Source organism: Tachypleus tridentatus, chromosome 1, assembly GCF_004210375.1.
Source record: "Tachypleus tridentatus isolate NWPU-2018 chromosome 1, ASM421037v1, whole genome shotgun sequence".
Taxonomy (NCBI): Eukaryota; Metazoa; Arthropoda; class Merostomata; order Xiphosura; family Limulidae; genus Tachypleus; species Tachypleus tridentatus.
The window spans coordinates 135,751,760-135,879,717 of record NC_134825.1 but is presented as its reverse complement, the minus strand read 5'-3'; the positions used below and the strand labels follow the sequence as shown (position 1 = coordinate 135,879,717).

The 127,958-nt window shown below is 33.8% G+C and overlaps 2 protein-coding genes across 3 annotated transcripts; one reads left to right on the top strand and one right to left on the bottom strand.

Moving 5' to 3' along the window:
- The first annotated feature begins 12,761 nt into the window (after positions 1–12,761).
- Positions 12,762–41,853, top strand: nero (deoxyhypusine hydroxylase nero). The gene is made up of 4 exons (XM_076453627.1): positions 12,762–13,242; positions 28,525–28,601; positions 37,440–37,686; positions 41,424–41,853. The coding sequence occupies exons 1-4, from the start codon at positions 12,960–12,962 to the stop codon at positions 41,783–41,785; spliced, it is 969 nt and encodes a 322-aa protein (XP_076309742.1). The 5' UTR covers positions 12,762–12,959; the 3' UTR covers positions 41,786–41,853.
- Positions 41,854–45,167: 3,314 nt separating this feature from the next.
- LOC143224997 (MAM and LDL-receptor class A domain-containing protein 1-like) lies at positions 45,168–114,715 on the bottom strand. Of its 2 annotated transcripts, XM_076453606.1 has the most exons (19): positions 114,593–114,715; positions 107,100–107,192; positions 103,830–103,878; positions 98,245–98,418; positions 87,940–88,286; positions 84,261–84,375; positions 83,696–83,842; positions 81,048–81,131; positions 74,333–74,517; positions 72,929–73,013; positions 65,776–65,805; positions 59,949–60,089; positions 56,824–57,146; positions 52,807–52,891; positions 51,431–51,460; positions 50,443–50,664; positions 49,731–50,023; positions 47,975–48,050; positions 45,169–45,349 (listed from the first exon to the last, which is right to left on the bottom strand). In XM_076453606.1, the coding sequence occupies exons 1-19, from the start codon at positions 114,617–114,619 to the stop codon at positions 45,309–45,311; spliced, it is 2,547 nt and encodes an 848-aa protein (XP_076309721.1). In that variant the 5' UTR covers positions 114,620–114,715; the 3' UTR covers positions 45,169–45,308. The 2 variants fall into 2 exon arrangements, with proteins under 2 accessions (XP_076309730.1, XP_076309721.1); XM_076453615.1 differs by lacking the exon at positions 98,245–98,418 and having other exon boundaries at positions 45,168–45,349.
- Positions 114,716–127,958: the final 13,243 nt, after the last annotated feature.

Below are 127,958 nucleotides of genomic sequence, written 5' to 3'. Positions count from 1 at the left end.
CAAACAAAACTTCTGTTAATCTCCTTTGTTATTCTATATCTCACAGTACAATAAAGCCTGATACTGACTACCCTTGTCCTCTCTAAGATTTATCAGTATCATAGAATGCTACATCACTTCAAGGTTTGCTTGAGTTTTCTGCATACTGCAGCAAGTGGATCTATAAATATGGAAATAAAACTAATTCACTAATAGGTATGATGGACACTATCCAAATGCTTAAAACTGATATATCTAAGGCAGTTGTGGGTGTTCTCAAGGATGATGTACCCTTCATTGTGGAAACAGGTGCTACAACTGCTACTTTATTGCAAGATGGTAGATTAGTTGTGTTCTTTAGTAGAACATTCAACAGTGCTGAAAAGGCTTACAATGTTATTGAAAAGTATGTACTATGGTAGAAGCTAATAGAGAGTGAAAGCATTTTTAACTCAATTGTCAATATTTTCTGCTTATTGATCAATGCTTTGTAGCCTTCATGTTTGATACTAAACATTCCAGTAAGATGAAAGTTATAATGTCATGTGATAGTGAACTGAGATGTCTGATTATTCATGTGATATCTAGTACTGCTATGGTGTGGAGAATCATTTAGTTGGTGCACTTTCCATAGTATTTTGTGCTACTCTAACCATTTCTGTTTCTCTCAAGAAGTTGTAAGCATCTCTGATTCATCCTTATGTGTGTCAAGATTTGTATGAGGTCAGATTCTTTATAGTAGGTGTCTGTGACTTGGTGTTAAATTTAAGAAATAAATGGACAACACACAATATACTTGTTTTAAAATAATATATTCAAATAAAGTCAAACATGTTTACAAAAATAAAAAATTGTAACACAACTGGTTACACAGTTAAATAATTCTGTTTATTCTCAAAAATCCACACAGTATGGTTCATGTATTAGGTTGAGGAATAATTCGTGAGCGTTTTTAAATAATTTCATTCAAGCATTACATGCAAGACTATACAATACTTCAGTGCATGAACACATTACACCCAAAACATTTATTATGATACTTTATTTCATGTAATACCTAGGTATATAGTATGCATTGTTTTAAACGAAATTGCAAGAAATTAAATGCGAAAAGCAGATGGTGTCGAAAATGCTTGATTTTGTCCACTTGACATTCCATTTAATGAGCTGAAAATGAAAGCAAAAATTAAAGACATATGAAAATCAAACACACCATCTATTAGAGCAAAAAATTATCTACCAAATGATATGAAATATTTTGCAAAAGCGTTTCATTTATGAATATATTTTTTTAACTTGAAAAACACTCACGAATTATTCCTCAACCCAATACTTTAGAACCAAACTTATGAGACAAATTAACCTTTTCTGTCTCTGTTGTTACAATACAAGCTGTGAAACTCATTTCAAAATTATCACTATTATTGTTGGTTACCACAGTTGTATAGAGAGCTTTAAATATTTATCTCATTTTCATCACAGTCAACACAGGTAGGTTCAGTTACTTCAGAACACCCTTTGAACTGATTCAAGCCATGAAAATAATAATAATATCAGAGCAGATGTAAGTTTATTCAACTAAGTCACATATACCAATAATGATAGCATCAAATAACATTCACTGGCTAAGGTAACAATTCAAGAGCCATCTGCTGTTTTAAAGTGTAAGTTAGTTAACAAAATTTAAATTTTATGAACTTAGGAACTTTAGTTTTCAAATTCACACTAATTTCATTGGTTTGTTTATCTTATCTTTAGGGGGAAAATATATGAGTTCCTGCTGTGCTTTACTGCTTTTCACAGGTTAACAAATAGCTTTTGGAAAATAAAGTACAGTATTAAACAATTACTGAAAAGTAATTTTGAAAAGTAGTTTTGCTGAAAAACTTTACATTCATTTAGGAGGTTCTAGAGGTTATTAAAATGAAATATGAAAACCATAAGATAAAACGAAGCATTTTTTATTCTTATGAAAATCACCTTTCATCTAAAGCTTCATAAATTCAGAAACATTTTTGGTAGAAATACTTTATTAGAAAACCTTATTTTTAATATAAAACCGACATAATTTTTTGTGGAAATACACTTAGTAAATTAAATTTAGAGCTATAATTTGTATAGTTTCACATTTTCAATGTGGGTAAAATTGCCATACTTTTCACTTAATGCACACTGACATTTATTACACTTTTCATTCTATATAGACTCAAACTCATTAATCTATTTTATATTGACTAAATTATCCACATAAACCACATTTGTAACAAAACTTCAGAATTACTGAGAAACTTATTTCTGAATTACAAAATGTATCAAAAATAATTATCTTAAATTAACTGACTTGTAGTTACTGGCACGTTTCACAATAAATAAGTACAACAAAAAGTTGCTAGTGTCAGTTAGTAACACTTTTTTTTCTTTGCTGAACCTACTTAAGGACTAAAAGCACTTGCCATCCCTAATTTTAAAGAGATAAATTAGAGGAAAAATATCTAATAAATACCACCCATTTCCAACTATTGAGCTACTTTTTACCAATAAGTATTAGAATTAATAGTCACATTATAATGCTTTCATAACTGAAAGCGTGATAATATTTTGTTACAGATTTCATTCTGACAGATGTGAGTCAAGCACCCTAACCCCCAGGCTTTACTGGTTAGCTAATAATGAAAGAGTTTGTATTTCAATGATAAAATATACTTTGATACTTGCATTATTCTATGTCTGAATGTGTTAGTCATTTGCATTTTGCAGTAAGAAATTTGAGCTGAATATTTTATTTATAACCAAGGATTTATAAACTTAATCACAATAAAATAATAACTCAAGAATAGTCACTCAACAGAATTAATAAGTAATGTGAAAGACCTAAAGCTAAAAACAATTTTTTAATTTTTTTTAAAAATCTGTACACATTTAATCAGTCAACTTGAAAGTTTTCCATACTATGCAGGAGTAATAATATTATTTTTCAAAGAAAATTAGTGCCTAATAAAGGTAATATTTTTCAGTGCAATTTTAAGTCAGCTAAACATGAATGTTTTTATAATTTACCAAAGCCATTGTTTTATTGATAGTATAAAAAGAAATAATTTGAAATAAAATTAAAAAATAATATTCACCTGATTATTTTAAGGAATAAATATTTAAATAATGTTATATCCCATCTGCTTTCAACTAATAAACCATATTTTACTGGTTTAAACTTGTACACAAAAAGACTTGATGTATTATAAATGCCTCACATAAGTAGTATATCAACTTTGATACAATGTAACCCAAGTGACCTGTTGTATACCTATTAGAAAGGACTTTGTTGGAAGTTATAAGCAGTGATGTATTTGATAACTTGTAGTAAGCAGTATTATTAAAACTGTTTTTTTCTGTGATGCATTAACACATTAATTACTAACTAACAGATAAAGTTCAACAGGATAGGCATTATACATCACAACATTTGGTCTTATGAATGTGTTGATAAAGACTACTAATCTGTTAGTAAAAACAGTACAATATTGTTCCTTAAAAGAACACTGGCAATATTAGTAACTCTATAAGTATGTTTTTAAAGGTTTTTATTGAACTAGAAACTGAGTATAAGTTCATTTTTACACATAAGGAATAATAAAGAAAATTCATCTAAATTAATACATATGATAAAACATGGATTTCATGATATTTTAATGAAATAATCTGAGCAACTCATTACTGTGCTCTTAATGAAAATGCCATGCCAGTAGCAATTCCTCAATCATTTAGTAAAGGTTTCTCAAAAGGCTCTTAATGGTAACCTATAAACATCAATCACTGCTTAATATATCAAGATTAACTTGACCTTTGTCAATAAAATGAAGGTAACATCTGGATGTTGGGGATACTGCAATGTGAAGGTGAGCATCTACAACATCCATATTTATCATTCAAAGACTCAGATTACAGGCCCACCAAAAAGTGAGGTAGGAATCCATGATGAAATGAGGAAGATCCATGAAATAGTTCAGACTGAAAAGATCTGACCTGAAATAGAACCCCAGAGAAGGTATAAGGCATGCTGACTCCAGAATGTAAATGTGCTATAAACTGATCTGTTTGAACCCTGATATCTTGAGAGGGAGGGAACTATATAATCAGTGAAAGGGGCAGGTTGTAGAAAGGAAAGATAAAAACCAAAGATGGATAACTCTGTGACACCATATCCAGGGAGGCTGAAGGTGGTCTGTGAGTAGATGGAAATTTGGATTTCATGAAATATGAAAGAAGTGAAGAAAAAACTATCCAAATCTTCATCATCCTGTCCATGTACACCAAAAATGAAAAAATAGCTGGTTTGAGACTGGACTCCAATACATGACATACTAAAATTGATACCTCCTTATCAGTAAGTAAAGATCTGAAAGCCTAAAGAATTTTATTTCTAGGCACAGTAGCAGGATTAACAACAGTAGTAGTTGTTGTGACTTGAAATTCTCAATTCATAATTCAATTGACAGTGAATATTGAAATATCAATCTACAGACATATTTTTGCAGTTGAAATAGAAAAAAAATTGTAAAAAGAACCAGAAACACCATGGAAGTTATGTAACTTGAATGAATGTTGACTCATCTACCTTTCACAATACTAAATTCTACAATTTAGAAGTCAGTGGCACCAAGAGAGTGTGTTGCACTCCTATTAATGAAGGGCTATTGCATGCTTATTTGTATACTACAGTGCAGCTGTACTACATGTAAACATGTGGGGTAGGTGGAAGTACCAAGACTTGTGGCAGTCCATAAATTGTACATACAATTTGGTATAACTTTTTCTCATTATACCAAATGAGAAAATTTATTGTGTGAGCAGATTTACAGTATTGTACCAGAAAAAGTTATTATGGCCCTTTCCTCTGAGTGCCTTGTGCTTGATAATTATTTTCTCTGACCCACCCTCTCCCTACATTAGTCCCTAGGTGAAATAAAGAGACTGTTACATTTTTAGTAACCTACACTATATCACTTGCTTTGTCATTTATATCCTCCATTCCTGCTGATGGATAGAATAATCGAACTCTACCCCATTTACTGACTTATCCATATAACACACATACAAAAAAATCACCTATAACAATAACCTCTTACATTTTTCATTCCAATCCATATTTGCTTCTTGATTTTTCTTTCCCTCCTATAGTTCATCTGCAAAATTTAAAGTATTAAATGTGTTATTAAACTTAAATTCACTATTGCTAACCCCATAACTATAGTTTTTAACTTCCTGAAAGTCATCATTAGTGACTGTATTCTTTGCAAGCAAAAGTCCAAATTCCTCTTTAGATCATGCTGTTATTTCCAGCAATTTAACCACTTGACTTAAAGTTCTGAATGTCCTTGAAGTGTAAAGCAAAGATCAATTCACCAAGAATGGTCCACTCTCACATGTGATGAATTGTGCATATGTCAGGAGAATGGCTTTCCCACATTGAGCCAAATTTACATACTTATAATACTGTGCAAATGTGTTTGGACAAGAGAATATTTTGTCAGTCTTTCCATTTTATTACAGAATGTCAATTTCAACACTGTGATAAAGCTTCACTGATCCCTGTTGACAATTAAATGAGCCAGGGCGAGAATATATATTCTTTAGAATTCCCACATACTTGTATCAAGGACATGTCATAAGGGTTTTGCATACTGATCAAATATAGGGTCTCAAATAACTGTCATGGTACCCCATGCAGTGCCTTAACTATATAGAAAAAAACTAGCAAGAAACTAGCATACGGCACCAGTATATGCTAGAAGAAATCAATTTAACAGCACTCCACAAATAAACTTTGATAGAAACACTGTTTAACACTATATGTTAAATGTTTCATTATCCCATGAACTAGAAAGCATAGAGAATTAACAGTAGAGCACAAAGTTTGCATAAAAGCTTTATGTGATGCTGGCTGAACTCTTCAACAAATTACTACAGACTTGAGATGCTTCCCAAATACTGTCGAGTACACCCTAAATCATGATACTGAGACAGGTAAATTTGAAAATAGGAAAGGAACAGGAAGAACATCTAAACTCAATGATACTGATGTCAAGTATTTTCATTTATGCAACCTTCTTAGCAGAATGAAGACTGCCACTGAACTCAAGTATGAGGTAAATGACCATGTACTAAATGATAGAAAAGTGTCCACATATTGAGTATCAAGAAGGCTCAACAAGAATGGAATATTTGGTCATGTAGCAATTAAAAAAAAACTTTGATCACCAAATATTGTCAAGAGATTTAAATTTGCTGAAAAGTACAAAAACTGGCCCGTTGATAATTAGAAAAGGGTGTTATGGATGGATGAGTCCAAGTTTAAAATATCTGGCTCAGACCATAGGTATCCAGCAGAAGAAAGATAGCTTAATATATAGCACCTACCAATGGGGAGATAGTGTAATGGTTTGGGGGTGTTTCTCTTTTGAAGCGACAGGAGATACTTGCATATAGGTGGAATAATGGACCAGCACATAGTATACCCAGTGGTTTGCATATTATTGGTAAAGGATTCTACTACCAAGACGATAATGACCCAAAAGAGTCACCCAAAGTATGCAGAAATTATTTAAGTAAGAAAGAAGCTGTTGGAGTCATTCAAATGATGCAATGGTCTCCAAAGATAACCAGTTTTGACCCAACTGAGCAGATCTGAGATTTCATAGATCAAACACTTAAAATCAAAAGTTACTTTCAAAGAAACTTTAAAGATGTATATTGGAAACATCTGAAGTAAAATTCCAAAGGAGTCTTTTTTTTTTTAAATATGTTACAATTATTAAAGCAAAAGGTAAAACAAAATATTAAATATTTGCTTAACTGAAGTACTTCCACTGAGTTTCTGTTGTACTAAATATGAAGATAAATAAAATTTTGATGTTTCTCCTGTGATTTACCTTCCATTGTTCTTTTAAAGTAGCTCAAAAGCTAATTTTTAACTGTGCTCTAAGACTTTTGCCCAACACTGTACATTCTTGACCATAAAATACATCCCTCCCAGTTGTGGGAGCAGAGAGATGTATTTTAAATGCAAGTACCTGTTGTAAATCAAGCAGACTTACCTCTGAAATAATAAAAGCCAGAATACTCGTAATGAGATCGAGGAGGCAATCAGAAAATACTACAAAGAACACTAATTTCTCATAATTAAAGGTCTCTGATATGAAGGTAATAAACTAAACCATGACAAATAAATTAAGTTTCAAGTAGAGTCTGAGTAGAATTCAGAAGCACAGGAAAGGTAAATAGATTGGAATCATGAGAGAATAGAGCAGAGTGAGTCAGTTTCAAAAACATTCGACCAAAGCAGAAATTCAGAATAACCTCCTTCTTAGCAGTATTTTCCTTACCCCAGAGACCCAAGTATTATTTTCCATGCATGACACAAAATTTGTGTTTTACATACAAAATTTTAAACTTCTTTCTGTTTATGTCATACCAATTAATATAACATAACATCTTAACTAATAACTCATATTTTAACAGTATCTAAGTTTTAAGTTCTTAATTCTACAAGGCAATTTTAAAATAAATTCAGAACTTCCCCTATTGTGACACACATGACATATTTATTCACACCATCTTGTCTCTTCTATTTTATCCACCACCCCTTGAAAAATAGTAAAATGTTAAACATAAATTACTCATTATAAAATTGTCATTGTTCAGACAAACCGCCCCCCAGTGGCTCATCGGTATGTATGCGGACTTGCAATGCTAAAAACCAGGTTTCGATACCCGTGGTGGGCAGGGCACAGATAGTTCATTGTGTAGCTTTGTGCTTATTTCAAAACAACAACAACATCACACAAACCATAATTTTTATTGGCTTCAATTTTATGTAGCTACAAAGGTATTGAGCAGAAAATCAGATCCATCAATGTCACATCATATTTTTTCAGAATTTGTTAATAGTTCTCTTTTATGTTTAATTACAAACCAATGTTTTCATTTATCAAATGGCATACTATATTACATTCTGTCCTGAATATATAAGTGTCAATTTTCATTTTAATACATTTTGCCTCCCTTTCAGGAAACACAAAAGCTAGTTTGGACGAATATGTAATGCCTTTTGTTGGTTGCACAGTTAACCAGAAATATTGTGAATTTTAAAGAAAATTGTCTGATTTTTGCATGGTATTGGTCTATGTTCTTTGATGCATTATTTAACTAAATAAAAACTATTTTGTGTATTACTACTATTAGAATAACTAAAATAAGCTTAAGTTTCACCAACAATTACAAAAGAAAAACGAAGTTTGGGTAAGTAATTTATTTCTTGTTTTTTCATGTTTATTCTTGATTTATTATTATATAAGTAAATAAAATGTAAAACTTGATATATTTTAGGTTAGTTAAGATTAGTTTAGGTACAATTAATAATAAAATAAAAATGTTTCATGAGACATGCATGCAAGCAACTTGTAGTAGCTCTTGGATAATGTAACTTGATACCGTAATGTGAGCTTTATGTGCCTCAAGTGATTTATGAATTACAATGGCAGTGATAATAGCTAGACATGGTTCAAAAGGCAATAACACAATAAAAGTTAATTATAAATAGATGTATACTTTTACAAGTTTAAAATTACTTGGGATAAACAAATGTAATTTCATGTTACAATTTTTTTTCTTAACTTTTGGTGGTTATGAGGTTGTTCAAATTGGCTGATCCAGTTTTGAGATATGGTAGACAAAATAACAGATAAAATGTAAAAGTTTACTGAAGAAAAATGTTTGAAATGTATTTAGAAGGTTTTAGAAATTACACAAAGGTAATCTTAGATTTTGAAGATAAGGAGAAGCATTTTTAATTTTAACTTGATAATTACTTTGCACACAGACTTATTCAAAACAAATACTCAATATATTCATGGAAAAATCTTTTAGTTTATTAAAATACTTCTTTAAAAATTAGGAATTTTTGTATGTGAAAGACATAATTTTAAGTGAAAGACTGCCAAATTTTATAAAGATATACACACTATATTAAAAGGTAGAAGGTATTAAATCTATAAAGACTTCATACAAGTACAAAGATACTATGGGATTGGTCAAATTGACCTTGCCCTCATTGAGTGAGTTAATAATAAGATAAGTTTTATAACTGTATGAGAGCACGATGGAATTACTAAAAATGGTTAAGAAAATAAGATATATACAAGGTGATCCCAATATTGTTTGGAGCTATGAGACATCATACAGAAAAAGGACATCTTATCCCCAGTGTCTTGAATGCTATAAAAAATGTGTGTACAATGGTAGAAAAAGATACTTGTCAATGTGTTATCAATTATCAAGAGGGGATTTTTATCCACTTTTAGAGAGCATAACTTTGTAAGATGGGTTCTTGTCTATGAGAGACTAGAGGTATATGTGAAAAATGAGAATTCCAACTTAATGAATCCATACACAGAGTGTTGCAATATAAGGATAGTTGTTTTAATGTTGATGCATATTCAGATAATTAGTCATCCTCAGACACCTCTGTAATTGGTAACAAGCATGCTATGTATCATAAAGTATCCGAGTTTCATATGTAAATCAGGTGTCAATCCAAGTGGTAAATGAGCAGGTAAGAGAGAATAACTCTCTTCTAGAGATTCCAACTGGTGTAAAGAATCAAAAGCAGAGGCAAGTAAAATCTCAAAGCAGTATGAGAGAATTAAAATTTAAAGAATACATTCAGATTCATTCATATGCTGGCCTAAAAGACATCTTTTAAAGAGAACTGTCACTGAGATTCCTAAAAACATCATGAAGTTAGAAATTTGTTGAGATAGAACCTAAAATTCACTTTCAGGTTATGAAGAGCATGAATTTTCATCACCAACTATAAAAGGTTTGTTTCTTTTGCCACTTTATGAAGAGCACTTCCTCTTTTTTGATACTGTTCAACAATATACATCATCACTTAGCAACAAAACTATGACCTGATTATTTTAAGGCTAACTATGCTATTTATATTGAATACTCAATACTCGTGTTGATTTGTTAGAAAGGTTTGTTTTTCTATTCTTCATTTTTTGATAACTTTAGTGATACAACAGCAAAATAGTTTAATACAGAAGTTTTATTACACTGAGTTGTAGCTAGCAATACTTCACTCAGTAGCTCATTTTCATGATATTCACGTTGTATCTATTGTCCTCTTTAGCGTAAAAACAGTATCACTCTGTATTTTATGTAGTTCTTTTTTCTAGAATCCCTTGTTTTGTAGACTTGATTTTAGAAAGGAGTAGAAAGATTTTAAATGCTCAGAAAAAGTTTGTCACTGCTGGAAGTGAAACCTCATAACTGAAATAGGTTTTGTGAGAGATTATATTAACTTATTCTGTGGGTGGTGGCTTAAGTACGTTTGCTTTGAGTTAGATAGCTCCATATGTTTGTTTCTTTATTTAGTATTTGAGTGTTTTCTATGGTTATGTTATGTTTATTTGACTTGCAGTGTTCGTAAATGCGTGAAGGTGACTTTTTATGTTCTTTGAATCTGGTTTCCATTTTCTACTTGTTTCTCCAATATAGAAGTCGTGGCAGTTTATATTTTCTGCATGCAACCACCAAATCACAACAAACCATGGCAGAACCCACACAGTCACCTGATTTCAAACCATCTGTATAAATAGGAATGGAAGAATGGATTGAAAGATGTTCAGCAAATAGCAGACAGTATTTCCAATCAGGAAAGTCTGCTTTTCTCAGATGCCTTAAAGATAGGTCACATTTGGGGACTGTAAAAAGCCATGGTAGGATGGACTGATACAGCAATGTTATCTAGGAACAGATCCAATTCATCCAACTGCGTCTGGATACAAAGGTCAAAAGGAGCAATGACAGACCATCTGTTTTGAAAAAGTATGGCCCATCAAGGAAGGGAAACACAACCCCAGGTTGGATGAAGTTTCGAAGTATATAGTAAACACAGTTGGAAACAAGGTTCACGAGACTCTGTGAATAAGCTCTAAACTGGGGAAGTGCAAAAAGCCCCGGTGTAGAGCCAAAGTCCCTGATGATGAATGGGGTCTAGCATCTTTAAGACCAAGACCCTGGCAAAGCCATAATCTAGTTTTGATCGAAAAAGAGCACAATATATCTTTAGCATAGAACATCAATCCACTCCCCAAGTGGTGGAAGAAAGGACACAGAAGATGTTCTGTGCTCTTGTACATTTGGAGAAACAAGTAGAAAAATGGAAACCAGATTCAAAGAACATAAAAAGTCACCTTCACGCGTTTTAGAACACTGCAAGTCAAATAAACACAACATAACCATAGAAAACACTCAAATACTAAATAAAGAAACAAACATAAACAAACGCAAAATTAAAGAAGCCTTACTTATACAACAACTTAAACCCAAAATAAACCAATATAAAGGAACGCCTTTATACCTATATTAATATAATAAAATAAATAAAATTATATATTCAAACATCTAAAATCGCCCTCTACATTCCGACAATCAGTTACACAACCCCTTCCAAACATGTGGTCAGCTTCCGGTCAGTTACCTTTTTCTTTGTGAACCTGACGATGACCGAAGAATATCGAAACGTTGTTCGCTCTTCTATGTAAAATATTTTCTCAACCCAAACGAGCCGCGATTGCACATATATTTCTCTACAAGTGGGTTTTCTCGACATCACGTATTGCTCTTTGTTTCTTGTTGATATTTGTTGTTAACAAGTCAAAGACATCTGCTGTAAAGAATCTCGCCTACAAAACCTGACAGTAGCAACATGGCTTGGAGTTTCCAATTAGAAACTGTCAACAGAAGCCATTACATGCAATTGTTTCAACCCCCAAAATGCTAATGCTTCAACGCAATAATGTAAACTGTGTAAAAGGCGTTATATACTATAAACAGCTGCGCTATATCTATATGGCCTGGCATGGCCAAGCGTGTTAAGGCGTGCGACTCGTAACCTGAGGGTTGCGGGTTCGCATCCCCGTCGCGTCAAACATGCTCGCCCTTTCAGCCGTGGGAGCGCTATAATGTGACGGTCAATCCCACTATTCATTGGTAAAAGAGTAGCCCAAGAGTTGGCAGTGGGTGGTGATGACTAGCTGCCTTCCCTCTAGTCTTACACTAAATTAGGGATGGTTAGCACAGATAGCCCTCGAGTAGCTTTATGCGAAATTCAAAAACAAACAAACAAGCTATATCTTTATTAGCATTTTTTGTACATCACATAAAAAAGTGGTTTGACTTACCCGTGGGCTTATATTCTTATTGGCCCTGGCATGGCCAAGCGCGTAAGGCGTGCGACTCGTAATCCGAGTGTCGCGGGTTCGCGCCCCCGTCGCGCTAAACATGCTCGCCCTCCCAGCTGTGGGGGCGTATAATGTGACGGTCAATCCCACTATTCGTTGGTAAAAGAGTAGCCCAAGAGTTGGCGGTGGGTGGTGATGACTAGCTGCCTTCCCCCTAGTCTTACACTGCTAAATTAGGGACGGCTAGCACAGATAGCCCTCGAGTAGCTTTGTGCGAAATTCCAATTTGTGAATTATTATTTTCCATGTATGCTTTCTTTTAGCAAAGTTACCTCGAGTTATCTGCTGTGTCCACTGAGGGGAAATCGAACCCTGATTTTTAGCGTTGTAAATCCGTAGACTTACCGCAGTACTAGCGGGAGACATTTTTCGTGTAGGACAGGCGAACGTTTATGAGATATTTTGGTTTTTCTTGTTTTCGAATTATTTCTTTTAAAAAATAACGATTTAGTTATCATATTTTCTTTTTCAATTTTTCTAACTTTTATTACCAATGCTATATAAAAGGCGTAAATGTTAGTTAGGTGTAACAGTAGCGAATGGGTATGTTACTTTGACTAGTGTGCTACAAGTGTAAGATTTTGTAGTTATATTCTTTGTTTTAGTTTTCTAGCAAAACCTGAATAATACAATCAAATTTATATACATAATAAAGTTAAAACAGGTAGATTAATTATGAATCTTCATGTAGATGAAAGAGCTATTCGTGCTATTGGTAATGTTCTGAATAACCCTGAAAGACCATTAAAAGAACGCTTTCGTGCTCTCTTTACTTTGAGAAATCTTCGAGGGAAGATTGCCATTGAATGTATTGCAAATTGCTTCAATGATCCATCGGCATTGCTTAAGCACGAGTGTGCATACTGTTTAGGTCAGATGCAAGATCCAAGAGCCGTTCCAGTTCTGACTGAAGTATTGAAAGACAAAAGTCAAGAACCTATGGTGCGGCATGAAGCAGGTATGTGAATAATTAACAGTTAATAAGAGAAAATACAATGTTAAATCTGCACTGTATTGTCCGGTACACAGCACATGATAAGCATAGCATAATATTAACAAGATAACTTGAATAAGAGTGAGTTACTAATTCACGAGAGATTGAGTGTCTCAAAATGGTTGCTGTTTTGACAGTTTAAAATTTTTGGTTATTGACGTGATCACTGTGTAGATAAATTAGTTTTAATTTTCAAAATGGCTACTGTGAAATATTAACTACAGAATACATGTTTACTGAGGACAGGTTAATTATCAACTGTTACTATTAGTAATTAATCATAAATTTATTTAGTGCGTATATCATTATATGCAACATTGGCACATAGCAGAATGAATTAGTCTATTTTGTTTAGTCAAATTCAAAGGGGTGCATGTGATTGCACTTTTTATTCTTTATTTCCCTTTTTAAATACAAGTGACAACTGAAAATTAAATAATACCTATTGCTACAATTCTTGTTATTTTAATTTTAACAGTTCATTTTTATAATAATACTTAATTTTCATATTTAATAAACAAGGATGCCATTTTTAATTAATTTGTGGTTCAACTTGCATACCATTCTACTCCTAGTGTTCTCTTTCAAACCTTTTTTAACAATTCAGTGACCTTTTCCAAATAAGGAGCCAAATACTGAATACTCTTATTCCAAACAAGGCCTATCTTGTGACCTATAATATGAAATTATACCATACTCATATTTGGGTTCAGTATTTATCTGAATAAAACTTAGAATATTATTTTTTTTTTACTTCTGACAACAACATTTTGCTTAGATGGTTTAAAAAGGCTGATTAGCCAAGATATTAGGATCCTTTGCTTTCATTATGTTAAGGTCATTTTGATCAAAATTATACTTACAACTTAAATTTTAGTTACTCATATACATTACCTTGTATTTATTATTGTTAAAAGTCATTTGCGATTTATTTCCTTAACTTGTTAAACAATCTAAATCCATATATAAAGCAGCAGCATCCTTTGCACAGCCAGTAACATTCAAGATCTTAATATCATCAACAAATTTAATTAATTTATTGACCATTTCTTCATCATTGTTTTAGATGAAAATTAAAAAAAAGCACTAATTCCAAAGGTACTCTAATTTCGACAGGAACAAAATTTGACTTGTCAGTTGTTATCTTAAAATACAGGTATACCAAAGTCACTAAGAATGTTATGAAAGTTCCATAAAACAAATGATAATTAAGAACACTAACAAACCTGACAATAAATATTGCATGTGGCAGCAGAGGTGTCATGCAAATCAAAGTTAAAGTAGGTTAGGGTGTTGTTAATGAAAAAGTTTGGAAACCATGATACTAGTCTGATGATTTATTATCACTGTGTGCTAATGGCTTGAATCCATTTTAGAGTTTGCTAGTGATTTTTATGGAAATGAAATGTTAAATTAGGATTTTTTTTTTTTTAACTGAATGACCTTTGATGAACCAAATGGTGTACTGTTACTTAGTTTTCAGTATTTTCATATATTTGTTTATTAATATATACAAATTTGCAATCTCCACAAGAAGATTAGCAGAACTTCTTGGTTAATGTCTGTGATAGTATCACCCCTTTAGTTTTAATCATGGTATTGGAATCAAACATAAAGGAAAACGTTGAGACGATAAAAGTAAGATGTGATTGTTATTGAATGTGAATGGTAATGATACATTGTACAGTCTCCATATATACTGGAAAAAGAATATTTTCTATATTACTAAAACCACTGTGTGCTGTGTGTATCTACATTAAATGTAAAAGTTTCACACAAAACATCAGATGTGGTATGAAAGTATTTGTATTCAAGATATGCCTGTGAATTGACAACATCAGATTGACTCAGACTCTGACATGTTGGAGGCAAGGTGATGGTGTGATGAATGAAAAGTGGAAGGTCATATTTGAGAGGAAAATGTTGTAATACTAGTGTAGGTTAAATGTTCTGAACTTTTCTCATGAAGAAAGAAGAGTTGTAAGAGGTTTGATGAGGTGTTTAAAATTATAAAAGGAATTGATAGTGTTGATGCATCATCTGTTTTCATAATTAATGGTAAGAATGGGAGATACAAGTATAAACTTTGGCAGGTAGGAGTCATCTTCAGTTTAAAAGTTGTATTTTTCTAACAGGGTAGTTGGCTTTTGGAATGAGATGTTGTGGAAACAATAAATTTAAGAGTAACATGTAAAGATCTAGTTTAAGGCTAATGTGTTTGGAGTTGTTATAATCATAAAGATTCTTCAATATTTGAATAAATAAGGACTGCTACATCCACAAAAAGAAATGTCATGCATATTCCTCATTAATTTTAGTTAAATAAGTTTATAATTTTTAATAAGAGAAACTCATGAAATTCAAAGCCTGTATGTATGTTTGCATAAAATAAACACAAGATTTCTGTTTTGTATAAGGAAAATTTTGAAATTGAGGTACAATTCTAATTCTAATTAACCCTCTTCATATGTATAACCAATAGAAATTGCAAGTTCTTCTGTATATAAATCTTAAGGCATTTAACCCTTTTGTGTTGGGTCACGGGACCAAGTCCATGTCATTGTGTTTCTTGACTTGCATTCAAACTTTTATGAATTTGTGTCAGTAAATTTGGAATCAAGTTGTTGATTAAAGTTGTTTAAGCTTTAATATTATATATGAGTTAATTTAAAAGTAAATATTAAAATAACATACCCAAACACAGATTTTAATAATTCATGTGGTTTGTTGAATACAACACTGTTTAATATTAGACATTTGTAATTAAAAATACTATGTCTATAGCTTTGTAGAAATTAGGAATTTGATTTACCAATATTGACAAGCTAGGGTATAAAATAAGAACCTGATATTTTTTTTATTTTGCTGAGATAGGGCTTATGTACTGAATCAGATGTAGTGGCCCCATTCACCTCTTTCCACTTACTTCAATATATGATGTGAAAAACAATTGACAGCCTTAGCTTAGAATGCCCCCTAGTAGTTTTCTCAGCGATTTTAATCTGTAAAAAAGCTACCATGTTTTTTCGAACCAAGATTTCAAGAAGGTAGGTTGTGTCTTTTGTCTGCTCAAAGTTTCATATTTTGCAAACCTAAATACATGAAATTCTATGGTATCAGTATATTTTTATTGTTTTATGGTTATTCAACTGTATATATAAAAACCTTAAAAATTTTGTTTGATACCTTCCACATGTGAAATTTTAAGTCTCAACCTATGTCAGTGCAAGTTATGTAATATTAGCTATGCATAACTGGAAGGTCAATATAATAAAAAAAAGGTATAAAATATGTAATGTTATGAGACTCAAGCTACATAGACTAAACATTTGAATTTTTGTGTTATAAAATGTAGTCATTCTAGCATGAGAAAAAGCATAATTTATATTTCATAATTTTTTTATGATGGTTATGTGGTTGGTCAGTTGACAGACCTCGCATAATTAAGGTATATAAAGTAACAAAATACAAAGTTTTACTAAAATGTAGTTATGAGGTTTTAGAAATTACACAAATAATATTTGAGATTTTTGGGATGAAGTAGTTTTTTGGTGTTTTTTTTAATCATAACATGAAATCACTTTGAATTCTGACTAGTAATGAAACATACATACATAATGAAACAATATTTTCTTTAACAAATCTTTAGGAAAAAATTTCATTAAAATATCTGATTTTTTATGTACAAAGAATTGTAATCTTTACTAAAGGTTACCAAATTTTATAAAGATACACATGCTGTATTAAACTTTTTAGTGCAAATACTTAATGTGTGCAAATGTGTAGACAAACTTGTGTATATTATACCAAGACTGTTGTGAAAGAGTTAATTTTCCTCTCACTTTTAGTTAGTCAAATTGTGTGGTTTGTGATGATCATACTTAGCTGTATGAACACTATGACCACACCAAAAAAAGAAAAGAAGTACTGTATGAATATTTCAATAAAAAAAATGATAAGAGTGAGAACAAATTCTTTTATACAAAGAACTTATGGAAAATTATTTTCATTCTCAGAAATGTGGTTCAAGTTTATATCATTTTTTGCTTGTATTATGACACTGAAGGCACTTTTTTTTACCAACCAATTGACTCAAAATTAGGTATGTTCCTGTTCTTTTGATGTGTCACAGAAATTTAATGAGGCTAAATTTTGGAATTTCAGAATTGGGTATGCAAATGAACAATGTAGGACAAAACTACTTTACTTGTCATTGGACTGTAGTATAAGGCATTGTAGGCTAGTGTTTGGGTTTGACTTTAACGTCAGTTGTAAATAGATTTATTCTATATCAAAGTATGCAGTTGAGTAAATTACGCAAGTCAGCGACTCAAGGAACTATACAAAAACAGATTGACTCAGAGACTGAAATTCAGTTCACGTACAATACTTTGATACAAATTATTTAATTAATCATCTACATTCAAGTCTGTATTACCAAAAAAGTCTTCAAAAGCTTTTTTATGTTAATAAATCAAATTTTTCTTTCTGAGTGAGTAACTGTACATTTATCTAACCTTTGATAATATTCATTAAATTTCTCATACCAATAAATAGATTATTGGTTAAAACATTATATGAGATTTGCTGACACATAATTTACAAGCTTTTAACATTGCACATTCCACATCAGTTCTTAACTGTGCTTCACCGGTCTGGCAGTACGTCGGTTGGATCTGATGATGCACACTATGAAATGCTGCACCATCTATTTCCTGCTTATGTTGCTATTCTTCTGATTGTTTTTAACCTGATCTGGCAGGAGAATGTTTTTCCTGATGCCTGGCACCAGGCTATTATCCTACCTTTCTCTAAGCCTGAGAAGGATCCTAAGTTTCCTTCAAACTACCGTCCAATTGCTTTGACCTGTCTCTGTAAGACCTTAGAGAGGATGGTTAATGCTTGTCTTGTTTGGTGCCTTGAATCAAACAACCTCCTCTTGCCCACCCAGTGTGGGTTCCAATGACAGCGCTCCATCATGGACCACCTGATTCAACTTAAAACATCAATCAGAGAAGCCTTTCTCAAACAATATCTTGTATCAATATTTATTGACATTGAGAAGGTTTATGATGCAATATGGAGGTATAGCATTTTGCGAGATCTATATATATATATATATATATATATGGGTTACATGGTCATTTGCCCATTTTTATTAAATTTTTAATGGACAGGAGATTCCAAGTTCGACACTTTCCTGTTCTTTTATACAGGAACTTGGAGTCTCTCAAGGCTGTGAGTGTCACCCTTTCAGTACAAAGATTAATGCCATCACTGAACAACTCCCTCTTACTGTTGCAAACAGGCTCTATGTCGACAACTTTCACATTTCATGTTAGTCGTTGAACATGAAGTATATTGAGCAGCAGCTACATACTGCCCTCAATCATTTAATGAAGTAGACCACAGCAAATGGCTTAAACTTCTCCCTCTCTAAAACTGTTTGCATGCACTTTTGCCATCATCAATGACTTCAGCACTGCACATCCTCAGTTCAGAGCTCTTACACAGAGTCTCATGATCCTTCTTTGCACCTATGCCATTTGCAACTGTATTTACTATATGCTTCAAAACTTAGTTCCTTATCAGAGCATCCCACCTGGGGTCGTGTTTTCCTCCTCGGTGTGGATTCCTGTACGTGGTGAGGGGACCTCCCAGGGAAGGTTCTGTTCTATCTGGTTGCCTTCTCTGGGATCTAAACATCCACCCACGTGTTTGCCGTGCGTGGTGACCCGAGAAGGGGAGGAGAGGATCCTGGTAGTTGAGGGTTCCAACCCTAACACACCACTTTGGCCTCGAATTCCTGTAGACGGGTGGCCTTTGGGTGGCCCCCCTTGGGTCAGTCGGCTGGTCCACTTGGGCTAGAGTCAACCAAGTACCAGTGTTGGAAGTTCTCAACGGGTGTTGTGGACATTGTGCCTGATGCTGGTGTTTGGGTATAGTGCTCACGAAACCCTGGCGTTGCTGCATTGTCCTTGCATGACTTTGTAGTGCTCCATAGTGGGTGGGGTCAGTGGGTACCGAAATTTTTTCCTTTTCCTATGGATCCTCCAAAAAATTTAAATAAAATTGTAAAAAAACAGTCAATGGGTAAGCGTCCACGTCTTGAATACTCAGAACAGCAATCTTCAACATCAGTAACACACGTACCTCTTTTTCTTATATTACATTCTCTTTCGGAAAAATCTTTAGGGCAAATGTCCTCTTTTTTTATTCAAAAGGGACTAGAGGGACTTGCTGGCTCTCCAAAGTCAGTAAAGAAACTTTGATCTGGTGACATATTGGTTGAAACATCCACATCCCAACACAGTGAACTCCTCTTGAATTCAAAGGCAATTGGGGATATACCTATTGAGGTTACACCCCATGCTACCTTGATTTCTTCACAAGGAGTTATTGTTGAAAGGATTTGAAGAACGTTCGAGTCAGAGATTCTCGCTGGTCTCTCCACTCAAGGAGTTTCTGCAGTGAGGCATCTCCACTCCCAAAGATGGAGTTACACTGCCAACAAATACCCTCGTTTTAACATTTACTTCACCACGTGCACCTGCCACCATCAAGGCAGGTTATCTCATTTGCAGGGTTCGCCATACATACCAAACCCTCTTGATGTTTCCAATGTCAGAGATTCGCCACTCAAAGACATCTTGTCGTGGTTCCCTGACGTGCTCGTTGTGGAGGCAAGGACCACGATGCCTATGACTGTGACATGAACCCACATTGTGTAAACTGCAATGGTTCTCAACCCTCTTACTTTCATTTTTGCCCAAAATGGTTGGAGGAAAAGAGGTGCAGCGTTTGAAAACGACACATAACATTAGTTATCCTGAGGCTCGAAATTGCTGTCCACAACTCCATCTCGACATATCCTGCTGCACTTCATTCCACAACTACAGTGGGAGTGCAGACAGATCTCTGTGCCTCCAAGAGAATCGTTTTCAAAACAAATGAAAAGCCTTTTGACCTCCGTGGTTAAAAGGTTGATGAATCGACTTCCACACCCATCTCTGTTCCTCCCATACCTTCCAACAAACCTCAAGATCCACGTTTTTCAGTTTCAAATACAGGCATTTCTTCTGATACATCTTTTTCTCCCACCACAAGAGACAAAACAATTATTCGTTCGCGTCCTCAGTCACTGGATTGCCCTTCCAATAACAAAAACCTGCCCACCCGACACAGAGCAGGATCCATGCAGGTTGATAGACCTCCTCCCACTAAAGACAGTAAAGAAAAAAGACGTGGTCGTAAACCGAAGGGTTCTCCAGCCACTTCACGTACCCGTTTTTAAAAATGGCCACCTTGATACAATGGAACTGTCGAGGTTTACGTTCTAATCTGGATGATATCAAAACGCTGATTGCTTCCTACCATCCTGTTTGTCTTTCTTTACAAGAAACATTTCTCAAAACTACTGTCTCCATTCGGCAGTTTTCTCTGTACAGAAATGACAGGTTGTGTGATGGTCGAGTACATGGAGGGGTGGCACTGTTGGTTGATCGACACATGCCCACCCTGTCTTTGTCACTCAACACACCCTTGGAGGCTGTAGCCATCCGTGTTTCCTTGGGTCATACCATCACTGTTTGTTCTCTGTACCTGTCCCCTGGAGAGACATGTGATCAATCAGATCTTGATGCTCTCGTTGAACAGTTGCCATCTTTATTTCTAATCCTAGGGGATTTTAATGGACATCGTCCCCTCTGGGGAAGTGCTATTATTGATGGGAGGGGCCGATCTGTAGAGCGGATGCTCTCTGATCACAATCTTTCTCTTTTCAATACTGGTTTTTCCACTTACTTTCATGCACCTAGTCAGTCCTTTACCGCTATTGATCTCTCAGTTTGCTCCCCTTCATTATTCTCCCATTTTTCATGGAGGGTTGACAGTAATCCACTAGGCAGTGATCATTTGCCGATCCTTTTGAGAGAGACTGGCCGTGGTCGATGCCACCCTACCCGCGTGTCCCGGTGGAAGCTGGATCAGGCAGACTGGTCCACTTTCACTGCTTTTGCAGAACTTGATCCTGCCATCGTAAACCAGCCATCAATAGACGACTGTGTAGCAGCGGTAACTGACTGTATTACACATGCTGCTGCTCAGTGTATTCCTAAAACCTCGACACGTTTTCCACGATATCCTCGTCCGTGTCGGAATCCTGCTTGCCACTTAGAACGGAAGGCTCAAAAGCGGGTCTGGGATACTTTTCGTAGATACCCCACACTTTCAAACCGGGTTGCTTTCCAACGGGCTCGTGCACATGCTAGGTGGGTATGACGTCAAAGCCAGAAGGAATCTTGGATTAAGTTCACAACCAGCATATCTTCTACCACCAGTTCCAAGATCACATGGGACAGGATTCGAAATGTTAATGGGCACTACAATTCTGTCCCTTTCTCGATCTTACTCTCTGATGGTCAGGAGGTGACTGATGTTCGGAACATCGCTAACACTCTATGTGAAAGCTTTTGCCTGGTATCTAGCACTTCTGCTTGTTCCTCCACCTTCCTGGCCATCAGGACTTGGGCAGAGCGATCACCTCTTTCCTTTCGAACTGACTGTTTCTTTGACTATAATTGTCCCTTTACCCTGGTGGATCTAAAAATGGCCCTTCATCGGTCTGCCAATACGTCTGTTGGACCTGATGATATTCATTATGACATGCTGCACCATCTATCTCCTGCTTCTCTTGATGTCCTTCTGATTGTTTTCATCTGGATCTGGCAGGAGAATGTTTTTCCTGATGCCTGGCTCCAGGCTATTATTTTACCTTTCTCTAAGCCAGGGAAAGATCCCAAGATTCCTTCAAACTACCATCTAATTGCTTTGACGAGCTGTCTCTGTAAGACATTAGAAAGGATGGTTAATGCTCGTCTTGTTTGGTTCCTTGAATCAAACAACCTCCTCTCGCCCACCCAGTGTGGGTTCCGTCGACAGCACTCCACCACAGACCACCTAATTCGTCTTGAAACATCTATCAGAGAAGCCTTACTCAACCGCCAACATCTTGTATCAATATTCTTTGACATAGAGAAGGTTTACGACACAACATGGAGGTATGGCGTTTTGCGAGATCTCCATACATATGGGTTACGTGGCCATCTACCCATGTTTATTAAAAAATTTTTAATGGACAGGAGATTCCAAGTTCATGTGGGTTCAACATTTTCCCGTTCTTTTGTACAGGAACTTGGAGTCCCTCAAGGCTGTTTTGAGTGTTGCACTCTTCAGTATAAAGATAAATGCCATCACTGAACAACTCCCTCTCACTGTTGCGAATGGGCTGTATGTCGACGACTTTCACATCTCATGTTAGTTGTCAAACATGAGATATATTGAGCGGCAACTACAAACCGCCCTCAATTGTGTACGGATGTGGACTCTGGCGAACGGCTTTAATTTCGCTTTCTCCAAAACTGTATGCATGCACTTTTGCCGTCGACGGGTTATTCACCCTGATCCTGAACTTCATATCGGTGAAGTTTTGCTGCCAGTGGTCCCAGAGACCAAGTTCTTGGGGCTTATCTTTGATCGTAAACTGACCTTTATACCACACTTAAAGCAGCTTCGGGTCAAATGCACAAGAGCACTGAACATCCTCTGTGTTCTCCCTTCTACCAGTTCGGGGGCAGATCGCTGTTCAATGTTAAAGGTATATCGTGCTCTTATTAGATCTATACTCGATTATGGATCAATGGTCTATGGCTCTGCCAGACCCTCGGCCTTAAAGATGCTGGACCCCATTCATCACCAAGGACTTGACTCTGCACTGGGGCTTTCCGTACCTCTCCAGTTCAAAGTATATACATTGAATCTCATGAACCTTCTCTACACCTTCACCGTTTGCAACTATCTTTACAATATACTTCGAAACTTCATTCCTTACCAAATCATTCCACCTGGAAATGTGTTTTCCTTCCTTGGTGGGCAGTACTTTTTCAGAACAGACGATCTGTCATTGCTCCGTTTGGCCTTCGCATCCGGGCGCAATTGGATGAATTGGGTCTGTCCTTGGATAACATTGCAGATTCCACAGGTCGGCCCATCCCACCACGGATTATTACAGCCCCCAAATGTGACCTTTTTTTCAGTCACCTAAAAAAGGCATATACTCCAGATTGGAAGTACCGTCTTTTATTCAATGAATATCTTTCAAACAATCATTCAGTTCCCATTTATGCAGATGGTTCCAAATCAGGTAATTCAGTGAGCTCTGCTATGGTTTGCTATGGGTCAGTAGTTGCATGCAGAATCCCTTCTACAGCTTCTGTGTTCACTGCTGAACTGTATGCCATATCTCTTGCCCTGGATCATATTGCAGCTGAGCAGTACTCCAACTGCACTATTTATACTGATTTGCTTAGTTCTATACTTGCCTTGGAATCGCTACAAGTTAGCTCACATCCTATTCTTGCTGATATTCGAAACCGACTGGCCCATTTCTCATTAGCAGCTACTTCAATCCAGTTTTTCTGGATACCAGGCCATGTTGGTATTCGTGGGAACGAGCTTGCAGACATTGCAGCTAAATATGTCTGCTTCAGCACCATCACTCCTATGCCTACTCCATACATGGACTATGGTGTTGTCTTCAAGGCTCGGCTCCGTGCCAGCTGGCAGTCCACTTGGAGTGAGCAACGCGACAACAAACTCTTTCAAATCAAACCCAAAATTGGACTTTGGCCATCTAGCTTCCGTAAAGTTCGGAAGGAGGAAGTTGTTCTCACTAGGCTACACATTGGTCACAGTTTTTTAACTCATTATTTTCTTTTATCTGGAACTGATGCACCAATGTGTAGTTTGTGTAACACTCAAATCACTATCAGCCACATTTTACTTTCTTGCCATTGTTACAATTCTCAACGATGGCAATATTTTAAACATATTTTTTCCCAGGGTCAGTCTGTAACATTGGACAGAGTTATTGGTGATGGTGACTGTCCACCTTGATAATGTTTTTAATTTTTTAATGGGCATTAATCTTGTTAATCTCATTTAAGTGTTGCATATTTATTCATTACACCTTTTTAATTGTGGTTCCTTTTTTACAGTTTTAATCTCTCTCATTCAATTTAACTTTGGACAATGGCCAGAACATTAAATAACTCGACACCAGGACTGGAAAGGCCAACTTCAGGTGACTAACGCTACTGTTTGAACTATCCGTTTGAACTACTCGTTAGTCGTCCTGGCAAGTTGTTATTATACTTTTGCTGCATATCATTTCACGCTTTTACTACTTTACTTTTTAGTACTGGCCATATTGACTCATAACCCGGAACCAGGACTGGAAAGACCAACTTCAGGTGACTGACGGTGGTTTTTATTCTTACCTGTTAGTCTTCCTGGTGGGTTATGATCATTACCATTCTGCTACAGGTAGTCCTTTACAACTTTGTTGACTGGATGTCAACATTGGTTTTTACGCCATTTTCTGTTTTAATTGCCGTTTTGCTTTTATCTTCAATTACTTTTACAAATTTTACTCCATTTACTTGACTTTTATCTTTTTACTGGACATTTGGCTACTCATTATTACGATTTTGGGAGTGTCTTTTAAAACTTTTATTCTTTTATATTTTGATAATAGCTGCTATGACACATAACCCAGAACCAGGACTGGAAAGGCCAACTTCAGGTGATTGGCGGTGGTTCTTGAACTTACCTGCCAGTCTTCCTGGCGGGTTATAATCATTACCATTTTGCTAGAGTAAATATTTTACAACTTTGAAGACTGGATGTCACCATTGGTTTTTACACCATTTTCTGTTTTAATTGCTTTTTTGTTTTTACCTTCATTTACTTTTACAAATGTTACTCCATTTACTTGACTTTATTTTTTTACTAGACATTTGACTACTCATTGTTACAATTTTGCTATGTATCTTTTAAAACTTCTATTCTTTTACATTTTGATACTGGTTGCTATGACACATAACCAACCAGGACTGGAAAGACCAACTTCAGGTGACTGACTGTGATTCTTGAACTTACCTGTTAGTCTTCCTGGCGGGTTATGATCATTACCTTTTTGCTAGAGTAAATACCTTACAACTTCTTATACTCTGCCTTCTATCTTAACATTGTAGACAAGGTGTGAACATTGGTTTTATACTTTTTTGTTTTACCTTCATTTCCATTTATGTCTATTACTACATTTATTTATTTATTTTTATTTTTTTTTACATTTTTATCGAATGTCTGGCGCAGATAGCCTCGCTGCTTTGTGCCATAAAACACTAAATCAATCAATCTTTCAATCCTTCTTGGTGGGCCATACTTTTTCAGAACAGAAGATCTGCCATTGCTCCTTTTGGCCTTCATATTCGGGTGCAGTTGGATGAATTGGGTCTGCCCTTGGATAACATTGCTGCATCCACTGGTCAGCCCATCCCAGAGAAAATATATGAAAATGTAAATATTTATCATGAAACTTAATATTCATTTTGGAGATAGTAAAGGTTATGTAAATGAAATATGAAATAAGTATTTTTGTTTTTGTGAAAATCATCTTTCACTTAGGCTGACTCAGTAAAGACTTCCTAAATTCATAGACAAATCTGTAGTAGAAATCTTTATTAAAGAATCTGATTTGTGTACAACAGATTTGTAATTGTAATTATGAGCTCACCAAATTTTGTAAAACTATTTTTTGTTATTGCAGAATAGTGGTAAACTATTATTATTACAGCTTCACATATGTGAGACTAGTCAGTTTGACTCCATGGTCTCAGGAGGAGCATATTTTCTATATCAATGTTATTGAAATTCTTGGCTTGTCATCAGAAGTGTTCCTTTTTCCTACCTCATCTTTCATGATCCATTCTGACAACACTCGGGTGTTTCCCATATCAGTTATCAAAGTGGAAATTTACTCCAGAGACCTTTGTTTCTGCATGTTGAACTGTCTGCTTTGAGTTTACACACAGTAGGTTCATGAAACTGTTTCTCCTGTCCTGAGGGTTTTGAAATATGTGTTAGATTGTTTGACCAGATAGGATTCTTTCAACAGAGTGGTTAGTTTATCGTAAAGTTTTTTTATTGGACCTTTTTCCACTTTGGCATGCCAGTAATCCATGCCTTTCTGAGTCCTCTCAGTCCCAAACTTACTCTCTCTTGGTTGCAGATAGCTAATCTGCTGGCTGTGGCAATGTATGCTCTCGGTCAGAACTGGCCTCGTTTCTTTCTGTATGTGTATCCTCTTCTTTTCTCATTACTTTGCATGTTTTGATTTTATGACACTCCATATCAGGTTCTGTTGGTAGCCTCTTTTTAGTGTGCACTATCTTGGTTTCCTTTTCTCTACTGACAGACTTCTAGGGCACTTCTGCCTCATTTCCATTCACTCTTCTACAATCTGGAGTGCCAATCCTTTAATCTTCACATTTGGGATTTGTGAAGTCCTTTGCATTTTGGTCAGATTCTTCATACCATGTAGCCTTTCCTTTATCCAGTTCACATTGATCTTTCATTCTCTTTGTCTCTGAATGAAATTGGAGCATTTCTTTGACACTAGTTCATCTGCCACTTTGTTCCAATGGGTCCTCCTATTGTTTCTTACTTTTTAGCCTTCCTTACCTGGTGGTACATTAAAACATTGTTCCTATAATAGCAGGCTATAAGATAACCTTGTTGACTACCTTTTTACTTTTTTTTAGGGTCATATCTTTTTTTTTGTCCTGTTTTTTCTATTTTGTGTGCATTTTTCCTTGTTCATCACCCCTCTCACCCATTCTTTTCCTGACTGAAACCTAACTGGTCTTTCAGGCTCTTATCCAGCCCTCATTTTAACAAATAGCCACTTGATCATTATACTATCTCTCTCCATCTTCCACTTGCTTTTAGTTGCCACATTTCTCAGCTTTATGCAAGAGATACAAAATGTACTTTAATGTTGAGTTTGAACAGTCAGTTACTACTTGATTTGCACAGCTCCATTTTGAGATTTCTTCAGTAATTCATTCTTGCCATTGGGCTCATGTTCTTCCAAAAATAAAAGTCTTTTCATCCTCTGCACATAATAGATGGATTCATGAGCATGTCTGGATCATATATTCCTTCCTGCATGAACATGTTCACAGGCTGTATCATATCATATCTTATCAAATCCATTACTTGACTCTCTCTCTCTCTCTCTCTCTCTCTCTCTCTCTCTGGTTTCACACTTTTAACAGACCCTTTGAGATCCTACAGGCTGGAATGTTGACTATGCCTAAAAATCATCTCTTAGTTTTGTCTGCATCACATTATTGCCTACCTCCAGTCTACTCATTGTCTTTGGATAAGTGCTTCCTTTACTTTCCCCTTTCTACTATTATGATATTTATTTCTTGGAATTCTGAGTTGGGTTTGTCAGGCTCTGAGCTTCTTCAGGTTAAGGAGAAAGACCTGTCCTGTTGGATATTGCTTGCCTGCCTTTTGTAATTCTAGTGGCTGTTACGTGACTGTAACTTTCAAGTTTTGTATCTGAGCCCATAATTATGAGTTGAATTTGCTGCATTTTGTGCTTCATCAGGTTGGCGTGAGGGTTTATTTACTTAGGTGTTACTTACCTTCTCTTCTTAATTTTATTAGCATGACATGAAACATCCTGTGACTTTCAGAGTGGGTTTATATCATATTTGTATTATACCCCTGTATCATATTGCAGAACTTAGACTTAGCTTTGAGTCTACAGCCCTATAATTCCAATAATGATACTTGAAACCTCATATGTACAATTGGAGTCTGGACAAATCTCATGATAATGAGAGATAAATTCTCTGTAGTTAATTAGCCTTTTCTATTTACATCTAGATCTCACTTTTTGTGGATGAAGAGCATACCACTTCCAGAAGTGGTGTTGAACCCCCACTTGAGTGCTTTATAATATCTCAAAACTGCACACCAGTTTTTCTGAGCAGATACTATTTGTGTGAATTTTTACATTGCTGACCCCTCCATCTGGTCAGTGTGGATTCTAGCTAATGTATGAAGGGAGATAAGTGGGTTTCAGAAGTTTACATTTACCTATAACAAAAATGTATTTTTAACAGCACATACCTCCTTTTACACTGTTCTGCATTCTTCTCCATGAAAGCTGGTGCTTGGGTCTGATAATTTTGTCAGTCTAGAAAAAAAAAAGGAATAAGAAACTTGCAATAAAAGTAGTTATTTTAACTTTTTATATTCTTTATTGTACATGTTTTTAAGCAAATTTGCTGTTATGATATTTATTATAATACTGATTTTAAAACCTTGCAGGAGAAGCTCTTGGAGCAATAGGTTCACCAGAAGTCTTAGACACTCTAAAAGAGTACAGCAATGATCCTGTTGTTGAAGTAAGGTTAAAATAAGTATTTAGTTCAGTAACTTATCTGACTTTTGTTTTTTTAAATCATGCTATGTATTATACATTTTGAACTTTTGTTGTGTAAACTATTAACATAGATCTTGTTGACTTTCTCAAATGTTGTTCATAATATTTAAAGATAAAATGAACCTATTAATTTAATTGAAAATTACAAGCATTGCATAAAGCAAAGATAATTGTAACTTAGAGTACTTTAGGAAAACAAAGCAAAATTATAAAAAAAATTATTATTAATTACTCCTCTCTCTTGCCATTAAGTTTTATGTAAATCAGGCTTTCTGGTAATCTTTTATGTAGTTGTAAAAACAAATGATTTGTCATTTAGCTTACATTTGCTAGTGATGGCTTTACATTTCTAGACTTGATGTTTCACGTCATCAGGGTTATCATGAACAGTAACTGCAACTGTTGCCTTGTTTAACAGAGGAGAGCTGATTTCTTCAAGCTCATTCCATTGGTCATGGTTTCACTACATAGCAGATAGGGACAATGAAAATTTCATTAATCTATTCATGTTCGTCACTAATTATATGACAAAGCATTTTGCTACTTTGAACCCATCTGGGGAGACATTTTTCTCAGTAACTATTCTCTTTATCTCCAGGGAAGGTGTTCTACATTGAAGGATTCTTATCTTTTCAGATATCCCATTCATGCATCATTTGGTGTGACTTGAACAAACCAGACAGCTCATCTGGTGATATATACCAACAGGGAATGTGGGACTCACTCTTGCATCCTTTGCTTGCTGATGTCTGTTAACTTCTTTAGCTACATTCACATTACATTTTTCTCAGAGAAACTGCTTCCTCAAGTGATATTAATAGAATCAAAAGATAGCTACATCTCCATGTGTAGTAGATGGTGAACTGCATTGTACAGATATTCAAACAACTGTATTAATGATTTTAAAGTAGTTACATGCTTTGCAGTTAACACTTTTAAACACTTGTAGTCAGTTTACAAAAATTTGCTGTGAGTGGCTTGCTTCTGTTTGTTCATTAATTCTCCTGAAACATTTAAATGTCTCCTTTGAAGTCTACTTATTGTTCAAAAACAACTTGGAATTTTTAAATTTTGTAATTCACTTCAGAATAATAACTAAGATAGGTTTGTTGACCACTCTTTTTAGCATAGACTGAATGATCAGACATTTGCATTTCAAATAATATGACTGATTATTAATATCTGGTTTGACTAAAAATGAACTGATTGGCATATTAGTGGTTTTAGTTCAACAAATTATCATATTTGTATTATAAGTTCCAATTATTCATTAAAGTTTTGTTCAATATAGATAAAACAGATCATTCAGTGATGTTTCAAATTTATTCATTATATAAGTTAAATCATTTCAAAATATAAACTACAGTTAACCTAACTCTATTTGTAAAATGATTACTTTTTTTCTATGTGGTAAAGCTTTAGGGTTAATAATAAGTTATAAACAGTTAATTTCAGGGTTAAAAATGTGCTTTTTTTACAAATCATATAGTGTATGAAAAACGTATCTTTGTTATGCAAAAAAAAAAGGATATTAGAGACTGATATCAAACCTTTTCCATCACATTTGTTATTTAGGTCATTACCTCTGGCTGAATTGAGCCTCCAAGTGGGCTTTTTTTCCGAGATAGATTGGTTACATGTCCATATTTTAGCTTTTACCTCATGGATATTATCTTCATCTGATATTTTATACTAAACTTTTTTCTGGACACTTCAGCTGTCTTCTTTATGAATTACTTTATACAGCTGGTTTCTTCCCATTTTGAGTTATTTAGATACCACCATCAACATCAAGCTCCTAGTTCTTTAATCACCAGTTATAGACTACTGCTATAGTGGTAGATACTTTTAGTCATGATTGTTTCAATCTGTTTCTTTACACCTATTTTTCTGTTAATTCTCTAGAGAATGTTTTTTTTGACAACACCCTTTGCCGAGTTTTTTGCTTGTACTCCTTCGGCCAACTCTGACATGGTGGCCCCTCTTACCATCCTCAACATGCCATGCTTTCACCTTCATGCATGTATTTTATCCAGTCCCTTGCAAAACGTACAGGCCATCTTTGTTGTTTATAAGTACAAGTGGATGGTTTTCTGATACTATTCAACCTTCACACTATTTTCTTTCATTTCATTTGACTTTCCTTCATCTCACTTTCTTGTTCACCTTTTGTTTTTTTTGAGCAGTCTATTTATTTCTACAATTTCTAAGTCCATTCTTTGTTCACCTTTTTTTTTTTTTTTGAGCAGCCTATTTATTTCTACAATTTCTAAGTCCATTCTTTGTCTGACTGAAACCTTTCATTCTTTTTCTGGTCATTCTTTTTTATCTAGTTCTTTGAGACTTTCAAAGCTTTTGTAATCAGTCATTTTTTTCATCTAGTTGTCCTTCTGAATGTTGAACATCTGTTTAGTTCTCAGGGTTCTTGCATATCTTCCATTTAAATTTTTAACCACTTGTTTCCTTCCTCATTTTCATCTTAAAACACTATTCATATGGGATAGATGCAATGCACCTAATTTATAACCACTAAAGTAACTGTGAGATTAGTCATGCTGTGACTTTTTGATAGATGTCATATTGAACTGCTGCTTTACTTTCTAAATTTAGGATTTGTCAGAAATGTTTTTTTTTTATTTACATAAGTAATATGTCTTGCATTATGTGTTGGAAACTACTCATAATAGTCACCTACAATGCTAATAAAAACAACCTTTTTCATTTGCTGAAATGTAACAGCTAAACCATACTTTTTGCTATATAACATAGCAAAACAATCCATTTATGTATCAAAACAATGCTGAACTAATGCCAGCTTTTAAAAAGAACAGGAAAGGATTGCTGGCTTCCCTTGAACATATGTTAGACATGCTGGCCTCTATAGAAATCTTCTAGTTGTGCTGCTCCAACTCCAACCAGGAAATTAAATAAACAAATAATTTATATATATTAAACTTTTATTGATGAATGAAACATATTTAGACAAGCTGTACTGTGACTACTGAGTTTGTTAATAACTTTTGTCATATCCAATTTATCCACATCATTCTTCAGGATATAGAGACAAGCAAGATGATTTATGTGAGCTTTGATATGATGAGATGCTGGTAACTTTTCAGCTTTCTTAGGGCAGAAAACAGTCCTTGAGCAGTACATGTAGTCATTGGAGCCACCATATAGATTTTGAGCAGGGTGAAAACTGATGGAAAAACACCCTTAAACACAGGAATTTTGCACATTGCTTCACAAAAATAATGTATGGAAATCTTGAGTGCATTTGGAAAGTTCTTGGTGATGATACAGCACTTTTTCAGTTTCATATTTTACAGTTTTTTTTATTTTAATGGCACCAGATAATCTGGATAAAGGTACATTTTATCAATATCAGTTGCAGATTGCTTGCATAAAGATTTTTGATCAATCCTAGTTTGTGTAAATCATTTGTAGAAATATCTCGCAGCTGATTCAGCAGCAGCTGTGAATGTTGATTGGTATATGCTTTAAAATTCAGCTTCTACATATTATGTGATGTTTATACCTTTGTAAAATAATAAACTTAGAAATTTTTTGAAAGGAATATCAATATTTGTGCATTGTCTTGGGTGGTAAATAATGTTAAGTTTGCACACTAAGGTTTAGTGATCAAACTAACTTGAGTCAATCAAAAGATGTTTTTATACAAATATCCTAGTTAGAAAGGAAAAAGATATTTACAGTTTTTTTCATAAATAGACCATTCAGATGCAGGTAAATAGTACTTCCAATGTTTAAAATTACCTACTTTGCTGCATAAGCAATTTTTTCACCCTCCACTTATGAAGACATTTTTGAGACTAGCCTACTGCTGCTCCCCAAAGTTTAGAAAAGGTTTGATAGTTATGCTATGGATATTACAGTTATTTCAGACTAAACACGTCTTTACCACTACAACAAAAAATGCTTATAAATTGTTTCTCACCAACAATTAAACAATGGATTTTCATGTATGTTCTTGTTGTGGGACAAAATACTGTAATTACAGCATTTTTATCAGTGAAAACTTGCATGTTTATGAATGTTTTAGCTTCAACATCAATGAAAACATTAGGCTGCACCATGTTCTCCTTTGACTTGGTGAAAGTGAAAAGAGCAGTTTTACCTTATACATTTAATATTTCGTTTAGATATCTATTTCTTGATGACTGACTGATACTCTAAACACCATTTCCTTCTCTGACTCAACTTGAATAGCCAGAGAAGTACTTGTGGTGTGGCCTCTTCTCCTTGTTGGATTCTGTCATAGTAATTGCAAAGTGACCTCACCCTCCTGTAATGTAATCTCTTTTGCTACTGATATATGGTCCAGCTAGTGCTTGTTATTAGTGACATATAAAGTTACTTTACTGACATGTTCAGCTTTCAGATGCTGTGGCTGCTTCCGTAACTGACATTTATGAAAGCTATACTTAGTGTTTAGGTTCAAATGATCTTCCTTCACAGACTTGTCAAAACATCTTTGTTGAAGTATAACTGTTTTAAAATGATGTATCTGCATGTTAATTGTGTCCTCCAGTTCTTGCATAATGGGAATTGTAAAACATTTTATGTCTCGGAGATCTTGAGACCCTTTAACTGCATCACAGGTCAGGAGCCACATTCACACCATACTGCACTTGGTTCCTAATCACACAAGTGCTAAATATTTTGTGCATTTATGCTCTATTCATCAAATTTGGCAAATCACTCTGTCATGTACCATGGCACAGTAACATTAAATCTGTCTTCTTTAGTTACTTCCAGCTCAGATCTTTTCTTTTTACTTGTAGAATTTAGTAGCTTGTAAAATCACTATCAGATTTCTCAACTGCATGAAATGGAATATTAGCAACAAAAAAAAATGCTCAGCATCTGGTAACACAAGCATTTTGTGGTATTACCATGAATGACAACATGTAACAAAGCTGTGTTTACACAGCCTTGTATTTCATGTATGTAGTCATACATTCCTAATTAAAATTCATAAGCTATTTCAATTTACACATGGATGATAAATGTTGCAGCAGTTGGAGTGTTAAGTAGTGCTACTGCAAGCAGTTCTTTCTCTGTTGTGCATTATTAACTTCTGGAGGAATTAAACTACACATGTTGTTGCATGCTTTACATTTTCTTACACCTGGCACATATATCCAGAATTAATGGACATTTTTGCTGAGGATGAAACAACATCAGACCCAGTCAAGCAACTTTTAATCAATGTGAATCATCTTTAGTCAAATTTAACATTGAAGTAAATATCTTTAAGAAGTTAATCTCAAAGGACCAACAGTATTATACAAAGCTGTTAACTGCAATTTTATTCGTGAGTGTATATTTTCTTGGCTTCATTTTTGAACATGCCTTCTTTATTCATGTATTATTTTAAGGTTTTCAAATGCATACTGACATGTAGTCAAACATTCTCTTTCAGTTTAATAATAATTCTCTTTTCAAATTCTTCATCTATTATCACTTATGGGGCTTTATGAAGTTATTTTGGTACACTCTCGGGCAGAGATATGTTGCCAAAACAAATGGAATTTACACAAGCCATCTTGTTTATAATCTTTCAAAATTTATAAGAAAATCATTGAACTGTTCAATTATGATTTTCAAAACAAACATAATGCATGATTAAGGTATAAAAGTGAAACCTAAATTTGGCTTAACAGCCTAACTATAATATTTATGTAACAAACCACCATGAGTGCTTTACTAGAACAAGGAGACATTACTAATGGCAGTTACATCCATTAAAATTGCATATCAATTTCAAATTAACCATTGAACTCTTTCTAACATCTAAATACACTTGAATCAAGTAAGTAGCTATTGCTTTTAAATCACAAGGTGAAGTACTTGAGGTGAGCATGGCACCTGTTAAAGGTTATGAAATTTATAACTTTTTCTCCAGACAATTCAGTTGCAGACTCAGATCTGATGTGAGAATTAGGTAAGCTATATGTACTTGCAGTGTAAAAATGCTGCTATATACCAGCTTGCGTTCTTCAGAGAGAAACCCTGCTAAAGTCCAGGTGTTTTCAAAAGACATGAATTATGTGACACAAAATATGTAGTTTTAATGGGTTTTTTTCAAAGGTTTCCTTTGAAACAAAGTAGTTCAAACTTGAGAAACAAATATTTAAATAATAATGTACAATGTCAAATTAATTTCATATTTTTGTATTTATAGTAAAGTGGTTTAATTGAATTTTGACTTTAATGCAGTACATACATAGAAAAGAATATAAAAATATCACCAAAGTAAATAGGATTAAATGCTGAAAGAAGTCTTAGATCCACTTACATTGTCCATATTTACTTGAAAGTGGCCAGATGCCTTATCTAATGTTTTGAACTAACAGTTATCTTCCAATATACTTGTGTGTGGTAACAGAAAAACACATTGCAATGTGAGTCAACTATAATGTTGAAATATGTGGTTTGAAATGTTCTGTTGGTTAATCCAGCAAGCATTGTACTTTCATTGGAAGTGGCCATTTCAGTAAAGCTTTGATTAGTACTGTCCTCAATTTTTCTATTGTTAACAAGTTTTTCCTTTTCATCTCTTTTTCATTTTGTTGCTGAAAGGTCAAAATAAATTTCTATTGCTTAATCATATTTTACATTTATGTTTGTGTCAGGTGAGAAAAATGAAAGGAAATACAGATTAAATACTAATTAGTGCTAAACTGAGGAAAATAAAATTTAAATTAAGAAACAATGAAAGAGAATGTTGTTGTGCCTTCACCTTCCCATTTATCTGATTAGTATGCATTAACATTCCATTGTTTGGAGGACCTATATTTACATTCTTAAAGGTTGGATCCTCTTCTTCCTATTTAAAGTTATAGGCCTGATGACACTATTCATCTTAAACTAACTCAGTTTTCCATAATTTGATTGTTCCTTATAAGAGTTTTATATATTTTATCTTCTTTGCAGCTGTTGTCTAAGACCTGTCATAGAGCTCTTACTCTGCACACTAAGGTCTTGACTTCTCCTATGATAAGGTTATCAGCCTCTGCTCTCTCCTTGGTCTGTTGGTTGGTTTTTTGGTAGGATCTTTCAGAGAAAGATGCTTTGCTTTATTTTGTAGGATATTCTTTCACCAGGTAGTTGATTTTTGGAAGTATTACAGATTTTGTGGAATTTTAGGTAGATGTAGTCCATTTCCACTCTTTTATTTCTCCACTGGCCTCTTGCCTTTCACAGTCTTCTACCAGACACTTCATGCATCTCCCATTTGGGCTTTTAGACCTTTTACATCTGCTCACTGTTCTTTCAGAACACAAGGAAGATTTTGCTTTTATCAGGAGGCATCTTTTGCTCATGTGGATTGCTGAAAATGGCATAAGTGACTGCCCTGTGGAATATGGTCCTTTGGGGGCTTGGTTCAGACTCTTCATGTCTCAATAGAAGACCTTTGCCACCAGTCAGCAGGTCATTCCCTCCTCCATTGTATATCATACCAGTCATTCTTCTTTTTCTAAGAACTGTCATACATCCAGTGATTGAGCACAAGCCATCTAGGATCTTCTGGACAAAGAGGTCATGGTGTGTTGACTCCTCTCTTGATGGATTTTATTTCCATTTGTTGGTGTCACCAACTGTCCATTTGTTTTGGTACTCTGTCATCAACCTTTCCTGTCTCAGTCATTTTCTCCAGTCTCCTTGGTTTACCATGAAGTTATTTTTCTCCCTTTGGTGGCACTTTACGCCTTGTTTATGGATGCAAAAGTTTGATGTCCCTGATAAATATCTTCATATTCTGATTGCTGAATCTTTACACCATTATCTTTGTTTTTTGTATGAGGGACAGGTTTTTAGTTTCTTACTCTACCATTTGGCCTTTCATGTGCACCATATATCTATCACTAGATCCTTGTTCTGTTATTTTCATACTCACCATTATAAAGATGACTGGCTTTTTGCTCCTTCCCACAACTAAGCAGGGCTTCACACTCAAGCTCTTTTATCCAGAGCAGTGGGGTCAATTCAACTTATCTTGGTCATTGAGAAACTATACATCTTGCAGTTTTTATAATCATTGATGGCATCATTCCTTTATTAGGAAATATCTTGAATTTTGTTATCTATTTTTACAGAACAGTCAAACTGAACTTTGCAAATTTGTTGCATATCATTTGTACCTTAAAGCATAAAGAAACTCTGGTAACTTCCAGACCATTCATGTTGGCCTAATCTTGGTCAAGAAATTACTTAGCATAGTGGTTCTCAAACCTTAATAATCCAAAGACCCATTTTCATTTACAATATTTTTGTGGACCTCCAGAGCTATTGAAGTACTTCTTTTTTTTCTTTTTTGGAAAATTATGTTTAAAGGAAGAGTTGTTTTAAGTTATGTAAGTCCAATTTTATTTGCATTCTATAAATCATTTTTAAAATAGATTTTATAAGGTTTTGGACATGATTTGCAGACCCCCATTTGAGAAACTGAGAAATACTGATATCTAGAATTTTATCAACTGTTTAGTAACTGAAACATTTTGCTTACAGGGTAACAGTATTACATATAAAGTGTTTTCTGATAGTAACTGATGAGTGTTCACATAATCAAATACTAATTCCTGATGTTACATTTGTACTTGTAGACTGTAAACCTCGTCTGTCGTATCTTGTGTGCAGGAAATGTTTTGTCAAATTAATAAATAGTCTTTTATGAAGAAAATAATTATGTAATAAATATATTATTAACTAAGACACTGCTTTAATTCCAAAACTATGTAGTCTATATATATTTATGTCATATTAAATTATCCAGGTTGCAGAAACATGTCAGTTGGCTGTAAAGAGAATTCAGTGGCTTTTGGATTCAGCTTATAAGGAAGGACAAAATGCATGCAGTGTATATCATTCAGTTGATCCAGCACCCCCAGATGTGACAGAAAATGTGAAATTGTTGCACAGAAAACTCCTTGATGAATCATTACCTCTCTTTGAACGGTACAAAGCTATGTTTTCTCTAAGAAATGTTGGAAGTAAAGAAGCAGTACTGGCTTTAGCAGAAGGTAATAGGTTGGTTTAGTTTGTGACTAGGATTGGCATTAATTTTTGTGATTCATGAATTTATTTTAAAAGGAAAGATTCAGTTATTTGTTTTTTAAGCAGTTAATCTTTTGTTGTAATAATTGTATTGATTTTGTAGTTAGCTGTTTACTATTTTCGCTTTGAACTATTCTCACTTAGTGCTGCTCTCTATGTGCAAAATATTTTTTGCATGCCAAAACTTTGAACTCCCATGTACCCCATGATTGACATGGTTTAACTGCATCTCACATGTTAGTCATCATTCACCAATAGAAGTACACAACACCCTTCTTAACATATCTCCTTATATTTGATTTGATGAAACTACAACTACATAGTTTGGCATTGTTCAAATGCATGTGTTTTTTAACAGTGCCCTTTTCACATGTTTATTTAATTATTTTTTTTCTGCAGTCAGTTTTCTGTAGTAGTTTGCCACAGGAACTTGAATTTGTCCATTGATTTTTTTCCCATTTTTGACTTCTTTACAGTTTAAAATAAATTTAACGTTTTTATTTTACAACTTCTGATGTTCTTGCCATTACACATGTTTCAGGTCTGATAGTCTCAATTGAGGATATTTCAACTACCATTTATCAGGAGATTGATTGTAGTAGGAGTTGTCTTTTTTTCTTCCCAAAAATCTTTAAGTTTCTTCTGTACTGTTTGAACTTGTTCACGATAAAGATAAATTTAACAGCCCTTTTTCTTCCTCTTAACTATGTCACACCTTCTAATGCCTCTCCTGCAGAATCTACTAGGTCTAAGCCTGTCGTTTTGGGTATACTTTCTCTGGTGTGTTCCATTTTCACCAATTTCATATGATACTCTTTCTTTCTTGTTACATGACACCCTTCTTTCAAACACCTTATTTTCCTTCCTTTCCCTGATATCAGATTTTATGCTGAGCATTTCATTTTTCGGTTGAGGCCTGGTGTGTTAGCATACCTCATCTTTCATGAGCTTATCATCATTATGCTTATCAGTAGATTGGCAGTGGATGCCCTCTACCAGAAGTGGACCGACAGGTACCTTTTGTGTTTTTTCCAGGTTTGTAGGCCTTTTAGTCATGTGGTTCTTCTGGATTGTCTTGTCAGTATTTTTTGTCAGTGCTTTTTATATCCTCTGTCTTGTTCCATGTTTTGCTTATCTCTTCAAATCTGTTCCTACTCCTTTCAGTCTGTGGATATCATCGGTCTGAAATATTTGTTATCGACAATTTATATACTTTTCTTCCATTCCACATATGTTCTGCTTTATTCTGATCAATATTTCCTACTTTAAACTTTGGTGGTTCATGAGGGATGTTCTTCCTTCTTGCTGATTTCACTTTCATCCATTTCCCACCTTTATTCCCAGTCTTATCCAGTCTATTACATGCTTTTCATTGTTATATGACACACAAGGCCTTCAATAGTGTTTCCTATTCTAACTTTTTCATTTTTTGATATCATTCATCAGTACATGATCTTTCTTACTATTCTATGTTGGATTCATCAACTGATTTCCCCTCGGTGTGGATTCCTGTACGTGGTGAGGGGACCTCCCAGGGAAGGTTCTTTCAGTACCTCCTCTGGGATCTAAACATCCACCCACGTGTTTGCTGTGCATGGTGACCCGTGAAGGGGAGGAGAGGATCCTAACACACCACTTTGGCCTTGAATTCCTGTAGACAGGCGGCCTTTGGGTGGCCCCCCTTGGGTTAGTCGGCTGGTCCAAGTACCAGTGTTGGAAGTTCTCAATGGGTATTGTGGACATTGTGTCTGATGCTGGTGTTTGGGTATAGTGCTCACGAAACCCTGGTGTTGCTGCAATGTCCTTGCATGACATTGTAGTACATCCCCTCGTGTTGCTCCATGGTGGGTGGGGACAGTGGGTACCGAAATTTTCCTTTTTTCCTATGGATCCTCCTACAAAAAATTTAAATAAAAACTGTCAATAGGTAAACAACCACGTCTTGAAGACTCTGAGCAGCAATCTTCAACATCTGTAACACACGTACCTCATTTTCTTATATTACATTCTCTTTCAGAAAAACCTGTAGGGCAAGTGTCCCCCTTTTTTATTCAGAAGGTACTAGAGGGTCTTGCTCGCTCTCCAAAGTCAGTAAAGAAGCTTCAATCTGGAGACATTCGTTGAAACATCCACATCCCAACACAGTGAACTCCTCTTGAATTCAAGGGCAATTGGGGATGTTACCCCTCATGCTACCTTGAATTTATCACAAGGAGTTATTGTTGAGAGGCATTTGAAGAACGTCCCTGAGTCAGAGATTCTCACTGGTCTCTCCACTCAAGGAGTTTCTGCAGTGAGGCGCATCTCTACTCACAAAGATGGAGTTACACTGCCGACAGATATCCTCGTTTTGACATTTACATCACCACGTGCACCTACTGCCATCAAGGCAGGTTATCTAAATTGCAGGGTATGGCCATACATTCTAAATCCTCTCCAATGTTTCCAATGGCAGAGGTTTGGCCACTCAAAGATGTCATGTTGTGGTTCCCTGACATGTGCTCATTGTGGTGGCAAGGACCACGATGCCTATGAGTGTGACACAGACCCACATTGTGTCAACTGCAATAGTTTTCACCTTTCCTACTTTCGTTCTTGCTCTAAATGGTTGGTGGAAAAAGAGGTGCAGCGTTTGAAAAGGACTCATAACATCAGTTATCCTGAGGCTCAGAAATTGCTGTCCGCCACTTCATCTTGGACATATGCTGCTGCACTTCATTCCACAACTACAATGGGAGTGCAGATAGATCTCTCTGTGCCTCCAAGAGAATCGTTTTCAAAAGAAATAAAAAAGCCTTTTGACCTCCTTTTGCACTAATCTAAAAGGGTACCTTAGATTAGCATATAATATTATAGGTAGTTTGTTAATGTTTATTTTCCTTGTTTATTATTAAACATTAACATTAAATAAGCTTTTATAAATAAGTTGTTTTTGTTTCATTTCATACCACAAAATCAAATTCTAGAAAAAATACAGGTAAATAATTCACAAAGATTATTAGAAAGTTATCTAGTACCTTATAAAGTAAATTTTCATCTGTGATTACATATTTTATATATAATGTACTTTTTATTACTGATAACTTAATCTCAGTATTTTTTCCAACTTAATTCAAAATAATAACTTGAGCTAAATTAATAAGACACTTGAACTCTGTAATTTACTGGCTGAACAATTATCATGTAGGGTTATTGCATAACAATTTATACAGGAGACATAGTTGGGCCATGTTGATCATATGTCACCAGAGATTCTGGTATATCATATTGCAGTTCACCCTTTGAATTGTGATCCCTCTTCTAACTATCACCTACATTATGTGCAGCTTTCATAATAATTCTGTACTACATCATTATGAAAAGAAACTATATTTTTAATGATTGACAGAAAAGGTTACTATTAAGTCTGTTAATTTAATTTTGATATTGCTAATCCAAAAATGTTAAGCACTCTTTCACATTTTTTATAGACAGTTCATATTTATATTTTAATTTCAGTGTAGTAATAACAGACTGAGCTATATATGTGATTAATATTCACTCAGCATCTTTTGTTCTCATTAAGCTTAATTTTATATAGTCTGCTTAGATTCTTCATCAGTCCTTCTCTTCCAATAACCTAACTCTCAAAATCTCTAGTCATTCATTTTTATTGTAAATTTCAACATGCATATTAATACAAACATATCTGTGTGATTTCTAGGTTTGAAATGTGGCAGTGCATTATTTCGTCATGAAATAGCATACGTGTTGGGTCAAATTCAAAGTAATGCCTGTGTTAAACAATTAACTGACTCCCTTAGTGACTTAAAAGAGAATGAGATGGTGAGACATGAATGTGCCGAAGCTCTTGGGTCTATCGCACATGAAGATTGCAGGGGCATTCTAGAAAAATTCTTAAACGATGAAAAACGTGTGGTTTATGAGAGCTGTGAAGTAGCACTAGACATGTGTAATTATGAGAGTAGTGAAGAATTTCAGTATGCTGATTATCTAGTAAAAGTAAAAGCAGATAATGTGGAAAATCAAGAAGTAAGAAGTATACATGAAGTACACAATGTATAGAATGCCTATGGATACTCAAAGGATTGATGTATATTCCAGAAATAAAGGTTGAACTTAGTAAATACTGACTGTTTACCTTACTTTGTCGTTGACTTGTTTTTAATAATATAATTGTACATTTGAAAGAAACTAATGTTTAACTGCAATTAGAACACAACCTTTTGGAAGTCCATCATATTTTAATATTTACATTTCTTCAACCACAAAAAACTGATAAAGGTTATGTAAATATGTAAAATTGAAGAAAAATTAACCATAGAGTAAAACTATTGTAGAAATTAAGAATAATTTATTAAATCCATATATAATAGTGTGAGCTCTTCACTTGTGTTGATTTAATTTTGATAGAACACACACACCCTCCCCCTTTTTTTTCTTTTTATATAAACATTGTAAAGAAATGTATAACACCTTTTTGTTGAATATTTGTTGCTTTCTAGTTTAGCATCATAACAAGATGAGGACTAATTTCATAATTTGAATTTGTTCTTCTAGATTTAATTTTTTTTTTGAGTTCGTGATAAATTAGGAAAGATTTATTATTAAATTGTTTTAAAAAAATGTAAGTAATTTTTGAAAAGAATAGCTTTTGCTACACAGAAGTACTGTAATCTGTTAAATTTAGTTTGAGATGTTATGCATTATTTAAAACTTTTGTAATAGTCATGTATTACATCATTATTGACAATATTTTTTTGTTCTTTAAACATAAAAATGTATTAATTTTCCAGTACTAAACAAACAGTTTTATCTAGTTATGGTGAGCAAGGCAAGGCAGAGCTGAGTATAAAAGTTAGGGTACAGATACTCTTCACATTTGAGCTGTACATTTTAAACCATACCAGTGCAATAACTATCCAATATTAAGGTAGACTTTCTATGTGTTTGTAAACAGATCTCTTAGTAAAGTAATTGAGCAATCCAGACCGAATTGACATGTTAATTTAGTAGTCCAAAGGCAAACCAAATTCATATTACACTTTTTATTATGTTGAAAGATTAAAAATACTGTATTGAATAAACTCTGTATTGTTATTGCAGTAGCTATTGTTAGTAGTTGTGTTTGAACAAAACTCACAACACAGTCCTAAAAGTAAAAAAATGTTAGTAAAAGTTCCATTATTTTTGCTTGTTTCCTCTAATAACCAAGGTATACAATAATAAAATATCCAGCTACAGTGTAGATAACTAAGATATAGATACTTCTGCTGTTAAGTTTTCCACTCATTTGTGATTCACGTAATTTACCTTCTAGTTTATATTAGGGTTTAAATAAATGTTTGAGGTTGAATTAGAGAAGTATTTCATAATTAAATTATTTTTTGGATATTCATAATTTCGTGAGGTAGAATGTAGTGTTCCATAGAAGCAAAGTTCAAGATTATTATTAAATTTAATGTATTAAATATGCAAAATTGAGACTGTAGAAATCTTGGCCACATCTGTGTTATGAAATGGTCTCTTTCAAAAAGAAGTGATGCAACTGCTGTGCCATTTCTGTCAAGTTTCTCCACTCAACTGCTGCACCTCTTTACTTCAAATCTACTTACCTCATCTTACAACAGTTTTATTGGAAAATGATCACCTACTGAAAATCCTCAGAGATTTTGCTCCTTTTTTAGAAAATGTGTGTGTTTTCAAGAGAAAAAGATGGAGGATTGCAGTCTCTTTAACCTACAAAATCTTTCAGATAAGAAGTTTAAAATGCATTACAAGAGTTTAAAAAAGGAAACCTGGTATGCACTGAGAGCTTACTTTTACTTGTAGACTTTCACCAAGGGCAGAGCTGGGTATGGAATTTGATGTTAAAAAAACAACTGAGGTGCTAACTTTCTCATGTGAATAGTTTGTTGATTTCTTTCTCTCTGAAAAGAGTTTGTAACTTATTTATGGCATCTGATATTTTGTGTGAAGTAATGAAGAATGTTATAGTCATGTTAATGAGATATTTCATACCAAAACTAATTTTACATAAATTCAATCTCCTGCACTATTAGCTATTATAATACATTGCAAAGATTGTGTCTAGCACCAACTAACACAAACTATGCCATCAGTAGCATTGGTAAAAACTATTAAAAAGTTTAATGCGAGTATTAAATGACATACATGTCAAAGAAATAACTTTAAGTTATCTGTTATAGATTTTCAACACCCCAACATGATGTAGTAGCTTAACTGTGTTTGTGTGAGAGTGATAAATATAAACTTGCAATTCTAAAAATATTTTGATTTTAAACGTTTCACGAGTAAAACTGTTTGAAGTTGTATTGAATCATTTCCAAAACAAAAGTAATAAAGTATTACAATTACTTTGTTCCTTACAATTTTCACATGAGTTGCCAGGGTACTTAACTAATCAAAAATGATGTCAGTAGAACTAATTTTAGACAATAGAATTCACTTCTGATGTTCCTCCTCCTGATAAAATGGATACTGATGATTTCTTCTTGTTTTTTTTCTTTTGCATATTCAGTTCTTGTTTTGTCCATAAATTTTAACTGAACAATATAGATACTGGATTATTTGATAATATTAGCAAAGAATCAGTCTAACAAATAATTTTTTATGTAATTTATATGTTCAGTAATTGGATATTGGCCAGGGAAAAATGATTTTGAATTATAAGGGACTGTAGACACTTGTGCAAGGAAAATATATATATGAAACATACCTCTTAGAACAATAAACTTTTTTTGGATTCTACTTATTTCATCAGTTTCAATTTTAAAGAAAGCTATGTACAGGTACACCAGTGATGATAACTCTAATTAATATTGTGAATGTTTAAGGTTTGTTTGTTTTGAAATTTGCAAAAAGCTACATGAAAGCTACTTGCACTAGTCATCCATAATTTAGCACTGTAAGACTAGAGGAAAGCCCACTGCTAATTCTTATATCAATGAATAGTGGGATTGACTGTCACATTATAATGCCCCCATAGCTGAAAGGGTAAGCATGCTTGATGTGACGGGGATTCGAACCCACAGATTACAAGTTGAGTGTCTTAACTACCTGGCCATGCTCGTCCCAAATGTTTAAGAAAATTTATGATAAAGATTCCATTCAGGCTAACTGGATCAGAAATGGTTTTCTGTTAAATCACCAAAACTGCTACAGGAGGTTTTACAGATTAATTTCTGTTGTTTTTCTTGGCTCCAAATGAATGTGTGTGTGTGTGTGTGTGTGTGTGTGTATATATATATATATATATATAAAGGTATTTTTAAATGATAATTCTGTTTTTCATATTTATGCCATTGGCACAGCTATAACGTTATAACAACAAACTGAGAGGAGCGAGAAGAGCCAAATGATACCGAAAAAAGAGAATGTAAGACAGTGTGATCACAGATACTTTGTGTTTTACCTGTTACTCATAATTACAACTAATAATTATTATTATTTATAAGTTTTATTTAAGATCATTAGCAACTCCTCTGGTGGAAGCTATTACATGATAAAAATAGACTGGATAAAAAAAGATGCTTTTTTCTCCTTTCTTTTCTACTGCACCTTCTTATTAGACTTCAATTTCTGTAAGTGCTGCCCTAGCTGGCCGTGCTAGAAAATGAAAAAAATAATTAGTGCATAGACAATTAGTTTAAGAAATTTTACTTTTATTAAAATTTTATTTCATGTGTACTGTTTTTGTTGCACATCAAAATGTTTGTCAACACGTTTCTAGAAACATTTGATTGAGGACTACCACAAATGTTTTAGACAGCAGAGGCACAATGACACACCTCGATTCAAGGTAGGCCTATATAAATTCTTCAATTTTTATGTATGAAGATACAAATATTATGTCTCAACTACAGTACTTATTGAATGGGGAAAATGTTGATGAAAAAGATATCATTTGAAGTCCTGAAATTGTAATAGAAAACTTGGGAAACTTAAAAATTGATAAATCCTCTGGATCACACAACTTTTATCGTTTTAAAAGAATTTAAAAATTTTATTTGTAAATCACTAATTATTTTTATACGTGATTGAGTAGTGGAAGACTATTAGAAAATTGGAAGTTTGTTACTGTTAGTCCAATATTTAAAGGAGGCAGTAAACATTGTCCAGGCAATTACAAGTAGCTGGGAAAGTTTTGGGGAGAGTGATAAAGCTGTATTGAAGAACCATTTAAAGCCTTTTCATATCGTGGCAAAGAGCCAGCATGGTTTCACCAAGGAAAGGCCTTGTTTAATAAATATTCGAAAATTATTTGAGGATGTTATTGCAAGAGTTTATGAAGTAAATACTGTAGATTTAGTTCACCTTGATTTTCAGAAAGCATTTGATAAGGTACCTCACAAAATACTTTTACAAAAACTAAATTTGTAGGTGTTGGGGCAATGTTATTAAATTGGATAGAAAATAGGCAGAGAAGTAAAAATCAGAAAATAATAATAAATGTTAGATATGACTAGATCACAGTTACAGAGCTCTATGCTGAGTCCTCTGCTGTTTGTGATTTATATTAATGAAATTGATTAAACTGAGTTTTTAAATGTTATTCCTTGGAGATGCTCAGATATTTAGCATTTGATATAGGAATAATGGCAATATGTCACCACTGTATGCTTTTTGGAACTCTTCTGCTTTGGAGGAAAAAAGAAAAATCATCTGTTACAGATACCAGAATCTGGTTATAGAATTCCAAATCTTTGTACAATAACATACAAATCCATGGGACCGGTTTGCGTACTGCTACGTTACAATGTTCAAATAAGAATAAAACTACTTTCGATATTTTGTTCAACATTGTTAGTCTGCGCCTTGCTTATATCATCAAATTGCCTTTAAAATTTTTAGACTTTCTTTTCTTCGAATTTGCAGCTAATATCCCATTTTAATTCAAGAGAAACTTCAGTCTCTTAAGCATTGTCGAATTCATTACCACAAGCGGTCAGTGTTTCAGTGGCGTTTGAAATTTGTTTTGCAAATTTCGTGAGATCAAATGATTCTCGCTGTAGCATGTTAGGGATAACATTTATAGTTTCTAAAATTTTGTACTAAAGGGATTACAAGGAAGGCAATCAAGTTTGTTTTGTTTTAATAGAGGCCCTGTCGCTTCTGATATTTCATCACTTCTTCCTTACAGAAGAATAATTCTAGACAGTGTTAACCGTTCTATTGATGATCATTTTGATTTTGATGTTTATTTTCTGTAGACTTTTGACCAGTCGATAACTGTCAATTACGTGTGTGTGTGTGTGTGTGTGTGTGGAAGGTAAGAAAGATTTTTTTCTACCTTTCTCCCGTCCCGGTTCAGTAATGATACTATGGCTGTGTGTATGCTGCTGATAATAAAAAACCTTGAAATGAAAACAGCTAACTAGAAATGCATTTTGTAGTTTTGAATCAATTTCTGCAAAATATTAAACATTCTGAGCGAACGCATGATTAATAAAAGTTTTGTAAATAAGATTACATTATATTATGCAAGGTCGAAAGTTGAACCTATTCCTACCTTGTCAGTCGCGAATTTATTAATTTTTTGTGACTGTCAGCAAACTCCAGCACATGCCAGACATTTTTTTATGGGTTATATTTATAGTGTGAGACGTAACTATTCAAATTCCTCTCTTAAAGCACTTTTAACATGGTAAAGTGTGTTAGTTGTTGTGGTATGTTTACTTTACACTGTATATCACTTGCTGCTTTATCCTCTAACGAACTTCAGAAAACAAGCCTATCACAAATATCAACAAGTTTGTAAATGTCAAGCAGTGTCAGATTAAAGACTTTTTTGTGGTCTTGTGCACTGTGAACAAACTGCTTCTTTTACTTAAACAAGACAAAGCAAGTGAAATACACAGTCTATATATATAAGAACAATTCCTTATTTTATGATTATTAAGTATCATAATACTTCACTCTTTTTTTAGCAGAAAGCACACAAGCTCCACTATCAGTGTAAACATTTCGTGGTCATACTCTAACATTTTGATAATAAATATAATTAATAAAAGCATCCTTGAAGTAACAGGCTTAGAGATATTACAATCTGTGTTACGTAATCTTTGAAAGGTTACTTTAATGAAAGAAGGTATTAAGTACAAACAGTAAAACACAGTAAATTTATGTATAAAACAGGCTTAGAGATATTACAATCTGTGTTACGTAATCTTTGAAAGGTTACTTTAATGAAAGAAGGTATTAAGTACAAACAGTAAATTTATGTACACTTACTTTCACACTCTCCTTCATAAAACATTATATCATCCAGAGCAAATCCTCCATCCGTTGCCTCTCCTTCAAACTGTACCTGTGTCATAACAAAATAATCCGTTGTTGTTTATCGAATAAACAGTATTTTCCGTTATATAATGAAGTCGCAAAATATGATATTGAAACCAGAGCAGCGGCCTTGATACATTGTAGTAGTGTTTTGAAAAGTAATGACAGTGCTCCCTTCTAGACTTTACTTCCGATGTGTAAGTTTTAAACAGATTGGTCTTCAGTGCTGACTTTTCGAAACAACAGGGCTATAATATTTTTTAAATCTGGGGTAGCTTCAGTTATGAATCCTAACTAGTCAACTTATAAAGAGTACAAGATTTAGAGCCTTGCTATGGAATTTCAATCTTTGTGCTAAATTGTATTTTAACGCATTGTTTTACAAATATACTCTTCAAAAAAAGAAATGCAAAAGGGATATTTTTGTCATTTTAAAGAGAAATATATGTAATAACGTTACAAGCTCAGAGTATGTAATGTTACACCTGTTAAGGCACTGATTGTTAGACCAAAATGACAATAAAAGTTGTGCACTTTGAAAACGGAGGAAAAACATCGGATTTTTCGCCAAAACGCATTCGTGTCCAATAAATTTTTTTGAGAGATTTGCATGTTCTGCAAGTGCAACATGTGCAAACTCCCTATAAAAGTGACGGGTTCTCGGTTTTCATAACTCATTGTTAAGCCACCGACACGCAATACATTTACGCCAAGACTGATTGAAGCACAACGCAACAACACCATTGGTCGCTTGGAAGCAGGCGAATATCGATAAGATGTTGCCAGAACTGTGAATGTCCACCCAAGCACCATCACAAGGCTATGGAATCGTCACCAACAACATGGATCAACTTGTGACCGTCCACGATCTGGCAGACCTCGTGTGACCACGCCCGCACAAGATCGCTACATCCGGTTACGTCACCTTCGGGATAGGACCACCACTGCGACGTCTACTGCCTTAACCATACCAGGGCTGCGTAGGATTTCCGATCAGACCGTACGCAACCGTCGACGAGATTATTAGGCCCCATGTGCAACCCATCATGGTGAACGTCAACGACGTTTTTCAATATGACAACGCCCGTCCTCACACAGCCCGACTCACCACTGTCTTCTTGAGACACCACAACATCAACGTTCTTCCCTGGCCCTCCAGATCACCAGATTTAAACCCCATCGAACATCTTTGGGACGAGTTGGACCGACGTCTGCGACGGCGACAACTTCAACCGTAGACTCTACCTCAGCTTGCAGCAGCTTTGTAGGCTGAGTGGACAGCCATTCCACAGGATGTGATTTGTCATCTCATCGGTTCCATGGGTAGGAGATGCCAAGCAGTTATTGATGCTTACGGGGGGCATACTCGTTATTGACGTTGAGTGACGTTAAACGTCAACTAGTGAGCGTGGACTTCGCCTTTGCAGACTTTGGATGTTCAGCAGTGAATGTGCAAAGTTTCACACATGTCATACAGAACTACCCGGAATAAACTTGTTAACAATATGTCTCAAATTTTGCCTTTTGCGTTTTTTTTTTTTTTTTTGAAGAGTATATGTATTTTAAATTTTTGTTTAGTTTAAATATTTTTTGTTTTATCTTATTTAAATATTAACAATAAATTGAATATACAAAGATTTTTACGTTATTTTTATACCGATTTATCCAGTATATAAAGTTTCGTTACTTTTTACGTTAGATTACTTACTATATAAGGTGTATTAGTTTTCACAGCTGTCTGAGCATAGTTCCAATCAGGTCGACTGGTGTCGAACATACGAGTCGAAAAACGCCATAACACGTCACGTTCTTCAGGTTCAGCATCTGATGCCGGCAATTTCACACGGACCACACTTAACGTGGTTGACTCTCCTCGGCCAAATGGAGCAAACCAAAAACTTATACAACGATTATCCACAAGGGCTGATGCAAACTTTGGACTTCGAAGGATGGGATTTTGAACAACATTTTGATTGAAGATGTCAAAGAAAGCATAACCAGCTAGAAACAGCAAAGGAAGAAATGTTTTCTAGTAGTTAATGTACTTTTCTTTTTACAAATCATTACATGTGATAAAAATGAGCAAATATTCACCGACACCTATTATTATATACAATTCGATGAAATTGTACTGATTATTTGTTCATACACTTAAGATATTAATATAATACTGGTGTAGGATAATCTGTAGAAAATCGCCAGCGAATAAACATAAGTAGTGAAATTAATTTGCTACCTGACATTCAGAAATGCGATCTAACCCCCTCTCTTTGATACTTGGTGTTTTCTCAGCAGGAATTCCGTATGTCGTTTGGTAAATCAAGTGAGGGAAACCTAGTTACTGACTTAAAGAAATTGTGATGTTTTTCGACTTATAACACATTTTTAATTGTTTACTGTGATGTTCGCTTGAGACTTACCTGGAGCTCCGAAGGAATGGTCTTGCAGGTTGGCTGGACGAGTGGAAGTGGACGCAAGCCTCCAAGTAAGAGACCCCTCATCCAATTGAAACTGACGGCTTAAGGTAGCGACAGCAACACGGCTTCTACTGAATCCTTTACGTCCTTCGAATAATGGAATCGACTGTTCAGATTTTGACCCGTTGGTCCAACCACACATGTCTCGTACGAAGGAGCATTCGCCTGAATAATAAAAAAGGATTTATTGATGTGCTATATTTAATATCAAACTCAAAACCTGCACGACAAATACACGTAATCAGACTAGTAGCTACTCAGTTCCGAAATCATGGTCAATAATAAACTATGCTTAAATATTTATCTCTGTTTTATAACCTTAAATTGAAGTAAATCATTTCAGATATTTGAAACTTTGTAAGAGCAAAATAGTAGTGGTTCTTTATTATACGGATGGTATTTAAAACTTCAGAAGATGTTAAGAGGATATTAGGTTAAAAGATGTTTTTAGATATTTAATAGATACGGCAATGTTTAAAATTACGATATCAGTTGAAAGTCAGTAACTGTTTTATTACTACTATTTGGTTAAGTTTAATATCTGACTGAAATACTTAGTGGGTTGTGATATGTTTTGATAAACCGATTAGAGTGTCAATCCTGCGAACAGAGGTATATTATTGCTACTTCGTTCGACAATAATCTGGCCAGGTGGTTAAGGCACTCCATTCGTAATCTGAAGGTCGCAGATTCGAATCCCCACTACACCAAACATATTCGCCCTTTCAGCCATGGGACATTATAACGTTAAGGTCAATCCCATTATTCGTTGGTAAAAAGAGTAGTTCTAGAGTTGGCGGTGAGTGGTGATGACTAGCTGCCTTCTCTTACACTGCTAAATTAGGGACGGCTAGCGCTTATAGCCCTCGTGTAGCTTTGCGCGAAATTCAAAACAAACCAAACACACACACACACAAAACAATAAGCTTACCATTCATAGTCGTTGCTTTGCTTGGGAGAGCTGAAAAAACAGAAAGAAAGAAGGTTTATCCTCTTATTTCAAAGAAGTACATAAGTTATTTCTATGTAATAATGAACTCCAAATTAATGCATGTTTGACGTTCATTATGAGAATAAGACTAAATTCTAAATATGATTAAGATTCTCCGTAGCCAATTTAAAGCACTGTATCACAGTAAATGGTTTGAACTTCTATGTTTTGAGTCAGTAAATATGAAGTTGGCCCGGCATGAATAGGTGGGTAAGGCACTCACCTTGTAATATGAGGGTCGCGGGTTCGAATCCCCATCGCACCAAACATGCTTGCCCTTTCAACCGAGGGACCGTTATCAAGTGACGGTCAATCCCACTATTCTTTGGTACATGAGTAGCCTAAGAGTTGGCGGTGTGTGGTGATGACTAGCTGCCTACCCTCTAGTCTTACACTGCTTAATTAGGGACGGCTAGCGCTCATAGCCCTCTTGTAGCTTTGCGCGAAATTCAAAAACAAACAAACAATAGTAATTGTATTCATTTCGTAATACTGAATGTTTAGGAATAACGCACTTTTGTCAGTTACAAATAACTCCGGGATTACAAAAGAGTAATCGGAATCTGCTGTTTCAAGGACTTTTGTAATGAGAGTAAAATCTAAAACCTACAACGAATACGTTTAATAGGTACTGTGTTGGAAACTCCAATTACACTGATGTTACCTTATTTAAATAACAAATGCCCCACAATGGCTTAGCGGTAACTTAACACGCTTAGAACGCTAAATTCCTGGCTTCAATTACTATACACAAGTAGATGATTTTGGAGCTTTATGTTTAAGATGAGCCAAACCAAAAACAATTGTTTAAATAAAATAATGAACGATAGGGACTTGAATCTAGTAACCTTCCTTCTCCTGAGTTAATGAGAGCACGAGAGAAAAATCAAATTAAATATGAAATTCAATAGAAGGATCTTAATTAAGGGATAAGAATGCATATAAGTCATGTTTTAAATATTAAAGTGCAAGATGATATTTCGTTTAAATATCATACAAAATAACAGAAATAACTGATGTGTAGTGCACAACAACTTACAGGTGTGGCATGGGTAAGTGGTTAAGGCGCTAGACTCGTACTCTTAGCGTCGTGGGTTCGAATCCCCGTTACACACAAAACGTACTTGCCCTTTCGGCCATGAAAGCGATATAATGTTACAGTCAATCCCACTATTCGTTGGTAAAAGAGTTGGCGGTAGATGGTGATGACTAGTTGCCTTCTCTCAAGTTTTACACTACTAAATTAGGAACGTCTAGCACAGCTAGCCCTAGCGTAACTTTCCGCGAAATTCAAAAACAAACAAATAACAACTTACTTGTACAGTCCCCGCTGAAAAAACTTATGTCATCGAACGCAATATATCCAACCCTATCAGCTCCCCAGATGCCCTCTATAATAACCTGAAAGAAATGTTTGTAAAACACTAAATCGAAATAAACAATAATAGTCGAAACTAGGTTTGTATGTACCTATCTGTTTTAAGATAAACAACAGTCATCCTAACTATGCTTCCATATACCTAACTGTTTTAAGATAAACAACAGCAGAGATGCCAACCATTACGATTTTGGTATATACGTTACGACTATACGCTCATACAGACAAACTTACGACTTATTGCAACTCCCAAATTATTATATATTATATAGGCCTATACAATAAAGTGATAAATTGTTCCCCTAGGGCTTGAAAGGGGTGAAAAGAAAATTTCTAGCGAGATATAAATACATTTTGATAATAAATAAAAGACAGTCCAATTGCCTACTTGCGACAATCATGTTTGTGCTTGAAATAATAATAAAATATTTGTATCTCCGACGTCTACCAACAGTTTGAGTGCGGTGCTTCTCCATACTGGGTACGTGGGCGAATCCATAGTTACGTCATCAGTGCTTGTTAGCCAATCAGCGTTCACAAGTTGAGAAAAAGAGGCCTCGTTCACCAGATTGTCTCGTTTCTGGCAAATCTAAAAGGACTAAAACTGTGAATCAAAAATTTAGGAAAGAGTATAGTGCAAAATATCCGGTCATTACAAAACGCTTGAATGTCACTGACTTTTGATGCAGTTTGTCATATCGATTTTTCTGTGGCGCATGGCAGGATAAACGATTATTCCAGACATACAAAATCGACATCTCACCAACAAAAGGCTGAGGCGAAGACAAAAATGATGCAGATAACGACATTTATGAGTAAGAATTTAGAACATGAAACCATAAATGCAGAAGTGATGTTCACGCAATTCGTCATTGCTCATAATTTACCCTTATCTGTAGCCGATCATGCAGGACATCTATTCAGAAAAATGTTCCCCGACTCTGATATAGCAAAAAAATATGGCTGTGTGTGCAGTCAAATGGACAATGTTGTTATAACTCCCAACCATCCAGAGACATTCTCATGAAAGCAAAGGCTGCGTGTATTTTTGTTATCGACTCGTAATTTGAGGATCGCAGGTTCGCATCCCCGTCACGCCAAACATGCTTGCCCTTTTAGCCGTGGGGGCGTTATAATGTGACGGCTAGCGCAGATATCCCTCGAGTAGCTTTCCGCGAAATTAAAAAAAAAAATTTTTTTGTTATAGCAAAGCCACATCTGGTTATCTACTGTGACCATCAAGATTAATCGAATCCTCTGATTTTAGCTTTGTAAATCTGAAGACTTACCACTATCCCACCGGAGGACAAAGAAATTATTTATGGCAACAGGTTCAGACATTTTTAAAATTCAGATTGGATGTTGATAAACGCTACGCGCAATTCGCAGCAAATATGTCAGGCGTCTTGACGTGATGCAACTGTTAAAGACGAATATTACACTTACAAAAGGTTCATGTAATAGGTTACTTTTGTGTTCGTGATGAAATCTATGAATTAAAAATAATGAGAAAATTTATGAAATGCTTTTACATTAAAGGTGTTTAAAATTTTGTGATTACTTAATGTTTGTTTTTATGCACAAAGCTACTCGGTTTCTTGCAGTATATCTCAGCAGATATACAACTATGCCACTGGAGGACATTTGACATCACTTATTGTTCTAGTTTCACAAAGTAAACTCTTTGCTAATCTTTTGCAAGCTGACCTTGTGCTTTGTCACCCCTACATTACTTACCATCTAAGTTGTCTCTGCCTTCTGGTTGGTCTTTTGGGCTACTGTGATGACCAAACCGATACTGTGATATAAAAGGCACAACAATCACACTGTAAGTTAAACGAGTCACAAACTAAGTTTACGATCTGCTTGACTAATAGATGGGATGAACATGGGACGTTTAATATATTGTTGACCTGCTTCGCTTACTTTTAAGAACCGACTGGACTTTTCCTTTGCTTTTCTCCGAAACTCTTCTCACTAGGTCAATCTACCCAATCATCTGATAGGAAACAAAACTAGGAGAATTTAATTCAAACCTCCAATGCACATATCAAAATTCTATTGTGAGCGGGGCGAAGGGGGATATAAATATCCCTGAACACCCCAGTTGGGAAGTTCATCTACCTTTAAAACTAAATACCTGCCACGGATTTTTCGTTTTCGTCTTATAGATAGGATACTGCTTCTTATGCCAATGTTGTTGGTCTCCAGTTTGTGCGTAGAGATTGAATTGAATAAATTGTTCGAAAGCAGCTCCAAACATACAGTTTTGCCCTTTTTTTCTAAGTATTTTCTAGTAAGCTGCGTTTGGAAGTTTTATCTTGTTTTGTTTAAATTTGCAGTTACTTTTAGTTACATTCCATGAATTCGCTTTGAACTTATTTAAATATTGAATTCTTTCTTTTTCTTGGGACAAGTTTTATTTCATTTAAGACAATAACGTTTGGTTTGCTTCCAATGCCACTGATTGGTATCTGTCTCTTTTCTTCTCTGCATATTATTACACAACATTTTACTGACAATATCCTCTACTGTTGCCCCTTTATCTCAGGAAATAATTTCTATGTGAACTGTGTGCAGTATTATATTTCTAAATGAAGACTGCTATTACCGCAACTTTCGATATAATGTTGCTCCTGCAAAGTTTTGTAATTTTACATCATAAGTTTCATTTTTTTTTGTTCATTCAAATGTGAATAATTTGGATTAATATACGTTTAACTATTTAAAGTGCGATGCATATATGCATTTCGTTTAAGAACAAATTCTCAGAAAGGAAGAAAAAATTGTTACAGTAGTATCGAACATAATACTTTATTAAAGTTGTTACAGTAGTATCAAACATAATACATTATTAAAGTTGTTACAGTAGTATCAAACATAATACTTTATTAAAGTTTTATAACAGAATTGTTTAACAATTTAGAATAAATCAACTACGCCTCTATTTAAACTATTATACCTGTTTCTAATCTTTCACATAGAGCTTATGACCTCTATGCTTCATGCCAATTCAGATTATTTTTATCTGTTTGTTGAATATGACGACCAACAAATTACTTTTGTGATGCTACTAATCCAACAGTAACAGATGAAAACAGAGCTACTGCAAAGTTTGACTGTTTATGTTTTACTTAGCCGTTAAATCAGTTTGAAGATTTTATAAGTTCCAGATTTGAAATTGGGAAACAGCATTGAAATCTAAGGCCACGATTTTGTTTGTTCTTTGAAATTTCCCATGTAAACCTTGCTATGCTAATTGTTATGTTCTATTTGAACCCCCAGTTACCTTTAGCTACGTTTCTTGATTTGATCTCGTTGACTGATTGTTTGGAATTAAGCACAAAGCTACAGAATAGGTTATATGTGCTCTGCCTACCAGGGTAGCGAAACCTGGTTTTTCGCGGTGTGAGTCCGTAGACATACCGCTGTACCACTGGCGAGATGATCTCATTGAAAAATTATTTTTGAAAATTTTCTTTACATATGTTTTAGTTATCCAAGAATAAATAAAACTGTTTTGTTTCATGCCATACCACCCGCTTCTTCTTCCCTTGTTTTCTCAATATTGCATGACTGAAACCTCGAATCTCGTGTAGCAGGAGTTTATTTATACACTTTTTCGCCAAACTAGAAATAATCTATAAAAACAAAACATTCACCAGCTCAGCATGAAAGGTTAGTTCCTTCAATAATTTAATTCGCTAACTTAACACAAGATGCATGTTATTTGCTTAACGTGTGTAATGATCTAATTTCCGTGCTGTCAAGTTACTAATCTTTTACTTTGCACTACAGCTAGAGGAGTTGTATGATCTATATATTACACTCTTAAATATTTAAAATTAATAATAATGACTAATATCAACTAAAAACAATGTATTTTTAACATGATAAAAATATCCTGTATTCCCTTATGCTTGTTTAATGTTACAATTAGCCTTGCTTTTCTCACCTGATAAGGTTCCGTGGGGGGTTTTCCTTCCGGAAGTAGAACAATCGGAGCACGTGCCATCAACCACCGTTGTCCTTGGTGGTTGTTCAACCTCCAGACAGGAGTGAGCATAGAAAATTCTCTCGAAGAAGAACTAGGAAGAACATACACTCGTAAACTGCCCAGACTTGGACCTGAATGATCAATAGTCTTCTCGTACATGTAATAGTAGAAGGCCATGCACCTTGCCATGGTAGCAGCCGGAAACGTGGGACTCACCAACCAAGCGACATTTCCTCCTCGCTGAGGCAGTTGACTATTGCTCACCAAGTTCATATAGTAGCCTACAGAGTTTGAAATATTTCTTTAATTTAGAAAAACAACAAGACAAAGTAAAAAATATTGAACTGTGGTGGCTAGTTTTCAAGAACACAATACAAAGTGAGCTGCTGCGTTGTGTTCACCGCGAGTATCGAACCCCTATTTTTAGTGAAATAAACCAGTAAGCTTGATGCTGAACCGTCAGGGGGATGTGGTCGTTAATATCTTATTTTATTATAATCAAACTTAATGTAAAGCAAAATCTTAAACAGCCTCCGAAACCCGTCACCCAGAAACACCTATCGACTCATGAAATATCTTCCAAAGAAAGTCACCATTTTTTTCGCCTTGCCAGCCCTAACACAGATGAACCTCACTTCGAAAACGACCAAGGTTCTTCTAATTTAATTTCGATCTTTCACCCAGTCTATTTTTAACTATTATTAACGTATTATCAAAACTTTGATAGGCATTTTGATATAAGAGACACGTCTGCTATTCTTTTAAAGGTTTGTAGGTATCGCTCCATGGACCTAATCTACCTCCATTTCTTGAAGATTCATCTACATGGGACGAAGTAGTTGTAAGAAACTCCAAAACACTCATAAAAACCACAAAACACAAAATTTGTATTTCTCATCCCATAGACCCAATGAACCTCTACAACAAATTTTCTGAAAGTCCATCCAAACCCTGCGAGGTAGTTAAATAGACATAAAACACAAAATAGACAGAACTATTATATTTATAAAGATACTTTTGTTGTTAAGTAACATGACATGGAAAAACATTTGGAACGTAGTGTTACAAAATGCGCTGATTTTTCTGTATATTAGAAGCGGTTCACTTAATTCCTATTTACCAATAATTGTTCTATGACTACGCCACGAATTCATTTCATGAATGACTAATTTTAATTGGCTCACAGAGGAATTTACCGATGTTTGACTGCACTTTTCCGTCTATCTGTTGGTCAAACTTGATTTCACAAAATTTATTTATTTCTTTCATTTATCTATGAAATGTGAAGTTAAGGTACACTATGGGGTGAGGGTGGTAGCATTTGCCCCGTTACTTTTGACGGGCCATATGGTAGTGTATATGTATATATATATATATACATATATGTTTGGCATATGCTTGTGAATATGTTGGTTTTGGGCTCCTGTTTTGCCTTAAAGTCATGAAGACGTATATTCCTGCGATTTTGAGTATCGAGGACCACCCTTGACGGCTAACTTAGCAGTCTGCCCGTCATTATTGACGAGTTACCCGGCGACTTATCACTTAAGCATATTAGCGCTTTCCCGACATATTTAAACCAAATGCAACCATTGTCTGAATCAAGATCTCCAATACTTATACTCTCCGTGGGATTGTTATTTAACCATTATCTGTAATCCTTCCCACTCTACATCTAACGTGTTTTTTTTTTCTGTCTTCCTTAAGGGCGGCGACCATTTAATCTCTCTATACGAAATCCGTCAGTCATTAGAAGAAAAGAACCAAATCAGATTACATGCAGTGCACACTATCTGATTTTTAATTTCAAGACGGAACACTAATTGTCACTAGCTCAAGACAATTTACCAACCTCATCATCACTCAAGGATGTAACTTTTATATCTTTCATTTCAGAGCCGAACGCCATTATCGTCGGTAGCCCCTTCACTTCTTCTAACTCTTTCAGGAACTGTTTAATTACCCAGCACAAACTAACAGACCATGGAAGCTCTGCACAGAACTACTATCCGCCAACAAAGCTATATCAGACAAAATCATCCAGACAACACTAGTCAAAAAAATCTCACAATTGTCCTAGACTCTAATGCTTCAGATCACCAACCGCGATACTTTTACATTTACAGAAGGACAGATTAATCCAAATCGACGACCAACCCAACGAAGATTTCCGAAAGTCTACCCGACTGTCTAAGACACAAGCCTCCCAAAACCCATCAGCTAGATATTCCTTCCGACCCAGGAAATGTTCTTCTAAAGAGGTCACAGTTTTTTGCCTCATTCACTGACGACTAAGATTCTCCAACTTAACTTCGACCTTTCATTCATCCAGCATATTTTAACTTTTATAAAATCTTACCAAAGTTACCAGTGTATATTGGGACTAATCCTTGTTTATCCTTTTATAGATCCCAGGCAAGAACCAGGCAGTTATATAAGGCTCCCTGACCGCACAAGTTTTCGGTGTACTCCCGTTCTCCCCAACAGGAAAATTATTCGTGAGCATAGGATCTACAGATCTAGTCCTTAGAAAAGACTGTACCAAGTCGTCATTAGTTATCTTAAGTTTTTATCACTTCTCAAGCACAATAGAAAATATAAGTAAAAGAATAACTAAAATATAAAAAAAATCAACTTAATTATCTGGTATTTAGGATAAAACAAGTGCTTCTGTTAAAACAGAATGAGTGTGCTTGGTCAGGGTTCTCATCCAGTGCTATCATCGACTTCTAAACGACTTCAACGACCCAGCCAATAATATTGCCACCAGATACGCGTACCACATCTTCACGTACTTTCGTCTCTCTCGTACGTGCTGTTTTTAGCTCGAGGCGAGCTTACTTTCATTCATTCATTCATTGTCTTTACCAACGGCTTGAGTTATTATGATCAGCGCACGAATCAAGTGATAATATCCTTGTAAACTATTTAATTTTTCCACGAAAATCAAGTGAGGAAAATAAGAAACAGTTTTTCTGACTTTCACTGGTGATCTTTCAGACCTCTTCGGAGTCTGGAAGATACTCAATCAAAATAAATACCAAGAATCGGATGAACGGACAATGTGATTAAGTTTACTTTACCTGAGGAAGTTCCTGTCGTATGGTCAGTACCTGGTCCACTGACACTGTAGCTGAATTGACGACCCCAGTCAAAGTCATCAAATTGGTCTGCCAGTCCAGGATTAGTCCAGCCACATGTGTTCTCTTCGAAGTTGCAATCACCTAGTCAGAGAAGGTTAAGTATTTACATGATATGTCTTTGTAGAAACATTCTTCATGTGTTGAGGACGAGACTTTAATTGAAGACTGTTCTAATATCTTATTTTATTGAACGTAATAAGAATTAATATTTTATTAGGTTGAGGAATAATTCGTGAGCGTTTTTAAATAATGTCATTCAAGCATTACATGCAAGACTATACAATACTTCAATGCATGAACACATTACACCCAAAACATTTATTATGATAATTTATTTCATGTAATACCTAGGTATATAGTATGCACTGTTTTAAACGAAATTGCAAGAAATTAAATGCGAAAAGCAGATGGTGTCGAAAATGCTCGATTTTGTCCACTTGACATTCCATTTAATGAGCTGAAAATGAAAGCAAAAATTAAAGACATATGAAAATCAAACACACCATCTATTAGAGCAAAAAATTATCTACCAAATGACATGAAATATTTTGCGAAAGCGTTTCATTTATGAATATATTTATTTAACTTGAAAAAACGCTAACGAATTATTCCTCAACCCAATAGAACAAATAACGTGTGATGTTACATATTATAATTTATCTCGGACGAAACTTCGAGTTATTATGTTATGTACGTTATGTACCACTGTTTTAAATAAAGTGAGACTGTAATTTGAACTTATAAGTTAATTAAATGCCAGTATGTATCAAGTGTATGATATCTGCCAACAAGATTAACGCACAGGTATACTTCTCTTTACAGGCAAACGTAAGTTTCCACCGCCGAATATATTTAATATCCTCATAGAAATACTAGCATCTAAAGTTAAATCACTGAAGGTAAACAGTTTGTAATGCTCGAAATCTATGAACGTTCGGGGTTAGATATCTGTAGTTTTCCAATTAAGAAGCGTTTATCCCAATTATAGCTTAATGCTCATAGCAGACCAACAGAATTCTCAAACTGTCTCTTGGTGAATCGATTTATAATCTTTATACGAAGTTCTAGAACGTTCAGTTGGCCCAACAATATTCGAAGATAGGCTTGCGCTTTCTTAAAACATATATTGTTAATTCGTAATCTTGATAATCTTCTATAAATTAAGAAAACACGAGAGACTTGCGCACTGCACATTTAACAGTATAAGTTACATACATTTCTAAATATATATCAAACTGAAACAAACATAAGTATTAAAATAATATTAAAACCATTACTGTGAACATGTGTATTCATTAGAAGATAGATTTTTACTGATTACTGTTTGACCTAAAATATCAGGTGGAATGTCCAGCCACTCAACTGCCTATAAATAAATTCAGGGAATTCATATACACTATTTAGTAACTGTAGTTGTACCTTATCGTACCTTTTTCTTTTTTTTCGTGGTAGTACTTTGAAAAATAATCTATTGCAGGACAGAAAAATATGCTTATATAAATGTGTTAGATATTTCTTTTCTACCTGTAACGGAATTATCAATGTATATTTTACGAAAGCACTAGCGTATCCTCGAATATTGTTGGACCAACTGAACTTTCTAGAACTTCGCCTGAAGATTGTAAATCGACTCGCCAAAAGACAACAAAATATTGTTGATCTGCTACAGTCTGAAGCTATAATTGTGACAAACGTTTATTAATCGGAAACCACAGATATTTGACCAAGAACGTTCATAGATTTAGAACATTACAACCCGTTTAACTCGAGTGAATTAGCTTCGGACGATAAAGTGTATATAATTCCAATGAGGATTATGAGTTTGTTTTAATTCACCTAAATCAATTTAGGTGTATGAATAATGTTGTGACATTCCGCTTAGTTCATTATTCGATATACAGTTAGGTCTCATTATAATGGTAAAGTTTATCTTTGGTTTGCTGATTCAATCTATGCTGACAAGCCTTGAATAGGTAAAGCTGCAGTCCACAGAAGAGTGTTCAATCAATCAAAGAATGCATTAGGCCTTTGTGCTACGTATTCTGTGTTCAATTTACCTTTGATGGAATATAAAATAAATCTTTAATATACTTATATCATCATAAAACAATTAGTCTGCTGAATATTATCAAATATTGAATTAGGCGAAATGTCATAACATTATTCGCATACATAAATTAATTTAGATTATTTTATGGTGAATTAAAAGCGACTCAAAACCCCCATAAAATAATGTTATACTTTTCAAATGTATACCAAATAGGGTGACTAGACTACAAACTAAGACAGAGCAGCACTTTCTTCTAATTTCAAAATGGTTATTATAAATTTGAATAAAATTTAACTTTTTGTTAATTTACTTTAAAATTAGGGGAACTGTTCCTCAACGTTTCCAAATATGTTAACATTTGTATTGCCTTTGAAATAGTTTCACTTTCTTTTTTGATGACAGACACAAAACAAATGAGCAAAATAATCATATTATAATATTAATACATCCAAAAAACTTTAATTATTCATTGTATCTAATTCTAAGATAGGCTATTTAATATCTGAATTTATTTAAGAATCAATAATGTTTACAAACATACTTTTTTGGGTTAGTAATACTCTGAAATTTTAAAACATATTTTTGTGAAGAACGAATGAAACGTTATAATGTTTTTCATTAAACAGACATTATATTCAGTACATAACTGTATACAGTACGTAGATTACGAAAAACTGTCTTAACTGTCTTCATATTCAGAACTGCACGAACCTAAGTTACCCACCACCCACGATCAAAACATTCAAGATAATGTGGCAGCAGGAGTAAACGAATTACGGCAGTGGGTTACTTGAGTAGACCGTGAATGACAGTCAGATGCGTATATAGATACCCAGACGATTTGTGCGTCCTGAGAAACGTTTTCAAGACAGACACTGGAACAAACTACCACAAAACTCTTATTTTTTTAACGAAACGTAAACGTTAACAAGCCACACAGAGAAAAGTTTGTAATGGTACACAAATAGGACTGTCCCGAAATTCAGATGTATAACAAATCAAACAGAAACATTCATGTCTGTGTAATGTATGTAACTCAACAATTTAGCAAAACTGTATCATGAACACATGAAGTTAGGACATAAAAGTACAACAGATTTATGTTTTTTTAATAAACGTATAAGAAGATATATAGACAAATTAAAGTCTATTTAACAAATTATACAGAAAAGTTAATATCTTTGTCAGTTTTTAACAGAACGGTATAAGAAACTATAGAGACAGATTTAAGTCCTACTTACAACATACTAGAATGACGACTTTAAAGATGAAGGCAATATTACGTCTTTAATGAAATTTAAACGTATAACAAACTAAACAGACAAGCTTGTGTTTCAGTAAAGTAACATAATTGTATAACAACATGAAAAGACAGGTCTAAGTTTCTGTAATGTAACAGAACTCTATCATAATATATATATAAGAAAATGCCTCTATTATGTAACACAAAAACTATACTTTGTCAGTTAACAGAATCTAACATAAAGTTATGACAAACTACACAGACATGTTTATGTTGCTTTAATCTAACATTAATGTATAACAAATTACACTATGTAACAAAATTTTTCATTTTTTTTGTTCCTGGGCAGAAAGTGTTATTTCCCAATTGCTTATGCCTAAAGTAAATGGAAAAAGACCTATTTTTCTCTTCAAACTTTGCTTTTGTGACCTGGGTAATGAAATTTCCAAATTTACCTATTTTCCAGAATATTCCAGGTAGATTCAGTGCTGAATAGCTGATGGAGAATTTTCTCGAACTTATAAGAATTTTCAAGATTTTTCTAGAATTTTCTAGAACTTTCCATAGTAATATATATATTGGGGCTTACCATTTCAGTTTAGTTCTACCTGCCTAAGTGAAGACATAGACCTATCTGATTTTATCAGAGATAGCATCAAGAAGCTGCAAGCATTCTCTAGACGCATTCTGCAATGTATGTAACAAATGTATCAAGACAAGAGCGAAAATTTACTCTGTGACAACATCTGCTAAAATGTGTGAAGCTTAGAAGGTATATTTCGGTATGCCTGTCGGGGATCAAGACAAACCCTGGGCACCTCATTTTACCTGTAAGCACTGAAAAAAAAACTCTAGAAGGTAAAACGGACAATTTTTGCTTGCTTGAATAGTAAGATTTTATATCATACAATTTTTAGACCTTTTAAAATTTAAATATCTTTTAATTTTAAAAAAATCCAATAGCATAGAAAAAATATCACATAAAATATTTTGTACGAACCTCTTACACATTAGTTGTGGATGAAATAAGTTTATTCTTTATAATAACAATTTTATTTTGCTGTTTTGCAGGATGGTACAGAGGGGAAAAGAGAGTCAGGAAGTTCCAAGAATTTCGTGTAAACCCACTGACCACTCAAGCAATTGATACTTCTGCATGGTGGTCCCTTTCGAACGCCGGACTGGCAAGAATGCATCTGTTATCATGTATTCGGACCTTCCATCTTCCATCGCCCCAGTGCCACACTGTCCTGAGCTCCCTGTACCTACTTAAGTCTCCAGAGAGAAAGCAGCAAGTCAGAAGAGGAGGTGGACGTTGAAGATCCAGATTACACTTTCAGAGGTGCAGCTGGTGAGAGAAACCCATACTACCCCAACCAAAGAGACTTCAATGACTTGATCAGAGATCTTGGTCTAATAAAGTTGAATGGCGAGCTTTTAACATCTAGGCTCAAGGAGTAGGATTTGTTAAATGAAAGTGTGCAAGTAACCCGAACGAGTGGCGCCTCTTTACTCATAGCTCATCCAGAAGCCTCAAAGCTGTGCTGCTCCATAACGGGAATAAGTATCCGTCTCTTCCCCTGGCTCATTTGGTGCACCTCAAAGAGCAAGGCGAGTGCTTCCACTAAGATATACTGGACTTTGAACACCGCTACCAAGGACCATATAACGAAAACATGATGGGAGACCATATTTGGAGGCTGATACGTGAAAGTGATTTACATTGCAGTCGCAAATCTCGAAAAACTACTCAGTCCTAAACATTTTTGTTCATTTTTGTATAACTTAAGTATAAATGCATGTAAATCTTGATTCATATGTAGTTTCATTCAGACCTTATGTAAATGAAAATGTGCAAATTTGCCCGTTTTTACATAGAAAACAGGTTAATTTCTAAATTTCATTATCCAGATCACAAAATCAAAGTTTGAAGGGAATAATGGCCATTTTCTGTACTTTTACAACAAAAGCAATTAAGAAATAACACATACCACCCAGGAACAAAGTTTGTGTTACATTGTGTTATAAAAATAGATTTATGTCTTTCTGTTGTAACTCAAAGGTATGAAAAATAAGAAGACAGGTATAAAAATACAGACAATTTTATGGCTTTGTAATGAAAGTTAAATATACAGTAAAATACATTGATAGATTTATGTTTTTCTAACGTAACTTTTGTTTCACAATCTACAAAGGCAAGTTTAAAACTTTAATTGTAATATAACGTAATATTCCTTCTTAATGTAACATAAATTTGTAATAAACTAAAGATACATCTTTACTTTTTACAGTGCATCATAAAAATACAACAAACTATACAGATTTATGTGTTTGTAATGTAAAATAAATTTATAACACATTATATAAAGTTATATACAAAACAATTATGTTTTGTAATGTAACTTAAATAAAACTTCGAAATCAAATTCGCTACAGCTTTAGAACTGTAAATTAGAAATAAAAAAAACATTTACCTGAGTTTGGTGATGCAGTCTGAGGAAAAACTAAAAAATACAGACAAGAGAAGGTTTAATAATATGCTTATTTAACATAAAACTAAAAAGTTGATATAAAGATAAAATAAAATAAATATATATTTATTTATCATAAAAAATGATATGAATATAAAAGAAAGTTAATATACACTTATCATCTAAAAAGTTGATATAAATATAAAATAAAATTAATATACATGTTTATTCCAACAATTTTAATCTTGAGGCTGAAGTTAAATTATACAATTCGTTTCTTGAATTATTAACTTTATGTTTGCTCAGCAATACAATTCCCATTATTTGAAGGGCATGCAGCCTGACTGTCTCTTTTCTAAATTACATTATAATTTCTATGAGTTTCATCTTAATACCAATTACAATGAAACGAATAAAAATGGCTCCGAGCACGGTATGGACAAAGAAATGGCGTGAATGGTGAATATGGTGTGAAAAATAAGCATAATCTGAAGAAGAGGAATGATGCAAAGAGCATAGATGGTGTTGAAAATACGCATATAAAGTATGATATGTATTTTATGGAAGAATGGTACCCAATCGAGTGGTTGCTAAAAACGCTTGACGAGTTCGTAACAAAATCCCTGATGGATTAGGTTAAACTACTTTTTATCTATCCGAGAATTATAAAATTTTATTTCATTGTTGGAACACTGTGTTTACTAAACACCAATTTATGTATTTATAGTGTTTCAGGTGGTCTCGAAAATGCATATATTGCATAAGTAAATGTTGAAATTTTCTTTTTTTGTCGCAAAACTCGAGGTTTTAGTGAAATTTGTTTGAAAATCGATAATACACTCTAATAAATAACAGGATGCTTGACAAAAATACACACGCAAATAGTGAGTCCAGCACTTTAGCGTCTGTAGGATGGTGCCACACCTGACTGGTTGCATCAGGGAAGGGAAAAGAAGGGTGATCTCATCATAGATGAAGACACCATAGTTCTGAACGTTTTCACCTGAAGGCATGTCGATAGTGACGCGTTGTTAGGCCGTCATGATACCATTGTTCAGTAAAGTGTGGCAAGAGGGCACAACTAACTCATGGAATACTGAAATTATAGTTTGATACCAGACAGGTGTCTATAATGGATGACTACGTAATAGAACCACAATATAGAGAACATTCTTCTAAGCTGTTATGACTCATACAATACACTTCTCATCATGTAGATAATTAATTAAATTATTACTATAAATGACACTTAACACTAATTAATTAAATTAATTATAATTAATTTGTCCTCAAAAAGACGCTTAATGCTAATTAATTAACCATAAAAAGGACAGCGAACACTAATTAATTAATTGAATCATCCTTAAAAAGACGACACAGTATTATGTTATAAACTTTGCAAATGTCTTTATTAACACTAAAAATATACGAGTGTTCAACGGCTATACAGAAAATGGATGAATACAATGAGTCAATCATTTATTATTTTTATTAGAAATAATGAATTTTAACACAATGAAATTCACACCTTGATGACTTGTACGATCACAGCATGTTTGTTACAATCTTACGGTAACAATGCGATAATATGTAAAAGTGTGCCTTTTTATCCCGGTCGCACCAAACATGTCCGCCCTTTCAGCCGTGGGGGCGTTATTATGTGACGGTCAATCCCACTATTCGTTGGTAAAAGAGTAGCCCAAGAGGTGGCGGTAAGTGGTGATGACTAGCTGCCTTACCTCTAGTCTTACACTGCTAAATTATGGACGACTAACGCAGATAGCCCTAGTGTAGCTTTGCGCGAAATTCAAAAACAAACAAACACAATTTTGATTTATTTTCTACATTTAGATTTTAAAGTATTTTAGTAAACCATCCAAACGATTATTTGGAGCAACTTTTTGTTTGGGAAGGCTCCCTCTAGTCTTACACTGCTAAATTAGGGACGGCTAGCACAAATAGCCCTCGAGTAGCTTTGTGCGAAATTAAAAAAACAAACAAACAAACTGCCTTTTTAAAACATCTATAATTTATTTTGTCACAAGTGATTAAAAGTGTTGTTGTATAATAAACGTTTTTTGATGATTTAATTTATTGTATAAAGTGAGTTTCAATTATTGTATGATATTGTCCTTTTTATGGCGATATGTAGTCATGTATTGTATGCATTTATACTGAGTAATATATAGGCCTTTTACAACAGGATATATAATAACTTAGTACTGAAAGTCTTTCATGACTCGACTGAGTAAGTTTTAATTATCGTATTGTCCCTTTTGAACTACTTAAGGACAAGAAAATTTAATGTCCGTTTTTATTACTTCTCCTTTGCAAACCACGACATAAATTTGTTTTGTTCTTTTTAATTTCCCGCAAAGCTACTCAAGGGCTATCTGCGCTAGCCGTCCCTAATTTAGCAGTGTAAGACTAGAGGGAAGGCAGCTAGTCATCACCACCCACCGCCAACTCTTAGGCTACTCTTTTACCAACGAATAGTGGGATTGATTGTCACATTATAACGCCTCCACGGCTGAAAGGGCGAGCATATTTGATGCGACGAGCATTCGAACCCGCGACCTTCAGATTACGAGTCGAACGCCTTAACCAACCTGGCATGCCGGCCTCATGACATAAAGTAACGTGTAAATTATTTTGTCACAAATTAGTAAAAGTGTTATTAAACAATAAATGTTTTATTGACAATATAAATTGTTGTTTAAAGTCAAATTAGTAAATATATAAGTTTTAATTATTGTATGATATTGCCCTTTCTAGGGTGATTTAAACATATATTCATCCATTGTATACATGGTATAAATGTATATAATTGTGATCATGTTACGTTAAATAATATACCATGTTACTGGAAAAACAGTTGAAAAACAATTAAATTATTAAGTTTTCATTAAAATATTATCCTTCTAGGACAGAAAATTTAATTAACTGATACAATGGTGTTGTGTTTTTAAGACAAATTAATTATAAATGATTTAATGAATTAATTATAGTTGATTTAATGAATTAGTGTTAAGAATGACAATTTAATTTATTAGTTATATTCTTGTTGAGACATGTACTGTATGATTCATGGTCACCTGTCATGGCGGTCTAAAAATGCATTCTCTACCACATGACGTAGACGTCCATCATGGCTGCATGTCTGATATCGAACTATAATTTCACATCTACATAAGTTAGTTGCGCCTTCTGGTTACACTTTGTTGAATGATGGCATAATAGTTGCCTGTATTGGCGATCTAGCAACGCGTCTCACTCTCTGATGACAACATTAGGAACCATGACCTCGTCACCTTTGACAACATCTCTCCCTTCCCTATGCTCTGAGACAACTAGTCAGCGACAATTCTGGGCTCACTACTAGCAGAGTATAATATATGTGGGAATATTTTTTACTAGCCACAGATGAACGACACTGAATGCAAATGGTACAGGTACATCACCGATTTTCCGGCAACTCATGGTCCGGCACCTCCTCTGATCCGGTTTTCTCTCTTATGGTTATTTGGGTATTAGTTTTTATACACTCGGGAGGGTCAGGTTTCGTGGACCTCTTTCTCCTTCCTTTGTATTTATTTTATCAACTGTCAAGTGTATTTATACATTGTACACGAGGGCCAGAGTAACTCGCACTTACTCAGGTTCCTATCAGGGCAATGTCCATGCACTATCTGTATATACATTTCTTGCAAATAAATCATTTCTCTTTACAGTTCCATAATTATTTGCACTATTATTAGATAGGTGTCAACTATAAAAAAATCACGGCTAATCCCTGAACTAATGTGGAGTCTAGTTTATAGGTGGTCTTTTTTATTTATTTTGAAAATATATATTTACTGGGGAAAGGTGTCTAGGACTGTCTTCATCATGTATGCAGTATCTGTCTAGTCCGTTTACTAGTTCATTTTTTCTCCAATTTTTGTCAAAATAGTTTATTATTAGTAAAGAAGACGACAGTGGTGAAGATAAAACATATGTAGGTGAAAGATTTACTATGGATGAGTTAATTGGGTTGACGGATGAATTAATTAGTGGACTGCAGCAACGTACCTCGTGACGGTACAAGAACTTATGAAAAATTACACAGGAAAAGATAAAAGCACAGAAAACGGCTTTTCTTGAATGAAATGTTTAAAATCATAACCAAGAAGAATGTGTGTCAGAGAAGTAGGCCTACATCCGAAAATTCTGTGGCTTCAACTTCAAGTACCCCAGATGTTTTCCCTGCAACATCACACACTCATAATGACACAGTCATCTATGAAACGGACAGTAAACCTGACAGTCCTCAACTTCCAGACCTTTGTGATTAGCTCTACAATTCCAATAAAATTCTAAAATTTGCTTCTTTGTTTGTGTTTGAATTTCGCGCAAAACTACACGAGGGCTGTACGCGCTAGCCGTCCATAATTTTGCAGTGTAAGACTAGAGGGAAAGCAACTAGTCATAACCATCCACCGCCAACTCTTGGGCTACTCTTTTACTAACGAATAGTGGGATTGACCGTAATATTATAATGCCCCTGCGGCTGAAAGGACGAGCATGTCTGGTGTTATGGGGATTCGAACCCTCAGATTACGAGTCGAGTGCCTTAACAACTTGGTCACGCCGGGCAAACAGTCTTTTTAAGTACAGTAATTAATACACCTTTTTCATTCATATTGTACTAATAAACCTGTAACATTTATACCTGTACTAATGTATTTCATTAATCATTTAATTTATATTTTACAATTATTTTATTAAGTTTCTAGCAGTCCATGAAGCTTTAGAGATACGGAAGGGATATAATTAGTGGGTCAGAGGTGTATTGTTGAATTATTACGTGACCTCTGTTGGTCCGGCAAAACGGATAATCCGGCAAGGCTCTGGAACCAAGGGTGCCGGAAAATCGGTGGTGTACCTGTATATAAATTTCATCAGACAGATACCAAAGTATTAATAACCAGTGATATGATTCTATCAAATATTTTTATAAGTTTTATAATGTATTTTTACACGATCAAGATTATTGCCGGGTATGAAGGTTAACTGCATGAGTACGACATTGTAAGTAGGTATGCAACTCTCGTGGAAGTTCTTTATAAAAATGAAACTAGTTGATGAAATAGTTTTACATTTGTCTTATAGGATCTTAATATTATCTAGTTTTAGAAAATAAGACATTTAATTTTGATTGTTTTCTACTATCTATAATGAAACGACCGTTATTTAATGTAGTTATATATACTCAGAATCAGGGTAGTTAACTGGCAATATAATTTTTCATTTCAAGTATAAAAATACTATTTATTATTTTATAATTGTCAAATTTCATTTACATGATATCTAGAACCTATTAAATGAACATCAAATGATTTTAAAGTAAATGTTTATATTTTATTTTTCATTTTCTCTATTATATCATTCATTCTGGATATTATTATCAAGGTACAGTGCAATGAAATGAGTACAGTTTAAAAATGTAAATACATATCTTCCAGATGTTTATAGATTGTTAGGCAATTGTTTTTCTGATATGCATAATTTAATATATTTATATTTTCACTTATAGTTTATTTTTAATTTTCCTTTCCAATTCTTTGTGTTTTATCCTTGATGCCATCCTGTTCCTGCTAAAATGATAATGTGACCTCGTGGTTGTAATAGTTGTTACAGGGCATAGATCGCTCATAAACTCTTTCACCAACGCTTGCACAAGCGAATGACACCATGTTGCTTAGACATTTTTCACAAATCACACTACACTACATCGAGTTAAATGCAAACAATCACAGTATTTTCAAATATGGTTTATGAACACAAATAATACATAACTAACTGAAATATAAACGTAAAACCTAAATGCAATCTAACTGCCCTCAGCGGTGTCTGCGGACTTACAAAGCCAAAAACCGGGTTTCGATACCCGTGGTGGGCAGAGCACAGATAGCCCATTGTGTAGCTTTGTGCTTAATTCAAACCAACAATAACAGCAATCTACGTGTCTAGCAAACAGTTACATATAAGGCAAGAAACGCTTGCCAAGCATTATGCACATTTTAAGAGAACTATAGACTTAGCTTCTTTTCTATCTCATGCTAAAAATGCGTATAGTGGCAGTAGTTTTTCCAGGCTATAACTGAATGGTGCGAAATATTGGCTGTAAGCATGTCATTCAACTTCATACTTTTGCCTAGCAACACAGCATATATTTTACAAGTGAGCGTGGCTAACCTGATGCTTAGAAATATTAGAAAGTAAAATCCCCATTGAGAAACTCGTGGAAATTTTTCAACGCTAATGAAAGAAAGGTGGAACTTTAATTCGACATTGTATGCCACTATCTTTATTCTATTCTCACACATCATATGCAATAGCTTGTAAAGTTTAGATTTGTAACCGCAAGCGGATCACATGACAGCAAAAGTTTTATATTACCTAGGTTTTATTCCTTTATCTTAAAAGGAAGCATTTAAAACTGCAGGTTTTGAAATGCATTGATATTAAAAAAGTTTAATTAAATTTTAAATGTAACTCAATAAACATGCATAGAAGGGTTTAAAAACGACTTTGACATCGTGTTAATGAGGAATTTAACCCTTAAATTAATCTTGTTTAAACCATTCATTATCGGCTAAGTCCCTATCTTGATTGAGCATAGTTTTTGCTTCTGACAACATTTGTTGCAAAGTACTGGGCAAAAGATAAGTGAAGACATTCATTTTACATGAAAAGTACAATAGGGGATTCCAACAGTAATTAATATGATTAATTGCAATGTTGAGGGAATTTTGTTAACATATTCTCTGTAGCTGTTATGTTATTAGCGATCCTGTAATCAACAATTTCGTGAGTCACAAGCACTTTGGTTTATAGACAATTTTACAAATGTGTTTAAAAAGCCGAACAGTAAATCGAGGTTAAACAATGTAAAATTCGAAACAAAACTTAACAAGTTGTAACAAAAACAATCTGAAACACTCGCATTTAATTATTATTTTTATTTAAACATTTTAAAGTATTTAAAAGACTACATAACTTAGTAAATTTCAGTCAAATGTTTTGAAATTCTTCCATAATTTTGACATTTAATTTCTAAATACAGAGGGCGTGTCAATATATCAAAGAAGCTAGAAAGATAAAATCTACTTACTTGGGCAAGTGCCAGGTCTAAGGAAGATGTTATCAATGGCAATGTTTCCAAGATAATTGTTACCAACCGTTGCTTCTAATATCAACTGTAAAGAATAAAAGATAAAAGCTCTTTTCGCTCCTTGAGATTTTCTTTACTGAGTATATATATCACCTGGATACTGCTTAAATAATTTTACTCTTCAATCTACACAAGAGAATGTGACATTTTTAAAAACCTAAAAAAAGTTCGTTATGAAGCATAAGTATTTCTGTTTGGGAAGAATTTATGCAAAAATGTTTAAGGGAAAACAAGAATAAAAAAATGCAAACGGATACTAAAGTATTTTGAATAACATGAAACATGGATAACTTCTAGGTATGTTTTATATAGGTGTACTTTAGATATTACACTGGTGAATGCATTAGGCTTAACAGAAATTATTAGAGTTTATGAGCTATATTTCGATTAATCATTATTTAAATAACATTAGTTTTTTTATTTTATGTCTGTGTGTATTTTCTTCTAGCAAAGCCACGTTGGGCCATCTGCTGAGCCCACCGAGGGTAATCGAACCCCTGATTTTAGCATTGTAAATTCGTAGACATACCGCTCAGTAGTACTAGCGGGGGACATTTTATGTCAATCTTCTCTTTCTGTTCATCAAGCTTGTAAAATAATAAACTGTTCACGTATTAAAGTGAATAATGTGGAGAAGTTGAAAGTATTATTAATTATATTTAATTATATAATTTAATTGTTTCTTATATACGTGTGCAATAGACTTTAATTATTCGTTAGATTTTCCAGTCTTCTATTTTTCACGTTTTATAAATAATAATATGAAACGATCAGGTAGTCTAGCCATTGCTATAAAGTTTACAAAATCACGGTATGGAACGACACTCATAAATAAATACCCAAATGAACAATTATACAAAATTGTTTACATTGCACGAAATATTATACAAAAAGAACTTGAAACTAAAAAAAGGGGAAAACTGTAGACTAAGAGGTGTGGAAGGAAAGTTTATAAAGTATTATTTAAATGGAAATCGAACAGAATTGTACAGGTGATTTTTTTCTGAATGACACTGAGAAACTGTAAATGGTGACAGAAAAAAAAAGGCAAAAAATGTAATACGGAATTATTTTATAAAGATGAAAGTAGTAACATTTAAATCGGTTTTTCATAAAATTCAACTATCGATTATTTAAAGTTGATTTAATGCTATGGATGGTACGTTTACAACGATAGCACAAGAAAACATTAAGTAGGAATACTGGCATTGATCATAATATCTACTTGAACCACGTGTGTCGTTTAAGATTAAAGTGTTCTGGTGAAAAAAATGGAAACAATGAATGGAAGGTTTACGATTATAAAATATGGGATAAAGAGTGAATTTTCAGTAACAAATTTACCTGGAATGGTTTTGGAGACGACACAGGTACTCGAGCTTGGTACCATCTATTACCAGAAGGACCACTAATTTTCCATATAACGTTCTCGTCATTGCTTCCTTGGCTACGTTGTAAAACACGCAGCGTTCCAATTCCGTTTCCAAACATATGAGTAGCAAACGACATACATATAGGATTGTTATCACCTAAAATGCAGGAACTTCTAAGATTATATCTCATAAAAAACCTTGAGTATATAATATGTACCTATATATTAATTTAGCCTGTACCAATAGAGCTTTGAAACAAACATTCCATAAATACAATGTGTCTAATCTTGTTTGTAAGAGATTCACTTCATAAGATATAATAAAATTTTGCTGGAGTAAAATATTGATGAAGAAACTAAGGGTTGATTGAATTTTTTATATACTGAATCTATCTTATTTATTAAAAATAAAGCAATTGCAATGCATTGATACCTAAGAAATCTCAAGATAGATATTTTTAAAATGTAGAGTATTTTGTTATTGTTACTATGTTAAGTGTTTTAAAAGCAAATAATGAATCATTTTATAAAAAATGGTTGGCAGAATTGAAAATATGTGTTCTTATTCAATAGTTTAATTTTTTGGTGAAGCTTTGAGATTTATTATGTCACACGTCTCTATTTTAGCTCAAATGACAATGACAGTGCTATTAATACGACGCTTATATCCTTTCTTAAGGATGATAATCAAAGTGTAGAGATAAACTATTAACTATTTACTGTGTATCGGTGTGGAAACAGACACAGTCACGACTCATAAGACTAGATTTATTGAGAAATTTCAGGGATTTACTTTAAGCAAACATCTTGTGGCACGCTTACGAATTTTGTTAAAGTATGCCATTTTCAAGTTTCAGTGAGCCTCGTATGGTAAACTGGTCAGGATGTGAAACAAATTGACCAAGGTTCGTGCCGCACTATGTTACTGAACATCCCCAGCTTTTCAATTGTGGATGCGTTATTTTTGTGCAATCATTCTCCTATGAGACACAGGCCTTTTATTTTCACTAATAAAGTAGATAGCGCTGCAGCAAGAAGCTCCAGGTTAGACACCTATTTACCACCAAACGAACAATTTTATCAATAACCACAAAACTACTTCAAGAGCAGATAACGTTCTCTCATTCCTACTAAACACCATTGGATCCTTAATATAAGAACACTGTTGCTTTTATGACTGTAACTTAAGGCAGAATCTCGTGGTTATCTGTCATGACTTAAGATTAAAAAGATTGTTTATTTATACCAGAAGGGGACAGAGATAAACGTTTCAGAATCCTACCGAATCCATCTTCAATACGTAAAGCAAAATAAAATAATTACGTAATTCTTAAGTAAATAAGATATATTAGTATATCTTGAAGTATGTTTCATTGTACACGGTTCTTGTTAAGTCTGTAATTTTACTGACACATATCAACAGCATACTGGGCTATGATGAAACATGTGTTTTATGTGACAAATAAAAATGGAGACTTATATTAGTTATCCAAATGCATTTAATAGAAACCGATGTTCATGGGTGTAATTTATCATGAAAACTAAGCCAGACGTGTAACTATTTGAAATAATGTCTTTAATCTTATTTGTAATTGATGATTTATATAATTTTTAAGTGAAAAAATAATACATGTTACTGAAACATGGTTTCAAAATCTGTGAGGAAAGTATTTGATGTGAAATGTAAAATAGTGTTGTTTTAGTGTAAAATAGTGTAAATAGTGTAAAATAGACTAGTTTTGTTGAGCTTACAAAGTTAAATCTCACAAATAATACTGCTGTTGTCATGAAATAATTATATATGACATGTTTGTATATTTTTGAATACTTCGTTCCTTCACTTATTTAGTGCTATGTCTTTCTCACTAAAACTTCTCGTGATAAATTCAATCTTTATATTATACAATGTTATACAAATGAAAAATATAAACTCTAACTGAAATTAACAAATAGTAATGTGAACATAAATTTGCACAAAAGTAAAATTGAGTATTTTATAAGTTAAGATGTTATTAGTATAGAACTGTATCTTGAAATTTTATTAACAAATGTTAGGTCATTGTTTTTTGTAAAAATAAACAATAAACATGCTGGACATATAAAACGTGAACGAATAATAACTTCATTTATAATTAAAGGTCCTTTAAAAGTTATGAATGTCAATTCTTTTACAGTCATATACTATGTTCTTCTGTGAGAAGGGTATTTGATATGCTTTAGTGAACTAATAAGGTAAAATGTTTTACAGTTTAATGGAATTTCTAGTTTGTTGACTAGTATTTAATACATAAATTCGAAACATCATAAAGTAATTTGGCTTTGGTTTCATATATTTTACTAACTATAAATAATATATTTTACCAAGATGGCGCATATCTTTCTATAAAACATTTTATAATCCAGACTGTTACTTTTAATATTATTGACAAATCGTTTAGGCATGTGACGACCTCTGTTCCAAGGACCCTTTGTATTTCCTAAAAATCAAAGTTTTCCTTGGCTGTGTTTTAGTGGACTAGTATTTTGCAAAATACAGTTACATTTCAATTATTTTACATTATATATGTGTATAGATTATTAGTAATTACTAACAGGTTCTTAAACATCTTTCTCTTCAAACGTAGAACAGTAAATAGAGAAACAAGGCAAACAATTATCTCTTCTAATTACGACCTATGTACTCGGTTGCTGCTTTTTGCAGCTTGCTCAGCTTCAAGAAATTTTCTTGGATTTTGTATATGTGATTGAATATCCTAAGAGTGATAAATTGATATATATAGTTATATTATAAGTGTTTAGTTGTTGTTTTTGGAATTTCGCACAAAGCTACTCGAGGGCTATCTATGCTAGCCGTCCCTAATTTAGCAGTGTAAGACTAGAGGGAAGGCAGCTAGTCATCACCACTCACCGCCAACTCTTGGGCTACTTTTTTACCAACGAATAGTGGGATTGACCGTCACATTATACGCCCCCACGGCTGGGAGGGCGAGCATGTTTAGCGCGACACGGGCGCGAACCCGCGACCCTCGGATTACGAGTCGCACGCCTTACGCGCTTGGCCATGCCAGGCCTATAAGTATTTATAAGGGACCGCCTTTAAAAGTGGATAAAGTTGGTTTACCATGCTTGATTCAGTAAATGAGAGATAACTTAGCAAACAGAAAATATAGGAGGTTTTTATTTTATATTCTAACTTGTGGATATCAGTAGTTTGAATTCCTAGTTCGTGCAAACCTATAAACTTTGTATTTTTGGCATCACAAATACACATCATACATAAAAATCGATATTCATGTGTGTTTTTAATACGTAATTGTAAGTAAAAAATTAAATAATGTATAATATGAAAAGCTGGATTATAATCTACAATTTGAAACCAAGCTTAATGACATAAATTCTTAAAATAATAGTTTAATAAAATATTGAATGCGAGTCAATGAATGCAATGACATGATCCATCTAAAAGTGATAATGTTTTTTCTTGTACCTCTTTGGACAAATAATTTAATCTAGACTGTAATGTTGATGACGCAATCACACGTTGAGACATTCTGCGACAAACTTTGCTTGTTTTGAATTATAAACTGATTATCTGTTTATAGAAACAGCATCTGCTGTAGCACCAGTTACTTTAGTAACACAGCCCATGTAGTAACACCATCCACCTTTGTATAATGAATGCAATGAAGTATATAAATAAAAACAATAAACATATTTTGAATGGAGTTAAAATTTGTTTGCAGTCCAACAGAAATATAATATAACACTGTACACTTATTGGAACACCATCTGCCTTTGTAAAAGACATGTAATACAGTTAAATTTATAAATGAAAGCTATAAAAATAAGGTGAGACGAGTTGAATTACGTATGCAGAACTATGGAAGTATAGTAACATTGTTTGCCTTTGCAAGGCACACACAATATGCTTAGTAAGGCAATCCATCTACTAATACCATCCACCTACACAAGCATTAGTGGTTGTGTTAGCTCAGGGACTAATAATTTTTGTGGGACCTATATCCCATGCAATTTTAAATAGAATAAAATTATTGAGGGACCCCCATTAAAACCATGGGCTCTGCGATTGGTCCCTCTAGCTCCAACATAAATACGCTACTGACAAGCACTACCTTTAGTAACATAACACTATGTAACACAAATTTTGTTCCTGGGTAGTATATGTTATTTCTTAATTGCTTATGTTGTAAAAGTACAGAAAATGGCCATTAATCCCTTCAAACTTTGCTTTTGTGATCTGGATAATACAATTTCGAAATTAACCTATTTTCTATGTAAAAACGGGCAAATTTGCACATTTTCATTTACATAAAGTCTAAATAAAACAACATGTGAATCATATATTTATACTAAAGTTATACAAAAGTGAACAAAAATGTTTAGAAGTGAGTAGTTTTTCGAGATTAGCGACTGCAATGTAAATCACTTTCACGTATCAGCCCCCAAATATAGTCTCCCATCATGTTTTCGTTATACGGTCCTTGGTTGCGGCGTTCAAAGTTCAGTATATCTTGGTGAAAGCGCTCGCCTTGCTCTTCTGAGTATGCTTCCATGTTCTCCTTGAATTTCTCAAGGTGAGCGTCAAAGATATGGACTTTCAGGGACATCCTACAGCCCATTTTGCCGTATTTCTTCACCAGAGCCTCAACCAGTTCCACATACTTTTCAGTCTTATGATTGCTCAAGAAGCCCCAAACCACTGCGACCAATCTGCCCCAATCTTTTTTCTTTCCTACTGAGCTTCTTGGGGAATTCTGTGCACTCCAAGATCTTTTTTATTTGTGGCCCAATGAAGACACCAGCTTTGGCCTTTGCCTCAGACAGCTTAGGGAAGAAGTCTCGAAGGTACTTGAAGGCTGGAGACTCCTTATCAATAGCTGTGACAAATTGTTTCATAAGACCCAATTTTATGGGCAATGGTGAGAGCAACACCTTCTGGAGATCCACTAGTGGCTCACACTTGACACTGTGCCTCCCCACAGAGAATTAGGTCTGTTGTGGTCAGTGCTTTCTGTTGTAATGCGTTGCAGTGTCTCTGCTGTTCAACATGGAAACTTGGTAAAGCCTCCTAGGATAATCATCAGGAATACCACCATTTTGAAGTCTTCGACAACATCCCAGCCATACTCATCATACTTTAAGGCTTCTAGCAAGGTCTTGACGCTGTTGTATTCCTCTTTGAGGTGCACCGAACGAGCCAGGGAAAGAGACGGATACTCATTCCCGTTATGGAGCAGCACAGCTTTGAGGCTTCTGGATGAGGTATCAATGAAGAGGTGCCACTCCTTCGGGTAACAGGCAATTCCTATTGCCTCGCGCAGATCGGATACATTATGGCAGGATCAGAGCCCATCTTGACAAGTGAAGAAGCTTGAAAAATGTCAGTGATGCTTCCTCTGACTTGCGACTTGCAAGTTTTACAACATTCTTGAAAATTCTTGTTATTTCTACAACATTCTGGAAAGTTCTTGAAAATTGTTGTAAGTTCTACAACATTCAAGAAGTTTCTTGAAAATTCTCGTAAGTTCGAGAAAATTCTCTATCAGCACTGAATCTACCCGGAATGTTTTGGAAAATGGGTAAATGTAAAAATTTCATTACCCAGGTCACAAAAACAAAGTTTGAAGAGAAAAATATGTATTTACTTTAGGAATAAGCAATTGGGAAATAACACTTTCTGTCCAGGAACAAGAAAAGTAAAAATTTTGTTACTTAGTGCAGTACATCTAAAAAGTTTTAGTAACACCATACACCTTTAGAATTTTGGTAACACTGTCTATGGAACCTTATTTACAGCATTTACATATTGCTAACAATTCTCTGTTATTGTACGACGTCACACCTCCCAAAGAAGACAGCGTCTTCTATCTACGACAGTACTCGAAGCTAACAACTAGTGTGTGCGTATGCGCTGTATAAGGAAAGTATACTCTATTATTTATTTAGCGTTCCTTAAATGAATGGTATTGGTTAAAATGTATAATATATATAGCTTCACTGTTTATGTTTTTTTTTTTTTGTTGTTATTTTACTCTTATACTGTCTTTGAGTTGTTAACTTAGTATATGCATTCAGGATTAACTTAAATCTCCTAAACTGGTCGAACCTAGTAAGATATTAATAGGTTTACAGCAGAAAATATTATTAACAGCGAGGATAACCAATTGATGGAAGAATTAATGTTGATATTTATAAGTAAGAAAGTGAGAAAAGTGTATTTAATTAGCTTACTCATCAACAGTTTTGCTCTAAGTAGTTACCTTGTTGTAATCGGAAGTTAGTAGTTATATCAACTTCCTCAAACATTTTTATCAAGATAAAAACTCATTAAAAAAAATTAAAAGAGAATCATCATTTTCTCCAGTATTTAATCATATTATAATATATTACATTATTATAATATATTTAATCATATTATAATATATTTAATCATATTATAATATATTACATTATTGTCAGACAAAACGTCCCAAAATGTTTTTCCCATTTTTCTTCAATATATTTCAAACTCAAATATTAGATTTTAAGACCGTTTTTAAGTTTTGATTTGTGTCAATACTACTTTCATACCTTAAAATACGTCAGTATTTAATTTCTAATTATTATTGATACATTATAACAATTCTCTAAGAATGTAGCAAAAGTAAAAAATTTGCCTATTCTCACCAGTCGCTTCAATGACGGGACTTAACAGTTGGGCTTTATCCCCAGGCCGACGAGGGTATGCAGCATCAATGTATGCATAACCGCCTGTAAAATAAACAGTGTCGTAATTTTTATGAATTGATTTATGTAAATTTTGAACATTTTAATGCAAAACTAAAAATTCATCTCTGGTATTTAAACATATACGGACAAATAAAAGTGACAGCAACACCTTTACACGAAACTTTTAGTTCACTAATAGCTATCATAATATAAATAAAACAACAATAACTTTCGTGATTTTGTAATAACGTTGCTCGTAACTTCTGTTTTGTTTATATCATATACTTTAAATTGAAAGAAATTTTATTTAAAATAGAATAATCTAGTCAGAAAAATAATAAAATCTTAAATAAACTCTCTGACAGTAGTAGAGTTACTATTTTACTTAACAATTGACTGTACGTAGAAACCACTCCAACTTTCTCCCTCACATTTTTCCAAATTACCTCATATTTTCATGTTGCCAATTAGTAGGCTTGTATTTTATATTGCTACGGTCTCTTTTTATCTATGATTGTTTGTTTTTGAATTTCGCGCAAAGCTATTCGAGGACTATCTGCGCTAGCCGTCCCTAATTTAGAAGTGTAAGATTAGAGGGAAGGCAGCTATTCATCACCACCCACCGCCAACTCTTGGGCTACTCTTTTACCAACGAATAGTGGGATTGATCGTAACATTATAACGCCCCCACGACTGAAAGGGCGAGCATGTTTGGTGCGACCAGGATTCGAACCCGCGACCCTTGGATTACGAGTCGAACGCCTTAACACGCTTGGCCATGCCGGACCTTTTTTATCTTTGAAAGGCGGCAGTTTAATTTCTCTTGCAAACTTCGGGTTAAGTAATTGGAGAATGTGAGGTTGTAGTGAACTAGACTTGTTTCCCGGTAGATAGAGTGACACAAACACGTACATGTTTCACAAACAGAACGAATATCGCAATATTTACCCCAAAAAAAACTTACCACTCCAATTAAATAGAAACAAAAATATCCAAAACGATAAGACAATACAACGGAACAGAACTAGTAAAACTCAATATAAATAGTTATGTAGAAAATCACTACCAGTTTGGCATAACCAAGCCCATTCAAATCAAATCAGAAACTCGTTGAAGAGGCTTGCAAGGCTTAATAATAATCATTACTGTCGTCTGTAACACAATAAGACAAGTCTGGAGTGTGATAGCTTTTTTTACCCTTGACAGAAACTTCACAAGGTAAAGTTGATGGCTACCAAGGCTCAAGAGGGTAAAAACGTATATTCTATAACTTCAAAACAAATCTTAAAAATATTAAACAAACAATTTTGAAATATTTCATGACGTACATTGTAAGAGTGTAGTCACGTATGAATTTATATAATCATTTTATAGTGATTAGTATAAAAGTTAGAGTGTTTGGAAATGTGTTTTATCATGTATTTACTAATACCATATATATATCATAGGATATTCACACTGTTATATATCTAATTATGACAAAAATTAAACCTTTCGTCAGAAAATTTAATAAATTGTGTAAACACTAAAAATTGTAGTCTGTTGCTAATATTTCTATATTACATTATTATTACTAACCAAAACATTTATTGACGATCCATATACAATAAGCTATCTCAATATAAACTTACTAAAGTTGTAAATAAAGTGGTAGTCAGTAAATTAATAGAGTTGTAGCTACTACGCTTGATGTTTAGTTTCACGCAAAGCCCTCTTTAAGATAACAAGTAAAATGTACTTTCACATCAAATTATTCCCCAACTTCCGTATGTACTGCTTAAAAAAAATCAGTATTAATAAATATTCTGCTATAAATGAAGAATTCAGATAAACTTAAGTGTTTATTTATTGATATGTTCGTTCTCGATGCGTACGAGATCATGTGGGATCAGCCTGTCTGTAGATTTGTGCTTAATAACAAACAACAACAACAACAGTATTTTACCAATGAATAATGGGATTAGCCATCACATTATAATCACCCCACCCGCAGCTGAATAAGTAAGCATATTTGGCGTTATGAGGATTAGAACTCACGCCCGCAGATTGCGAGTCGAGCGCCCTAACCACCAGGTGATGACAAGCCCAGTTTGTGCCATTTAGAAAAAGAAAAGTTAAAAAAGGCAACTGGTAATTAATTTTTCAGACACTTGTAATAGAACTGGTGAGATAAACAGCTTTATTATCGTATGCAGTTTCACAAGCAAACATATTAGAATAAAATAAGCTCTACGAATAAAAAAAACTCAAAAATATCTTCGCTTTCCTAACCACGAATATCGAAATCATCCATTGTTAAGCTTATAATCCTCTCAACTTTATTGTTTAACTACTGGGATGAAGGGAGGGGAGATGTTAAGCATGTTTTTGGATACATACATACACAAATTAACCTGAATTTATACCCCCATTCCAAGCGATTTTTTAAATTCGTTGTTAAGCACAAAGCTACGATACATTAAAAGCCTATAGACGTAACGCTGTGCCATTGAAGAATTTTCATGTACTAAAATAAATGCTGGTACACGATTAAGTCGATGTCTTACTTAGAGTGAGCTGCTATATTAATTATGAATGTCATGAAGTGAAACAGGTATATTGACTACCTGATTGTTTCTTGTCACCAAAACTACTATAATCCTGTGCTGGACCAGTCAGAAAACTCTGGCTTCCTCGTCCTAGCTCCCATTCGAAGTCATCCTGACCCCTGGAATTAGACCAGTCACACAATCCTCCTTCGAATGTGCAATGACCTACAAGTTCAGTTATATAAAGTACAAAAGTAACACTAACAGTGAGATAGATGAAATACTTTACTATAATAATATTCTAAAATATAAATGGCGAATTAAAAATAATTTTGCTTTCAAATGTTCTCATGGAAATGTTATGTGATTTTTGACTAACAACATCATCTTGTAATGGAACTCAGTCTTTGTCCAAAAATAGAAACAACTTATATTCTTAATAGAGATAATGTGTAGCATCTAAAAGTAAAAAGTACCATGAATATGTTTGACTTGAATTCAAAACTAAATATAGAATTTGTGAAACCAGAATAACCACAGTTAATAGTAAAGCAACTAGTACTAAAATGTTTTCCATTAATCCAAATAATTGCTATAAATAACCTTATGAATATATATACTAACACTTTTAACATTGTTTTACCTATACAGTTAGATCCGCTTCCAAGAATCTCAAATCTGATGTCGTCCAAGGCTATGTAACCACGAAAAGATCTGGATGGGTCGGAGGAGTTCTTTGGGATACCCTCGAATACAATCTAGATACAAACATTAAATTATTTATAAAGTAGAGACAGTTAACATAATATGTAGCTAGATGCGATGCTGTCTTAAACCAGAAAAAAGTTGTAAAACCTTTTTATAAAATGTGGATGACTTATTTTTTCGAGACTATATTACTTTATACATGTAATGAATAAAAAAAAAAGGCCCAAACTCGAATGCTTGCGTATAGTTCACTCTTCTACTCCAGGAAAATAAAATTAAAATATGATAATTAGTGAGTGCAATGTATTATATAGGTTCAGGATAGCAAGGTCATGTAAGCTGGAGGTTCCATTAATATGATATTGAAAAATAGCCAATCATAAATGGAGATGATGATGTCATGCTTATTTTGTACAAATGAAATGTGTACTTCAGACTGTTTTTATGAATTTCGCGCAAATCTATAGGAGGGCTATCTTCGCTAACAACCCTCCCTAATTTAGCAGTGAAATACTAGAGGAAAAGCAGCTAGTCATCACCACCAACAGACAGTTCTTGGGCTACTCTTTCATCAACGAATAGTGGAATGATTCATTGTCACATTATAATGCCACCACGGCTGAAAGGGCGAGCATGTTTTGTGCGACGGGGATTCGATAGATGAAATCGTAAGAGTGATAATAATTTTAAAAAATGTAAAAACAATTTTCATCGGCTGGAAAAATAAAATAGGTTTGTTTCTAAGTACAAAATTACACATGGTCAGGTGGTTAAGACACTCGTCTCGTAATCCGAGAGTCGCGGGTTCGAACCCCGGTCGCACCAAACAAGCCCGCCCTTTCAGCCGTGAGGTGGTTATAATGTTACGGTGAATCCCACTATTCGTTAATGAAAGAGTAGCCCAAGAACTGTCTGTTGGTGGTGATAACTAGCTGCCTTTCCTCTAGTATTTCACTGCAAAATTAGGGACGGCTAGCGCAGATAGCCTTTGTGTAGCTTTCTGCGAAATTCAAAAAATAAACAAACACAAATGGTTATCTCAATGTTGCCCACTACGGGCATCGAAACCTAGTTGTTAGCGTTGTAAGTCCACAGACATACTACTGTTCCACTGGACGAGAGGGAGTCCTTTCTCAAATTATACGTGAAAGTTTGTTGGGTTTTTTCGTGTATTTTTTTACAGCTACAATTGAAGGAAAGCAGCTTTTCCTGTTCTAAGGTAACGTTTAATTAATCACGAATTTACATACCTTCCGTCCAGGACACAGGCACTCCGACTAGTACTAAATAAAATTTTAATTATTGAGAGATGCACTGATGTCAACAATTAACAAAAAACTTCCGGTCGCAAAAAAAATTTAACACGCCTGGCTTCTCTCTTGACGACATTACGTTAACAGGCATAGAGGCAAATTTTACATCTAACAGTTACAGAGAAATTAAAGAAACTTACTGATAGTAATGTTAAGCACTGTAACACCGAATAGCTTCAATCTGGATCCTGGTGCAATACAACTCATTCCTCAGAACAGATCAAATATCTGACGAGTGTAATTCGTCATTCGTCACATTTCTCACAATATGCCGAATACTCGTCGACTGCAATACAACACATTTCTCACAACAGAATGAACATCTGTTGACGACCTTACAACTTATTGTTTCAGTTCACTGCTCTGTATGACGTTGCGGAAGTAATTAACAAAGATTTTTATTACAACCGTTCTCATCAATAATCTCCTCATTGACGCAGTGGTATGTCTGCGGACTCGTGTGGTGGGCAGAGCACAGGTAGCTTGTTGTGTAGCTTTGTGTTTAATTTCAATCAGTCAATCAAAACTCAGCAATAAGGCAGAAAACAAAAAAATATTTCTTTTGATATAACTGAATTAAGTAAAAAAATTAACACTTGAAAGGATGTTTTGTTTTGGATTTCGCGCAAACCTACTCGAGGGCTATCTGCGCTAGCCGTCCCTAATATAGCAGTGTAAGACTAGAGGGAAGGCAGCTAGTCATCACCACCCACCGCCAACTCCTAGGCTACTCTTTTACCAACGAATAGTGGGATTGACCGTCACATTATAACGCCCCACGGCTGAAAGGGTGAGCATGCTTGGCGCGACCGGGATTCAAACCCGCGACCCTCGGATTACGAGTCGAACGCCTTAACACGCTTGGCCATGCCAGGCCCGTTGAAAGGATAATACTGCACTATAGTCTGCAAATTTTCTTCATCGAAGACCTGAAGATGAAAAGCTGAAGACTCTAGAGTTGTAGAAGTAAGTTATTCGTTTCTAACTGCTATCTTTAGCAAGTCTCACACATGTTCAATTGGATTTAAGTCCGATAACTTATCACATCAATCCAGCATCTATTTCTCCATCCTAAAAAAAATCATTGCGTGATCTTAATGACGTGAGGACTGGTATTATTCTGCTGATATACGAAACTATTTTCAACTGCACCATAAAAAAAAAAAACAATTTGTAAAAGTGTCTCATTCAAGTAACTTCTTACTGTCAAGGATCTTCTATCGTCACACAGGTCTGCACGTGTTTATATGCAGATGTCACATCACATCATGCTTGAATCTTCCCCAAAGGCACCATGATGAATCATGTTGCAGACAAAATATTGTTCTCATTCATATCTCCAGGCCATCACACATTGATCACTTGAGAATACATGAAACCTGCCTTTATCTGTGAATAGTACAAGGGGACATTGCTGAGGGGCAAAGTGGCATATTCTTGGGCGAATGACAGCGACGCTGTTCGATGCTTTGAGGTTAATATAATGGCTATAGCTGGTGTTCTGGACCTGATCCAATTTCAGGAAGCCTATTTCTGACCGCTTAATATAACAGATGTACTTTAGTCCCTTGCTGGTTCTTGTTCCTGAGGGCTCTAGTTCTACAGGAACGGTTTCTAACGAATAAATTCTGCAGATATCACTTGTCTACTGCACCTGCAGTCCTTCTGTGATCCTGAACTGGTGCAGTGGTGTATTGTTCTGTGGCTTGTCATCTGCACCACAATATACTTACCAGAGATTGTGAACTTTCCATGACTTGTACCATCTCATTCTGGGTATATGACCCTCCTAAAACATTGTGACGACTCTGCAAACTTTAGTTTCAGTTGGCTTCTAACAGCTTTCACACTATTTGCGAAAGTCAATACCAGCAAAAAGTTCACATCATATCAACAATGAACATCTTTCCTAATCAATCAAAATCAGCCTTTTGCATTGAGAATTTAAGACATCATTAGGACACAAACTTGAAGACACTAGGTAAGGTTAATGTAATCCTCTACAATTAAGCATGTTAAATTTGAGAAAAAATAACAGTAACTTAAAAATACTCAAATTTAAACAAGTGTCGTTATCCTTAATTTTTAAGAATAGTGCAGAATGATATCTTCATTTTTCTTAGTGATAAACGACATTATAAACAGACAGTTTAGTTGTTTTCCCATACTAAATTTTTAAGTCATATTTTAATTTTTAAGAATTATTCCTCTTAACTAGATAGTATACTAAACGTCCTATTCTGTCTCTAAAGTAATATCGCATTACTTTGGAAATTAAACATTCTGTGTCGCCATCCTTACTTTATGAATGTTTTCATGTGTGTAGGCGACTTCGCCTTTCCTCCAGCTACCCTCTAGCCCGTCATTACTTTCCCAGAGTGTCCGGTTTTCCGAAGTTTCTCCATCCATCAAAATTACTTTTAATTTGTGTGCACTCAACCCATTGATAGCATAAAAGAAGCTGATACAGTAACCGTTTGTGTCGGTTTGACTTATGTTCTGGCTAAGCAGCAGGGCAGTGAATCCTTGTGCATAGTTTTGGAACTGAGATCTTGTATCTCCAAGAAATGCTGAAGAAGGGGACTGAGAAGATGGATATATTTGACTGTCTGAGTTCAGGTAAGATGTCTCGAAGAAAGTGTATCCACCTTTAAAAAAAAACGTATAGTTATTCAACATGTTATACACATGTATGTGTTTTACTGTATCGGAAAGGAATAAAAGGCTGATATTCTAATATCTATCTGATAGATAATGTTTTGAAAAACTCATTTGATCAAACAATACTTAAAATGAAGCGAATGTTTTTGAGTAAAATGAAAATAGTTGTAACAGTTCTCAAAATAAAATACAATTACAATTACATGTTAACAGATAACGGAGAAAAAGAAATAATTTTAAAATTAATACATGCATAGAAATTCACAATTCAAATGAATAATTTGCATGTTGCGATGATGTATATACAAAACAAGTAGTAATTCCATCAATATAAATATTAGAATATCTATCACCTTTATATCAGTACAAACGTATAAGATGAATGAGAATATAATACCTTAGTATTACATACAGTTATCAATAAAACAAACAGTACAACAGTACACTTTAGTGTATATTATGTTTAATCCATAATTACTGTGTGGGAACATTATAATTTGTAACTAATTTCTTTATTTTTGACGATAATTGAGATTTTCATGCTCTCAGGAGTTAGTAAAAATGCTTGAATACAATGATATATTTTAAAACAAATAATAGTTTTTCTGTGTAAATACTTTGTGGTTTGCATAAAATCACCCTAGGAGTTAATAGTTAATTAAATAAACTTATATTTGCTTTAATTAGTTAATGAAAAATAGCCCCGCCCCGCTTGTACAGCGTTAAGTCTCCGGATTTACAACGCTAAAATCAGGAGTTCGATTCCCCTCGGTGAGCTCAGAAGATAGCCAGATGTGGTTTTGTTATAAGAAAAAACAACAAAAACTACCGTTATGTTTGTTTGTTTTTGAATTTTGCACAAAGCTACTCGAGGACTATCTGTACTAGCCGTTCCTAATTTAGCAGTGTAAGACTAGAGGGAAAGCAGCTAGTCATCACTACCCACCGCTAACTCTTGGGCTACTCTTTTACCAACGAATAGGGGGATTGACCGCAACATTATAACGCCCCCACAGTTGAAAGGGCGAGCATGTTTGGCGCGACAGAGATGCGAACCCGCGACCCTCAGATTACGAGTCGCACGCCTTAACACGCTTGGCCATGTCGGGCCAAAAAAAAAAAAACTACTGAAAAATAAGCATAATGAATTCAGCATAATGAATCCTAGTTTTTTTAGTACATAAATGGCGTCAAAGTAAAATAAAGAAGACTAAAGTAAGATGTAAGGAATGCCATAATAAGCTTTTTTAGTTTTTGCATTTCATTACGTAAACTATTGGTACAATTACGTTCATTTTTACCGGTAAAGTTATGAGATAAATTAAAGTAATTTCGTAATAGCCTTGTTTAATATGAATATTTGTTTATTTTACAACACCACCTTTATACTTTTAATTGAAGAAAGTTGTTTACAAGAAAAATGAGAAATAGTTATTAGAAACAAGGGCTCTCCAAATTAGATATTGCTTTACAAACAGTTAATCCAAATCTGTTAATTTTTGAGTGTTTGTCTTTTCATGTTACTAAAAGTACTGGCCCGGCATGGCGAGGTGGTTAAGGCACTCGACTCGTAATTTGAAGATCGCGGGTTCGAATCCCCGTCATACCAAACATGCTTGTTCCTTTCAGCCGTGGGGTCGTTATAATGTGACGGTAAATTCCACTATTCGTTGGTAAAAGAGTAGGACAAGAGTTGGCAGTAGCTGCCTTCCCTCTAGTCTTACACTGACAAATTAGGGACGGCTAGCATAGGTAGCCCTCGTGTAGGTTTGCGCGATATTCAAAAACAAACAAACAAAAAGTACTGGAACAGTATACCTTGAAAAACTGAGGTGTTATTTGACGCCTCTGGAGCCTCACTACAACACAGGAGCCTACGTTTGACAATAATCTCAGAATGACCTCTGCTAATAAGGCTTCCATTAACCACCTTAACATATTTGGTGTAACAGACCGCCATTCATTTTCCAAATACTTTAAAATGTATTGAGATTTTGAAGACTGTCCTGCCAGTTCCCTAGTCTGTCTTTCAGAAACGTTCCAAAGACTCAACTGGAGCTGTATATCTTAAAACACTGACTGACGCGGAGCCCGACACATTATAGTGTATTATTATAAAAATCACCTATGAGTTTGGTTCTTTACCCACTTTTCCTATATATGTATTCCAATCCAGATTGATAAATATCATTCATAATGTCACGGTACGATAAGACATTCATGGTTACCTTAAATATGACAAGTGAGCCCAGTTCAAACCACCCCTAAAAGGACTACATCAACATTCTGACATTCTTTGTTGGGATGACCAAAGTATTCTCCTGATTGTTGGGTTGAGAGAATCATCTTATAACACCCTGATTTTCCATTTATCATTATTCCAAGTTAGAAGCTCGAGGCGACATGAAATCTGAAGTATTTGTTTATTTTTATGATGAATGATTTGACAGTAAGTAACACCACTTTGAGTTTTAAAATAGACTTATAGTACCATGCTATTTTAAAGAAAACTAATACGTCAGAATATATATTGAAAATATTTAATAACACTAAATTAATAACTAAACATAGTAATAACCATTGCAAAAAATACAGGACAGAAAATTAACATAAATAAATTTTACTACTTCACTGTCACATCTGAACGTCCAAAAGGGAAGAAAAACACTGTTCAAAGAAAGAAGCCCTATCGCTAAAAATTACAGAAATACTATACTAGTTTGGAAACTTCCCAAAACTGAATAAGCAGTTAAATATTTTAGTAAATTTCATACATAACAAAATTTTTTTACAAGTTACAAGTAGTTCTCATTTATAAAACAATCAAAAATCTAAATCACAATCTTTGAATTTTGATATACGAGATTTATATAGTGTTAAATTCAATCGGTTCAAGTTCCCTCTGCGTAGACATTACAGAGGTTGTGTTGTTTTTTTTAAAGAGAGACCTTAGTAACTGAATGAAAGTAATGATACATGAGTCAGAATTTACTGTCATTTGATCGAACAGCTGGAATCAACGATTATACCAACAGAATAACACAAAATTCTGGTGAATTATCGAAGAAAGGCTTTTTTGACATTAACGGATGGCCAATATCTATCGGAAGAAGAAGGAAGGGCTTGTATCAGAGAATTCAGAATTGGAATTAGATTGTGCAAACTAAACATAGACGTATTACCGAACATTCTTCAAATTTCACGAAGCGTGTAGATACTCTTAAAAGCGTGGACGCTTCTAGAAAAGCGATTCATGCTTTATAAAGTCCGTGTGGAAACCATTTGTATAGCAGTGTTTTTAATTTATTTGTTTGTTTTGTGTGTTATTTACCATTGTGATTAAACTTTGTGATTTGAACTTTCCTGTGGTGAAGTACACCACAGAAATGAATACTACAGTTTATTACAAAGAAACCTAGATAATAAGTTTTGAGTAGTGACACTGACGCTGAGTATCTGGTTGAAATTAAAGTTAAGCAGCTACGTCTTGGAACTAGCGATGTTGATTCGTTAACCCTGCTGTTGCTGTGATTCCGCATCCTTTACATCGATTCCTGTTAAATACCAGAATAAATGGGAAGAGAAATATGAATGTTTTTTTTTGTTACATCCCTTACCTTAGTTGAGTGTTTTGTAAGTACTGCCGAGAATTTTTGAAATATTATTTAGATGTACCATAGAACAGACTGGGTTTTCATAACAAGTCCATTTACGAACTTTGGAAAAGCAACTGGGAATACCAGAAGCTCGACAAACATTCTATGTCAGAAAACCATCATTATACTCAAGCAATGCATAACACTACAAAGTAGGAACATATGATTTCTCGTTTTCTCATGCTACAAGACGATTCTCTGAAACAAGGGGTGGAAACATCAGAGCGACTGTTCCCCATGTGTAAGCAAAGCTACAGTTTGCAATCTGCTGACCTGCAGTACCGAAGTTCTAGGTGATCGTAACACCTCGGAATTAAATAACAAATATTGCTTGATAATTGCTAACGAATATCAACAATTTGAGCCAACTATTTTGATTCACTGTATGGGTGACTAAGGTTAATTAAAAGTAAGTTCTTGAGTGGTACTGATCTATTACGGGACCTAGATTACAAGAAAATAATTTTTGTGTTTTTGATGTTGCCTTAGCCGTTTTTAACCTAGAAATTCTAAACCTACTGCTTGATCACTGGAAAAGAAACAGCATGTTGAGCAAAATCCATGAATTAGGAACTTGGCTGGCAGAGTCATGAAAATGTGACGAGAAAATATTTTGATTGACTGACGCTTATAATTCGATTAACGTGATTATGTCTATCCTCATTTAGACCTATTATATTTTATTGGAAATTGTATGTAAATATGCTAGGGCAGAGAGAGGCTACATTTGGTTACAGTATTCGTAGGTAAACTAATCAAATCCTTGCACTCTACATCGTAGCACAAACTCTCTCTCATCCAGTCTCTTTTAAAAAACAAGTAGACTTCTTTGATTCATTTTTATTAAGCATTTTCAAAAAAAAATTAAATTGGGACGTTTTTTGTAAGAGGCATTTTTAAAGCTCGGACCTATGGCTATAATTCTAGTGGTCCCGAACTTAGTAGCATATGGTTAGATGAAAGTTGTTAGGACTAGATTAAAGGTATTTATAAATTTCGTTTCCCATTCTAAAAGGCTTCGGACTTTGTTCAATAAAAGACTTCAAACATTACTAACAAGGTACATAACAGTATTTTAAGCTTTCGGGATATATTATATCAATTGTGTTTCTTGAACAGAGTTTACAAATTGCTATCCTCTAAAAAATCCGTAATTATTTGTAGGCTTACATTGGACCATGCACCAGTTATATATAATTCGTTAACAACTTTACAAGCATTATTAATTGGAGGATATGGAAAGAACAAAATTTGAAATATCTGAGTTAAGTACAGAAAATGATATTTAATCATTTCTTAACAAAACAATTAGGTAGCATGTTTGACATCTCTTTCAAACACATATACATACACAAACACTCAAACTCACATTCAAATACGCTTATATGTTCTTACATATATTCCTGGAGTGTTCATCTTATCTGTTATACAGATATTTAAACACAAGAATAGTTGGGAAACTAGGGTCAATGAAAGAGTTGACAATATTAATGTCAATGCTAAAGACATTTTTATCGTGAGAAACTGAATGGATAAAAGGCTAAAAAAGACCAGCGTTGTTACTCACTGTCGATGGAGAATGTCTTTGGTGTTATATACAAATTAGTTTCAACAGCAATGAAAGCTTCTTCGCTAGCAACAACTGGTTATTCTGACTGGAAACATACTGCATGAAACATGTTTGCTGAAACAAAGTTGCATCATCAAATATGTCATCTGTATATTATTTGTGATCAATTTATAGAAATCCTACACAAAGACATTCTTATTGTCGTATCCAGGAAATGAAAACATACAAGAAATACTCAATGTCTGTTGATTCTATTCGAGATGTATCTCGCTGGATCAATTCACAATATATTTTAAATTCGTTCTAGGTGATGGTCTTGTAAAGAGATTTGACACATTCTTACTGATAAGAAATTACACAGAAGCAAAGCTTGCTAGAATTCTCAATACTTTTCTTGAAAATAATAATATAAAAAATCAAGATTTATGTGGGTAGTCTTGCGACAATGCATTCATTGTGAACGGCTAATATGTTGAAATACAAGATTTGATTAAAGAGAAGTCTCTAGCAGACTATGTTTCCTGCTGTGCTTGCTGACATAGTTTGATTGAGCAATACATTGCAGACTACTGTACTGAAATTTGTCTATTTTGTGCCTTTGTGTAGAAGTTACATGTGTTTTCTCAGCTTCAACTTAACTGTGGAAGCTCCTACCCGATGTACATGAACAAGTATGGTTCCCAATGAAAAATGGGTTATCATTACACAAGATGAAACATCCATTCAGATACGATGGGACCCTTAAAAGTTGGGTACAAAGTCTTCACTTACATTACAGGCGATAACTCTGAAAAGTCTCAAATGTGATTAAAGTCAGGATGTTTTATGCTACAACTGGAACATTTAGAAACAGAAATAATGATAGAATTATTCAGCATTATCCTGAAAAGGTTTAACAAGATAATTCGTCCATTACAAGACTCTCAAATGGTTGTCAGTATATCTTTTCATATGCAAGAACTTCAGAAGAAATTCGTGCAAGAATTATAAGATTAATTTATCAAATATGAGAAAAATATTAAACAACCTCCGGATCTTAAACATATCAGATAAAAAGGTCAAGAAAAAGGAAGTGGAATATCGGATGGGATGAGGAGGATTCTGAAGACAGTGATTTTCTCCTCCCTCTACTCAGTATAAAGTTCAGACTTTCTTAGTAATACTGACAACAGCCACTTGCACTACACATTAAAGTAATGGCATATTTAAATATCATTTGCGAGCTTGGGTTCCTATAAAACTTAGAGTCCATGCTTACAGGGAACCTATGCAGTGCCATCAAAACACTGATTTATACTTATCATAAGGACTTGGAGAATTGTATTGATGAAAATGTCATTCAATTTTACGCCCTCTGAGAAAGTTCATTCAAAAACCACGAGACCAAAGTATGCTGATAATATTATATAACCAATCTCTGAATCATTTTTTCTAAATGTTCAGATCATCTCAAGGATGTACCAGTGCCTGATGTCTAGCAATTACCGAGTAGAAAGATCGTTCTCGATTATCTGTTAGATTAAAACACATTTCAATCAATAACGTGCCAACACACGCTAAACATATTGGCACTTTTGTGCATAGAGAATGATTTGTTGGAATCACTTGACACCAGAAAGATCATAAATGACTTTGTTACAAAAATGCGCCAGGAAGACAGTAGTTTAGTCAAGTGCATATGAAATGATCTGCTACTAATGCTGAGTGTAATATGTTAATATTGGTGTGATATAAGTGGATGAGTGTTTGTTTGTTTGCGTGTATGCACATGAATATGTGAGTAGTTAAGTCTATGTGTATGTGGTTTCTTTCTATTAATATGATTTGCTGTTAAAATACAAATTTTGTCTATGCTACAGTATCTCATTTCAAAGGCCGTTTTCTTTCAAGAAACAACTAATATTGTTCATTATTTTAGATAAGCCTTGAAAATCTGTGAGTATCGTTTTCCAATTGTCTCCAAAAGTAAAACAAATCTTGGAGTTTAGTTTTTTGTGTTTTTTTTTACTTGAGTCTTAAGTCACAATCAAAATAGATCCCGATAAAACAATTAAGACCCAGGCCCAACTGACCCTTAATCGACCACTGATTACAATTTGAACCGAAAAAATATCGTAATTTTACGCTTATATGTGGCCTGTTAAGGTTGTTGTATGACAGCCAGTGAAATTTTCAGTTAAGCACGATACAGGAGAAGACAGGCTACTATACAAACCCTTGCTGCTTTTTATAAACATAACTCCAACCAGCTGAACTGGTCTAGAATAAATGTATAAACCGTCAATTTCTGTACATCAAACATATCTTCATAGAGAGATAAGAGAGAAAAGAAATCCAAGACATTAGGCTCGTTACCAATTCATCATATATATATATGCCCCTTCTAGAAGACTAAACAAACATTTAAACTGACCATAGACATGAACTGTGATATAACTATCAAACTAACATTATGCTGTGCACTTGCCTTAATACATCAAAAATAATGTTTTCATTTTCTGGCATCTGATGGATCTTGAATTTGAATTCCAACATAGACGGCATTCATTGTGAATCTCCATTTTCTGTAATCACTTTAATAGATTACACTATATAACAAAATTTTTATCTTTTCTTGTTCCTGGGCAGAAAGTGTTATTTCCCAATTGCTTACGCCTAAAGCAAATGGAAAAGACCTATTTTTCTCTTCAAACTTTGCTTTTGTGACCCGGGTAATGAAATTTTTAATTTACCCATTTTTCAGAACATTTCAGGTAGATTTAGTGCTGAGTAGCTGATAGAGAATTTTCTCGAACTAACAAGAATTTTCAAGAACTTTCTAGAATGTTGTAGAACTTACAAGAATTTTCAAAATGTAGAACTTGCAAGTCGCAAGTCAGAGGAAGCGTCACTGACATTTTTCAAGCTTCTTCACTTGTCAAGATGGGCTCTGCTTCTGCCACAATGTATCCGATCTGCGCGAGGCAATTGGAATTGCCTGTTACCCGAAGGAGTGGCGCCTCTTCATTGATACCTCATCCAGAAGCCTCAAAGCTGTGCTGCTCCATAACGGGAATAAGTATCCGTCTCTTCCCCTGGCTCGTTCGGTGCACCTCAAAGAGGAATACAACAGCGTCAAGACCTTGCTAGAAGCCTTAAAGTATGATGAGTATGGCTGGGATGTTATCGAAGACTTCAAAATGGTGGTATTCCTGAAGGTTATCCTAGGAGGCTTTACCAAGTTTCCCTGTTGGACAGCAGAGACACTGCAGCGCATTACAACAGAAAGCACTGGCCACAACAGACCTAATTCTCTGTGGAGAGGCACAGTGTCAAGTGTGAGCCACTAGTGGATCTCCAGAAGGTGTTGTTCTCATCATTGCACATAAAATTGGGTCTTGTGAAACAACTTGTCACAGCTCTTGATAAGGAGTCTCCAGCCTTCAGGTACCTTCGAGACTTCTTCCCTAAGCTGTCTGAGGCAAAGGCCAAAGCTGGTTCTTCATTGAACCACAAATAAAGAAGATCCTGGAGTGCAAAGAATTCCCCAAGAAGCTCAGTAGGAAAGAAAAAAATTTGGGGCAGATTGGTCGCAGTGGTTCGGGACTTCTTGGGCAATCACAAGGAATTATCTGGTGAAGAGCTACAGCAAAATGGGCTGCAGGATGTCCCTGAAAGTCCATATTCTTGACGCTCATCTCGATAAATTCAAGGAGAACATGGGAGCATACTCAGAGGAGCAAGGCGAACGCATTCACCCACCGCCAACTCTTGGACTACTCTTTTACCAACGAATAGTGGGATTGACCGTCACATTATAACGCCCCCACGGCTGAAAGAGCGAGCATATTTCTTTCGACGGGGATTCGAACCCGCGACCCTCGGATTACGAGTTGAACGCCTTAACCCACCTGGCCATGCCAGTCCTCATAAGCAGTTAAGAAATAACACATACTATCCAGGAACAAAATTTGTGTTACATAGTGTTATGATTCATCCCAGTTAGAAACTATCATTATAATTTCATAAGCATCTTTCTTGGTAGTTTCAATTGCTTGTTCCCCAGGTACTCGGGTTCTATTTAAATAACCTATAGGTTAACAACCATCTCATCCTTCTTAAAGGGGAACACCTCCAATATATTTTCCAAATATTCCAGTCTACAGAATAAATACTTTAGTAAAATTAGAAGTCTACATGACAGGATAATTAACAATACAATTCTCATTATATCTTCAAAACTTTAAAATAGAGATCTTGCCGTACTACCTTGTTAGGATTACTTTTCTCTGCAAGATTTTTGATTGGCGAAAAATGAGGAATAAATTTTATAAAAAATTCAGTTGTTTCACAAAACGTTCTAACCTCTTTCTTAGCGGCTTTATTTTTAATTCTTGGTAGATTGAAATTCTCCAACTATTACAACAAGAATTACTGTTCGAAAAAAAGGATTAGTTTTAAATTTATCTAATGTATTGAAGCAAGAAGTCATTTTAGATTTGTATAGCATCTTCAAACAAGCTTGTGTGACATAAGAACATTGGGTTGAAACGCTGACTTATCGTGATTTGAAGTGAACAACTTATAATTGTTTTCGTTGAAGTTACGGTTTTCATCATCATCAGATCATTAGTTGAAACTTGAAACAGCAACCGAAAAATAAAAGCTGTTTGAGCTTTTTGTTACAATACAAAAATGAAGGAAAGTTGCAGTTCTAAGATACTCGAGATATAAACTTACCGTTAGCATTAGCACCTGTATGGTCAGTTCGTGGTCCACCTAGCCAGTTGGACATAGATCCCTGGCCAATTTTCCACATAAGGTTTGAGGATATGTTTGGAGGATTGGACCAAGTGCAGAGCTTTAATAATGTGCCTTCACCGAAGTCACAAAAGTCTGGAAGACCGCTTGGCTCTGATAGATGATAAAATGTAATAAACAACAAAAACAAGCATAAGATAAGGTATTTTTGAATGTAAATATTTATTTTCTCTTTTACGTAATTTACAATTTAACAAGCTTTCCGATTTATCCATTTTTTTAGTCTTTTGGTAAAAATATTGTTTGTTTCTAAAGATTGATGGGAAACACCTTGCTTTGAACAAGTTATGTTAATAATGTTTAATTTCAAAGGAATTGGGTGAAACAGTTTAGTTTAGTTTGAATTAAGCACAAAGCTACACAATGGGCCACCTGTGCTCTGCCCATCACCGGTATCGAAACTTGGTTTTTAGTGGTGTGAGTCCGCAGACATACTTCTGGGCCACTGGGGGGGGTGCGTTAAACAGAACAGTTCGTTCAAACCATTTTTCATTTGAGAATCCTCAGGAATCGAATTTATATCTCCTTACTTGAAATGTTTATAAATTTTATAATAATACTACGATCACAAAATTTATTGAAACATTTACAGTAAATGCATATATTTATATGTACTAAAGCTTGTTTAATATGATAACTACTTTTTACCAGTATTTCAATCTTAATATTAGAAAACAATAGCTTTTGCTTGGAAATATACCAGAAAAGATATTATGAATTTTATGTGAAGTAAGCTTTAGGTTGTCATTTTATTTCTGATTAAGTGTGGCTCAGTAGAAACTAACAAATTTGTGAAACTTAACAAACACAAAAATTTCAACTGAAAGTGACTACCAAAGAAAAACTAGTGAAAGTGAGTTATGTGTGTTTTCTTATCAGAAACCCCCATAGGGTTATCTCCTGCGTCCACCGAGGGAGTCGAACAGCTGATTTTAAGCTTGCAAATCTGTAGTCTTACCGCTGTAAATACCGCAGACTATGTTAACTGCAGAGGCACAGGCCTGGGTTATAAACGTATAGCTTATATACTTATAACAACTTATTCCATTGATTGATAACAATGAAATTATTTGCTATAAGGATATGAAATATGTTTGCAACTTAATATCATCCAAACATGTGTCGCATAATAAAAACGTCACTGAATTGGTCTAACGACATCAGAAGAACACGTTAAAAACTGTTAATTTTTTATTCTAGCATAATGATTGCAAGCAACCTTTTCCGTCTCCTTAATCGTATGATCTTAGTGCAGTGTGTTTTGTTTATTTTGGTATTTTTTAGGTTGCTTATTTGTTAGTTATTTAGTTTTTAAGTATTCAGAATCGATATTTTGTGAAACCGCCTGTCTTTTCTTAATATGTTATAGTATTTCATATATTAAACACTGACTTAGAAGTAGAATAAAGCTAGGAAATTGAAACTAAAAAATAAACTTTTGGAGCTAGAGTTAAAACGCAGCACAAGGAAAGAAGATTCGAACTGAAGATGACTGGAAGGTAGAGTAATTCTGGTGATAAGACTAACATGGACAAAGGAAGAACTCGTATGAAAGCGATATATTTGTGTGTACAGGTCTTTTTTTTTTTAAGAAAACTACTTTTTACATTATTTGTAAAGATATTAGCAGCATGCAATAAAGTTGGAAGTGTAGAGAAATTATAGTACGGTGTAGTAAAGTCAGCTGTTTTAGATATGTAAAAGTTAAATCTAGAGGTTTGTCATAGGTAGTTCAGATAGTTATAATAATGCCAAATGAGACATTTAAAAAAAAGTATGGAACGTGCTGTACGAGTTGCTAGTTAAAATGGATCGAAGGAATCTAATAAGAAGTTAACTTTGACAATATTTAAGATTCAATGTTGTAAGAGCAAACTTGGACAAAATTACCAGTGCGATTAATGATGTGATTTAAAGACAAGAAGCTAGCAAACACATGTGAGACAGTAACCTTAACGGATGAACGTGTCGTGACGACGAAACATTGGGAGTTGAAAATAATTGAGTATAACGCTACTTATCACAGAGACAAATAAAACGGGATCAGCGCCCTCGAGAATTGTGTAGAAAACTTTCTGGTTAGAAAGGTTAGAAATTACAAACCTCTTCCAAAGTATTTCTTTCTAATTTATTAACACGTGCTAAATTATGTAGACAATAATAATAATGTAACGATCTAAAATGAATACGCCACTACATTTAGGATCCAAGAAGTTTATTTACAATAACAGCACTTAGAAATAAATCCAACACTTACCAAAAGACAGTTAATAAACAAATGCCAGGATAGGGTTCCTCACCAATATTAATAACCAATTTCTCATAATTGTGAATAAGTAAAAAACAATAGAATCAGGAAAAAGAACAGGAAAGCAAAATTCATTTTCAACAACAACAACAAAAGAGAGAGCAAATACATTATTCCAACAATACCTTTCAATAATAATATCGAATTATAAACAGCAATAACCATCTAGTGACTCTCTTTCTCTGAGTGAAGCTTCTGGAAAGGCATTTGTTTACAGAGTAGGTCACGATAGTAGCACTTCATATGGTCGTAACTGAACATACTCTTCTGCTACATTAATAGTATCTGCGCATCGCCACCTCAAGGGAAGCTGGTGTCAGTTTACACACATATTTACTGAAAATACACATTATTGCGTAGAAGGTGAATTAGCGTTTTAATACAATTAAAAATTTATAAATAAATAAAAGATAGAAGGAAATAATAAACGAATGATAAACACAACCATAATCATAAAAAAATATAGAAATCGATATCTGACAAGATAACTTCAGAGAGAAAGGAAAATGGAATGTGACATATTGAAAAGAGAGAATACACTATTAGAGGAAGTGATGATAAATGGATAAGCCATAAATTTGTTTAAATTTGTCAATGGATATTTGTAGTTGTAAAACGTTGGCGAGAAACAGTTGGTAAACGATAATCGGCTCACAGGTGATGACATGTTACATTTAATTGGGTTTAACGTCACTAATAGTCACGTTGCAATGTCGAGCTTTTGAAGGTGAAATGTGTTAGGGATGGTGCATGGTATCCAACGTCCAGTTTCACTTGATAATGAGTTAAAAGTTGTCAGGTCGTAAAATACAGCAGTGGAAGTGGTGACATGCAGCTAAAGAAGCCAGGTAACAAATGAGATTACAGAAAACTGAAACATAAGTAGGAATTAGTAAAGAAACAAATCATCAATAATAACACAAGTAATGACGATTTTTCAACTGCCGGGAAAATATGAAATATGGATCTAGAATAAATAAACAAATGAAAAGATACAAATAAACTTTTGGAGCTTCAGTTTGCTGTGTGCAGTCCATTGAATTTTACAGTAAGATCAGCTTGTACGTTCACCCTTTAAATCATTATATGGTTAAGATGTTTGTTATTGGAATTTCATGCAAAGCTACACGAGGGTTAATTTTGCACTAGCTGTCCCTAATTTAGCAGTGTAAAACTAGAGGGAAGGCAGCTATTCGTCACCACTCACCGCCAACTCTTGAGCTATTCTTTCACCAACGAATAGCAGGATTGACCGTCACAATAATGCTATCACGACTGAAACGGCGAGCATGTTTGGTGTGACGGGGAGTCAAACGCCCTAACCACTTAGCCAAGCCGGGGCGAAGTTAATATGTCAAGAGCTAATTAGACTTGATCAAAAATAATCTGGTATATAAACAAACCCAAGTCACTAAGTAACTTGTATTGAAGCCGTGATAGATGATCGTGCAGTATCTAAACTCTGGTGAAGTAATTACTACTAGCGGAAAAGAGTACTGAGACGTAATTATAATAGAAATAATGCAATAGATGTTATGGATCCAATATTACTCCCAAAGACAGCATTAGAGTTAAGGAAAGATGTAATGTTGGCTAGACATTTAGTCATAATTAAAACAAAAGATAGAATCAATAAAACCTACAACTGTTTGGAGATGTTGTTTTTGGTTTTGAACTAAGCACAAAGCTACACAATGGGCTATCTGTGCTTTGCCCACCACGGCTATCGAAACCAGGTTTGTAGCGTTGTAAGTCTCCAGACATACCGCTGAGCCACTGGGGGGCTGTTTGGAGATACAGAGACTTATGTAAAAGCTGCTGTTTGGCATGTTAGCTAACTGGTGCTGATTATTCTAATAAACTCCACAATTTGTTATGTACGAGTCAATTCCTGATAGTAGTAAGTTCAACCTTAATAAAATTGAGGTAAAAACAATGTACAAGTATACCACGATCATAAAAATTGGTTTTGAGGCAATCTGCAGCGAATTTGCAATCTATGGTTTCGTTGGTTAAAGATAAAAAGTCGTTTATATGTCCTGACACTGAATATCTGTGTCGGTTGATTTTTTTATATTAAATCAGTTAGCACATAATTTGTTTTAATTCAGTAAAGCCAGTTTCTTCCGCTTTTGAGAAAAACGATGCAAGATAGTCAATCAAATAACAAGTCAAAAGTCCAAACAGGCTTGTTAAGTTACTTTAGAATCCAACTGACAATCAAATTTTTTTTTCTATCTGTTGTGTCAAACACTCTACTGAAATCACTCGTTAAGACTAATCTTTTCAACCTGCTGTTTTCATATTTTCTTTGACTAAATATTTCCTGACATGCGCTTACTTGGTCACATATATATATTTTTTTTTTTTCAACTGAGATCCAGAACATTCTACAAACTAGGAGATGCTATAATGTAACAATACTCAGATAGCAAGAACTTAGAAGTTTTGAGAAAGGTGACGTCATCAATACTATAACAATTGAGCTATGCACACAACACAAAATTCCCACCGAGTTGTGTAACGAAATTTGTTATAACAATAGCCTTTAAAATAATTAACTTTGCATTATAAAAACGAAATAATAATTACATATTAGATCATTAAATGAACTAAATAATAACTCTTACTCTAAACAGCCTTGTATATCCAATAAAATTCATTTCCAACATTCGACAATTCCTTAAACTTTGATTCTGAAAAAGTGTTTTATTTATCTGTATATAATCCTTTACTTAAGAAAGTTGTGACTTATCCGTATGTAACTCTGTACTTAAGGAGATTGTAATTTATACGCACTCAACTTTGTACTTAATAAGGTTGTGATTTATCTGTACTTAACTCTTTACTTAAAAATACTAGAAATGTAGTGAGTGTAATTTATATCAGCTCATAGTTATGATGCCATGTCGAGAAATTCCGTCCTAAATTTTTAAAAAGCACTAATTGATAAAAGTCTCTGGGAATATCAGACTTATGGATAAACAGTATTACAATCAATCTACATTCACACAATTGAAATGTGTTTAACAAAGAAAAATAATCTTTTCAAGACGATCTGAGAAAATATACTTGGTTGGGCTGAACTTTATATTATTATTAGGTCCCTTAAATTGGTGAAAATAACTTACTCATTGTTTGGAAACTAGGACTAAATTCAAATAGTTCTCTATAAACTAATATGCGTAAGCCTTACCAGGATTGAAATTATTATCCAAGTCTAGTTGTTGTCTTCTGTTCCTATCCTGAAAAAAAAAACAAAAAAACAGGATAATTTCGTAATTTCTAAGAATTTTTCATATATTTTAAGTTAAAAAGTTAGTATACTAACTTTAGTGTGTGTTAGTAAAATATCTGACTTAATTATAACACACATTGAAACATTTGTTAACAAAACATCAAACTACACCATGATACTATTTACGAAAACTTCTTAGTTTATAACTAAATGTCATGCTTTGTCTTTAATGGTTAAATTATACACCATGAATATTATTTTCTAACAAATGTCTATCTGATATAGGAAACTCATGTTTTGTAATAACCCGATTTAAAAGTGTTACTGTGTGAAATATATAGATAAAGATGTTCTTATCTTCAAGTTTTATATATGATCATGTGTTGTCACAAATAACTGTCTACATTGTAGACATCAGGTGCGAGTTCATTAGTTTTATGAGCTTAAAAACGATTTGTAAGAAATTTGTATGTATGCTTCATGATAGACGGTCTGAAAGTTCTAATAACTTGAAGATTAGTAATTAGTAAGTCGTTCATTTAGCTGTGGAGCAATTATTGATTTGTGAAACAGTTTCCTATAGAACATGGTCTGAAAGAAGCAATAAACAGTTTAGAAACGTATTCCATATTTGTTAATGTAAAATTAGTAAAAGTGTAAGTTTTTAATTAGTGCACGATATTGTCCTTTTTAGGATAATTTGAACCTACAGACACGTATTGTGCATGTGATAAAAATGTATATAATTATGATCTTGTTACGTTGTATAATATATCGTGTCATAGAAAAACACGACTGTTAATTGAAAGAGTAAGTTTTAATTAAGATATCGTTTTTTTAGCACAAGAAATGTAATTAGCTGTTAAATTAGTGTCAAGCATTTTATTCTAGGACAAATTAATCATAATTGTGTTAATTAATTAATAATTTAGTGCTGAAAATCTTTAAACAATAAATTTTAATTATTATATAAACCTTATTAGGATGATTTAGTCTTAAGTGACCTTTTTATAATGATTAATTATAAATGATTTAATCAACAATTTATAAATTAATTAGTGTTAGACATTCTTTTTAGGACAATTTAATTAATTAATTATTGATATGATGAAACACGTATTGTAAGAGCATTGGCTGTCTAAGTACACTTCCGTACATTATGACAACTTTTGTCGTAATATAATCGCGGCTCAGCAACTATTCCCCTTGACACCCTCTGGTAACAATATTTGGAACTTACCATTGTCATCTTCGATTATATCACCCACTCTACCCCTACCCACAGGCAACCGATCAGCGTGAGACGGCATCCTTTGAGCTTACTACTACCATTATGTACAATCTGAAGTTTTCTAAAAGCACAAGCGTGATGACTTTAAGCAGTTGGGTGGTTGGTTAGATACTGACTTCACATTATCGTAAGCGACATTTATATACTATCATAAAACTCCAGAAACTTTTAGACTGTAAAAACTTCCACGCGTAAATATCATCACAACCTCTCTGGGAAGTTCACCTCTAGTAAGTTCACTGACCTACAATCTGCGTTCCAGAAAGTTTCCGCACTTTATAGACTTCTAGGCCTAAGTTATGAGCGTTCCAATGTATGCTATAACTTACCTGTCATTCAGGAATATTCGACAAGAATAAATCATATTATTTATTCTAAGCATTCTGACAAGGTTAATTAAATTTCTAATATCTGACCGAGTGTGAAGTTTAATATTAAAAACAGTAAGATTTACGTCTAACAATTATAGTATTGTTATTTATTTTAAACACCACAAAGTAACAATACATCATTGGTCAAGTCATATTTTGCTCAGTCTTTTCGTTCTTATCCCAGTGGTTCTCATTTAGTGGAAAGTTTCCTCTTGAGGAAAGAAATGTTAAAGGGGATTTGATTGAAGTGTTTAAGATTGTTAAGGGAATTGATAGTGCTGATTTTTTTTTTCATATTTAATGGTGAGGATAATAAAGTATGAACCAAAAATATAAATCTTGGCAGGGTAGGAGTCATTTTCAACGAAGACAACTTTATTTTTTCAACAGAGTAATATGCTTTTGGTTTGCTTGTTTGTTTTGAACTTTGCACAAAGTTATTTGAGGATTATTTGTGCTAGCTGTCCCTGATTTAGCAGTCAAAAATAGAGAGAAGAAAACTAGTCACCACTACCCACTACCATTCTTGGGCTACTCTTTTACTAGTGAAGAATTGAATTGACCATAACATAATAACGTCTCCTCGGTTATATAGGCGAGAATGTTTGGTGGGACGAGGATTAGAACCCGCGACCTTCAGTTTATGAATCGAAATAGGCCTTTAGAACGAATTGTCTTTCTATGTAAGGGATCAGGCTAGTTTAAGAAGTTTAACGGAATCTTGATAAATGATAAGAGTTTCTCAAGCTTTAGTTTTGTTAGTAGATGGGACAGCTCAGATGAACAAAAAGGTATTTTGATCTCCCTTAGCATAATGTTATATTGTTTGGTTGTTTTGTACTTTTTAAAAGCTTAATCCACAAATATATGTTGTAATATACTTTTACTGTCTGTCGTTTGATTGGTTGTAAAGTTTATGATGAATATAAACCCAAACTTTTTTTTTTTAATTTTACATGCTAGGACAAATGATGATCAAAGCTTGTGTGTATATTTCCCTCATAATGGTTGGTTATATTTTATATATATTTAGGTATATGTGTGTGTGTGATGACTTTCATTACAGAAGCACATAGAAAGATATTTAAGTAGTACTATTCCTTGGTAAAAGAGTAGCCAAAGAGTTGACGGTGGGTGGTGATGACTAGTTGCCTTCCATCTAGTCTTACACTGTTAAATTAGGGACAGCTAGTGCAGATAGCCCTCATGTAGCTTTGTGCGAAATTTAAACCATTAATGCAAGAAGTGTTCTGAGATATAATGTAAAAACGATAAAACATGTTTTTGGAAGTCATACCATTTTGTTATTATTTAGATCTGTTTTCATACTAATAGCAGTTCTACGAATAACCAATAATCCTTACTTTCCATTAAAATTTTATTTTGTATGTTTGACTTCTCAATAAGTACCAAATAGCAAAAAACATTTAAGCAGTCAGTAAGTTTTCTTACTCCAAAATCCTATGTTGATCTAAATTCAGGGTCAGTAAGATAAATAAAATGATTACAAATAATAATGAATAATAATAATAATAGAGATAATTTTAGGATAATGTATTAACATACCAACTTGTTGTCGCCAGGGGCATGATAGTCAACAATCAAAGCTCCTTGAGCAGTTGTGATGAAGAAACCAAAACAAATACATAATATGGCAACCTAAAGAGTACAATATAACATTATTAGTGGATGTAAGTACACACGGGTGTAAAATAACATCGTGCTCGTGCAGCTAAATCACAAGTTGGTAAATTAGATGAGTGAAAATATTCATAGAAATACACGTGCAGTACGTGTACAAAAGTCAGAGACAACGATGATTTGCAAATAAGTGGTCAATTTATCATCAGTGCGATATATTTTTACAGAAAATACAAAGAAGCAAATAAATTGAAGAATACAGCAATAATTTATACTTACTTTGAACAGAGTACTACGCCTTTCTTAAAGCTACTATATTTTTTATTAATGTATAATAGTAAACTGTTTGAAATATCATGTAGTGCACCGAATCATTAATTTATCACCAGAGAACAACTTGCTTGCTTCTGGTTTAGAAGAGGAAGAGTTAGATTCTTATAAATAGGAAACAAAAATAAATGCGGACTTAAACTAGTTTTGAAATATATCCAAATAATATCACTTTATTTGTTTCTGTATTTTTATTGTAGTACTTACCTTGCTTTGGATACTTCTTATAGCAGTTCTATAAATAAACAATAACCCTTACTTGTCCATTAAAATTTTACTTTTTCATGCGTATTTGTAATTTATAAGCCAATTGGATATGGACGCAACATCTACAAACTTCTCAGCTGATAGCTATAACTTTTACAAGAATAAAAACCAGAATAAAAAATCCATCATCATGTATAAAAATGTCAAAGTAGGGATTAAATTTTATAAATTCCTTGTTGTGGTTTTCATTATTTTTTCATTACATATTGTAGCAGGATCCCTACTTCATCTTACAATTCATATTTTTTAACAGTCTTGTTTGTTTATTTTTTATGTTCTACCTCTATAAAATATATACTTTATTTTTAGATACTGTCACCTTTCTATCAGTTGATATGATTCGCCATCTGTTGAGTTGAATTAGATTTAAAATATATGATATGATATGTTTACCATTCATAAAAAAAATCTGTATATATTTATCTGAATATGAGAAGCGGATATTCACATACTGGTCAAGTAAACTGGAGAAATCTTGTAGTGATAATCCAAGTCTTATAGGTCTTTTAGAAAAAATTTTATTGTTATATCGAAAACGTAAGAGATCATTTAAGCAAATTATTAGCACATATGCGCAGAGCATGTCGTACGCAATACATTGAATAGTCGTATTTTTTGCTTCAGAATTCAATGCTGAGGATTTTGTTTTGGCGCATGAATTATTTGGAATCCTTGTCGATCCCTGCTATAAAATAGTACCATATTTAATAATAATAATCTCACGACAGAGAGAAGTAGTTCGATATGATGTCACCAGAAGTCTGGTTATTCCATACAAGGCCCCATATTATGCGTGAAAATAGCTTCATATGGGCTCATTTAGGTGTAATAATATAATGGGATATATGACGTCATTTTGATTGAAGAGATATGATATGATTTTTAGAGCTTAATATTGATTATTGTCCTATATGATATATTAATTTGTACCTTATTCGTATTTCTAAAAGTCGGTAAAACTTTTGCCAAGATATGTAAGTTAGCATGTTCAGTGAGCTGCATACCTTTGATTGGATATTTGTAGCGACGTAACTCATGTCTTCAAAGGAATGTGTCATATTAGTTACTTTTGGCAACAACAGAGGATGCGATATTTCTTGTTTGTTTTAGGGCAAAGCCACGATAGGTTACCTACCGTGTCTCACCACGGGAACTTTATTTCTACCATCTTTATCAAGTGGCGAGCTAGTTTCTTTAAAGGTCAGTATAGGTAGCGATAGTTCGGTGTAGATGTCCATTTTTGACTTTTGATTTTATTGCTTCTCATGAGTAATGTTTTTGTACAGTTATTTATTTATTGAGTCTGCTTAAACGTGGCTTTTCAGTATTAGGTTTGGTTGGTTGGTTGTTTAGTGTTTATTGGCACAAAGCAACTGGGCTATCTACGCTAAACAACCGATAAGCAGTATTAGGAAAAATGTGTTAGACACAAACTAATATCATAATCATTTACTGAAAATTAACATTAGAGTAAAAAAACATTTGACATCTGAACAATTAAAATACCTCATCAATCATTTTATATTATTTCATCAGCTGGTAAGAGTATATGGAACTATTATTAAACATACTCTAGTAAACGGCCCGGCATGGCCAGGCGGGTTAAGGCGTTCAACTCGTAATCCGAGGGTCGCGGATTCGAATCCTCGTCGCATCAAACATGCTCTCCCTTTCAGCCGTGGAGACGTTATAATATTACGGTCAATCCCAGTATTCGTTGGTAAAAGAGTAGCCCAAGAGTTGGCAGTGGATGGTGATGACTAGTTTCCTTCCCTCTAGTCTTACACTACTAAATTAGGGACGGCTAGCGCAGATAGCCCTCGAGTAGCTTTGCGCGAAATTCCAAAAACAAACAAACAAACAAAACAATTCTTTATTAAAATTTCAATCTCCCCTGGGTAACGATCACTTTTACTTCCTCTAGTGATATTATCAGTAACTCACTCGCGCTTTGGTGACACAAAAGCAAGCTAACTTCATACAATAATGTCATTAGTCACGTGACCCTAAATAGCCAATAAAGCTTTGCTTGCTGTTCAACTGGCATGTTAACTGCTTGTATTATCTCAGATTAACATCACTATTTTTAGTAAAAACTTGTTAGAACGGAAACTAGGATGCCCAGCAGTAGCACATAATCACAATCACCAAGGAGAATACTTTAAGAATAGAACTAAAAAATCGTCCTTATGAACTGCGTTAAGATCAGCAAATAAGTGAACATATAAACAGGGGAGGAAAATAATGTAACTAAAAAAAAATAAAGTTAAAGAATTATGACCAAAACAAGTGCCTAAGTTAAGGAAATGATGGAAGTCTTTATTATTTTGATTTAGATTAGCATCAAAATGACAACAAAGTTCTCTAATCCTTTGAGTGTGTTTTATCCTCAACACAATGTGGAAACTTTTAAACCTCTGCTGTTAAGATTTACCATTGACGGCAATTGGTTTATGCTACGGTGAATATATTTTTAAATATTATAGGATTATGTTCTTTTATTATAATAAACAGCCACATAAACATACCGTAAACGTTTTTAATATAAAACAAGTAAATACAGAACGTTATATTATTTCATATAGTCACCGCTCTTGAAAATAGTGTAAGCTATTTGTTTACATGTTTTTAAACAACAATAGTTTAAGGAAGGTTGTTAATTTCATCTAATAGCTCCATAACATGTTATTGAAAATTGTCAATATGAGGTTTGTATTAAAAGACAGAGTTCGTTTGTAATGTTTAAAATGTCATATGACACATTTCCTGTTTCTACTTCAGCTTATTAACCTATTGTTGGGCTAACGACGATGTCCCCAGAATATTCCCACACACCATTTGTTTTGTAACTCGTAGGAAAGTAAAAGGAAATCACAGTGAATAGTTCGTTGAGTCCTTCTGTGTATTTTTTTTTTGTTTAGGCAAGCATGTTTATTCAGCCAACAAAATTGTGTTACTTCAATGTTTATGAAAACATTGATTAGGAGGCAGGAAACTGACAACTGGTGAAGAATGAAACCCCAATGTGTAACGGAAGCTTTACCTCTTCTGATTATAAAGTTATTAAAATGTCATAGTCGTTAATCAAATGAACTATGATGACTCGTGACTTGACATATTATGGTTATTTGCTAAATGTTACAGAAATATTTAAAGATGGCTTAATGCTCTTGTACAGGTTTCCAGTAGCAATATTATAATATCATTTCATTCGCAAACATTACGTGTTCACAACGCCTTTCACTCAATACCAGAGGTCATCAGGTCTTTTGGGTTTACAATTCCGTTGACAGATGTGATAAAAAGCATTTTCGTAAATCACTAATACGAATATCGTTTCGACCTAGGCTTTGTGCGTTGTAAACCCATCTGGTATGATACGTTGTACTATAGAGGTGGATATCACTGTTGTTCACATAAAGTTTACTCTTCCATTACAGTACTAGAATGGAAGGTGAGATAAAAGTTATAATCAGAATTATTTTTATGTAATATCGCATGGACTACTATAAAACTGTAACCATCGTTACAGGACAATTTTGTAACAATAGCTGTTATTCGTTATTAAGCACAAAGCTACACAAAGGGCTATCTTTGATTTGCTCAACACGGGTTGAGCATGTTAGATGGTTTCTAACATGATAAGCTTACATACATACCGATATGACACTGGAAGGCTCGTAACAATAGCTGTTATTCATTATTCAGTTTTATTTACTCCTGAATGTGTGAAATAAAATTATTTGCGAAATATTCATGATTCTGTATCACAATAAATGTGTTATAAATTATTTTTAATTAAGATTTTGTAGTCATTACCAACCTGGTAAGATATGATAATAAGCAAAAACTTTGTCGGCAGAGATATGTAATAAGATATAACTGAATTGTAATTATATAGAATTCTACTGGCTTGTATTGGACTAAAGTATAGTTGAAAATTTGTTATGTCTCTACTGAAAATGTGTATGAAGTCAGTAAAGACTGACATGATATAAAGTAGTTAAGACAGCTCCTCTCCACACACATCTACCTTAATACAACAGAAACACCACAGATACTATTCACAGAGTGTTAGACATGTTCATTAAGTTTTATGTGTTGGCTACTTGTTTTATATTAGTATACTTCGAATATTAAAAGTTTGCGAAAACTACACCAATTTGATTGAATGATTAACTTTAAAGCCTTAGGGTTATTAAGAAAATAGAAGTAAGTAAACGAAGTGTTAAACTACATAAAATCTATACAATATTTTTAGCTAAATATAAAAAAATTTACTCCTACTTTGGTCACGTGTGAACCAAAACTAATTTAATTCGTTGCTTGTGATGATAGATCGAAGGTGAATATAAGAATAACAGCTACTTTTATATCTAAAAACTAAAACAAAACGATATTACTTATTAGAGCGACATTTCATAGTATAAAAGCTGGTTTTAGCGCACTTAAAAATGACTAGTAAAAAAGTTATTTGTTCCAACAAAAATCTCTAGTACCTCTTACCAAACCAGCTAATGTCATAACTAATAAAACTATAGGTAAGTGTTCTACACTTACAATTGTTTTCCTAAAGGCATTACTTTCTATGAACACCTTATATATTCCTGTAGTATAAATATTTCACAAATCAGGTTATTATACATCATGCTTAAAATATTGCAATTTACTCCTTCATTTACGTAGCGTGTTGAACTCCTTTTATCTCTTGTAGGAATTTATCAATTTAATCACACTAAAAATATTTAATTATTCATTGGCATTTCGTTTGTGATTTTTTCAAGAATAATATTATGAGAATTTTTCTCAACTATTGTAATTAACGTTTAGACATACTTAAACTTCTTCTAATGTTTCATAATGTATGTTTCACTTTTGTTATTCATTTATCAGCGAGATTCGTTCAAGATTAATTTACATTTTTCTTTGATGACATCTACTGTGATAGATTACTTAACATATATGAGAAAGCCCACGCTAATACAGGGGTAAGTCTACGGATTTACAACGCTAAAATTAGGGGTTTGATTTCCTTCGCTTGGCTCAGCAGATAACCCGATGTGGCTTTGCTATAAGAAAACACACACACATATATTACAAAAAGGAATAAGGTAGTGAGTGTAAAGTAATTTTTTCATAGAAATGTTTTTATTTACACTTTATACTCCGTTATTATCATGAGTTTGAAATTTTAAAGCCTTGTAAAAATATCATTTTGTAGGTTGAAGTATAAGAAAGCAATCTATCAGGGCTGGTGAAACTCTAGTTTCCAGGTGTTCATTTTATGGACATTTTAACATATTGTCAGATAATACATTTACATATTAAAACCACTTTTGATTGCTCGTTGAGAGTATGTATTGCATAAATAAAATATTTTGTTTATTACCACGAGAGAACATAAAGAAGTTAATATCTTGTTAAACACAACTAAAAACAACTTCAGGTTGCTATACATAACCATAAAAAATCTGAATAGAAAAATAAACTTAAAACACATTTTTTAATTCTTTGCACGTGTTTGAAGTTTCTGTTGCTGCTGTCAGTGAGACTAATAGTGAAAGAATAATAACTTATCTCTGTAAATAATTCAAGGCTAGTAGTTAATTCCATATACGTATATTGAAAGCATCGTCAATTAAATAGTAATAAGAGTACAATTATGTCGTACTAACAACAAACTATATGTTAGAATCTTAGAATAATTAGAGCTTATTGTCAGCATGAGTTGTGAAAAACATTTCTGGTTTTTAATATTATTATAGTATCGTATAAGTATACATCCATGCTTTTAATTTTATATGATATTGTATAAACCCATACCCATGTGTTTAATATTCATTGATACTGTTAAAATACACGCCTAAATTTTTAATACTTATAGTATTCAGCTTTCTTTAATATTGTAGATTATTAGAATTTATATATTTTTATAACTACCTTGTTTTAATCTCTTATTACCAAATATAAAACAACAAATAGAAATTTCAGGAGAATGTAAAATTAAAACAAGATGAATTATCTAAGAAATTTAAAATAATTTACATTAGATGACGTTTGAAATAACAGCCTTATGTACTGTCAGTGGTATTAATATTAAGTGGCAGTAAAGCTTCTACACAAATAAATATAAGTGTGTGAAAAGCCTAAAATGTTATTTTTAACAAATTTGGTGAGTAGTCTACATTTATTTTTATCTTCTATGTCTCCTCGTCAATACGACTTTTTTACCTAACTGAATTAGCAATGGATGATACTTCTTGAAATTATGGTGATTCGTAATGTGATGTTTGTTTTCGATGACATCTGATTCCTTTTTTAAATTTTGTTAAGCAAAAAGACCTGGAAAACTAAACAGCTAACATATTTTTCGGTAAGTTAAGTTTAGTTTTTGTTAAGCGTAAAGCTGCACAGTAAAATACTTATATTGTGTCAACCACAATAAATCAAACTCTGGAATAACCAGTGTACACCATCAAGCTTACTAGTGAACCACACGGTAAACTATTATTTAAGATGTTAAATGTAGGAATACGAGTAAAAAAACATTTTTTTTGTATAATTAATATAAGGTGTGCTAGTGCTAATTCAATTACAGCATTAATTTTTAAATTAATCATGCATTATGGTTATTACGATATAATCACCACTATTATCAACATACAGTGAAATATTTTTAAAGAATTATCTAAATACAGAATATTTTACATAAAGTATCAATAATAACGTACACTTATAGAAGCATGCCATCATTTAATCGTGTATAAGTGTGAATAATATGATTAATTAACTACAGTAATTGGGAAATACAAGTTATTTACCTGAGTGTAAAACCAGGTTAGCATCATGTTGTAAACAATTCTTGATGGTGAAATACGTTGTTTACTGGAGATATGTTACCAAATACTATCATGAACACTGTTAGATGGCTATGTTAAGGACACTATGGCTAATCCAACGGTGCCCGAACATAACAAATCATCCGCTAGGGGAATCACAACAATAGCAGGTGTTAGTAATTGCGTTTCCGTTTCCTGTGAACTAAGAGCGTTGTAAAGCATTGTGAATGAAACTACGTGGGTAACAAATCGTTCAATAGCCATTCTGTGTACGTTCACCTCTAGAAGAGAGCAAACAGAGAAAAGACAAAAAATATTGAAACGCCTGTATCCAAAAATTGTTTTAAACATAAGCATCTAGTGAGAATTGAAATGTTACAATCTATAAATACATTAATGGGTAAACGGATGTATGACCTCAAGATAGACAAAATAACCGCATATGACAATTGCAAAATGTCAGACTTTGATGGTCATTATGCCCTTTTATTTTTAAAATATTATTCTGGAAGTGATTTTTTTCTATAAAGTATTGCTTTGAAAATAATTATTTTTCTCTTGTTGTTGTTGTTTTAAATTAAGCACAAAGCTACATAATGGGCTATTTGTACTCTGCCACCACGGGTATCGAAACCCGGTTTTTAGCGGTGTAAGTCCGCAGACATACCGGTGAGCCACTGGGGGGGGACTTATTTTTCTCTACCTTATTTCTCCATTATTGATCTTTGCAGTAAAATGTTACTATAACAGTAGCTCATTTTATACGTTGCCACAGCAGTGATTATTATTGTAATCTATTGCTAGGATAACCAGACGTCCGGCGAAAAAGAGATGTCCTTTTTAATCTCATGTCGTCCGTCTGGCAAGAATTTTGAGTATGTTGATATTGTCCAGCATATTACTTAGAAATTATAAGAATGATGTTTTACATATAGTAATGGATAAAAAGACGAATAACCTCAAGCTGGAAAGAGTAACTATACACCCATAAACAGGGTCTGAAACAACTCGCCGCCGCCATTTCGCTACAAGCGTTTTTGTTATCAAACACTTCTTTTTTCACACAAAGATAAGTGCGTGTGAAAGTGTATAACGTATGTATGTATATATATATATATTTACACCTACCTTTTAATTTCTGATTGTTTCCAACTTAATTTTATCTTTCATTGCATATCCTAAACATAATCGTACGATAGATGGCAGTTAAAACGTCATTAACGCCATTTTCTGCATCATACATGAAAATGATGTTCCATCACGTAAAAATGATTATCTTTTATATATATATTTATTTATAAAAAACATAATTTATTCTGATAACAAAAAAATCCTATAGAATTTCCTTTAATCAAATAAACTTCCTTAAAATTAATTAGTCTTTTCATGTCTTCCATTTTCACACTGCTGTCTGCTAACCTTATGTATTATCCTAGTAGTGCTTATTACTATATCAGTTTGAATTATATAACATTACGGTATTGATTTACTGTAGTTTATAGCGATTGAGGTTTGCCCAAGTCAGAGATTATTGTTATACAGTAAGTCCTGGAAGTGGTTTTTACGAGAACTTATTGATGTAGCAGTGTATGTTGCTGGAGCACAATATTTTACAAACTTCCCGAATTAGTTTTACATCAAATTTCTGTTATCAACAAACACATCATCTTTATCCTACATCCAATACTCAAAACGTTACTAGTAGATTTTGCGAAAACATTTGTTCGAAGTTACATAAACAGATGACTTTTTATCTGACAATCCTCATAACATATTTAAAAATGCTTGCCTATATGTATGAAATGTATTATATTTGTCAACAAGATTGATACACACGATTTTCATTTTTAACACAAATAACCTTGATAACTCTCAAGCAAGAAGAAGTATGCAAACATATTTAAAAATAAACTTCTTTCTGGACGTAATCTACGAAAGAAGTGTGCGTAGGTTTTCTCATAGCAAAGCCACATTAGTCTATATGCTGAGTCCACCAAGGGGAATCGAACCTGAGCTGTTAGTGTTGGGAATCCATAGACGTACCTCTTTACCAGTGACGAACCTACGAAAATAAATATTCTGCTTACTATTATTATCGTTGTCCTTACTTGATCAAACGCACAATGTAACAGAAGTTTCTAATGATATTTAACAAATAAATATTGAAATATTAATAAGGATTAACTAACAGAAATAAGTGTTTGTACTGTGATCGTTTTAAGGTTAAAAACGTTTTAATTCCCCTTTTTTAATCAATTATTTTAAGTACACTATTAAAACTACAGGTAATAATTACAGTGATTTGTCAAAGTAGGGATAAGTTTACTCAGTGTTTGTAGTTTTGACTTTAGTTTTTAAATACTTTTTACAGTAATAAAACCTTACCAACTTAATGGTATTAGAAGAAACAACACGCGTCATCCGTCTCTCTCCTAATTAGGATTCAAGCATACTTTCATATTTTTCCAGTTTATCTGCATTCATTACCTTTTGGCAACTTGAAAGCATCGGAACTTTGCTGCACAAAGAATGACTCATATCCTTGGTGTAGTACAACGGTATCGTTCAAGAGTGGACGAATTATGCATAGGTTTCTAACATACAGGATAAACAACTAATGTTCAGAAACCGCTATAAAAATATACAGAAGGCTTTTGTTTGTTTGTTTTGGAATTTCGCACAAAGCTACACGAGGGCTATCTGTGCTAGCCGTCCCTAATTTAGCAGTGTAAGACTAGAGGGAAGGCAGCTAGTCATCACCACCCACCGCCAACTCTTGGGCTACTCTTTTACCAACGAATAGTGGGATTGACCGTCACATTATACACCCCTACGGCTGGGAGGGCGAGCATGTTTAGCGCGACGCGGGCGCGAACCCGCGACCCTCAGATTACGAGTCGCACGCCTTACGCGCTTGGCCAGGCCAGACCATACAGAAGGCTGAGAACGTTATTTTAAAACTATTTCGAATATTTAAACCACAAAGTCACATGACACCCACAGTTTGCGCGAAATTCAAAAGAAAGAAAGAAAATAAAAGAAAGACATCCACAGACAATATAACGTCGTGGTGGAACTTAATTTATCAGAATTGTATTTTTTATATTGTTTAACATTTCATAGGTAGTGTGATTTCATCGAAAATTGGTTACTTTGGGACAGAGTAGGTAGTAGCCCTTTTATGTGCAAAATATTCATACACGCGTCTCATCGTTTTAGATAAAAAAAAACGCATGAGGTTTGCAACAAAGATGCATTTTCATTTGATAACAATATGTTAATTAGACAAGCACTTTGCTGCTGTTCCTCTTATTAGATTTGTTAGATATATTTTATTCTTGCCCCAAAACTGTAAGAATGTTTCTTACATAGTGTTTTTAGGGTGATTTAATATTTCTTGTTCTAGTTGGTTGTGGAACCTTCTTGTATAAATGAGAAACAATTGTTCAGAGATAAAAGAAACACGCTTTCAGGATGCAGGTCTCTGTACGAATGAGATGAAATCAATATAAAAAATGCATATCTTAGTAAAAACTTGAAAATAAATATAATTTTCTTTAACTTTACCAAACACAGTGCACACTGTCTTATCATTTCCGAGCTTTTCAATGATTCAGTGGTAGATCTGCAGATACTAAAAACCGGGTTTAGATACCCGTGTTGACTCATTGTATAGCTTTGTGCTTGATAACAATCATATTAACAACTCCGTTATTTTTGTATATTTATAAATATTCATTTTAATTGTTCCCTTTTTTTTAACTAGATCTACTAATCACCGTGACTTGGAATTTTCTCTTCGAGGTCGCATTTACGCATTTAACTTTTTTTATTGTATCAGTCATCTAATAACTTAAAACATTTTGCTTTTATGAGAACCAATTTGCTCTCATCCCATTATTCTAGGCAATCTTCTACCTTTATTATTTTCCCATCGCCCTTATGAAAGATTTTGATAGTCAACAGAAAGAGAAGAAAAACATATATATTGACTAACAGATAGAGGTCAAAGATATACATTTTTTTTCGAATTTTGTCAACTGCAGTGACAACCTGATATATTTTCTGAGTGCATTGTTATTTTGATTACCTTTGTTTTATGCAGTTCTTAGATTCAAGCTTATTAATGATAAAAAGTCTCGGCTTTTTATATAAACTCAAGATTGCCGTGCATGTAATTATAAATAAGTGTCTTTGAATATTTATGTTTTTGTATTAGTTAAAACACGAGAATGTTATTTGAGCTTTGAAGGATTTGATTTTTCCACTATTCAAAAGCGCTTGTGATTCATGTTACGTATTATAATTTATCTCAGACGAGTCTCCGATTTATTATGATATCTACGTTAGTTATTACGATTTCAGATGGCCAGAAATTTAATTTTAATTTACAATTTAATTCAATGTTAATATGTATGAAATGTATTATATTTGTCAAGAAGATTAATACACACAATTTCCTTTCTTAACACAAATATATTTGAATATATAAACAACAATATAATTTATAATAATGGTTATTACAAAAATGATTTATATACAAACGTTTTAGAAATTTACAAACAATACTGAGTCTTCTATCTGGTCGGGAACTGAATATTTTATCAACGGTTTACGAGAAGCGAAATAATTCTATATTGATACACAGGTGCATTTCACTTGACAGGAAAGCTAGGTAGTTGCTTCACTGAGCACAATTAAATTTTTCACTGACAAAAATATCTGATGTCTTCGTAGAAATACTAACGTCCAAAGTTAATTCTCTGAAATTAAATAGCTTTTAATGTTCGAAACTTATAAATGTTTCTGGTCAAATATTTGTAGTTTTCCGATTAAAAAAGCGTTTACAACAATTATAGCTTTGGAGATTTATAGTACAGTAAAAGTAGCAAACCAACAACAATATTAAATTGTCTCCACGCGTTACGTTGGTTTTTTTAGAAAGTGAAAACAATAATACTGGTATTTTACATTGTTGGTTCTTATGCTCGAAAATATACAAATTTATAGAACAGGTGGGACTTTCGCAATACACATTAACAATATAAGTTATATCTATTTCTAAATATATATTAAACTAAAACAAACATATATATTAAAATTAATATATAATATTAAATCCATTACAGTAGTTTATTGGATCATGTGCTAATTTTATAATGATTCAAGTTATTTTGATTCAAAATGATCAGACATATCGTAACGTAGTAAACAATGAGGTGGGGTAGTCGTAGATGAATATATATTGGCTGACAATCAACAAAATGGCTTTGTAATATTATTCAACAATACTACACGATAACAAGTACTATGTCTACATACACAATACAAATTATGTAGTTTGCTATGTATTATAAAATCTTAAGTCACACAAGTTATACTTACTAGCTAGTTTGCTACACAATATACGATACACTAAATGTTATTAACAGCGTAATGTTTAAAATTTGCCAAAAGACTGTAGACTCCTTTAATTTTGGTTGACAAGGTCAGCCGACTGCAATTTGTCGTTTACAGCAAAATGTTTGGGAGAGGGACATTGATATTCAAGATCTGTAATTAGGGGCACGTTCCCCCTTTCCGACATCTATGATGATAAAGTAATTTATGTATCATCCATTATATACGATATTGTTAAAGCCTTTCTATACAAAATGGCCATAACAAAAGATTTCGAACTTTGCTGAATCCTTCATCAGATGAAGTTAAGTAATCTTTAGTCGGAAGGGTGGCAGCACTAGTTGTGTAGGGATGTCTCAAATTGTTAATCGAAATGGTATTTTAAATACCTTCTCAATAGGTCACTAAAACTTTACAACACTATACAGTGTCTTTATAACAATATCTATGTAGTGATTGAGTCACAAGTTATGTTGGGAATAATTATAATTATAATAATTATAAATATCAAAAAGTTTGAACTTCTTGATCTTCTGTTTCTTTCTTTGTTACAAGATACTTAAAAAGTGTCACCCAGTTGCACTGAGGTAACATAGTTTCAAAAGGAGTACTTGTTTTTATAGGTGGTAGTTATTAATAAGTATTACCCCTAGCTAGTACAGCGGTATGTCTACGGATTTATAACATTAAAATCAGGGGTTCTATTCCCCTAGGTGGGCTTAACAGATAGCTCGGTGTGGCTTTGCTATAAGAAAAACACAAACACATAATAAGTATCATTAATAACATGATTCTAGTGTAAGCAATCCTGTCATTAACCCTTAAAGTCAGTTTTTTTTACAGAAATATGATATTCCCTTACAAGGTTTACTTAGAGGGTGAAACAGGAATTTTTAGTCAACACAAGTGGAACATCATTTCATTTAGAACTTGGTTATAAGTAAACATATGGATGACAATTTCAATCCTTTAGTAAGAATGCAAATAAGATAGTAGGGATGGTATTTATATCATTAAAGGTAAAGTCAGATTATAGAAGTAAATATCACAGATGATATTTTAGGTTATTTGCTTCTTATAGTTTTTAAACACGATAAAGTTTAAAAATATCTAAATAAAACAAATACAGCTTTTTAGGACAAACTCAGAACTTTTAATCAAACAATAAATATAATTTGAATGTGTTATAAATGTTCTGCAAAAACAGAGACAAAAGCTACATCTTTAGTTTGTACCTTAACTCTTAACAAACACCATAAACCATGTATAAAACTACACACTGGCTGAGTAGCACGGACGCATTAAGAGTACAAAACTCCATCATGACAGAGTAACAGGGGACACGCCATAGGTGTGAAATTCTAATATGACTAGGTATCAGGGACATATTATGAGGTTTAAAACTTTAAAAAGATTAAGTAATAGAAACACTTCATGGATACGAGAGTTCAGCATTGCTGAATAATAGGGACACATCACGGGTATAAAATGTCAATATCTTTCTTTGTTTGTATTAAATTTCGCGCAAAGCTACACGAGAGCTATCTGCGCTAGCCGTCCATAATTTAGTACTATAAGACTAGAGGAAGTCAGCTAGTCATCACCACCCACAATTAACTCTTGGACTGCTCTTTTACCAACAAATAGTGGGATTGAGTATAACATTATAATGTCCACGTGGCTGAAAGGGTGAGCATCTTTGTTGTGACGGGGATTCAAACCCGCGACTCTTGAATTACGAGTCGAGCGCCCTAACCACCTGGCCGTTTCAGTATATTGGGTATTAGGTACACACCATGATTGTAAAACTCTGTTACGAAATTAGATTAAGTTGACAAGTGCGAGTAGAATGTCGAAATTTGGTCAGTCTTAAGTAAATTAGTGTAATAAAGTACACTAAATTAACTGGAAATGATTGGATTAAGTTGATGTAGCAGCCATATTTTCAAATTTCAGCCAGTATGTATACCACAAAATCCCCTTATATTTTAAAGCTTTATAATATGATATTTTGAAAATAAAGGCAAACTCAGAAAGAAAGAGACTGGTTTGGTATGGGTTTTAGTTCAACAAAAAGAAGAGAAGACGGGGAGATGTGAGACAGAACGTATAAATCAAGAGTGGCGAAGAAAGAAAGTAACATTCTGACAGTAAAAAACAAAACCTATTTCAAAATCTATAGACTATTTATTATCAGCAAGCAATTTGTTGAGTTTACTGATAGGAACAAGTACAACCTAAATAAAGGAAAATAGAAGTGCAAGAATATCACAATCATAATGAAATAGTATCAAACGTCGGATTCATCAGTTCGTTAGCAATTGCAAACCAGCAAAACAAGTTTAAAATGAAACGAAATCAACAAAAGCTAATGAGAAAAACTAACTAGACAAAGCAGTAGGTCAGGAAAATAAATTTCGGTTTTGTTCTTATCTTGCCTATTTTGGTTTTGATGGTGGTTCCGTTGATTCTTAGTAGTTGTAAATATTTTAGTTCATTCTTTAAGAGTAGAAAATAAATGTTAACGTGGATGAAAAGTAGAAATCATAGACTATAAGTCAGTTGGTAAATAAAAGTAAGATACTGACTGTGACATTTAGTAGCGAGTCGATAAAAATATGATGAAATACGTGAAATTTATAACAAGCATGAATGAGAATCTTTTTTTCTAACCTTGAACATACTGAAGATACGATAACTATGAGTGATGTTCGCAAAGGTTATTATAGTAATGATTTATAACTTGCTAAGATAAAGCTAAGAAAGAAACTTTGAGAGTAAAAGATAGACATATGTTCGAAAAATTAACTGACATGAACACTCCATTGGTATAAAATTCCAAGTTGACTGAACAATAGCTACACTACATGGGTCCTCTGATTTGATCAGATGACAGAGACAAATCCCAGTATAAGACTATACAATGAGTTGGCAACAGGGACACATTGAGGGTGTCAAAAAATCACAATTACCGTGTAGCAAGAATACATCACGATTATAACTCCATCATGACACTGGTATAAAATTATTATATGACTTGGTAACAAGTCCTTACAAGTACTTAGGGCATTACTTGGTCTCCCAAAAATTGCCACTACATGTTGATTGGCTGCCTCAGAGGGTACGGGTAGAGACGATAATATCACACTTCTACAAACTGGAACTAAAGGACAGATACGTTTCTAGGCTGCCATGATAAGTGGAGGTTGTCATGTCGTCATGACAATGGAAACTGTCTGCTGCCAAAGAGAATGTTGCTAGGGTCACGAAGTGGCACCAGAAGGAAGATTGGTATAAATAGCATGCATATATTTCTCGAACCAAAGTGTAGCAACATGACATCAACTTTATAGTAACAACCAAAGTGTAGCAACATGACATCAACTATATAGTAACAACCAAAGTGTTGCAACATGACATCAACTTTATAGTAACAACCAAAGTCTTAAAATTAATAACTTAGTTTAATTTGCCGAGGGTTGTGTTTGTAATTTCCTTTTATAGGTAAATTACTAAATATATTTCACAAAGACAGACAGGGTTTCTGTAGGCAATGGTTAAACATAGATCGTTTAAACTTTACAAACAATTTATAAAGTTAACAATTAGGCCCGGCATGGCATGGTGGGTTAAGGCATTCGACTCGAAATCTGAGGGTCGTGGGATCGAATCCCCATCGCATCAAATATGCTCGCCCTTTCAGCCGTGGGGACGATATAATGTGACGGTCAATCCCACTATTCGTTGGTAAAAGAGTAGCACAAGAGTTGGCAATGAGTGATGATGACTAGCTGCTTTCCCTCGAGTCTTACATTGCTAAATTAGGGACGGCTAGCGCAGATAGCCCTTGTGTAACTTTGCGCGAAATTCAAAACAAACAAAAAGCTAAACATTAAGATTATTGTATATTATTTACAGATGTAAATAGCTGTTCTTTTCAATAGCATAATGAGCACACTGTAAGATGTTTCTACATGTGATGAAAATTTATATTTAATTACATATACAACTTTTATTTGTAATTTATATTGGTTTAGCTTACAAATAAAAGAGTTATTGAAAAATATCTCAATGTGTACGTGTTGACAATTATTTTATAGTTTCGCTTACACATGTTTTACAAAGGCTGTCGGTACTTTTATGGGTGAATGTTATCATGCGTTTCTCAATGTTATTGATAGCCAAAAATCTTTTTGTTCAACTACTATGGGCCATAAGATCTATTTTTTGCTCTGACTTCAAAACAAAACAAAAATAGATCTATATTTGTATTGTTTATAGGTTTATAATAAATGAAACTACTCAGAAGTTAAAGTTGAAATGTATTTTTTTTATATTTGCTAATTACTCCGAAATAGGGCGTAAGGCCATCTAAAGAGTGTGTATACCACTAAATTATCTGAAAAACGCATGGTCACTTGTTTTAATCCACTTGCACCGTTATACAGTATGTGTAGTCTGTCAGTCAATCAGTAGAACTAAAATGGTAACATAAAAGGATGCTTCACGTTGCATTTTGTAGTGTCGTGAGACCAGTAAAACGTGCACATGCCATGAATTACGAGAATGGTTATGCACTCTGTAGGCTACAACACACTATGACGTATGAGCTTCAAAAGCAAGAAGTAAAAATATTTGTTACTCTTAATTTTGGTTTAATTTATTTTTGAAACAAAAGAACATTTAGTTACAATAAATACACGTTGCAATATCACAGCCACCCGGGGGCTTAGCAGTGAGTTTGAAGGCTTATAATATTAAAGATTGGGTTTTGAATACTCGTGTAGCTTTTTGCTTAACTATGAATAAATAAGCAAAACACCAATTCATAAATATTTTTAGTAAACAAATATTTCAAACAGGGCTAGAATACTAATTTACTAAAAACTTGAAATGCAAATATGCATTTGAATATGAAAAGCTGCCCACCAGTCATAACAGATTTAAGATTAGTTGATACATAAAATCAGAATACACTTTACACACAAAAAGGTTAAAGTGTTAAAAAGAAAAACAAAGAAGCTAGAATGACTTTATCATTGTCAAGAATGAATAACTTCCAGAGTATCGCTAATCTGTAGTTCAAAATTGTGCTAACATTGTGAATCCAGACTCACTAAGATTGCTGTTGTGTTTGTCATATCAGGTGGTCTGTTATATTAACATTCACATATCATAACTTAGAAACAGTTACAAATGTCAATAAAAATAAATCACTGTGCAGGTTTATTTAGCGTATCAGGAATATTACGAATACTGAAACTGAGAAAGTTTTAAACGAATACATGGTTAAATTTGTCAATAGTGAATCATCTCTAGTGAGGATTTTCGCAAAGAAACAAGAAATGTCAAGATTGTGTGTACTTAGGTAGGTTTATGTGGTAATACTTAGAGATGACTTCCTTCTACCACATATAAACAAATTTCTGGATGTGTTGAATGATGTCAACTGGATGGGTACAGTTGTCTCTAGTGGTGTTTATCAGGAAGGGAAAATGCCAATGATCTGTAAGGAATTTAGATAAATGAACATGATGATGAGTGTCCTCTATCACATATGAACAAATACTTGGGTATAGTGAAAGGCATCTGTTGGTTCAGTACATAATACCTAGATTATGAAATAGACTTTAATAGGATGACATTAAACTTCTAATTGTATATGCAAGCGTTTGAGAACGACCTCGGTATTATTTACAAAAGTTCATACACACATCTGTACACGTTGAGTATTTGCATTGTAACTTTTGATACAGTTTGTGTGCCTTCAGAAAAGTTGGTAGACCTTTAGTAACGACTACAAGTTTTTGTATACAAAAAATCAGATTTTTAATTAAATATTTTTACCAAAGAGTTGTTTATTAAAATATCAAGTCTGTTTCCTTATTAGTCTGAGTGTGAAGTGATTTCATGCAGTGATAAAAACTGTTTTTGTCCTTAAAATTTTAAATATCATTTATATAATCTCTAAAACTTCCTAAATAGATTTTAAACGTTTTGAATAATACTTTTTATTTTATGTTATTTTCTATATCATAACTCTGGGGATGTATGTCGATTGACCGACCTTGTAACCACCATAAAAAATTAGGAAAGAGATATAAATTATGTTATTTTTCGTGCTAGAATGACTACATATTATAACACCCAAATACAAATGTTTAGTCTATGTAGCTCAAGTCTCATAACGCTATTTATTGATTATGTTTTATTATATTGACCTTCTAGTCGTGCCTAACTAATATTACATGACGTGAATTGACACGGTAAATGTGCACTCATGTTACCATGCCCAATAATATACAACTGACCCTTAGTGGACTAATATTTTGTAATATACAGCCACATTTCAATTATTATACATTATATGTGTATATAGATTATTACTATTTAGAAATAAGTTATTAAACTTATTTTTCTTAAAATATAGAACAATCAATAAAGAAGTAAAGCAAACAGTTATCTCTTCTAACTACGACCTTTGAACTAGGTTGCTAAGCCTTTTAAAATTTCGCATGTGGATGATATCAAATAACATTTTCAGGTTTTATATATGCAGTTGAATAACCAAAAAAGCAAATATCATAGAATTTTACTACAACTTATTAAGCTTAGTAACTAAGCTGTATTTAGGTTTTAAAAAATGTGAAACTTCGAACAGTCTAAAGACATAACGTACCTTCTTAAACTTTTGGTTCGAAAGAACGTGATAGCCTTTTTACATATTAAAATGGCCGAGAAAACCACAAGGAGGACATTTTAAGCTGTCGATTGGATATTCGCATGTCATATATTGAAGTAAGTGTATATAAAGTACTGTTTTCAAAAATGAAAGGTGAATTGGGCCACTGTGTATGGTTCAGTACACAAGCCATATCTCAGCAAAATAAAGATATATGAGTTTCTTATTTTATATTCAAGTTTGCCAACATTAATATGTTGAGTTCCTAATTTGTACGAAACTACAGACTTAGTATTTTAATGTCACAAAATCTAATTTAAACAATGCTGCATTCAACATACCACGTGACTCACTAAAATCTATATTTGGGTGTGTTATTTTAATGTTTACTTTTAAATTAAGAAATTAACTTATATAACATATCAAAGTTTAAATTATTATTTGAAATTTTATTCCAATCTTATTGAGATAAATTAATAAAATAGTAGCGCAATAAAGGTTTGAATGCAAGCCAACAAACGCGATTACATGGCTTTTGACCCATGACCCGTCACCAAATGTTTACAAGCAACACAGCTTGCACTAGCATTATTGAGACACCAACGAATTATTTCACCATCTGATCAGATCATACCTCTTCATCGAATATTCAAGTCCTATTCATTGCACACTATGTCATTTCAGCAACAGTGTTTACCATGGGTCCCTATCACAGAGCTCAAGCCATTCCTTGAAGTCTACATGTGCTGGTGTGGCTGATTATGGCATATTTATATACACCTAATTTCATCATTTATATTTAAATATTATTATTTTGTAATACGTATTTTAATAAGTTAATAAAATAAATTTTCTTCTGAAATTCCAGGGAGCAGTGCCCCCTTGCTCCATCCTGCAGGTGTCCATGGTGTTGAAAGACCATACAAGCAATCCTACTTTTATTGAGTTCTACAACTGACTAATTAGGAAATTTAGGAGGTCCAATAGAAGAACCTAGGCATAATTTAAATACTATTTGTTGTATTTAAACAAATACAACTATCAGAAACTAGTTAACGTATCATTTACGTCACAACATTTATTACTTTTATAGTCAGTTACAATTCCAAGATGTTATGGAATATCATCATTATAAATCAATGAGATTTTTTTTTTTTTTTCAAATCTGTAATGCGTCTAATGGTACACATAGCTCTTAAACCAATGATACCTGCACTTTGCATAATTCAAGACATAAGGGAGTGTCATGCTACAAAACATGTTGTA

Bases quoted from the DNA above. Each gene is read 5' to 3' on its own strand.
- nero (XM_076453627.1), top strand. From the start codon at position 12,960: ATGAATCTTCATGTAGATGAAAGAGCTATTCGTGCTATTGGTAATGTT. The intron at 28,602-37,439 runs GTAAGGTTAAAA...TAAATTATCCAG, and splicing joins GCAATGATCCTGTTGTTGAA to GTTGCAGAAACATGTCAGTT. The intron at 37,687-41,423 runs GTAATAGGTTGG...TGTGATTTCTAG, and splicing joins AGTACTGGCTTTAGCAGAAG to GTTTGAAATGTGGCAGTGCA.
- LOC143224997 (XM_076453606.1), bottom strand. From the start codon at position 114,619: ATGATGCTAACCTGGTTTTACACTCAG. The intron at 103,879-107,099 runs GTATGTTAATAC...TTTTTTTTTCAG, and splicing joins CCCCTGGCGACAACAAGTTG to GATAGGAACAGAAGACAACA. The intron at 88,287-98,244 runs GTAAGTTTATAT...TTTTTTTTAAAG, and splicing joins TACAGGTGCTAATGCTAACG to GTGGATACACTTTCTTCGAG.